At 42.3% G+C, this 121,896-nt stretch overlaps 2 protein-coding genes across 4 annotated transcripts; one reads left to right on the top strand and one right to left on the bottom strand.

Moving 5' to 3' along the window:
- Positions 1-1,611: 1,611 nt before the first annotated feature.
- On the bottom strand, positions 1,612-58,490 carry METTL25 (methyltransferase like 25). Of its 3 annotated transcripts, none has more exons than XM_040063330.2 (12): positions 58,390-58,490; positions 54,778-54,942; positions 49,147-49,247; positions 42,814-43,446; positions 42,457-42,601; positions 32,072-32,166; positions 29,777-29,806; positions 28,610-28,683; positions 26,401-26,494; positions 4,119-4,193; positions 3,426-3,497; positions 1,612-1,851 (listed from the first exon to the last, which is right to left on the bottom strand). In XM_040063330.2, exons 1-12 carry the CDS (start codon positions 58,400-58,402, stop codon positions 1,753-1,755), a joined length of 1,596 nt encoding a protein of 531 aa, XP_039919264.1. In that variant the 5' UTR covers positions 58,403-58,490; the 3' UTR covers positions 1,612-1,752. The 3 variants fall into 3 exon arrangements, 2 of the variants coding, with proteins under 2 accessions (XP_039919264.1, XP_039919265.1); XM_040063331.2 differs by lacking the exon at positions 58,390-58,490 and adding an exon at positions 54,422-54,564 and having other exon boundaries at positions 54,778-54,915; XR_005700690.2 differs by lacking the exon at positions 1,612-1,851 and adding an exon at positions 24,873-24,964 and having other exon boundaries at positions 3,437-3,497.
- Positions 58,491-59,788: 1,298 nt separating this feature from the next.
- Positions 59,789-65,274, top strand: CCDC59 (coiled-coil domain containing 59). The gene is made up of 4 exons (XM_040063089.2): positions 59,789-59,934; positions 61,169-61,391; positions 62,159-62,258; positions 64,903-65,274. The coding sequence occupies exons 1-4, from the start codon at positions 59,805-59,807 to the stop codon at positions 65,062-65,064; spliced, it is 615 nt and encodes a 204-aa protein (XP_039919023.1). The 5' UTR covers positions 59,789-59,804; the 3' UTR covers positions 65,065-65,274.
- The last annotated feature ends 56,622 nt before the right edge of the window (positions 65,275-121,896 follow it).

Genomic DNA, 121,896 nt, shown 5'->3' with positions numbered 1-121,896 from the left:
TAACACTTCAGTAACAATTAGTCATCATGTCTTAGTAGAACATAATATAATAAAACCTATTTTTCTAGGATTTTTGTTCACCTTTTTTCTTTTTAACCACTTTAACATCTTTTTAACATGTACTTTAGATTGCCCTTTTATATCAGATTTTATTGGGTTTTTTCCTTTCAGATGCTTAGAGGCAAGGAAAGGATTTTCCTTCTTTTGATTCCTCTCCAGGAAAAAAAATTCAGCAGCTTGCTAGTTTCCTCAGTACTCTCTGTATAACAAAGACGGTATATATGGAAGGCCTCATTTTTTTCTTTGCCGTATTGCTCCAGACCTGCAAATTCATTAATTTCCTTGGGCACTGAAGATGTTCAGCAGCTCTAAGGATTGAATATACTCAGACCAAACAAGTATCAGAAGCTTATACTGGAACCATGGAATTAATAAGGACTGGAGTTCTAAAACAGACTGCAATGAGTTTAGACAGACATACAACCAAAATATTTCTTCCAAGTGAATACATCAAGAAAGATGTGACTTGTTAGAAAAATACTTCTCTTAAGTGGCCATGTTCACAAGCAAAGTGCTACAGAGTAAGATCCATTCCTACTCACATCTCCGTCTCAGTCTGAGAGACCCAGTCTGTCATTATACAATTAATATAAAAATGTTTTTCGTTATTCTTATCTTCCATGTGTATTCTCCTCTTTTCTTCTTTCTCCTTTTTTCCTTTTTCTTTAATGCTGTATTATTTATTTGTTGTCCTTTTTTTCTATGCACTAGTAGTTAATTATATTTTACATATGCTGGAAAATTCTAATAAAAGCACTAGGACTTAGAAAATAAACTTTTCTCTTTTTTTAATTGATGGAAAATCTGAAAGTTTAATTAGGCAACCCATTGAAATAAATGCATCAACAAATAAATTTCCCACTCATGAATACAGCACAGCTAACAGGAAACTGCCTAGGAAGTTTCAATTCATTTGGGTACCTGAGTATTTATACCCAACAGACTTGAGCCAGATAATAGCTTTCCAATACAACCCAAGGATTACAGAATGAATCCCAGCAGGGCAGCTGATTCTTAAACTTTGGGAAATCTCCCACTGGATTAGAGCACACTTTTTTTTTTTTTCCCAGAGTGACAGGCAAATGAGTGCATGCCAAGGAAATGCCTGAAGGAAGTAGGGGTTGATACAAAACTGTCCTTTGCAGGTAGTCACTATTTAGACTCTTCTATGCTGCTCTCTAAATGAGCTGGTCCTGATGACCTGAAGAAGAGGTAGTACAAAGATCTCCTATTTAGTCTATGAGCCTCTTGTTTACAGTGCAGGTTATTTTTCTGTTTATACTCTGCACCATCTGAATCCAGAAAAGAAAAAAGGAAGCCTAGTCTGAGACTGTTGACATGAGTGACTGGTAAAAATTGAGGTTATCTTGAGATTAGAAGTATCAAGATAAAGGATACACAAGCATAATACCTTAAAAAGAAGAAACATAAATGTTATTGTAGATAATAATCACATAGTATGGGCCATAACATTTATAATAAAGTCAGGTGTTCAACATTAATAACTGACGTAAGGAACCAGTCATATTTACAAAGGAGATATTTATTTCTGAAGACTCAAAGAGGTGTTGCACTTTTTTTTTGCATCTGAAAGCAAACGTACTTGAAGAATCAATTAAAAATAACAGAATAAAAGGGAGGACATGGCACTATCAGTTCAGAATTTCCAACCTCTCTGCAACTTGCTTCCACTTAAGAACATGACTGGTTCTTCAGAGCAATAACTGCATAACATCTGGGGGACTTCACAGGATCAAATAACTTCACAAGTCCAGACCAGGCAATGTTTTCCTGAAAATGACACATGATTGAAGTGCATAAAAATGTGTTTGACTTATAAGCTAAAACATGGTAATAGGTCTGCATTTTGAAATACAAAATTGAAAATAACCAGAATTATCCTAATGCAAACCAGAAAAACTACTTATCTAATAAGAAAATCAGGGGAAAGTTTGCTTAAAAAAAAAGGACACCCATAACAGAATGTATTTTAAAGCCATTTAATTATTTCTGGTGGTATCAAGTGATAGCTTCCCACCTGCTTCATCAATAAAGCTTTGCTTTTTTAGTTGAACTAGAGCTAAGAAATTAAGGATCATGTCATACTTGCTTTATGTTGCATATTCTACTACTGAAGTTCATTAACTGACTTTTCAAATTAATCAGGCAGGCTGGATCTGGTCATCATGCTGCATTTGGCTTTTATAATTCTTATTTTTCTTCCTAAACACATTTTGTGAATCAATCAGTACAAGATTAAATCCATGCATATATATTACATTTAGAAAGGGTGAGTTAGTGCTATATGCAGCAAGTTTGATCTCCCGTCTTGGAAATCATATAAAAATCATCAGATTTCTATGCAATTTTTAACTGGTTTGCATTTAGGAAAATACATAATTATTTAATTATTTCAAATTGCCTCTATGTAAAAATACCAATTAGAACAAAGGCATACATTTACTACAATTCAGTTCTTCCAAGTGCACTGTGACAGAGAATAAAGCAAGTTTTCACTTATGATAAAATGGAGCTGTTAAAATGAAAGGTTTATAGAGGAAAAACACAGCTATTCATATGAATGAGTTTAAATTTTATTTTAGAATTTTATTTTGACCATGGCCCAGAGCAGAAGCTGGAAGATGCTACCATTTCCTCCTAGGAAATTATTATTTGTGTGAAAAATGCTTACTGGTGAAGAAAAAGTATTACCACTGGTTTCAAGTTAACTAGGCCAAACTCAAAAATCAGTGTTAGAAGAAACAGTGTAATAATGGAAGAAGTCACCATGGAGTAAATGTAGTAGAATTTGCTTATCTACTTGTAAAATATATCCAGGTTATATGTTAGTCAAATGTACCTCAGTTGACCCATACAGTTAGAAAAACTGCACTGTGTCTTGTTACTGATCTTAATTAAAAAACAGTAAAAGAAAGTCATAAACATTTTGGATCTAATTCAAACTTTTTTGAATTATATGTTCCAAAGCATATTAATTGGAAGTTTGAGTATTAACAGCACAATATTTGTTTAGCATTAAAAAAACCCCCACAAAATTAAATATCTCATTATGCTGTATAAAATGAGATTTATTGTCTCTTTGACTGATTTATTTTTTACTATCTATTGACTAGTAATTACCATACAATTAGAAGAGCATTTACTGTTGCTTCTTTGTTGAAAAGAAAAACATCTGCTGGGCATATGTTTACACTAAATGGAATGAATGCTTATACTTTTGCAAATATGATGAGAATAATAATTCTGCAACAGAGACTTTTTGTCTGCACAGTAATAAATTGACTGAAATAGCCTCATTTCAGTGATCTAGCCTTTAGGTATCATAAAACAGAATGCAAAAATACCTGCTCCTTGAGGTAGCAAAGACGATCCAGGAGTATCAAAACTTCTACGCAAGGAGCCAGAACAACCTTCAGCTGAAAGAAAGATTAGATGCTATAATCCTTTTGTGAAAGGCAGGCAATACACTTCCAAATGGTTACACTTCCTCAGAACAATTCCAGGAAAGTCAGTATTTTTTAGGGGTTCTGTTGTACAAATGTCACCTTGCTAATTTTCCCTATGGGATGGACATCTTCAAAACAGATTATATTAAAGATCAAAAACGCATGGAATGCCATAAAGTCAGGGAACTATGTTATTTAGTTGGTTTTCAGAGATTGTTCAACAAGAAAATAATATTAAATGTAGCAGAACAATTTTAAAGAGGGAAATAATAAATTTTAATAAAAAGAGTTTTTTATTAAATAACAGCATGGAGACCAGCCAAGATTTAAAAGGAGACTGACATTCCATTTTCCAGTGCAGTAGTCCCACTTGAAAAAGAATCTTCCATGTGTTCACTTTATTACTTTACTTACACCTAATACAGTTCTGGAATAGGATATGCTCCAAAGAATGGAAAGGGGGAACTGCTTTGTTTTTTGAGATTGCATACCACAGTGTAAGACAGTCCATTTCAACATAAAACTTAACAGGGTTTTGTTCTAGACTAGTACATATATGCAAGGTAATAGTATTAATCATATAACTTTTACCATATTAAATGCTTCAAGCTCATTCATTCTGTGCTTGTACTTTTCATAGTAATCCATTATACAACTGTCTGGGAGCTGCAAGGGATTAAAAAAAAAATAAATATCAGAGTTATTATAGTTATTTTTCAGGAGAACTTTAGAATTCAATATTGTCACACTACAAAATGAAATCCATGTTTCATTTTTGAAATTAGTGCTTTGCTAATATTTATAATAATTTTCCAATAGCAGTTTCTCAGATCTTATTTACAGTAACTGTTCTTCACACAGCATTTTCCCCTGACATGAAATACAGAGATATATCCATTATTCAGAAAGCTCCAGTCATTATTAAATAAGAATTACACAGTAAAGTGGAGATAACATTCTCATTTCCTTTCCATATACCTTATCCCCTCCTCTCTTCCATTCCCAAGAGATTTATTTAAATAGCTGAAAATTAAACTCTGGTGTGAGGGTAACATGCTACTACTATGCAACCTACTATCAGATTCTGGAAATAATGTTTTGTTACTCTGTACCTAAAATTACCCATTTTAAAAATAGAACTTTCTCTATTTATATTGAACTACATGTTCTCTCTCTTCTTTTCCCAATCACCTGATGTGAGACTGCCAGCACTGCCACCATGGCTGTAAATGCTGTGATTTGGGGCTGAATTTACAGCCAAATTCACAGGCAGTTTGGGAACTTGACCAAGCCTTTTCAGCATTTGCTGGCCAGTGCTGTACAGCAGGTGCTGCAGCTGCGACCATGACTGCTCTTCACAAAGCATGTTCTCTATAAGGCAGCCAGACCACCACATCTCCTGGCTTTTGAAGGTCATGACATGTCTGCTCTGCTGACCACAGCCCTGGACACGGAACAAGACACTTGAGCTGGCCACATAAGGGACACGCCAAAGAAGTGGGAAGTAGGATTGAAGCATTATTGCTGATGGAAGCTGCGGGGAAGAGCAGCTGAAAGAGCCTGATGCACTTCTGCAGTACTGCAAGTTTTGCAGTATGGCTGTTCTATTATGGCTATGGAATGAGAGAGTCCAAACTTAGCAAAAAAGTAACAGCTCTGACAGACGTGTAGATGTGATGCTGAGGGACGTGGTTTAGTAGTGGACTTGCAGTGCTGAGTTAATGGTTGGAATTGCTGCTCTTCCAAGTCTTTTTCAGCCTAAATGATTCTATGACTCTATGACAAAAGACTAAGAAAGCTGAAATGCTTAATAAATTTTTGCACATTTTATAATCATCTGAGAGCATGTGGCTAATACAGTTGCAAAGAAGTAAAATCTTTGTCTAAAATAGGGAAACAAACCAGGAAACATTTAAAGAATATGTAAGTTTTCAAATCAGGTGAGTATTATAAACTTTATCCTAGGGCAGCCAAGACAGGACTGAAATGACCTCAGAACTATTACTTATTTTCACTGAGAATTTCTCAAAGAGAGTATGTCAGACAGATAGCAGATATATGTCTTTTATTATAGAGCAGATGAAACAAGATTTTAAAGAGTTAAGATTTTAGCTAAGGGTTAGAAACAATTTATATTGATCAAGATGTAAGTTAGATTAGTAAATGGTACGTTAATTATTAGATGCCTAAGCTAGAGCTAACTGTTATGAGCTTGTTTATAGAAAAAGTGGAGTAAGTGAACTGTCATAAGAACAGATTGAAACTAGTAAGAACAATGGCCAGCACCTGGACTTGGTATCAATCAATCACGAAGCAGGGGACCTTGGACACTGCCAGAGGGTCACAGAGACCTGATGAAGACTCTCCTGACTTCATCCTTTGAGACCACTGACCCAATTCCAGACCACCGACCCAATTCAAGAGAAGAACTGCATACGCACAAAGGACTAATAGCCTCATTTTAATACAGAGCGGGGATGGGAGGTGCTTGGGTTTATGCATATGTATGCACTGTATGTAAGATCTTGGAAAATAAATAGAGAGCAAAGAGCCTTGTTTGGGGTGGCCACGCCTTTTGGAGATGACTGCCATGCCATCTGCGGTGAATAAACATACTACTTTCTAACTTTAAAGAGTTAGAGGGTCTTTGTCCATGACTGTATCTGTTTTTAATGACTCACAGACAGTTCAGATTCAATATACTGAAAAAAATGGAACAAATAAGGAACTTAAACCCACTGAAAGATAAGCAAATGAATAATAATCAACACAAATTCATCAAGAATAAATCACAAGTCAGTCTTACTTCCCTTGTAAGGAGGGTATAAAAGGATTCATGACAGAGAAAACAACTGGTTCTCATATATTTTTGATTTCAAAAATATTTTTGGTAACATTTCCCATACTAATTTTATAAGCAAATTTAGGAAACAAGCTTCAGATTAAAATACTGAAAAGTGAGCGAAAACTGTTTGAATGACCAGAACCAGAGAGTGGTTCCTAATGAGTCTCTGAGCAACTGGAACGACCTGCTGATTGGAGGTCATTATGAAATGCAGTATTTTCATTAAGAATTCAGACAATAGAACAGAAACCACATTAGCTAGGTCTGCAAATGTGCAACAGGAAGGCATTGCCAGAACTTAAAATAACTTTCAGAAACTGGAGCATTGATTAGAGAAGAAGTTTGAAATGCTATACAGAAAAGCAGCAGGGACTAGGGTCAAATAGAAATAATCAGCTGTTCAGGATGGAGAGCACCAAGTGACAGTCTGGAAGATAGAGCAGCTGATAAGCTGAGGGAGAATCACAGTTGTGCTACTGCAAAAAGCAATCACCATTCTGTGACAGGTATGGAAGAGGAGCCTGCAAAGTGTAGGAAGTATCCTTCAACTCTGGCAGTGGAAAAGCTCTAGCTGGAATACTGCATCCATTTTGTGCATCAGATTTCAAAGAAAGAAATGAACTGTCTGACAAAAGCCCTTAGAGGGAAAATAGATCAGAGGTCTAGAAAACATGAACCTATGAAGAAAGACTCAGAGAACTGGAACTGTTCAGGCTAAATGAGACAAAATTGAGAGTGGGGATAATAACAGTTTTTACAAGCCTATCACCAAGAAGTAGGGAACAGTTTGATCACTGTGTGATAGGGCAAGAATTATTGTCTTGAATTGCAGCAAACAAAACAAAACAAAACAAAACAAAACAAAACAAAACAAAACAAAAGTCAGCCAAACGCTGAAGAAACATTTTCTCTTAGAGGTTAATTAAGGACTGGCAAGGTTGTCAGTCTCCATCACAGGAAGCTTTTAGAAGATCTGAAAAATATTTTCAGGAATGATGCATAATTCTAACTCTGCTTTAAAACAAGAGATCAGAAAAAAACTATTGTAGTATTTCAGTCTTTTTTTTTTTTTTTTTTTTTTTTTTTTTAATTTAGAAAGCACATTTTCCCAACTGCAAAGGCAAGGCTGAGTAGCTTATCCAACAGTACTAATGTGGACTAATAAGAATTTTTTTGAAGCTGTGCAAATATTTTAGACATCTTTTTGTTTTCCTCTTCCACTCTAAATAGTCAAACCTACTAAAATATATCAGTCACTAAATAAACAAAAGAGTTTATTTACCTCTGCCCTATAAGCTTTTAATTTCAAACTGGGTATTAACAGGGTTTTAGTATAATGGATTTTTGAAATTACAGGCTATTTGGAATTAAAATACAAAGATCTATATTTAGAAAATGTGATCTTGAAACCTTTCTGCTTTTGCTTCCCTTATGTTCTGCATTTTTTCAAGATGAAGCATCCAAATTAAAAGGAAACAAATTGTGAAAATGTTTGGTCAACAAAAAGTGGGTAAACAAATATCTCTTGCACCACTGCCATACTCAAGTATGTGCTTTCCATTCCTTCCCTGCCTATTACACATTCTGACTGAACACATTCTGCTGTCATGGATATACTAGGTACTATTCCAAACTGTGCCTCAGATAAAAGTTTGGTGAGGGAACCAATTCAATGCAACAGATCAGCTAGGAAAGACAAGAAGTGTCCACTGAAAAGCACTGGTAGAGAAGGGCATGAAAAGGGTAACTGGTAGTTAGCCATGTGGTCAATTTATTGAAAGACAACTAAAACCCAGGTAACACTGGCTTTGTCTGAAACTGCAAAAGCTTTCCACCAGCCTTCAGTACCCTACATAACCTTCAGCTCTCCTTCAAAGATGAAGGAGTACTTCCACATGCAAAGCAAGCCACCATTCAGCCACTGAAATTGTCCAAGCAACTGTTCTCTGTATTGTCACTCACTTGTGTATCCAAAACCAAATTCTTCATATATATATGCACTGAACATTTTTCTTACATTTTGATGTTGATACTGTGAATATGAAAAAACCTCAAATACACACATTTGTCTTAATAATGACTCTGCATTCAAAGATCTAACTTACTTTACTGATGCTCAAGTGACCTTAATTTCATTTTGGCCAGTATTTCTTCCCTGATACAGCTACAGTGTCTCCTGGTCTTCATCAGGTTGTGAACAAAAGGACCTTGCCCCTTTGCATTGTAATGGTGGTGCAAGCTTTATTTTGAACTGATTTCTTTGTGGATTGATGTGGTCAGTCAAACAGCTGAAACAATCAAGAGGACCTGGCAGGATCTCCAGTGACCTAGTTATAACAATACTATATAGGTATACCATACTCACCATAAATACCATACAGTGGAGATGGCACTAAACATGAGCCACAGGACTGACTGATCTGCTGTGAACACGGTGAGACTGTCACAGAGTGTTGGAGTCCAGGGCATTCCTTTGGCTGCCCTGGAGGGTCAGAGACCTGGACAGGGGGGTCTGGGACGCCGGCCCAGAGCCCAGAAAGACACTGGCTTTGATCTCAGTCCATGGGAAAGGCTTCCTGCACTGCAGGAAGGATTGCAAGCCACAAAAGTGTGAAAGATTGTAGTCTAGCTCATCACAGGGTGATAAAACAGTAGATTTAAGTTTTTAGCATTGACGTGAATGGGAGCAAGATGGAGGATTTGGGGCGTTGTCTCCTGCTTCTTCTTTCTCCTTCCCTCACTCCATTTTCAGCAGTGACGGTGGCACAAAGTAGTTTAAAGAGATTAGGTCAAAGTAGAGATGACCTGTTTAGTATAAGTGATAGGCATTGGCAAGTAATGATAAATAAAGAATATGTAGCAATTAGTATAAAAGATAACGACTGCCCAGCTCGGGGGGGAGTCACCAGATGCCCGAGCAGCTGCATAGATTTTTGTGGGGCACTGAGAAAATTGTATGATAAGAAAAAATAAACTAAGCATGCAGCCTTGAAAAATCAGGACCCAAAGACTCCGTCTCTTTTTTTTTTGCGTTTGGCTCAGAGCTTTACAGAGGGCAAAAGACTCTAAAACCACCTGAATCTCAGGGAAAAAACCTTACAACTGGCGTCCCTGGGTGGGCTCCTCTAAAGGGGCACCGAAAGGGTCACAATTAATCCTCTGCAGTGAACATCGTAAGCTCTCAGAAGATCAAAAGCCAAACGTCAGCTCCAGAGAAGAAAAACCTTTCTGGCCAGAGCAGCTCTTCTCAAATTCATCCCAGACGACAGATCTCCAAGGGCCCTGGAATCTGTCACCCTGAAACCTGCTGGACTGTGATCAGGACACCTCTGAGACGAATTTGACCATGGCTGCACACAAGCCTTTGTGGTTTGGGAGAATTATGTTAGAAGTTATATCAGAAAACACCAGTGAAAGTTCCAGGATTGAACATCTGCCAAGCAGAGAAAGGGAGGACAGCAGTGCCTTATCTGTCGGCCAGATTGACCCAAGACAGAAAAAACAGCTATCTCCAGGTTTAACACCTCCTCCAGGAGATGGGGGAGCCCTCAGCCCTTTCAGGGCTTGTCAGAAAGTTCGTCAAAAACCCCAAAAATAGTCCCAGGAAAGAAGAAACTTTTAATCCATCCGAGCGATCAGGAGGAACTGGACATGCTTTTTTCCGAAGCAGTTCCCGAGGACACGCTACATTTGTCCAAAGAAAGGGGGGGGGAAAGGCCCACCTCGGAGTCCCTTTACCCCTCCCCAATCTCCGCGCAGCCACAGCCTGCCGTTGCTGCTTTCCCTCCCCGTGGAGAAACTGGGTGCGAGGAGGGAGGACGGGGAGGGGAAAGCGCCGGGGAAACAATATGCGCGGGGGGGGCGATCCTAACCTATCTTGCCGGGACGCGGAGCGTGGCCAGAGGGCGCGTTGGGCGGGGCGGGGGCGGATCGCGGGGGAAACCAGTTTGCGGATGAACGGGGCGAGATCGCAGGCAACGGAACTGAGGCGCGGGGGGGGGCCGGGAACCGGGTCGGTGACTCGGCACACGCCGATGACGCAAGCTATGGGAAGCAACACAGTTCAAACAACGTCCGCGTCGCGAAGCGCGGGGGGGGGGCTGAACCCGGAAACACCAAGCCAAGTACTACAAAACCCAGAAGCCTCAGCGGAGAATCCAGGCGCAGGCGCGGCAGGGGTGAGACGAGGCTCGAAGCACGATCCTGCTCTGGGCGGGACAGATTCTGATGACGAGGGAGAAAGGGCGAACCCTGGGTGTGAGCAGGGAGAGCACACTCCATCAGGCACTGCCGGGCCAGGACAGGCGGAGGCGGAATGGGCAGGGACAGGGCGTGGCCGAGGCAGAGAGTGTCTCGAGGGTGCCACCCCCAGGCGGCAGACACTGCAGAGCCTGACTCCGCCCATCAGCAGCCTGGTTCCTGAATCGCCTGCACGCGGTGATTCAGAAACAGCAGCTGAGTTTTTGCGGATGGGCGCACGTCCGAAATTATCTCAGATTTTATAGGTGTATCCTAAACTTGAAAGCCTTTTGAAAACTCGACATACTCGGTCAAAGGCAGGGAAAGAAACAACAGATCCAATTAGTACAGCTGTCGATGTGTCATCGTCACCCAGGGGCGGGACAGCAGAACCACAATCGCGGAGGCCATCAATCGCATCAAGCGAAGCATGTTTTACCGAGGAGACACCCGCGTTGCACCGCTTTTTTCCAGTTTCATATAAAAAATCAACTTCTTCAGAACAGCAGTTCAAACAAAAGCTGAGAGAACCTTCGCCGATGGTGAGGGATGATGAGGCTATGGAGGAGGATCAGGACATGTCAATTACGGATGAGGACATCATCAGAATCACTGCTTCAGAGGGCATTCCTGTCCGGAAAGCAAAAGCACTTGAGTTTTCACGGCAAGATTCATTCTTCTTGTTATCTAAGGACTTTATGAAGCAGTTTTTCCAACAATTTACTGAAACAGCTTCAGAATTTCAACACGACCCCTTATCTTCTTTCTCTCAGATTTTTCTTCCAAGGAAAGGTGCTGCAGAGAAATTTAATGATGCCCAACAATCGCTGGTTCCTGTTCTGCGGGAAAAGGAAAAGGAAACAAAACCAGATAAGGTACACCCTCAAAAACACGTGGATCCTGGAAAAGATGAAGCAGCAGCAAAGCCACAAACAAAGCAGTCAATTCCAGCGTCAGACAAGACACAGGCTTCTGCCACACCGGAATTTCATCCAACAGACTGGACGGACATAAGGAAATACGCATTGAAAGGGGAGACGCTTTCGATGGGTTCAAGGGGCATGGCTATGCCAATGACGTATGATGCACAGGATGCAAACCCAAGATGGGAGCGATTGGATCGTGAAGTCGTCAGGGATCTGATGAAAGCCGTTTGTGATAATGGACTGGGGTCTCCATACTTCAAACAACTTTTAAAAGGGACATTTAATATATATGATTTAACACCATATGACCTCAAATCCCTTGCTTCAATGATCCTGACTGACTCCCAATTTATCATCTGGGAAGCAAAATGGAGAAAAGCTCTTAATGAGCTCAGAGTCAAATACCAGGGGGGAGCAAATGCAGGCTTCACAGTTGCACAATTGGCCAGCGATCCACCACTTGACAATCCAGCACGTCAAGCCAGACTTTTTCCTCGAGACATGTTGGCAGACATCAAGAATGCAGCCAGAAAGGCAATGGTGCAAATTCCACCAGCAGGAGTTACAGAAAGTAATAAAGCAAGGTCCTTCAGAATCCTTCACCTCATCTGTCGATCATCTCACACAAGCAGTGGACAGGCAAGTCACTGATGAGGGGGTGAAGTCACATTTGATTCGGTGTCTTGCATTTGTAAATGCCAATCCAGAATGCAAACGTGTCATCAGTGCAATGCCAGGTCAACCCACCATGGCAGAAATTCTAGAGGCATGCAGCAAGGTCGGGACACCACAGCACGTAGCCACGATTTTGGGAGATCAGGTGGAAAAGGCTGTCAAAGAAGCATTCACAAATTTTCAGCAAAGGCAATGCTACAAGTGTGGCAAACAAGGTCACTTCAAGAAGGACTGCCCACAAGTTACAAGTGTGGACTCACCAGATCCTTGTCCAACATGCGGGAGAGGGAAACATCAGACAAGCCATCGCCCGGCAAAAAACAATGCAAATGGAAGAACTCAGCTGGGAAACTCCAAAAGGAGCGTGAATCGTCAACGCGCGACAACACAAGTAATGGCGATGACTCAGGAACAGGCTCCGCAAGGGGGACAATCATCAGGGAACAGCAGTCCAGTGCCCTCAGCAGGACAATCAGCAGGATCCCCAGTGATCCAGAGTTATTACCACCAGGGGCGCAATGTGACTTGGCAACTTCCAAAGTGGTATGTTTTTTGGATGACAATTATGCAGTGATACCCACTGGTGTCACTGGATCTTCGTGGAAGAGACAGGACTTTCTAATTATAGGTAAGGATAGAAGTAGTATTTTGGGACTTGTTATTTACCCTTCTGTTATTTCAGCAGATCACAATGATGAGTTGACAGTTTTAGCGAAGCCTTATCAACCACCATTGATCATTCCTCCGAACACCTCGACTGCCAGGGCAATTGCATTGCCACCCCATGCTGCAGAACAAGTCTTGCCAGTGCTCCGGGAACAAGATCCTCCTTCAAGTGAGCACGTGGAGGTTCATGCCTCATGGGTGAAACACATAGGCCGAGACAGACCGATTCTCATCTGTGAATTGACCCATGGTGAGAAAACAATCACAGTCAAAGGGATGCTCTACACAGGGGCAGACATCATGGTAATTTCGTATCTTTTTTGGCCCAGGAGTTGGAACTTAATTGCTCCCTTGAGTCTTCTTTCAGGCATAGAGGGGAACACCTTGTGTCTGCAGAGTGAAGATGCGATTGTTGTCTCGGGGCCAGGAGGTAAGACTGCAATCATTCGCCCATTTGTTGTGCAAAGGCCCATCACAGCGTGGGGAAGGGACATTCTAGTGCAATGGGGCGTGAGGCTGGAAGTGGATTTTTAGTGGGGGCCACTGTGGCACTCACCACTTTGAAATTGACCTGGAAAACAGACAATCCTGTCTGGGTGGATCAGTGGCCCCTTGAGAGAAAAAAATTGAGTGCTCTCAAAAATTTGGTCAGGGAACAACTGGAAAAGGGACACATTGTACCAACAGTCCCTGGAATTCCCCAGTGTTTGTCATTCGCAAGAAAGTCTCTGGCTCATGGAGACTGCTTCATGATCTCAGAAAGACCAATGAGGTCATTGAGGAAATGGGACCACTTCAGCTGAGGCTTCCATCTCTCTCAATGATTCCGAGAGATTGGCCACTTGTGATCATTGATCTCAAAGATTGTTTTTTCAACATCCCACTTCATCCAGATGATGCTCCTCGATTTGCCTTTTCCATCCCAAGCTTCAACAGGGAGGAGCCTCTGCAGAGATACCATTGGGTTGTTTTTCCCCAAGGTCTCAGGAACTTGCCAACCATCTCCCAATGGTTTGTTGCACAGGCACTGTCTCCAGCAAGAGAGAAACATCCAGGAGCAAAGATCATTCATTACATCGATGATCTGCTCACTGCTGCATCGACACAACAAGAGTTGCAGAGAGCTCATGACTGTGTGATCGCAGAAGTGCAACATGCAGGACTGGAAATTTCCACTTCAAAAATTCAGGAAATTGCACCCTGGAAATACCTAGGATGGAAAATCACTGAACAAACAGTGAAACTGCAAAAAATTGAAACTGAAGCAGAAGTCAACAACTTACAGGATTTGCAACAACTTTTAGGAGAAATCAACTGGATGAGACCAATCTTAGGGATCACAAACGATGAACTTGCGCCGTTGTTCAATCTCTTGAAAGGGGACAATAACATCAAATCTCCCAGAAGCCTCACTCCTGAGGCTCGGGAGGCCCTTGAGAAAATTGCTGCAGCCCTCCAGCAGAGACAGGCACATCGTTTTGTAACATCTTTACCTTTCTTTCTTGCACTGTTGGGGGAAAAAATACAGTTGTATGGGTTGATTTTTCAGTGGGACTCATCATAAAAAGACCCATTGTTGATTTTAGAGTGGATTTTTTAATCTTACAGGTCTCCGAGGACGATCCTCTCAAGTCTGGAGATGATAGCTCAGATCATCATCAAAGCTAGGACCAGGCTGCAAACAATGGCAGGCAAAGATTTTACAACAATTTACCTGCCTTTGAAAAAATATTATTTTGATTGGGCATTGCAGAAATCAGAGGACTTGCAGATTGCATTGTTAGATTACTCAGGTGTTTGTACTATTCATTTCCCAAGCCACAGGCTGTTGAAAGCAAAAATAAGTTTTAGGGAAAAGCCAAAAATAAGTGAAGTGCCGTTGGATGCAATAACAGTATTTACCAACGGCTCAGGAAAAACTCACAAATCAGTAACCACATGGCAAGATGCCATCACGGGGGAGTGGAAATCAGATATAAGAATAGTACAAGGGTCACCACAAATAATGGAATTAGCAGCTGTGGTCAGAACTTTTGAGCTGTTTCAGCAACCTTTTAACTTGATCACAGATTCAGCTTATGTAGCTAATGTGGTCAAGAGACTTGAGGGTTCGCTCCTGAAGGAGGTTGACAATGAAAGTTGGACCGAAGTGGCTGGCGGCAAGGCACGTGAAACCATACCGAGTCCAGATGCAAGCAGAGACGGACCTCAAGACTGGAGGAAGAGAAGTGGGCACGCAGATGTGAGCCGGTGTCAACAGCAGACATCCCTTCATTCTACGTGCAAAAGAGACTTTGGGACTTGAGTTTTCTTTGGGGCTTGGGTGGTGTTGCATTTTTAGGGATTCCCATGGGAGAAAGGCCATTGAACATGAAAGAACTATCCTTGTGCCTCATTCTCTCCTTGGTTGCCTTGAGCAATGCGGCAGTTTTGCCTGTGGCTCAACCAAAAGAGAATGTTTGGGAAACTCTAGCCAATGCATCAGGTTTGGATACCATCTGCCTGACACACTCAAAGCCAGGGAAACCCTTGTCAACATGTTTAGTCGGGTTGCCAGTGAGCAAATGGCCGATTCCAGAAAACATCCCTCCAGTGATTTCAAAGTCCATTGTGAATCCAGCGGACCAATGGAATGTTTGGACGACGTTCCTTCCTGTCGCTCCTTTTGAACCTCAGGAACTGGAGATCCTTGGATCGGTCCAAATGCAATTTTGTGTGAAATTCAGCCTTTCTGGAGTGGCACAAAATAAAACTATAGACGTCACTCCAAACCTCAATTTTTACAGAAATTCATCATCTTGGTGTAATCACACTAAGATGTTTGACAAGCCATCCAATCATGTTCCTGCACAGCTGCCAAGAGGAAACTTTTTCATTAGTGGGGACAAAATTTGGCCCGCAATCGCCTCAAATGCCACAGGTGGTCCATGCAGCATTGGAATGCTTTCATTGCTAACACCCAACATGACACTGATGAGAGAACAAAAATACAGAGGGAAAAGATCTGTCAAAATGTATGATCCAAATTGTAATAATGATGTTCACATGGAGCAAGGCTCAGAGAATTGCGGCTGCAATTTTTTCACCACAGGCAGCATCAGGAGTAGCCTTGACACAATTGGATCGGGTGGGTTGTTGGCTGAGCAAACATGCCCGAGCCACCTCTCTTGCACTGAGTGACATGTTATTAGAGGTTAACAGTGTGAGACAAGCAAGTCTCCAAAACAGGGCAGCGATAGACTATCTATTGCTGACCCACGGGCATGGATATGAAGAATTTGAGGGAATGTGCTGCATGAATTTGTCAGATCATTCCAAATCCATTCATGAGAACACCAAGCAATTACACGAGAGTGTGAACAAACTTGGAGAGGTAACTGGGTCATGGATGGATGGTGTGTTCAATTTGTTTGACCTTTCACCATTGTGGAAGGAAATTTTAAAAGCAGTTATATATATTTTAGTAGGGCTTGTAATCCTTCTCATTATCTTGCCGTGTTTGCTTCGATGCATACGGCAGGCCATGGACAGGGTTGCCAAAGAGGTGTTTTTGGTTCAAACAGGAGGGGGAGATGTTGGAGTCCAGGGCATTCCTTTGGCTGCCCTGGAGGGTCAGAGACCTGGACAGGGGGGTCTGGGACACCGGCCCAGAGCCCAGAAAGACACTGGCTTTGATCTCAGTCCATGGGAAAGGCTTCCTGCACTGCAGGAAGGATTGCAAGCCACAAAAGTGTGAAAGATTGTAGTCTAGCTCATCACAGGGTGATAAAACAGTAGATTTAAGTTTTTAGCATTGACGTGAATGGGGGCAAGATGGAGGATTTGGGGCGTTGTCTCCTGCTTCTTCTTTCTCCTTCCCTCACTCCATTTTCAGCAGTGACGGTGGCACAAAGTAGTTTAAAGAGATTAGGTCAAAGTAGAGATGACCTGTTTAGTATAAGTGATAGGTATTGGCAAGTAATGATAAATAAAGAATACGTAGCAATTAGTATAAAAGGTAATGACTGCCCAGCTCGGGGGAGAGTCACCAGATGCCCGAGCGCAGCTGCACAGACCTTTGTGGGGCACTGAGAAAATTGTATGACAAGAAAAAATAAACGAAGCATGCAACCTTGAAAAATCAGGACCCAAAGACTCCGTCTCTTTTTTTTTGCGTTTGGCTCAGAGCTTTGCAGAGGGCAAAAGACTCTAAAACCACCTGAATCTCGGGGAAAGCACCCGACAACAGAGCTCTGAGAGCATGTAAGATACCACACACCTTAGCATACCCACCTTGGACCATGCAGTCCCACAGGCATGCTGATAGAGCACAGGTTGAAAAGAAAGTATTCAGGCACAAGGTGTGAGGCAACTACTGATACCACACTTCATGTTTCTTCAGGGAGCATTTTTTCAGAGCTGTATCCTTTCCTAGACTAAGAGTATTTTCACTGAATGCAAGTCTCTTTTACTGTCCTGCTGTGTCTCTCTCTCTTGGACCCCCAGCTCCGTTTTTGCCTCAACTGGCTTGAGAGACAAACCACAGTTGGAAGGATTTTTTCCTCAGCATCCCAAAGATCTCAGAGCGGCTGAAACATTTTCCTTTAGAGAGAGCAGGCGTCCATCGATGGCAAAAGGAGAATCTGCCATTGGTCTGGGGGGAATAACAGCGTTATTCAGTCTATGGTCCTGCTCCCCACCAGGTCAGGAGCCCAGTCCAGTCCCCATAAGAGAGGGAATCCATGTGGTCTTCCTGGCTTTTATCCAGGGTGGGAAGGGGGCCAGAGGCAGGGACAAGCCAATACCCAATCAGGATAGGTGGGAGTGGAACAGACTTGGATTACATTCTAGTGTGAGAGGATGGGCGGGGTAAAGGAGCAGGGACAAATTTCGGGATGATATATTTTCCCATGGAACAGGGGGTACAGAAGAAACCATTACAAGCCCAATATAATGAAATACAATATAAACCCGAAATAATGCACAACAACACTGTCCAATGCCACACGTGTGCTGGCTTGAAAGCAAAACCAGTGAGAAGCTCCAAGTCAGAAAAAAACCAATTAATAGGAGAGAAAAAAACAAGGTAAATAAAATAAATGCAATAGTACAAAAGATCACTGACAGAGTCAGAATACAACCTGACACCGTGGTGGTAGCAGTCCAGATGAAGTGGTCTTGTTGAAACAGTGTTCCCGTAGAAAGGTCTGGTAGCTCTTGTCCTCTGGGAATCCAGTAGGTAAGGCTGCCTGTGCTGTCCCAAATCCCAGATTATATCCAGGTGGGAATGCTTGGCTCCTCCCCCTGGGCGGAGCATCTCACAATGAGCTGATAACATTCTATGAGTCTTGCAATGGGTCCTCGACTGCCCATTAAACAGAGATAGCTCCCAGAGGGAGTTACCTATGAGTCATGCAGCAAGGCATTGATTGGCCATTAACAGAAGATAGTCTGGAGGCAGGGGGCAAGAGAAACACTGCCCAACCTAGTTTCAACAGCTCATGCAGATGATGATAGAATACATACTTTGGGCACATCTTACATTGTAACCTAGGACAACATGACACTTTGCTACCTCAAAGGGACTACTTCTTCCCGCACTGACGGCACAGTTCCATGTTACCTCTTTCCACTTGTACCAGCACTATCAGGAACACTAACTAGAGTACAAGAAAATTTTAAGGCAATCCTTCTAGCAGAGCAGTGTCTTAGAACAGTTCAAAACATTTGGGAGAACATACCTAATGGTACATTTTACAACTTTTCCAGGACCAAGGTAGTTAAAAATAATGTAATGTTATAGACTGTAAAATAATGTAAAACAGATAATGAAATTACTGAGAGACTTAAGTTTATTTCGAATTTTGTTTAAAATGCATTTCAAATGACTGCAATTTGTATTATTTATAATTATACCTAACTGAGATGCAAGTCACATTGAGACGTTAATTTTGAGGAACTAAGGATTTTTAGGAAAGTTAAGATAATAAGTTGCTGAATTAGCTGAAGTAGATAGGTAATCTTTGTTCGCAGTCAACAGAAGCCGGATCTTAGATAAGCTACCCCGGATCTTGTAACCCATTTCTTGTCAGGTTTATGTTTATGTAGTTGTCCTTGTAATGAAAAACAAAATGTGGTAAATAGGACATAAGACAGCTGCAGATTTCCTGCTTAAAGGACCCATTGAACACAGGAAACTGCAAGTTCTACCAAGGAATCATTTGTCACAAATGCATTGAAAAGGTAGAAAGGTCAGGACGAGGAAGACTCATCTTACTTCCTCATTTTGGGTGACCCCTCACCAAAATAGACCCCCGACTCATTTTAAGAAACAAAGTACGCATGCTTAATAGCCTTTTTGCCAATTAGCATATGAAGCGAGGAATGGGAGGTGACAGGGGTATGAATATGCATTTGTATTTTGGATATTCAACACTTTTGTAAATAAAAGATTTTGTAATTACCTGTGAATTTCGCAGTGCGAATTAGGGAACTATCCCGCGTGCTGCCCGGCCGTAATAAACATACACTTTCTAACTTTAAACTGTTAGAGAGTCTTTGTCCGTCACAGTTGGGTATCGATACTAGATCAATACCCATATTTCTTTAATAAGTCAACATCTCTTAGGACTCCTTGTCAGATTAAAACGCTATAGTACTGTAACTGGGATAGCATTTTGTCTATGTGAAAAAGAGTTATGCTTAAAAACAGCATTATGTGCTTACACTTTATAGAGTGCTATGCAAGTGTTACCTGAGCTGTCATGTAGTACTTCCCTAATTAACAAAGGAAACAAGAAGTCTGTGAGATGAAATTCCTTCTGCCCAAGAAAACAGTGAAGAAAGTCAAATCTGCAACAATTGTAAAATGCAGTAAGTGTGTAAATCCATGTAGGACCTTCATTTTTTGACTGCTTAGTCTCAGTTAATTGGTGTTTCAGGGGAAAATGGAGAGCATTGTTTTAGCTTTGGGTCCATGTTTGCCCAATGGCTGAACACAATAAAACATATCAAATTAAAAATATTCTTAGCAAAGACCAACCAGTTTCAGATATTCACTGTCATTTCAAGATATGCACACTGGAGTTGGCTGTGGGGTAGATATTAAGATCATAAGAAATCTCAGGCTAAAAGCCCTTCTCTTCCCCAATTTCTGCAAAAATTCTTTTTAGTTTCCAATACAGCTGCATATATTTAGGTTAGTTAATGTATTACACAATTCCTCTACTGACAGTTTCCCAGTCTTAAGTGAGTGGCTTTTCAACACTTTTTAAAACAAGAGAAAATTAAGACACACAGTAAGCTTCATTATCTCCCTTCATTTGCAAACTGCATTTTATGATATTCCACTAGTCACTGCTGAGGAGAATTTACAAGCCCAGTCTATAGTAAGCAAAGAGCAACCCATCTCTACCTTTCAAATGTAAAAGAAACCCAAATTTGTCTCATAGAAAAATAAGCAATTAGTGAAAAAAAAAAAAAGTGGTTTTGCACAAATTCTGATTTCAGTATTGTCTACCAGCTTTAACACTCGAAATAGTCTGGAGTTTGCAAAAGCATCAAGTCAATAGATCCCAAAGGTTGTCAGACACACATTCACGCCTTAGCTTTGTAAACACTTTCTCCATTTAATCACCTTAACCTAGGCCCTATAAAAGATCTTTTGCTAATCTACCTCAGTAAGATCGGGACACCAAGAAAACCAAAGAGTTTTGAGTTTTCTTTCTTAAAAACTCTAGAAACACACAAATTGACATGAGGACTTTTTGCCGTAGCAATGCTATTTGTAGCACTTATAGCCTAAGGCAGCAATCAGAGGTTTTAATAAAGAGGCTTCATTTCAAATGCATTTGCAAAGCAGCTACAAACAGCTGAAACATGCTCTGCACTGAACAGGAATTGCTCTCGCTGCTTGAAAGCAAAAAGGCCAACAAGTATTAGAGGGGCTAGCTGCTCTAGAAGAGAGGACAGGGATGCTCCATTCTCCCAAAAGAGGGCTCCCTGTTCATGTTAATTAGGTGAAACAGTGAATAAAAGGGAAAAGAAATCTTGTGATAGAAAGAATTTCTTCAAAATCTATGTGACCCTTAATGGCCTGTACAACATAGAGTCTATAGGAACAGAGTGAACCATGACAAAGAAAACTATCAGGAACAAAATACTGATTTGGTAAGTATCCAGGCCCTCTATAAGCACAAAGGAGCAACCTCACTTTCACAAGCCTCCGTCCTCATGGGACACTTCAGCCATACCAGTATCTGTTGGAGGGACAACTTAGCAGGGTATAAGCAATCCAGGAGGTTCCTGGAATGCATTGATGAGAACTTTCTTCCCATGAGATAGGGAAGCCAATGCTCTCAATTCTCACCAATAAGGAATGCCTGGTGGGGAACGTGAAGCTCAAGGGAAAGACCAGGCTGCAGTGACCCTAAAATGGTGGAATTCAAGGTTCTTGGAGCAGCAAGGAGAGCACACAGCAAAGTCAGTACCCTGGACTTCAGGAGATCAGACTTCTGGGATTAGCTTGACAGAGTACCATGGCATAAAGCCCTGGAGGGAAAAGGGGGCCTTTGAAGGCTGCTAATACTCAAGAGTTACTTCCTCCAAGCTTAAAGAAGAAGTCAGGCAAAAATACCATGAGGTCATCATGGATGAACAATGATCTTCTGGCCAAACTAAACAACACAAAGGAAGGCTACCAAGAGTGGAAGCAAGGATCGGTAGCCTGGGAGGAATACAGAGATATTGTCCAAGCATCCAGGGATCAGGTTAGGAAAGATAAAGTGCTCACAGAATGAAATTTGACTGACATCAAGAGCAACAAGAAAAGCTTCTGTAGGTACTCATGTGCATTCGCCGGAATGGGAGACCAGTTACACAGCTTACAGAGAATGCCAAGATACTCAACAACTTTTTTGACTGAGTCTTCACCAGCAAGTGTTTCAGCCACACCACCTGAGCTGCAGAAGACAAAGGCAAGGACTGACTAAATGAAGAACTGTTCACTGCAGGACAAGATCAGGCTCAAGAACATCTTAGGAATCTGAAGATGCACAAGTCCATAGCACCTGATGAGATGCATCTGTCAGTCCTGAAGGAACTGGCAGATGAAGTTGCTAAGCCACTATCCAGCATATTTGAGAAGTCATGCCAGCCTAGTGAGGTTCCCATGGAAAAACAGGAACATAATCCACAACTTATTTTCAAAAAGGGAAAAAACTGAAGGCCTGGGGAACTAGAGGTCAGTCAGTCTCACCTTGATGCCTAAGATCATGCATCACATCCTTCTGAAAACTATGCTGAGGCACACAGAAAATAAAGAAGTGACTGGTGACAGTCAACATGGCTTCATTTAATGACAAATTTGTGTCTTCAAATCTGGTGGCCTATGAAGGGATTACAGCATTTGTAGATAAGGAAAGTGCAACTGACATCATTACCTGGAATTGTGCAAATCATTTCACATTATCCCACATGACATCCTTGTCTTTAAACTCGAGACCACTCGGTGGATAAGGAATTCTCTGAATGGCTACACTAAAAGAGTTGTGGCTGCAGGCTAAGAGCACTGGGGCTGCACAGCCTGGAGAAATGAAGACTCTGAGGAGACCTTAAAGCACCTTCCAGTACCTAAAGGGGATCTACAAGAGAGAGGGACTTTCCACAAGGGCATGTAGTAACAGGAAAAGGGGGAATGTCTTTAAAATGAATGAGGATAGGTTTAGATTACATAAGGAAGAAATTCTTCACTATGGGTGTGGTGAGACACTGGCAAAGGTTGTTAAAAGAAACTGTGGATGCCCTATCCCTGGCAACACTCAAAGCCAGGCTGGATGGGGCTTTGAGCAACCTGGTCTAGTGAAAGGTGTCCCTGAACACAGCACGAGGGTTGGAACAACATGATCATTAACTTTCCTTCTACGATTTTATGATCCACGGCCCACAGAGCAATTCCATTAATTCTGAAGCTATAAGCAATATAACCATACCTGTGAAGCAGCATGCTCACACTGAAAGACCTTTCTCTGCCCTCAAAGAATGAGAATGTTTTGTCAGAAATTCAGTAGTCATGGTTTATACCTCATTTTTACTACTGAGGTGAAGAGATGTGTGAAGGGAATGATCCTGTACCAAAAGGCAGAAAAAAGTATTTCATTTGCATCTAAATGTTCAATTGACAGGCTCTTCCACACTAAAAAGAAACACCATGAATGAAGGAAATTATTTTGGTTCACTTAATAGGAAACTTCAGTCCTTGAACAGTTATTCATAACAATGAGAAGTGCTGGGTTATTGATAAATGCCTTTTCCATATTTTTGGTAGAAAAACTATTCTACTATGTTGTCTCACTCTAACTGATTTCTGATTGAGACTCTTTTAATAAACAGTCTGATTCATGCTTCACATAAGCAAAAACTTCACATCTATTTCACAAAGGAAAGAAGCAGAAAAGTTTCTTCACATGAATTACTGGCAAGATTCAAGAACTTTTCTTTACTTAAAACCAACAGCAAAAAACCCTTAGTATTTGAATAATTATACCTGATGAGTCTTCATCAGTGTAATATTTAGCAAAAGGCACACACTTACAAAAATGAGTATCAAGGCAGGTTAGGTGTTTTATATACTTGCACTCTTTATCCTGCCTCCACAATTGTCCAGACTGGAAAATGACTGGATTGCACCAGGGCTACCTTTTGATCAGAAACAGAGGTATTGGCGTGTATAAAGGAAGCAGCTGTGATGCTTACTATGAACCATTAAGTTTGGAAGAGTGTTTACGTCCCACAGTACAGATTCAGCTCCAATGATAAAAACCATGAAAGATTTTACCATACGTGACAAGCTACCAAACCCTGGCAGGGACTTCTGGAAATAGTGCCTCTAACCCTCTATTTTCCTTTCCAGTACTTTTATTATTATACAGAGATGAAATTTTTTAATATTCTGATAAGCCTAGTAAAAGACTGGAGACTCGCAGTTTCTTGACTTCTGTATTTTAGAAAATATCTTTGCACCTATAAAACAGAGAAACAATGTGTCTTGGTTTGAAAGACAGGTATCTGCTAGGGAGAGGAGAGGCCTCTCTACGAATGGGGAATTCCAATCCCTTCCCTCCAAGTTACTATAATTTAGAAGATTAAAGAGGCTTTTCAGTCAGAGTTCTGGGGAAAGGAATAACAGTCCTTTACTAGTAAATATAACAGGACAAACAAACAACAACAACTACAGCAATAATAATAATAATAATAATAATAATAATAAAACAGAAACAAGAACCTCAAGGGGGCTTTGTCTCACAAGCCGCGGGCAGTCTGATCTCTTGGGGCCCTGAAAGCACCAAGCCAAAACGGTGGAAACTCTGGGGCTGATGACTGGAAATGGTGGGTTGTACCAGCAGGTAGGGGGGTGTCCCAGCAGGCAAAGTGAGCAGTGCTGAAGAAACTGTGATGGCTGGATGAGGCTGACCCAGCTCCAGCACGGCAGGCGAGGAGCTCCGAATTCCTCCAGCAGGAGCTCCAGCAGATGATAGAATTCCCAGGACCAGACCCTCCATTAACAGTGGACTCCTCACGCAGCTAGCAGTCGCCTGACCCTCTTTTCCGATGCCGAGAGCAGGAAGAAGCCACCCTCAGCTCCCGGAGCCCCTGGAGCCTTTCCCTCCCCCCAAACTAAGTGATCTACTGCCCTTGCTACTTCTTTTGTGTGGGTCAAGTACCCTTTAAGCATCAGTATTTAGTCTCTTAGCAAATTATGGGGGGGAAAAAATTCTACAGGGAAAGAAAAAAACCCCAAAATTAAACTTAACCCCCAACACAATGGAAACATATGGAAACAATTTTTTCTCATAGTTCTTTGGCTGTATTACACAGTGTCACTAAAAAAGCTGCTTTTTAAATATAACCTAAATATATTTATGCATTAAGGCAATGATTGCGTCCCATTTTTTTCCGTGAACGACAAGGACATTTTGGATTATTCTGGAAGTACACTTCATATATGCTTACTCCCACCTTATATTCTTCCCAAGGCATCAGTTTTTGTCCACTGCCAGAGACAAAGCAGACATTTGGTCAACGCAGTACAGCTGCTCTTTCATTCATTTCTAAATAGAGACAAAAACCCAAATTGTACATACATTTCTCTCTGATTTTTGTTGTCATTCAGAGCAAATGTTTAGGCTTCCTCACATTTCTAGCTACGTAAGTATTTTTTTTCCTGAAGAGAGGCATTTAACACATTATCCAATATTGTGTAGATATAGTGCTGATTCCACCATGAAAATGCAGGGTCAGAACCACTGTTAAGGGAGCAGTAAGAACTTTCCTCTGAGTAGTATCAAAATAGCACTGGTTTGTGCTGCTGCAGATTTCAATATAGCTGGGAAATAAAAAATAGTATTGTTTACATCAGCATAAAATCCAGTCTTCAGTATGCAGCCAGCTGCACATAAAATGAAACATGAGCAAAAGTGAGCATTTACTTGAATCAGGTCTTTAGCAACCACATAAATGTTCAGCTTGAAGCAGTGTTGACAGACATCTTTGTCTCAGGGCAATGTGCATTTGTCCAGACCCTTCTTAGCAAAGGGCAACATATCTAAAATCAGACCTCCTGATACAAACTTTCTATGATTACTGGTTTTAAAGAAAACAGTGAACAAATCTACACCAGCAGAGTTTAATCCAACACAAAATCCACAAAAAATCCACTCTTGCTTTTGGGTGACTGTACACACATGAAGAAAGACATAATTTTATTTCTAGCTGGGGTCAGTGCATCCTGTTAGTGCCTATTCATACAGAAAAGCAAACAGGTAACTACATTCGCTAGATGTGATTTGTTAACTGCAGAATTAAATATAATTCTTTTAAAATACAGCACACTTCAGGCATAAGCCCTTTTCTTAATGATATCAGGACAATTCCAGTGCCATTTGAACTTACTTGCTTGTTTGGTTATGCCTGTTTCTCCTAGCTCATACTTTGATGTGCCTGGCAAATTTTAAGTGATTTGACATTTTGACTACAAGTTTTAAACACTACCAAAGACTGCAACAACATTTACACTAAACATTTTACATGTTTGCCACTACCACTTTTCCTTTGTTTATACTTAATTTGTTGATAATCCGTCTAGTACTCTCTAGTGTCTCCTTTGCACAACCTGTTCTCACAACATGATTGTGATGTTCACACGGTCATATTCCATGCCTAATGCTATGTTGCCATCTGTTGACCAACTGAGCAGTTGGAGGACTAAAACTAAGACAAGATACCCAAGAACATAAATAAAATCTCCGAAAGATTTAAAATTTCTACTTAATATTTACTTCTTTTTCTCTATCTAACAAAGTGATTTAAAATCTTCACATATTTCCTTAACATTTACTAATTTAAAGGTATTAAGTTTTCAAATATAATATTTATACAGCAACATATGACATAAATCAACTCAACGGCTCAAACACTGCATTGTGGTGCTGACTTAAGAACTTACAAGGATATAACAATTTCCTGTAGTCACTAATTAGTGACTCACCTTTGAATCATCCAGTTCTAGCTTTTTCAGAGACCGTCTGACATAATCTATGAAGGAGGATGATTTGGAGAAGGTTTTTCCAACATGTCGATCACTGCAAATACAATACTCAGATATAGGCTTTTATAAATCCAACAGCAGAAATTCAGGTATTTTTAACAGGAGAAATAAGTCAGTTGGATGGCTACTACTGCCAAGTCAGTAACAACTTTCCTTTTTCCCCCTTCCACTTAAAACAACCTAGCTAATACCTGAAGTAACTTCTAGACACAGCAACAGCATAATCGTTATGGTTATAATATGGTTATTATTTTACCTAAAATTTTGAGATAGTTGAAGCTTCTTTTTAATTTCTTCATTAACATTTTTTATTTCCTTATATGAATGACAAAATTATTATTTCCACTGACAGACATTTCCTTCTATACTTCTATATTATTTCCATACTCTTACCATAATGTTACAGTAATTTACTTAACACCACACCGACCACTGGACTGAGCAAATGCCACTCTTCCTTGTCATCTGGTGTTCTTACCCTTTCAATTTTTATTTCACTAAATGATGCCAGAATTCTGTCTTGTACAACTCAAAACGCTTGCATTTCAAGCCAGATGAAAATGTGTGTTTCAAAAAATATGTTAAAATAATGCATAAAAACTAAAATAAATATAGGAAGAATGAATCCTAGTAGACAGCTCATATTTGTTCTCTTCTCTGTGCTTAAAATATCTTGGAGAAACAACACACAAAGTTTTTTTATAGTCTGAATTTACTTGACTGAATCTAACATTATTTCTCTTCTAGATGTGCAGTGTAGGAGTTAAATACTCAGGTACAGAATTTTCAGCTACTGAATTACTTAATAAGAAATACACTCTCCCTGCATCCTCCCAGTGAAAAACTGAATAGAAGTATCTTAGTTTAAAACTTTTCTCCCTCTTTATTCTTAGTAAAACTATCTCCGTATCTAAAACTCAGAACTAACATCTGAGGTCAACAGAAAGATTTTGAAAGCTTTCACTCAGTGGCAGTTCTAATGCTGTTTAGTTGTCAAGGACCCTCACTCACTGAGAATCATTTCTGTTGCCATATTTATTATTCAGATGCACCTAAACATATAGGCTGATGCAGTCTGAAAATCAGTTAATGATTACGTTGTTATGTCATTCCTAGGAAGACAGGCATTTATCATCATGCTCAGAAAAAAAAAAGGGGGTAAGAGAGGTCTTTCTGAGGTAGCCATTGTGGTCTTTGAGACATACAATCTTAATTATTTCCTCCAAATTATACTTCCTTCAAAAAATGAAAAATCTACCTCACAGTTTTTCTTTTCTTTACAATTTAGCAGCCATGACTTTTTGTGTGATGCTTTATGCAAGTTTAAAATAAAGAAGCATTTCTTCTCTCAGGAATTCGACCTTCTGCAGGGTAAACTGTGTGATTCTATACCTAGCAAAAGTTTTAAGGGTATTTGCATTAGTACTTATTTTAGATCAGGAGTATACTTCTGAAGTGTTTTCTGGTTTTCCTCACCTCTCATGCCTTGGCTCACACCATGAAATAGTATCAGAGCTCAAGAAATGGGTTATTTTCAAACTAAATCAACCTGGAAGGTGTGCTTCTGGATGAGCTCCAAGTGCTAACATTCTACCGCATAAGATAAAATCTAATCCAAATGCAACCACGAAAGAATATAATGTAGATGTCAGGCCCTCAGCAGCAGCTCTCCAAATCCCATTCCCACAAGAAAGCAGCACTTGCCAGTGTAGGCAGAGGCAGTGAGTAGCTCTTTAGAGCCATGATGGCCATCAAGCTGTCAGCAGTTTTTCACAGGACAAACAGAAATGCCTTTTTCCTTCTGCAATATCAAAGCTGCCAGGACCTCTGCATGACAGGGTAGCCCAGGATGGCGTTGACTTTTCAGTGCATTTGCTGAGTATTCTCAGGTGAAGATGTGCTTTACCCATGTACCCAGCACCAAAGAGGGCGTACTTCAGCTACAGGTAGAGGAAGGACAATACATTTGTGATATGGATTTACGATGAGTAAATCTGTCTTGCATCTTAATACCAATGTGTACATACAACCTGACAAGACCAATTCCTACATCCTTCTGCTTTCCAAAACTTACTTTCTCTACAACACAGAAGTGGAAGAGAATCAGATCATTCTTTGGTTGATATTCTGTGAATTCAGAACTTCCTACCTTTTGGTGACACCATAAATTTCTTCTATAATAACTTGAAGAACAGCTCGATAAAACAATGATTCTGTAGGCAGCTGCAAAAAAATTACAACAGCAAGGATTTAAAATTGGTGCCGAAATTAAGATCAGAGTAACAAAACCAGTATTGGCTTCCTTAGCTATTTATTGAGTTGCATACTTTATGATCAGTCATACCAGATTTAAGAGGTCAATTTACTAATGGTCTAGCATCCTGTTAAAATTATGTTTTTAAGTCAGACTCTAACCATAAATGCAAGGGAAAAAAAAAACCCAAGCCCAGACTCTCTTGATGGAAAGACACGAAGGAAAATGCACTGTTTTCCATCTGAATTCCAATATGCAAAATAAATAAGAATTATCTAAGTTGTTCTGAAGACAAAAGGAGTAATTACCTAGCTGAATCATCTGCAGTCAGACTGTAGTCTGAACCATACAGAAAGTACAATGCAAAAAAAAAAAACCCTAAATATTTCTTATATTTGTCTATGGAAAATCTGTTTGCATAAAGCCAGTTGACGATTGCCAATTAAAAATTCACAGAAAAAGACTGCTGGGGTCAGGGGGCTTACTGAATATGGAAAGAAGTCTCTCAGCATGGTCTTTTCAATACTTGCACAGTTGGTGCCCACTATCCCTTAAGGATAACTTGCACAACAATAATTCAAAATAGTCACAGGGAAAAAATATGCAGGGATTAAAAACGAGAATGATGATGTTTCTAGCAGGTTCAAGCTTTTGTCATAACAATGTCTATTTTTACATTAGCTGATAAAACATTGGGATAGAGTGATCCAAACCAGGGATATGAGAAGGACATTTGCACTTGCATTTGCAAGTTATGTATTAGATGAAAGATAGCAAAGTAAGTTATGAAGGGTATTTTAATGCCTTAAATTTTAGGCTCTGCTTTTCTTTTTTTCTCGGACTCTTAACTGTCAAAAGAAAACGGATTCACTAAGTACAGCCACAGCAATAAAAATGTGATTTCATGATGACACATGCTATCTATCAGGATTTGACACAGTGTAAGCCAATCATTCAGGTTCCAGATATGCAGAAGTTCAATAACAGGCCATGGATTAAGAACATTCAAGGGGGAAAAACACATTTTATCTTAGAATAGCTAAAATAAACAATATTACTTACCATTTGGCCAACTGCAACTCGCTCCAAAGCCTGTAAGAGTCAAGGAATTAAATTGCTGATATGTTATTCTTTATCATAACATTTTATAAACACATTGTAAAAAAGTCAGAGGAGATGACATTTTAAAAGATTAATGGTGTGACATAACATGAGCTTACACACTTTAAACTGTTAATACCTTTAGGCACTCATAAGCAGCCACTCCAGTTATTTTGGTTTATTTATAGGAGAAGCAATGATATCCAACTGTGGAAATAGATATATGGAAATTATGCTTGTTTTTCTTTCTATTGTACAAGAATTTCAGAGGATTACTTTCTGTGAATACTGTGCATTATTTATCACTAGAGCTTTCATACTATAAACGCCAATGCAGATGTGAGATTACTTGATTTTTATGATACATAGTGACAAAGAACAAGAAATTATTCGAAGCATGTAATATTCTTTCACAGTTGAAAAAATAGTGTTCCTAAAAAATTTCAACAGAGTTTTAAAGATCATAGTAGAAATGAAGACAAAACCTCAGTATCTGATTATCTGATACTACATCAAATTAGCTAGCAAACTAAAAACACCTTGCTATTTACAGATTAGTATCACCTTTAGTCCCAAACTTCACTACAATAAATAAGACTGTGTGTTACAAAATCACTCACTCCTCCTTCTCCTTGTTATAGAACTAATCTTGTATTTTACACTGTTCTTCAAACATAGTCCACATAGTTGCAGTTCCTCCATTCATGGCTTTGGCCAACTATCAGGTTTGCCTTTTGTTGCATAAGCTCTTATAGCAGCATCTATCTGCTGCTGCTGAGGACATGGATATGGGTTCCAAGACACGTTTTAAGTCTCTGGAACTGGAACTCTTGCCCAACACCTCTGGCCCTTGGCAGTTCAACCAATTTGAACTCTGAGTGTCTGTCATTGCTCAGCAGACTTTCTGCTATCCAACCATTAGCCCAAGAAATATCGGTGCTTAGTGGCTCTGTGCTGGCTCCCTTGTACATCCTACATGGCAAAGAAAATCCTAGTCATGAAAAATGCATATAGACAATTACAAACATAACAGGAGAAGTATCTAGTTACACTGGGGATCTGTCTTTTGTGACTATTCAAACAAAACGTTTTTAATTGCCAAACTTCTGTGATTTATGAGAAATCTGTAATAGATATATAAAGCATGATCAGTACTCTCATGGGGGTCATTTGCCTATAAAATTTATCTTCCTACCACTGCTGAAAAACTGCTCAACTTTTTCTTTCCATCCAAACGAAATGGAATAGGAAACAGCTAATGTGTCAGCTGAGGAAGGACTGGTATTGCATGACACTGCCAAGAAAAAGAGAAAAGGCAAATCCCTTTAGAAAGCATTTTTTTTCTGCTAAGTTTTACAGCTACATCTCTAAAATGAACAATTCTTTTCTTTTACTTTGCCAAGGGTAACACATTTAAGCTTTATGGATCCTAAACAACTGTCCTCCTATATTTTCTCCAGATAGCATTTAATTATCATGGTAGTTCAAGTTTACATAACCTCAATACATTAGTCCACACTGAATCTTTAGTCTATAGTCTCCTCTGTAATGGAGGTACAGAGCTAGCAGCAGAGCCTAGCCAGAACCGGATGTGATTTATCTGGATGCCAGAAATTAAAAATTAACGAGGGAAGGAATAGTGGTCTTCTAACTGACACAGTGGTCAAAATTTTCATTACCTGTTTTTTCAAGCTAGACAACAACTCATCATCCTATCTTGATGAAGCTAAGTCTTTAAAAGTACTTCATCTCTTGGTGCAACGTTAAAAAGACATTTCCAGACTCTTAAGCCACGTGGATTTCAGAGCTCCTCTAGTTTTTGGACTAGGCAGGATTGTTCAGGTTTTAAACAGCTAGAACATTCAATATTATGAATCATAAAGGCATTGGGGGAGTTACTGATTGCAATCCATCTACAATTACCTTGTTTCTCCCTAAGTCCTTGGCCAAGAACTATTATCCTGAGGGGTGATGTTGTTTAGGTTTCAGCAAAGTTTTGGTCTTTTTGTCCACTATTAAAATACATTTCTGTCAATACTAATTTTTTCATGCCTTCAGCAAGTATAAAATATATAAAGCTGGAAGGTCAATACCATTTTTTTTACATATAATTTGTCAAGCTTACAAGATTAATGATGTTATTCTGTAGATTCTTGGATTAAAGTCATGGCTTCAGGATCAGAAGCCTAAAACAATGAATCCTGTAACATTTGGACAAAGCTCTCCGTAGGAAAAAGAAAGAAAAGGGAATCATACCAAGCATGCTGACATCCTAGCACTGCGACCACAGCACCAGCCTTTGTCCTTCAAGTACTGACACATCGGAAATCCCCACACTTTGTCATGGCATTCTGCAATATGGAGGGAAAAAAAAGGCACAGCTTTTCCTCTTACAGAATACACAGTGAATTGAGCAAGATGAACAGTAGGTAATGTAGCAGAAACACTTCATGGTTCTCATCCAGTACCAAAATTTGTGATGGTGCTACAAAAAACATGCTTTCCCTGTAACAGATGTTTTTGGTTTATGCTGAATTTCTGATAATTTCATATTTTCCAAAACAATTTTAAGTGAGCATCCTTTACATAAATCCACTGAAAAAACAGTCAAAGGGACAAGAGAAAAGTTTGCACATATGGCAGCCTACACCATACCACGACTCACATGATGTAGGCCAAGCAGTCATTCCAATACAGCATGGCTTCAGTACTGCTTCTCACTGTCTTCTTATTCTATCCCAAACATCTTTCAAACATCACACAGAACAATGTGGATTTGTTTATTCCCATTCTCAAAGACCATTCTGCTGTGAAGCAGAATGTTTGTTTTCCAGAAAAGAGCAGCTGCAAAGGCTCTTGCTGTTTCTTCAAAACACCATGAATCATTTGCTTCACAATCTGTGCTCAGTTTCAGTATCATTCGTATTTTGAATAACAAGACAATTATTCATGTTTAACACTAATGCAAATGTGGGAGAACTGAAGTACAGAGATTACTTTGTAGACATTCTTAATATTCAGTTCTAAATGTAAACAAACTCTAAATGTTTAGAGTTTTCATTAACACATTATCAGCTGATTTTTTAGAGCAGAGAATAAGAATTACTGCTTTCTTAAAAGCCCCCCACAAATTGGCTGAGATCCTGGCTTTTTAGCACAGGAAGGTGACTGGAGCAAATTTCAGAATCAATCATGTATGTAATGGCGTTAAAAAGAGGGGACAGCAATTCACCAACGATTGGAGATACATACACATAAATAGAATACATTCCATAAAAGTTAAGCAAAGAAAAAGAAAAAAACTATAAAGAACCCTCCCCACAACTCATGACAGCCTTGGGCACTCTGGCAGAAGTGCCTAGTCTCAGCTGATCACTATAGAATAACAGCAAGCAGGCAAGAATCCTCTGCAGGCAACCTCACACTTTGTTCTCCTTTTAGCCCTGAGGAACGCCTGAGGCTCTTAGGGGCTGAATACTGGTCTGAGAACCATGATTTAAGAATCGCATTTTAATTACGGGTTATTTGCAGAAGGAGGAAGAAAATTCTTTAGAAATAAACATGAAATTTGACCAAACAAATTACAATTGGTTTCAGCCCTAGGAATGTACTAAGAATTTTTAAGTGCCTCATGACAAGCTCTAAAATATTAATTAACTTCAAGACTAACTATGGAGTACATGGAAAACATGGATATTTCTATTGCAGGGATGGCAGTAAGAACTTATTAATTATATTTATTTTGCAAAGAAAACAATGACTGACATGGTTCCTCTTGTATGATTCTCACTAATATGTCTTTCTAGTATGTCTTTCTAATATGGATGTTAATATATTTCAAAATAAAAATTTGCAAACTGAGTTAGAAAGATGAAATCCTTAATCTTTTCAAGCAAGTCCTTTCCAATTTATACCCTGTCCTCCAGGCAAATGAATCATTCTTTCAAGTTCAAGTAACTATCCTGTCAGCTACAATCTCAATATCAGCGCACTGTACTCATGAATAATTCTGATAATCTTTGAAAAAGATTATCAGTCAAAGCACCATTGTCATTTAAATTATTGAAACTATAAAGTAGGAGAAAAAGAGAGGGAAACTAATGCTTTAAGTTAGAAAGATTTTTTTTTGCATATATCAAAAGCTGACCACACATCTACAATATTACTTTACATGCTATTCTTTTTTTTGTATCCAGTCTGCTCTCAAGCACACTTTAAAAAATTTTAGGATTAATATACTGCTATAAAGTTCATATATTTACAAGCTACTTTTTAAAAAGCTAGAAATTCTTTGAATGCCTGCAACTATTTCAAGTATACTTAATATTATATAGCTCACTAAATACCTTATTGTGTTTCCATCTAACAACACAACAGCTGTTCTAAACTGTACAAATCTCAAAAAATATTCAAGAAACATCTTAATTACATTTTAAGTACTCCATGGAGCATTTCACAGGAAACAGCTCAAGTGTTCAACAGCGCACAAAGCAATTACGTTATAATTCAGTACAGAGTAGCCAATCAGAAAAAATTCCTTCTATGAACAGTTAACAAAATGGCAAATTTTAGGTAAACATTTGATGAGCTGAACTGAAGCTTTACTGGTGTTTAATATCAGAAGACATTAGTTAAATAGCAAGGACTTTAACTCTAACCTAACTTGTATAAAAGACTGAATCACAAATTTAATAAAATGCTGCAAATATCACAACAAAGCATCAGCGTTTTTTAAATTGATATGGTATTTATTAAAAAAAAAACTCAGTAGAAATAAGATAAGGGTAAAATCCTTTTCACAGTTGCTAAGTCTGTATGCGCACAAATGATGACAAGGAAGTACTAGAGAAAGGGACAAGCTTCTCCAACACCTTTAATTTCAGGCTGTCCACGGATTTTCAATCTCTAAGAATGATAGTACAATTTTTAGTGTGCTAATATTCAAATTTTACTTCACAAAGCTTTACAATAAAATATGGTCTTTATACAGCAACAGGACCAACAAGCTTTAACGTTACTGGGAAAAAAATAAGCCTGACTTAAGTTTCATGGGATGAGCCAGATCACAAGGGTGTGGATGCAACAATGGTGGTGCAGCATCATGTTCCCCTTGGCATGCCTTTTCCAGCCCTGGTGTCCCTGGAGCTGTAGGCTTTGTGGGAATCTCTGAATCCCAGCCCTAAACCTAATGGCTGCTTTTGACCGATTATGTAATTCAATGGATTGAAATGGCATTTTTTCATCAGAGATTTTTCAGTGGAAATTAATCTTTATTACCTTCCTCATTTTTTTTTTCACATACACCTACTTTGTCTCTGTACATATTGTGAACTTCATCAAAGTAATACTAAAACACAAATAACCTTTTCCAGGTCCTCCATAGCCTCTATCTTCCACAACATTGTAGATTTTCAGTCTACTTCTGTTATTCCAAACAAAATATAAAACTATTAAACGGCCTTTTTCCTTCATGAGAAAGACAAAATCTTCCTTGGCCATGTAATTCACTGTTGCTTGAATTTTTTTTTTTCAAAAAAAGTCCCCTGACTAATCAGGATTTTGCTGGGGGAAGCAGGGGGTAGTGGGAAAGAAAAATGTTGCCTAATTCCAGGAAACAGAATCAGCTGCCACCAAAATAATTCCCAAAACCGAAACATAGAGTATGTTTTAATTAAGTTTATTAAAACTTTGTCATTTTTAATTTTAACCTCATACTTTGTACACCCTGAGAAAAATACAAATGTAAGATCATTTCAGGTTTTAATACATTCTTGCTACATTTATTAATTAAAAATACCATTATAACTTCAATTGGTAATACTTTCATTTAACATCTGTAAAGCTTACCTTGTTAGTATTTTTTCAAGTTTCATATTTTCTTCAGAATCAATTTTTATAGAAAACATCTGGGGTTTAGTGACTAGCTAGCTGTCTCCCAAACACATGGAAAGGTTCCCTATACAGCAATTTCTAAAGATGCCTTGGGAAGGAAATTAAGCTTTTTGATCTGTTGCTTAGAAGTGTTTTCCTGTGTTGCCATAGTATCAGTAGTAGCTGATCATCAGTAAGACATTGGCTGTGGAATATCTTTGCAAATATACCTAGGCTACACATAAATCATCTGTACTCTAATACACTGAAAGAGTAATCTTTCATATTTGAGTGGAACGGAGTGATACAAAGCCATTATGTTTGTGTAAGCAATCCATTAGAGAATTCAGTTTCAGAGTATTTGTCCTCTGAATCCACGTTACTCAAGGCTTTTGCAGGTTTCACAAGTCTGATTTCTGTATGTGAATTCTGACAATCCTTTGCAACGCTTTTGGTTCCCTCAATTATGTTCAGTAGCTTTTAAGAGTCAAAGTTATTCTGCAGAAGTTTTGCTGACTTCTTCCAGAGTGCCTTATTAAGAAGCTACTACCCTCAGCTTCCTGGAGGGTTTTAGAATTTCTCTACCCAGCAGTGACCTGACTTTGGAAATCCTTACACAATTTGGAGTTTATGTTTTGTAGTACTTAAGCCAACCTCAAAAAGAGCTTCTATCAAATAGCTATTGTTGCACTGCGTTATTAGTTTTCATGCTGTATTTTATGTTATTCATTTTTGTTGTAATAGTTTGTTCTGTACTCCCCTGTTCCCCTGGAAAGTGTTTTATTCCAAGGTTTGTCCCTACCCCTCTTCCCTGTCACTCCTCCCTGTCCCCTCCTACGGGCCTTGTCTGTCATTTGGCTGTTCCTTCCAGCTTCTGGAGAGTTTGGGTTAGGACATCAAATGATAGAGCCAAGAGCCGAGGAGGTTCCTCCCTTTATGTTCCCACTGGTTTCTTTAAATGTCCCTCCAACGCTGTTCTACTCCCACCTTATCCCTCACTGGGTGTTGGTTTGTCCCCTCCTTTAGCCCCTGCCCTGTAAGTAAGCCTGGAACATGAGGCCCGGGCAAGGACTTGGCTAGAGCAGCACAACTGAGGCAGGTGTCCAACCAGGATGGAATAAAGACCTTGGACTTTGCCCTCTGACCAAGTCTGACTCTTATCCTCCGTCATCAATGCAGTCCCTCCTGTGTTAAGAGGAGTTCACCACTCCCAGGGTTTTTAGGACCCAGGGGAGTTTTCCTGTCTGGCTGCAGTCTTGAGCTAGGCTAGGCAAAACGGAGCCAGCGGCTGCGACAGAGACAAGCGACAAGCTATCACTGAAAGTATTTATACAACTACACCTATCTCTTATTTCAAAGTACAGAATCAAAGAATATGCTGAGTTGGAAGGGATCCAATGGATCAACAAGATCACCTCTTAGCCCTGCACAGCACCACCCCCAAGGATCACACCATGTGCTTGAGAGCATTGCTCGAACACTTCTTCAACTCTATCAGGCTTAGCGCTTGTGACCACATGTGCTGAGGACTGCACATGATCTGAAGTGTTAAAATTTTCCCTCACAGTGGAGATACCTGGGCATTCCCACCAGAACGTGAGTATATATTAACCCTTGAAATGTTTGTTTCATGGCTGTCCCCACCCCTGACAGATCAAAACTGTGACCATCACTTAAACCAACAGACATCTGAAGTGCAAAGTGCTCCCAAAGTGCTAAAATAATGGGTAGTGATATCTTTCCTGCTGCTAGTTACTCTTTTGACTTCTTTGTCTTCCTTATATATTTTCTTCAGTATATTTTAATGCTTTTATAATGTTATATTACTATAGATAATAATCAAAATGGCTATATTTCCATTGCAAACAAGTTATTCTAAAATATATATACCTACACACACACACACGTGTGTATATATATATATATACACACACGTACACAGACCTGTCATTCATTTCACTCTAATCCACCCCAAGGGATACATTAAAAAGAGCCTTGGTTAACCCATCTCCTCTGTGGTGAGTCTTAACAGTAGCTCCAGAGCAAGAGCAAAATTCATGTGTTTTTTCCTCAAAACAGAGGATATAATAATGAAGAATTTGACTGGTTTCTAGATTGCTACTGATGTATTTGGTGGTATGGAGGATAGAAAGAAGAGAAGCAGAACACAGAAACCCGAATCCCTTTTCAAGGGAAGTAAAATCTTTTTAAAAATGCGTTAAATTTTTAGTTCTTCTCCGTTCATCATAGATTAGCTGATACATTACCCCAAAAATGTGTTAGCTGAATACAAGAGAAAAGAGGTCTCAAAAATCCTAAGAATATCTCCTGAACAGAGGAACAGAGTTTGTTTTAACCTAAAAATCATTAGCAAACTGATTTTTTTCCCAGAAAAACTGACATAATGGCTATGTAAATAGGTTTATGTAAAATGCCTCTAATAAATAGTAAAATCTTTTCTACTCTGATGTAATTTACTACCCAATGCAGTAACAGAGAGGAAAACCCCCAAAGGAATCAATTATACTAATGGCTATGTATATTTTATCTCTACATAAACAGACAAGAATCTCTATATAAACAGACAATTCTCCTTAGAGAGAGCCAAAGTACAACTACTTAGAATTTTCCAAGAGCTGTCATATTATTCCTTATTAACTGAAACACAGAATTTCATACTGCTTATAAGAGAAGTGAAATTTAAAAACAGGTGTTAAAAGACATTGGCTTCAACTTTTTAAAACTGAGTTGAAATCTGGTATTACACAGCACCTCTTAGTTGTTCTAGCAACTAATAAATCAAAGCAAAGGCTTTCATCATCTTAACAGTTCAAAATTATTCCCAGCATAATTGGAAATGTGGTCCCATTACAAAAATTTCCAGATGAATTCAGCTTCTTTATAGACACATAGAAGGACACTGTATACTGATGGCATTATTATTCAAGATTGTGACTGCTGGCATCTACTTTCATCAGAAATGTCCCCAAAGCATTCACAGCAGGTCCAACAGCAAACTGAATCAGCCAGTCTTGCAATATCTGCACTAATTTTAGAGTATGTGAGAAATGCAATGTGTTATTCCCTGAAGTCACGTCAGAAACAAAACACCCAAACCCAAACTCATGATAACTAAGGTAATTCAGCAGCCCAACAAAAACACCATAGTGACATTTTGTTGATATTTTGCCAACTCAGCACCTCAGACTTATAAACACTACATTAGGCATCATAACAGGTAAACTTAATTCTTACAAATATCAGTTAATTACAGTTAATATGAAGTGAAAAAGTAATTTTTCACTGGCCTCAAATAAGATTGATCTTGGAATTAAATCTTAAATGCCTAAGAATATATTGTCCAGCCATACCAAGTTATGGCAACCAGAAGTCCATTGCATCTTCTTTGTGAGCTGGCTCCCCTGCTTCAACTGTGCTTATGAGAGTAACCCTCTGAGTTTACATTAAAGAAACAGCAAGGATGGAAAATGTGCTGCTTTGGGGGCAACAGCTTTGAGGTGGACTTGCAACAACTTTGACTTTAAAGGGCGCACACCTCAAGAAAATAAAAAAGCTTTTAAAGAGGACAAATGACATTTTTAAAACTGATTTTGAAAATCTTTGAGGCTACTCAGTCAAGATAAAATAATTGTAGAATGCTTTATAACAGAACTTCCCACTGTGTCATCACAGGCAAGCCCTTGCTTACTGGACTGATTTCAAATGAGAAAGTAATTTCCTGTGTTGCAGCAAATTCTGCCCAATTCTCTTTGCTTCTTGGGAAGATCTATCCATCACTGAAGAGATGTAGCTTTAAACCTGCTTCCTAAGATTACAACTAGTCTCTCCACATAAAGCATCTACGTGTCTCTGCAATCTCTGATTACTGCCTAGAGTAGCTTTCATGAGTTCAGCGTCAGAGCCTGGACAAGCAAAGGACTATCTACAGTAGAAATTACATTGGCTGAAGTGCCACACGAGCCAACCAGAACATACACAGTTGCATGTGGCCCAATGGGATGCATTTCAGGATCACATAACTCACTGGCGCTCCATGAAGACCACACTCTATCATCTTTGACAGGTCATGTCCATCCTGATTACAGGCAAAAAACACACTCATCTTCACCTGAATAAGCTTAGCTAGTCTCAACAAGTTTATGGAGCACATTTTCCTGGGAACGATGCCCAGGCCCATGAAGAACAATAAGAAGGTTGACACTAGCTGGCAGGAATTCATCAGGCACTGACAAACTACTGCCTCCTGTGATACAGTGACTGGCTCCACGAACTAGGGGACATCAGAGTTATAGTTTATCTTGATTTTTTGAAGTCTTTCAGCGAGGTTTCCTTAGTATCTTTACAGACAAAATGGAAAGATATGAGTCAGATGGGTGGACTCTAAAACAGGTAGAAAATTGATAGTAATCTGAAGCTTGACAGTGAAGCCTGCAGATTAAGGGATGTGATTATTCTCCCTTTTTAGCACTTGTGAGAGTATCTGGAGTGCTTCCTTGGGCTCTTCAGCATACCATAATGACTGAAATGAATTTATTGGTGGCAAGAGCACTAAAGGGCTGCAGAAAAGGTCAAGAAGGGATCTAACTGCTGTTTTCAACTACCTAAAGGAAAGACAACAAAAAAGATTAAGCTGGACTGTTTTTGGCAGTGCAAAATGAAAAAGACAATAGATAATGCACAATAGCTGCAAACTCTGAATAGATATGAGGGAAAGAACTTCACGGTGAGGGCAAACATTGAAATGGGCTACTGAATCACTGCCCTTGCAGACAGTCAAAACATCAAGGGACAAGGCCCTGAATGAAATTATCTAAATTGGCCTTGCCTTGGTGCCATGATCTGGTCCAGATGACCTCCAGAAGTTACTTGCTACTTAAATGCTATGATTTGGTCCATCCTGGAAGTAGTATTAAAATCCACCTGCTTCTGACAGCTGCAAGAGGAGTTTGTTTACAGCTTGTACAACACCAGCTTGTACAGCTTGGATCAACACCAACTGATTAGATACAGAATCCCCTAGCATCCTCTAGAATGCTTTGACAGCTTGAAGTTCATGCATAAGAAATGCAGGAACAAGATAGTCTGAATTCTTCCCTATTTTCCCTCTGAAGGAATCTTAACTCCTAGATACTCTCAGCCCTTGTTCTCTTAGCTCTCTGCTGCACATTTAAGAACAAGCCATATGGTAAATGACTTAGTAAGGGAATACAACAGCATTATACATTTTAGAATATGCATTCTAATAGTAATAGTAATATATATATTTTTTTTTTGAGCAATACTAGGACAATATATGTATTCTTTCCCAAAAAAAGAATAGTAATTTCCTTTTGCTCTGTCCAAATGTTCTCCTTTGAGAACAATTTTGTCCTTCATGCAGAGTAAAATCAAACAGCTAGAAATTCCAACATGCAATTTGACTTCATTTCCATACCACTATGAAACTGCAGTATCTCTTCTAACTATGCACATATATCTGTTTGTTTGAACTTTGAAAAGGTTATCATGCCTGATCCTTTGGTGGTGTCTGAGTTTATGCACTGGTCTGCAAAAAGTAATCCTATACAGCTAGCAGAAGAAATGTGCCCTCTTTGCAATAATAAGAAACAACCAAATGTTTCAGACACTCAGACTTAATGACAAGTACCTGAAAAGTTTTTAATTTCTTAAAAATCTGATGTAAAAGTAATTGTATGGTTTTTTTCTCTAAGTGCATTTCTGTAGCACAGAAATTTCAATTGCATTTTCTTTTCCTTTGCTTTTGGAGTGAGTTGAAGTATTTTGAAATTACTAATTCACAGAAAAAAAACTCTTAAAATAGTTGCAGAGCAAATTAAAAACAACATGAAAAATTATTAAAACAAGCAAGAGCTAGCATGTCATGGTCAGTGTGGAGCTGTGCCATAACTGCCTAAGCAGCTAACTTCTAAACAGCAATACCTGGGTCCCACGTGCCTTTGTGTCTGTCAAATTCCCCGAAAGAGCTAAACTAAACCTTCCCAAGCCACTCCTTTCTCAGATTTGATTGATATGATAAGCAGGTCCTAGGATTTTGGCAGCTGATCATTTAGACAGCTCAGCTCTGTACCACTTGTCTCAGGAAAACCCGCTCCTTAAATGTTTTTCATTATACAGAATTTCAAGTAAAAATACCTACTTTCTCTCAAAAATTAATCCCACCCCCATCTGTAGGAAATATTGCCTATATTCTGAATCCACAAATACTCTTCTGGTTCCCTCCCGAAGAAAAACTCTTATATACGTACTGTTTAATGATGGGCTAAACAGGCAAAGACAAGCACAGAACCCAGATGAGTGGGTTTTTTGAGTATTACCTTACATTACAAAAACTTAATTCTGCTCTTTGTTTTATATGTACAACTTAACATAACAGGACGTTGCACACAGACAGCTGAGAAGGAAATCTGGTATAAAATATTTCAAAAGGATGGAAACATACTGGACTAAAAGAGCCTATACATTTATAAGTGATTTAATGGAATGAAACCAGCAGTAGTCATAATCGCATAAAACATTATGCACTAATGTCCCTAATCTCAGTAAAAATATTAGGATTATTGGCATAACAGAAAAGCAACAATGCATGTGGGAGTTTACTCATAAAGTAATTAAAACCAATATTAAGTAAGCCACTGAAAAGGAGCAAACACGAGGATGTTATTAAATAAAAGGTATTAATACTCTCAACATACAAACTGGCAGCCACAAGCTAAGCTCAGAAGAATTACCTTCTTGGTTTTCAAACTGTTCTGACAACAGGTGGTAGCAGCAGCCCACACTGCAAACAGCTTTGACTTCAGGCTTGGCGGTAAAAATTCGTAGTGTATTCGCAGCAAGATCTCCACATGTATGTAGACCCACTATCATACAGTCCTAAGAAGGAAAAACAACAACAACAACAATAAATCATCTTCTTTAACTGAAACAGCATACTTCTGCTACCTGGTTAAAAACCATTATCGGGCCAGAATATTCATTTACACGGGAGATAGCACTCTGTGTATACTCAGCAAATGTACACGTGAAAATGGCAATATAAAGACAACAGACAATCTAAACCCAGGAAATATTTAGAGTAAAATAACCTCCAGATCTGTTATGATGTCACTGAGTTCTGTTTCTGCAGTGATGCAAGAGGTCAATGGAAAATACAGGTTCGATTCACTTGACTTTCTTGCTTTAGTTTTGATAAATGTCATTTTTCTTTGTACTTTTTCCTCTTCACAAAGCTCCCAAGAGTTATAATGAAATGAAGAAAAATCTTCTACAGCATCAGCAGGAAGAACATTTAGAACAGCAAGAACCTCTTCAGAAAGATTGGTCTCCTGAGATTGTGTCCCAGTCACTAAATCAGCTTCAACTTCTGTGTTGGTTCCAGGTGTAGCCATTCCTGTGGAACCACAAGAAGGAACTAAATCCTGGATAATCACTTGGTCCTGATTTTGAAGACTGCTGTCATTATTTAAGAGCTCTTCACTGATTGTTTTACAATTAATTTCACTTTCCACTGGACTGTCATTTGCCTTTTCCAAACTCTGGCTTTTGAGGTTTTCTCTTCCTCGACTCTGATATGCTCTCCAGTGTTTCTTCAATTTTTTATTTCTTTCATGAGCACCATTCGTGTTGGAGCTGGAGGAGTCAATTCCATATACTTTTAAGTTATACTGCATGGACAAAAACGAACTCAGGTAGCCTTTTCCAGAACCTATATCAATCACCTAGACAGTGGAGAAAAAATAAAAGGAAAACAAAACTTGCTATATTAATGAGCAACAAGGCAAACTTCAAATGAAAAATTATTCACTAAAAATTTAAGCATGGATTGAACAGCTACCTTATCAGTATCATACTTCTCAATGCACTTAATTCTTTTGCTTTGTTGGTCCACCTTCTGACTTTAAAACACAGAATTAAGTCTTAACTGATTTACTCCAGAAAACAGAGACTGCAATGTTTATGCAATGCACACGTCCTGCTTCTTGTAAAGACTTACAGTGTATTTTTTTGACATAGACCTTTCTTCTGCTAAAAAAAATAACCATCAACACCCAGCAATTCCACCTGCCCTTGCTAAACTAGGTCAGAATTAGCAAAGAAACCACTCACAGTGTTCAGCTTTAGGCACGTAATTCCCACACTGAGGAGCCTACTACCAATGGGTATAGAGCAAAAAGCATCTTTAGTTTCAGTGCCTGATTTAATCCCTTCAGAACTGACCTAAATATGGGTGATATTGATACTCTTTTTATGTGAAAATGCTTGTTTATTCTGTTTTCTCATTCTGTGAAAACAATACATACAGCTTTGTTTAACATGAGGATGCTTTTCTAATAAAATAAGAGGGCTCATAAGCCACATGGAGTCTGCACTACCCATTCTGGATGAAGAATAATAGGTGACAGTTTAGTTTGTCTCATAGCTGATACCATGTGCTAGTTCAGTGACTGATGTAACTCAGCAAAGAAAACCCCATACAAAGTATTAGCAAAACAAGAGTAACCTGAGATCTTTCAGTAGTTTTATATAAAATCCTATATACATATATATATATATATAAAATGTTCTAATATGTGATAAACACATATATAATAAATACATCACACAGTATTTTATGAGAATTGGCAGAGTTGACACTTCTCTAAGGAGAAAAAAATTATAATGTTCACTTCTGTCCAGGTACCGAAAAAAATAATATTAGATATAATGACATTGTAGAAGCTCCTGGAAGTGTTTGATTCAAGAACATCTATGTTTTGTTCTTGGTCTGTCACAAGTTTGTAAGAAAGCTTACACTGATACTGCTAAACTCATATTGCAGCATACACTAACTACATTGATGCATCTTAAACTCAACTGCATAGTTTTTTACCAGGTAAAAATATTCAATACAGCAATATTCTTACTCAATGAGAAAAAGATTTATTCACTATCTATAGATTTGAACAGCCATGGAATTAGAAAGAAAAATTTGAGCCAATGTCACTAAAGACTAGGCAAAACAGTGGAGAATACATAATATTAGGTAAAAATTGTTTACTCAGATAGCACATGGCTTTCTCATCGGTAGTCATCATGTGATATTGATGAATATTTGCCATCTAGACGAACTACAACCACAAAATCTTCTGAAATAAATCTGTAGAGGAATGAATTTAATGAAATGGAATTTACATAACCTAAGCACACTTTTAAAAATGTCATTTATTTGTTACATTTATCACCAATATTCTGCTCTACTCAGCCCTAGTGAGGCCACGCCTGGAGTGCTAAGTCCGGTTCTGGGCACCTCAGCACGAGAGAGACATGGAGCTCCTGGAACAGCTCAAGCAGAAGGCAACAAAGATCATGAAGGGACTGGAGCACCTCTTTTATGAGAGAAGGCTGAGGGAGCTGAGCCTGTTCAGCCTTGAAAGGAGACAACTGAGAGTGTAAGTATCTGAAGGGAGAGTGTTAAGAAGATGCTTTCAGGCTCTTCGCGGTGCTGCCAAGCAAACGGACAAGAGGCAACGGGCAGAAACTGACACACAGGAAGTTCCACCCGAGTATGAGGAAGAACTTCTTTGCTCTGCAGGTGACTGTGGACTGCCCAGAGAGGGTATGGAGTCTCGCTTACTGGAGATATTAAGGATTAATCTCGATGCAACCCTGTGCCATGTGCTTTGGGATGACCCTGCTTGAACAGGTGGTTGGATCAGGTGACTCCCTGTGATCCCTTCCAAACTGACCCATTCTGTGATTCTGTCATTGGAAAGGAAAGGAAAGAGAAGTGTTGAAGGAATCATTTTACCCACTCTTTTATTTAACAGACATTACACTTATGCAGACTGTGCGCTCCTCCACTTCTTCAAGTTGTGAATTTTTTCAGTAAAAAGCAGCATTTGGACACAAGAGAGGGGTAGTGAGTTATTCCTGTATGACCTCTGGTGGCAATGGAGACCGCCTGTAGCTTGGGGAAATTTTCTCAAGTAAACAGAAAATAGTAATACATTGTTAAATTAGCAGTGGGAGAACAGTTTAAAAGCAAAAGGGAAAATTGACTAAAACCAGCAAACAATGATCTTGCACTGAACAAATAAACTGCATTAAATTATTCCCTGCTTTACTTTCCATTGATTACACAGGGAACAGTAATAAGCAATCCATAGCATATCTGTCAAGCATGAACACGGAAAATGAAATTTCCATGATATCTTAAACTCCATAGGTCTTGCCCACAGCGAGTTGGGTCCTTCCTATGTTTAAACACAGTTTCTGGCACAATCAAGCATTCCAATATTTCCCAGCATCAAATCACAAATGTAATGGATACTGAATTATATAATGCACAATTATATAATCCTTATATTACACACTCCAAGTTTTGCTGCACATGCTGCAATTTCCAAGGAAAACTTTGACCAATACATTAAATAAAACAAATGTGCACTTAAGCAAAGAGGAATCAACACTGGCTTCTTTTCAGAGTTTAATCAAGAATTTCTTTAAACAAACAAGTTCCACTTGTATGATAGGAACAGTGCTTAAAAGGGTCAGCAAATTACTGAAGAAAAAAGCCCTCTAGTTATTTTGCTTTAATGTTTAAATTCAAATCATTAACCTAAAGTGATCATAATTGTTATAAAGTTTTTGCTTTTATTCCTATGTTAGTGTTTACTATTGTACATTATAAAATACCAACAAAAACCAGTACCACCCATTACATACAACATGGATATGGAGGTGAAATGGGGGGCATTTTTCAAACTGTCAGTGATCTGTAATATCTGAAAGAAACAAAACACCCTGAGGATATGTGCTGCTGTAAAACATGTGTTGTGTTTTCACGGCTCTAGATTTTTAAATTAAATACTACATATATTTTGTTTTGCAACGAGGACAGAAAAAAATCAGTAAGGAAAAACTCCTAAAAATCATAGTTGCTACTTTTTTTTAAGTTGAAAGAAAACAAAACCAAAAGGAGCTGCTTTTTAAAGACAGAGAAAAAGGCTTTTTTTTTTTTATTTTCCAAAGTAACAGGAAAGCTCTTTTCATATATTAGGGATTTGTAACTTTGCACAAATAAATATTGTTATAGTGTATGACTAAAATGGAAAAAAGTTAATATAGAGCAGTCAGCATTTCATGTTCAGTGATATACTGCATTAATATTTTTCATTAACTGTTATAATGTTTTCAAAATGTAAACAGAAAATAATCCCATGTATAAAGATACTCCAAGTTATCTGATAAAAGTGTGTAATCACTGGATGATATTGCAGCATATTGACAGATACTTAATAATGATTGGTTTAAGATTTTATTAGTAACCAGCTACATTGAAACTTCAGTTAAGTTATCAAGATGGCTTTAATTTTTTACTTTCTGAACAGGGTATTTGCTTTCCTTTCATTCCTGAATCTCACAGGAACTATTTAAACCTAAAAGAAAACACTATATGAAACACCACTTTCCAGCAAATGCATTACTACTGCAATGTAAGCAAACTATCCTCTCCTACAGCTTTTTTAGTACATGATAATCCTCAATACTTAAACAACTAATACTTGTCTGAAACAAAATTTAAACAAGGCAAAAAACATGCTCATGAACGAATACAAGACTTTCACAAATGTGCTGCTAGTGTATTTGTGTTCTCTACAGGGCACACCCACTTCAGGGCTGTGAAGGGTACCCAGGCTTCTCACTGCAGCTGGGCGACCACCACCTTCCATTGCTGTAAGCGATCACAGGTGCTTGCAAACTGACTGTTTCTCACCCAGTAATGTTTGGCCTTAATTAAAGCTATTTACTTGACATCCCAGTTTTAAGAACACTGCCTAAAACTTTGTCTTTGTCAGCTGCTCCTCACAAAACAGATGGTCAGGATTGAGAATTTTGATCTCTCTTTCCAAGGATGCCACAGGCTGAACACAAATCTAGCAAGAGTACAGCATTACTTACCTAAATTAAACTCGTCTGAGCCAAATAACCTCCTAACCAAAATTCAGCTTCAGCAATTCAGAGCCAAATCCAAGTTTTGGGGCTTTCTCTGTAGTGGGAGCAACAGCAACTTGGGATGCTGCAGGTACATTAATTTTAAACTATACTCACACATATTTACTTACAAAAAAGAATACTCAGAGGAAATACCCTCACCATAAAATCTGGGCAGGTACCTTATTAACCTTTGGTTTTAAAACAATATAGTTTGTTCTCCACAAATCTTTGTGGGAATGAATTATTAGCCTGGAGGAAATAAGTCTCCATTTACAGTTACAGACCCTTGCATGGAAAGCAAGAGCAGCTCAGATGTAGAAAGGAATCAAACGTGTTGAGAGCCTCATGTCTCCTCTAGTTTAAAGCAAGGATGGAGCTACATTGACCAGTTACCAGCATTAGAGAGATTAAAATGAATAAATGAACTCAGCTCACCCAGATACTGAAAAATTTAGCCTTACCACAACACAGGCCTAAGGTATGGAATCTGACATAAGGCTCAATTCTGAAAATCTTACAAGAAAACCCACATATGTACATAAACTGAGAAAATGGTGTTGGTGCATTTTGTCTAATAGAATGTGAAACACACTGTTCCAAAAAGTCAAGTATTGCTGAGGTGCTTGTGTTTTGTCAACAGATCCATAAATAAACCTCTACAAGGTTTTACTGAAACAGTGATCTAGTGCACTGTGCAATCATAATTACATGCATATTAAAAAAAGGTTTAAGTTAAATCAATTTTGAGAAAGGAATCCTGCAATTTTTCACCAAAGACAAACCTACCATCTGATGTATGAAATAGCCAACACATGCAGTAAATGCTCGATGATAATGGTGTTGGGTGTCCAGGCCTCTTACATGTTCTACTAAATGTATTTCATATACACTCTTATATAAATCTCTGCTTAATTTGGTCTCTCTTCATACTAAAAACATCATAACTAAATTTCTGATTTATAGATCTCAATCCATGTTAAGTAAAGGTGAACAGCATTAAACAATAGAAAATAATTTAAATCTTGTTTCAGAATAAGAGGAGCTTTCAAAATTTCTCAAGATATTCTGCCTTGGTCTCTGTGCTCCCCTACTGACACAAGCGCAAAACTGCCAGCAATATAATACTGACAAACAAGGCAGTACTGGTCCAAAAAGCAGCAATTTTACCAGCTCAATACACAGAGGATGATCATAACTTTTCAAAATTACTCATGAGTGATTATGAGTCACTGAAAGGCAGCTCCTTTGGAACAATACATTTGTAAACAAAATTGTCCTTCAGTTTGGCCCCAACAGTTCCTCTTTAGCTCCTATTATCCTACTTTTCCTTAGGAAAAGTAAGAACAACAGTGACAGAATACCAAAGTAATGTATTGTTGCACACAACAAGGAAAATAACTCAGAACGTACCTGGTAATACACAGTAAGAAACACTTTCTTACCTGCTTTATCCCACAATAATTCGCTATGCTGTCTACCAGCTCTGACATCACCTGCACTTCATGTGATTTCTTATTATTCATAAACCCATCTGGTTTGATACCTGTATCACATTAGGAAAATAAATACACATTAACACAACCTGCAATAATAAGGATTTGTGATCAATCAGGGAAAAAAAAAAAGCTAATATATACTTCACTGTTTATATATTTTCAGGATAGTAATTTTTAATTAAAAACTCACTGAATTATTACAAGAGTAAACTTCTGAATCATGGATGAATTAGAAAAATTCAACACACTGTAAAACTCAGGTTTTTAAAGATGTAGCACATTCAATACCTGACCTGATATTAGACAACAGCTACAACCATAAAATGGTACTATTTCTTCCTTTTCATTGAATATTTATTTTTGTCTCATGTAAGACATTTACCTTTCCATAAATGAAATATAAGGGCAGGGACAATAATAATCACATTATACAGCTTGTTAGTGCTGCAGATTAGCTGATAATATCAAGAGAGAGGTATCTCTACTAAAACTTATGAGCAATACTGGGAAAATTCAGAGGAAGAGGAACTTTCCTTTTCTTTATTTATCCTATGTACTGGTTACAGAACTGTTACACCTTTATGGCAGGAAAATCACTCATCTCAGTGTTGCTGGAGAATGTGTTAATGAGACGGAGTCAACCTCCATCATGGGTTAACTGCCTTTGGAGAACACCAAGAACACACTTGCTAATCTCTGTGCCACCAAGCCAAAGCAGAAGCTCTGAAGTCACTCCCTTGGAAGAAAACCACATATTTCTCTTAGAGGTCCAATGCTGCAGTGCACTTGTATCTAGTTAAATTGATGGTAACTGAGTGATGGAAGAAGCAACTGGATCATTACTCATGAGCATGCTCCTAGAAAATAGGCCTTTTCTATGTGACTAGGCAGATTAATATACTTTCCCATTTTCTGCTTTATGCATAGTATGTGTTCATCTGTCCAGAAACTAATCATTAGGCAAAAACCATATTAATTTCTTGATCAGATCATGCCAGGAGCAGAGCCAAGTGTGTTACTTCTTTAAAAGAGAGTGGGGAATTGAACTGAGCTCGTAAGAAACCCAGCATTTTCTCTATTTTTCCCAAACCCCAAGGGATCTGTCTATTCCTTAAACATCTGGGGTTTTTATAATAAACTGTTATGACAATACTTATTAACATCTAATATAGATTCTATGAACTGACAAAAGCAAAAATAGACTAGAAGACCTGAACAATACAAATAGCAGAAACAAGCCTTCCTCATCTCATTGAAGAATCTCCTTAACTTTAAAATTGTAAAGATCTATATAGCGTCCCAAAAGGCTCTTAATTTGTAAGCTATCATGTTAAAGAAAAACGGACAGAAAAAAAAAAAAAAGGTCTCTCTTTTTGTTTATGTTGGAACATTTTTGTGTCTGGATAGCCTCATCAGAAAAAGCAGAACTTGGAACGAGAAGAAACAGACATTTAACTTCTTGACAGAAATAAAGTTTTCTCCAAAGCAGCACTGTCACTTTGGATGATGATCACATACTGCACCTTTACTCTCTTCTCTATCATGAACTCAAAAGACTGAATGGGGTAATGCTAGGTGAAGCACTATATCAAAGACAACTTAATCCAAATTAAGTATTTCAAACATGGTAGAAATCCAGAACAATGACCTAGCATACAAAAGCTACGTTCCAGATAGAAAAAGCATAATTTGTTTATATCTACATTTATTGTTTACTTATCACCTTAGTTACAAAAGTTTCTTAAGCATTTTGTGATTTCTTTCTCTGCTTTCTGCAGGATAACATACTGCTTATATTTCAGCTCAGGGAAAATGATACTTTTTGGAGAAAATTATGGTTTAAAAAAAAAATTTTTATTTTTCCTGCTTTCTATGCAAAATTCTGATAAGTTTTTACATTATTCTGAAAAACAAACAGATATTACAAACTAATGCAAACAAATGTATCTGGGCAATGTTTTATGTTGCCTGGACAATGGAAAATTTGAATTAAAAAAATACTACCTTCACTCAAACTGTGTGAATTCTATCTGCTATCACAAAATTACTTTCTTGAAACAAATAATTATGCATGTACGTTTCCTTATCATGTGTACAACTGATGAAGGCAGAACAAATACTAATTTCAAAAAACAACAGAAATTTAGAGAATCATCTCCCTTTGTGATGACAAAAAGATAAGTGTGGTTTCAAACACATTACGGAAGTGGCTTGGATATGACAGAGTAACAGAAAGCTTAATGTTACCAGTTTTAGTTGGTAATGAAATGCTGCTCATTTCCTTTGGGAATCCCTATTATGAGCACCCCATTTGAAGAACTGCTTTAACTCTGTAGTGCCATTTACAGCTATATCTTTAGCTGTGAAGCTGAGCAAATTGAGGAGAGACTATTTTCATACAGGACTAACACAGACTTATTTTAAGATCCCCTATGGCAGGGTGCAGGGGCTTTATACACGAGCTCCCTGTGGAAATTCAGATACACCAGATAAAAAAGTATAAATCCATAGTCCACAACATACAACACCATTTATATAGAAGTTTACTGTGGTGATTTAACTACTTGATCTAGAGTGAGGAACTGGACTAACTATATACTCAAAAAACCCCTTCTGAGACAGAGTAATATTCCAGCACATGGGATTTAAAGATGGATTCATTAGCAGCCACTGCATGGCATGATTATTACCCTGGCCATAAACATACTGCAAAGGTGGAGTACTCTCAATCCAACCCTCACTTCTGGCTGGCTACAAAGCAAAGCGGAACACCATTCAGACTCAGATCTCCATTCTGAGTAGTTGCGTTCACAATACGCTTAAAATGTTTGTGCTTCCCAATTATTCCCAGGAAGGATAGCAATATATCTACATTAAGATTGCAAAGAAGCTACAGAACCATGCAAGTAGGCAAACTGCAGGAAGAGGCTTAAAAGTCTTTTTGTCTTAGAAGAAGAAAACATACTAAAAGTATTTGAAACATAAATGGAATTATCCTGATGCACATTTTTCAGAATATAAGCAACGCTGTTGTAATGCATTAATTTGGTTTATATTGTGTTTCATAAGATTTGTAATGTTTTTTCCCTGTTCCCCTTTAACTGTATCACGTGGTTTGCCCCTGCTCAGCCGCACCCATCCCCCACATTGGAATGTAACCCAACTCTGTTCCACTCCCACCTTGTCCCTGATTGGGCAGTGGCTTGTCCCTGCCTCTGGGCCCATCCCCCCTGGGAAAAAGCCCCGGGATGGGCAGAGCCTAGCTCCCTCTCGGGCACCAGGGCGGACGGAAAAGAACTCCAGCCGGCAGGAGCAGGACTCCAGAATAAAGCTGTGATACTCCCCCGGTGAGAGAGCAGGTTCTTTCCTTTTGCCATCGGCGGTTGTCTGGTCTCATAAAGAACAGACACACAACACCATCATAAAGTTGCCAGTTTTCTCGGACTTACATTTCTCTCGACTTGCAAGCTTTAGCATGTCAGGGAACAAACATATCTTCTGAAATACAGAAATAAGTCCAAAATATCTAAAATAGCTCAAAGTTAAAAGATCACAGCTTTCATTTGGCAACTTGCACATTATGAATCCTTAAGCTGGCATTTTGCCTCCGCCAAATGATTACCAGGAACTTCAATTAAGTTAATTTAACTGATATTTACTGCCAATTCACCACAAAGGTTCTGAATAATAATTCTGTTGTACATATTTGGAACACATTTTATTCTTCCCAAGAAGTACACTCAGAGGTACTGCAAAAATACAAACCCAGACCCCAGTTACCCAACCAAGCATCACTGCTGCCACACAGAGAACAAAATATTCACCAATTTCCTAATTCCTGATGTTCCATTCTGCATGACAAACTTATGAAAGAATCCTCAAAGTTTTGGTTAAGAAAGTTAATCCAGGTATGAACTCTAGTACAAGTGTAAGAAGGTAGAACTAGAGAATTACAGAAAATTAAGAGGAACATGGGGAATTAGATATAGTAAAAATGAAAATAGATAAAAAGCTAGTCGGAAAGAAAAGCATCATACAGTTTTCAAGGAAGAAAAAAGGGTATCTGATGAACTAAGAGCATAACGAAAGAAGCCAGAAAGTAAGAGGAATGCACTACAAATCATAAGGAGTATCTCAGCAATGGCATTCTAGTACTTCAAAAAAAACCTAGGAAGCCAACCATGAAAAATGGCAACACTGGAAACAGATCACTGTAGAAAATGGGAGAGATGAACAACACTTGTATAATGGTGCTATCACTTAGGATAAGAAATGTCAGGAGTTTTAATGCATCCCAGAGATAAAAGGTACTAGAAGGCAAAGGCAGAGAGTGGCTCAGTCTGTCTCTTAAAAACTACTGAGAAATCTCAAAGATAGTGACAAATCTAGACAAATCCATGAATAGCACATTTGCACTGAAAATGACAGCAGTCTAAGTAAGGATAAATGTCAGTTTATCATCTGATTTAAAAATTATAATCAGGATAAGATTCCCAATGTCCAACTTGATGCCAGTTTAAGAGCATCTTAATTCAATTCCTTTAATTACAGAAAATGAAATTACTCTTGTTTTATGACATATAATTGGCATTATTCCCAAAAATACAGAATTAATAAAATCTTTCTTTTCTAAGACATCGAATGTTTGCCATATTTTAGGGTGATACTTCTAAGAAAAGCATGAGTAGTGACTATGATGCTTGCTGCTCAGAAACAAAACAAACAAAGAGAATTAACAAGGCATGTCAAATAGTGATGTGCCTGCTTCTCTGTCCCATCCCGTTTTAAACTGAACCCCATGATCGATCTATAGCTACCAAATACTCAAATTTTACCAAGAAAATCCATTTTGTAAACTGTTGCTGTGTATAATTTGGGTTTATATTGTATTTCATTTTTATATTGGGTTCTGTAATGGTCTCTCCTGTATGCACCTGTTCCCCTGGAAAATGTATCATCCCGAGGTTTGTCCCTGCCCCTTTTCCGCACCCATTCTCGCACACTGGAATGCAACCCAACTTTGTTCCATTCCCACCTTATCCCTGATTGGGTAGTGGCTTGTCCCCGCGTTTAGCCTCTTCCCCTGGACATAAGCCAGAAAAGCATGTGGAAATCCCTTTCTTGGCTGGGGGACAGGGACTGGGCTCCTGACCCAGGTGGGGGCAGGACCACAGGAGAAAGACTGAATAAAGCCCTGATTCCCCCCAGAACAAGTGCAGACCTTCCTTTGCCATCGATGGACACCTGCTCTGTCTAAAGACAGTTTGTTCACAGCTACATCTAGGATCTTTTGGGGCCCTGAGGAAAAATCCTTCCAGTTGTGGTTTGTCTCAAGCTCGGCGAGGCAAAAACGGAGCTGGGGCTCTGAGTGAGAGAGAGAGAGAGAGAGAGAGAGAGAGAGAGAGAGAGACTGTCACAGTCAACAAAGATACTAAAGAAACTATCCAAGAACAAATGAAAATGGAATTGAGGATCATGTAGGAAAAAACCCTCAAAAACAAACCACACTCCGAAACCAAAACTCTCTTATAGTCCTACAATGAATAAGTAAACATTAAAATACAAATGTAAATATACCCGTTGCTCCTTCATTGTCTCCTTTCAGTGCTTCAAGCACATCTTCTAACGGGGTACAGATTCCAAGGTTGGACAAAGAATAATACTCAGCAGCCAGGGCAAACAAATGTACATTGATAAGCTTCTCAGAGTTTTCACAAAATGCACTAGAAAAGACGTCATCATCTGCACATAAAAGAAAAGGAAAAGATTTTTGTAAACAGTGCTTAACAGCTCTCTAACACTGCTGACAGAGAACTACAGCAAATAAATACTTAGTATCAGACACAACTGGCCATTTATCTTCCTTCCCTAAGTGGGAAAACTCATTCTTTTTCTTCAGCTGTATTGCCCTGAGGTCAAATTTTGCTCTTAGCTGAATCAGTGTAAATGTGAAAAAATCTGTTGCTTCAGCAAACCTACTTTAGTATAACTGACATACTAATTCAGTCAACATTTATCACTTCTGTTTACAAACTTGCTCATTATACATGTCCTAGTCAGTCCTATCTGCCAATATATGAAGCTAGGGGTTTTTTTAAGGAATGCAGCTGTTCAGTATATGAAACGTTTGGATTCAGAATCACTCAATTCACATACTTCCCAAGCTGCTTTGTAACTGATAAATACTGGGAGAATTAAATTTTATTTCCAATCAGGTGTGGGCCAAAGTTAGAGTCCAATGTGTATTTTGTTAGATTCATTATTAAATACTTCATTTTGGTATTACTTAGTACTGAGTTTCAAAAATGTACATTTATTTTTAAGTTAAGCATATAAGTATGAATAATTTATTAATTCTGAGTTTGTTTTGTATGGTCTAATTCCTATTTTATCTAAAACTATTTGTGAATTCTACATAGTTTTGCTAATAATTTTTATATATTCATAATTATTTTCAATATATAAAAGGCAACCAGTCCAGAAATCCAACCGTTCCAAAGATTTGGAAAAAAGTCTCCTGGTCTCTCTTTTGTATCATAGGTAGATTTTGAGTAAGCACATACCTAGTGCAATAGCTTTCCTGAATCTGGCATGACAATGGATACAGCTGTTTTGATTGACCTCAACTCTAATGCTCTTAATTTCCTTGCATGACCACAATTAAAGGTCATGCATATATTGCAATCCACTGAAAACAGTCCCAAACCATGTAAATTTCCATGACGTGACACTACAAAGGTACAAGCATGTCGGAGTCCAGGGCATTCCTTTGGTTGCCCTGGAGGGTCAGGGACCTGGGCAGAGGGGTCTGGGACCCCAGCCGAGAACTCAGAGAGACACTGGCTTTGATCTCAGTCCATGGGAAAAACTTCCTACACTGAGAGAAGGTTTACAGGCCACAAGAGTGTGAAAAATTGTAGTTTAGCTTATCACAGGGTGAAAAAATAGTAATTTTAGATTCCTAGCATTGAAGTGAATGGGGACAAGATGGAGAATCTGGGGCGTTGTCTCCTTCTTCTTCCTCCTCCTTCCCCCACTTCATTTCTGCAGTGACGTGGCACAAAGCAGTTAGTGAGGATTGGGTCAAAGTAAAGATGACCTTTTTAGTAATAGTGATAGACATTGGTAAGAAATAGTAAATAAGAAATACACAGCAATTAGTATAAAAGATAAGGACAACCCAGCTCGGAGGGAGACGTGAGGAGTCCATGCAGCTGCGAACACCTTGTCGGACTCTGAGAAAATTGTAAGATAAGGAACAATAAATGAGGTATGCAACCTTGAAAAATCTAAACCTGAAGACTCCGACTCTTCCTTCGGCTTGGCTCAGAGCTGTGCAGGGGAGCAAAGGACCCTGAAACCACCTGAAAAACGGGGAAAGCCCCCGACACAAGCACAGCAAACAGATTTTGTATCTAAGAAAGTATAAATATTGTCTAAGCTATGACCAGAATTAACATAGGTTCTGCCTGCACAGCACTTCTTTACTTCTCTGTTACAAAATCTAAACAGAAAGCCACATTTCTCCACAAACAACTTTCTCGTCTGAACAAATTTTAGTTAATGTAGTCTTCATGAAGGGTAAGACTGGATATTAGAGGATATTAGAGACCAGAAATGAAGACCACAGCTTTTAGGAAGAAGCAGCAACTTCACTTTCCAATGTCTCTTCTGTAAGATTTATTACAGAAAGATAAGAAAATAAATGTGCTTTCACTTTTTCAGCAGTTGACATAAAATATAATTACTGTTCTTAGAAATCCCACTTATCTGAAATCCAATGCAGAAATACCCATGTTCTATAGCACTCCTTAACTTGATTATCTGATGGAAGAACATGATAGAACTAGCAGGGTCTCGTAGAAGATTGTTAGTGTACCACCCATACTAACACTCCCACCAAACTTAAATTGTTGTACCAGTTTGAAAACTGAAAAAAAAGGAACCAACTGTGTTAAGGTATCTGAAGCACAACTTCAAGCTACAGAATGGCAGTTAGTGAGCTTTGCATTATTTATGAATATTAAAATTGTTAGGTTTTTGGACACGTTTCTACTCTGGATGCTCACAAGAGAAAATCTAGCATGTCTTTTAACCAGTCAGTCTATACATTTGCAAACAAATCTTCAGAGGAAAGAAACATACACCCCAAAGTTGGAATCACAGTACAAACAGTAATTTACAATAAAATATGAAAATACTTAAACACATATTTGTCTGTGCCTGTGTCCAATTTACAGCAACGACATGATAAACAAAATGCAATATGGCAAATTTCAGCTTTTTGATGTATTCCAATCAGTTTCTGAAACTAAAAAAAGATCTTACATCTTCCTGAAGGGTACAAGCGAAAACACGAGTTCCATCCTTTACATGGTCATTACAATGAAATTACTTTGAACAAGGAAGAGTAATTTCTGACTATGTTGGTTTTCAAGATCTCTAATGGCTGGTTTCTGATCCCTAACATTATTGAGTTGCACTAATGCACTCAAATAATATATGATACTACATTTCCCTCTCTCTCTCCTAATTCTAATACAGGCTAGCAGTGCATTAATTTGCAAATGTAAGTAGATGTTGGCAGGTATCTTCACTGAAAAACTCATATTCTACTATGAAGTATTTTCATCATATGACTGGATGGACAGATACCATGCAGTCAAATGAGTAAGGTATGAATCAACAAATCAGCAAGCATATGCCCACTCCACTATGGCGATTCTGTTAAATAGCATTATAATTTTAAAGTCAGAAAAAAAAGGGCAATTCTTCCTTTTTTCTTTTAATTAGCAGAAACAATCCCTGCAGAAACCAAAGAAGAAATGTCATATTTTAGCCACAGCATGAAAGCTTCATACTCTTTAAAAAAGACATGCTTAACTTTAGACATAAATTGTCTTTTTGTTCCAGTAATTTCTGCATTAGATTCTGTAATATGCATTTTGAATGTACATTATCAAAACAGTACTCTGCCTTCCTGATTCCCATTCTACTCCACAGGTCACCACTTCAGTGTTTGAATCATTCCATGGACTTTCCCATAGAAACAAGTTAGAGCAAAGTAATTTTCCTTTACTGTTTTCTTTATAATGATTTAATCTAATAATTAGTTAGTTTTGTTTCAGCCTCTATTTACATTTAATTTTATATCCTGTTGCTCTGAATCAGTTTTGACTCTGACATTACCTGTCAAGAACATTAAGCCTGCTTCCCAACACTTTTGCTTGGTGACCAGACCACTGTCTTGTCTCCATCTGGCTCTTGAAGGCAATTCATAATCCAGTGTCTTTTCCATGCACAAATAAACTCTGGGATTTTCCCAAATACCCCTCTAAAATTGAGTCTTACAGTTAATATTTTGAGAGGTCTTTAGATTCAATAGTGAAATGCTGCTAGCGATGTAGCAATTCACAGTTCTTCAATCTCCTTCAGAGTCCAAATCATTATCTTAGCTTGTCTTCTATGCCAAAAAGCACATGCTGCTTTTTGTGGACCCTTCTCTCACACTCCACACACTTTCCTGCCTCGCGCACCATTTCACATAGAGCTAACACTCTCTGCACTACATACGCTCCATACGCTTTGGCAGGACGCTGACTTTTCTCAGCTTACGTGCTTTGTCAGAGATTTCAGCTTGTATTTGAAAATTATCTCTGCGCTTGGGCTCAGTCCTCCCAAATACCGCAGCTTTCAGATGCTTTATCTTCATTTCTGTGCCCTGCCTGAAGCATTACTGGTACGTTTCCCTCCTACTTGGACTGCAGTACGTTCAACAACCCAGCAGCCTACCTGGCTTCCTCTTCGGTTACGTGAAAATTACTGAAAATATTAAGTGCTTCTTAAATAGATCTCGTCAGAAGTAAAACAGCAGCTTCCCTGTGCCAGAGACACCATTAGAGATCCACAGGAAGGCGGCGTTTAAGCCTTTTCCAGCTGTCCTCCGCACCTCCAGTTTCAACATTTGGAGGACTTTTAACTGTTACCTCTTTCCACTCGTGGAGGGTTTTTGCATGTTTTGTCTGACTTGGTTTTTTATTACATTTTAATTGTGTTCTTCAGGAGTCGGTCAGAGTGAAAAAATCTAGCAGTTTGGATTTTCGTTTCCAAATGAACAGGATGAAATTGAGACCATCGTCACAAGGGCCACTACCGCGAGACCTGAGAGAGGAATTCCCAGGCGGGCTGCGCTCCGTCTGAAGCGGGACGGGCTCAAACGCGTCCCGTTCCCTCGGCCCGACCGAGCGCCACCGCCCCCGCGCCCCCGCCCCACTCACCGCACAGAGCCGCGGCGGCGCCCGAGTCTGCCGCCAGGGGGTGCGCCAGCGGCCCGGCCGCGCGCAGCACCTCGAGCACGGCGTCGGGGCACGGCGCCACGAGGCGCTCCCAGAGCCCGCGCGTGAAAAACTCCACGGTGTGCGCGCGGCACAGCGGCAGCGCGTGTCGCACGAACCGCGCCGCGCGCCGTAGCGCCCGCGCCGCCGCCGCCGGGGGCGGCTGGGCCGGAAGAGCAGGTGGCGGCCGCGACATGGCCACGCGCGCGGTTCGGCGGCGGAGCGGCGCAGCTCTGTGACGTCTTCCCGGCGCTCAGCGCCGGAAGCGCGATGTCGGCGGCGTGGCGCGGGGGGCCCGGGCCAGCGGCGGCCAAGGCGGGCGCGGCGGCCCGCGGGCCCGGCCGAAATCGGAGATGCAGACCCATTCTGCTGCGCAGCATCGTCGGCAGCATCCAGGAGGGTGAGTCGGGGCCGCCGGTGGGCCTGAGGGGGCGCCGAAGGAGGCCCGACTGCTTTGCCCAGCTGCGAGCTGGCTCGACTCGAGCGTGCCGGCTGGGGCCAGCCCTGCCAGGCCTAGCAGCCCCCTCTCGCCTCTGAGTGTTCGTGGCCGTGGGCTCGGTGTTGCCGTTTCAGGGCTGCCTAGGGGCGGCCTGTGTGCGCTGGAGCTCCTGGGGCTCGGGAATGCAGCCCCTGGTTCAGGTGGCGATGGTTTTCGGATTTAGAACTCGCTTTGAGTTTGCTCCCTAGAAAGATGTACATTTAAGAGGAATGTTTCAGAATAGCTTCAGATTATTCATTCGGTAGTTTTGCAGATGTAAAAATGAATAGGAAAAAGAGCACGGGCTTCAGCCCCACTTTGCTGAAGCGGTAGTTTTGGAGAAAGAATAAAAAGAAAAGTTGAAACTAATTTGACTTCCCTTTAGAAACTGTATTTTTTTAGTGATTATTATGAAATTCAGTAGATTTTAAGACTAATGCAATAAAAAAGATATTGGGGGAAAAAAAAAAATGCTTAACTTCAACTTTCGTAAGTTTTCTTTAATGGTCGAGATGGAAACAACCAAAGTCTGAACATTCCTTTAAGCAGTAATCATTCTATGGAATGGAGCTGTAGAAAAGCTGTTCTTGGGCATGTGTAGAAAGAAACTAGTAGCAATAAAATACTGTTTAAGTGAAAAGATGTGGATTATTAATGTAGAGTGGTAGGATGATTTAGTAACTTTTTTCCCTTTGTCACAGTTGCTGCACGCTGCTGCTGCCAGCATTATTACCAGTGGTTTCTTGAGACTGCTTTTCAGAGCTTATTTTGGAATTTATTTTGATACTGCTTTAGAAGCTGTCAAAAGTAGTAGTGAAATGAAATGTTAGTACACTTTTTCACTGGATTCAAAAAACATTGGCAAAGGTGTGTAGTGGTGAGTGAGCATTAAGTAGCAATGTTTGCAATGCTCTCCCGGGGCTTTAGGCAGTAATTTTCGGTAAATTTATGTAAGCTGCAATGCTGAAGTAGGGAACAACCTAATAATAGCAGTTTTTTCCTTGAACTTATGACAGGTCCTTATTAAAGTTGCCACACATAGTGTCTTTTTTTTAGTTTGGAAGGAAAACAGATTGAAAGGGTCCTGACAAAAATTGAATGGTTTGGCACTATTTTAGTGGAGGGGTGTTTAACTCCCTTTTTCTGATGCTTTCAGGACGAGGATTTGCATTTCAGAGGAAACAAAAGATTGAACGACAGTACAGGAAGTTATTGAAAAAGAGAAGACAAGTGCATTCACAACAGGGTGATCAGTTTACTGATACCTATCCAGAACACTTGAAACATCTTTACCTTGCGGAGGAAGAAAAGCTGAAGAAGAGGCGGAGGACTCCAGATGATTCAGTGTCATCAGAAGAAAAGCTTAATACAGCAGCAGAGTAAGTTTTCAAAGTATGTCTTTTAAAAAAGTAATTCTTTCCATCACTAAAGAAATATTTTGGATTTTAACAGTTTACATGGGCTTTAGTGTGGTGACTTGCTTTACTAAAAATGCCACTATGTCTTAAATATTTTTCCTGGTTTTTAGAAAAATAAATGGCAGTGTAACTGGTTTTGTACTCGAGACAATGAGGTGTCATTGCACAGTATTGCCACCTGATGGAGATGAGAATAAAGCAAAAATTCTCGGGTTTTTTTTCCATAAGAGAGTGGTATTTCTAAATGTTCTCGTCTCTCTGCAGTTGATTCCATGTGTAGGAACTAGAGAGAATGCAGCTCTAAGCTTGTATGTTCAGGTTTTTCTAGCTCTGAGGAGCTTGAACGATGGGGACTTCTGCCTACTTTTAGTCAGTCTTTAAACTTCAGGAAACATCCATGTGAAGATACAGCAGATAAGGTGTATGCATTACTAAAAGCTGTGTGTGCTCTGATCTTAGGTGCATTTGGCATTGAAGAAGTTTAGTATGTTGTGTTTTCCTGCTCATGCATGGCCTGGAGTGGTGTTGGGTATTATGTAAGAGTGGTGCAAACAATCCATTCAGTGTAGAAGGATGAGTCTTCCAGAACCTGTATTTGTAGCTGACTTCCCTGAATATGTAAGAAGCAGTGGAAGACTGTACTGTGATTCTGCAGTGACTGTGGTGTCTGTGGTTATGTCTGCTTGATGATAATCAAGTGTCTCAAGATTGTGTACTTTTTCTTCTAGGTCAGGTGTGACTCAGGTGAAGTTTAAAAATAAAACATCCAATCAGAAGGCAAAAGAAGAGTATGAGAAAATAAAGGCTGAGCAGGCTAGAAAGAAAGAGGTAAATCTTAAACAGGGTTCTTTCTTGATTCTAAACAAAATCTAGATTAATACCATTTCTACCTCTCAGTCTTCGTCTGACCATAGGAGATATTGAAACTCTTTCAGTCTTTTTCAGCTTGACAGTGGTATCCAGGCACACAGGCGTTCAAAGGGTCATCTTCTTTGTTCTTACTATTTTTATCTTGTAGTTGCCGATAGCAGGGTTTTATTGTGTCAGCTGATACATCAAGAAAAGCATAGAGCTTCATCTGCATACCCCAGTGGATTACATTAGACCTCTTAAATTTTGTAGAAGGGGAAGTAATAGCAATAACATTTTCATCTTGTGATAAAAATGAAATACCCTTCCTGTTTCTTATGGCATTATTGTAATGCAGTCTTCATTTTACCTTTTAATGTACTTTGACTGACAGTGAAACAATTAAATGTAATAGTATTCACAGTCAAAATTTTCAGTAATTCCCTTCATTCAAATTTAATTGGAGTTATTTTACAGGATGTATTGTAATATCATTGTCAAATAGCTTACTTGAATTATTAAGTTGAGAGGTCCTTACTTAATTAGTTTTTTTCTCTCCCAGGACATTGTTTGTTTTTGTTGCACTGTAAAAATGGCACATGGTGTAACATTGTTTAAGTTGTGTAACTTCCTGGTGACATACTAAATTTCAGTAACTACTGTATAAATATAAAATATATAGCTGTATAAAACATACTGTTTCTTCAGTTCAGCTATATTTAGTTTTATGCAACCTGATCTGTGATTCTGGATGAGTTACATGGTTATTCAGCTGATGGCTGCTTTTTTGCATGTTAGCACGTATTAGATTGTGTCAAAAGAAATTAATGTTATGAACCAGCTTATTTAGGGAAGATGGGAACAAGCAAAACACCAGCAAGACTGCAGGGAGTTCTCTTTGAGCAGCACATAGAAGTTGCCTGAATGCAGGTGTTGGCATTTTTGGTTTCCTTAAAGATAATTAGGCAAAACAGGAACTAAGTGCCCCAATAACAGTAAACATTTTGGTGGAGTACTTAAGTTGAGCATGATGAAAAAGTAAAGTATGTAATTCACCTCAGGTGTATTAGCAAACACTTGATTTGCTGTTACTTATCTTGGGACGAGAAATAAGCTTGATGACACAATTTTGGCCTCCTCAAAGGCCTTTTTTGGCCCAAATAAAGCTAGGATTTAGTAAAGTTCACAAAAAATGAGTGTAACTAGCAACTGTAACTTAGTAAGTAAGGTGTATGTTCTTGCTTTGAAGTAAGCATTTGCTTGGTAGCTTAACTGGATGTTGTTTACAAGAATATGCTGAACAGCAGATAAATTATTAGATAGGAAGTGAATTACAGGTAAGTTAGAGCTGATGCTGCTCTGTGTTTTTTAAAAAAGGGGGAATGAATTGTATTAGTCATTATGGTAAAATAATTCAAGGATTCTGAATGGAGAGGGGTTATTTGTGCATATTTTTGCATATGCGTATTTAATTGATTTTTGGGGGTTTTTTTTCCTGCAGCCTCTTACATTTCTGTTCAGAAATTTTTCCTTATGTCCTGTAAATTTTATATCAGAGAGCAATGCTTACTAGTTTTTGTACATCACTGAAGCCATCTACACTGTGGAAAGCAAAAATATGATGCATAATTTATTATCTGTTCAGGCATTCTGCAGAAAAGCTTGCCTATGTGATCAGCATGGCATTGCATTTCAAATAAAACTTTATGAGAAGAAATTATCCAAATGAACTGAAGCAGTCTTTCAGTCTGATTTGTGATGTCTGGCATATTTTCGGAGGACGCGATAAAAGTGAAGTAAGCTGTTTATCTGGCTTGTGGATGTTTGCCCAAATTACTGAGTAAAATTACAGCACTAGAGAAGGGGGTATGAGATGTTGGATAAAATCGGAGCATAACATTGTGGTGATTATCTATATAGTGTTGATAGTCCATCCATATATAACTAATACTCCATTATTAGTAGTTTGGTTGCATGTGTGCTTCATGGAAGGTTTTACAGGTGAAAATTGGATTAGTGTTTGTAGTTTTGTTCCATCTCTCTTAAAAATAAAGACAGCAGCATGTGTTGCTTGAGGACAGGTCACTAGTAGTTTGGTCTGGATTAATTTTCCCTAGATAATGCTGTCCTAGTATTGCAAACCTGCCTAATTCATGGTCCAGATATGTCCCATATCCTATCAGCCTATCCCATGCAGAGGTGTCCAAGATCCTAGCACATCTGGATTGGCAAGATATTCACATGGGAGCCGCTGCATCACCTTTTTCTTTCTTGCACTCAAGAGGACAAAGTGGGGAATTTTTGCCTGTTTGTCATTTAAGGAGAGTAGTCAAGGAGCACATTTCACAGAAAGGAAGTACTATGTATTGCAGCAGCAAACCTTATTGTAGGATGTTTTGCTGAAGAAAATTTGGCTTTTATCTTGAAGCTTGAGGCTGTATAATTTGTTTTGATTGCAGCACGTGCTGAAAAAACGGATTCAACTTTAAAGAAATGGCAATTCTATTGGCAGTACAGTACCTAATTGCCAGTACCTATACAAAAATGAACTTTATTGCTTATCGATATTTTCGCAGTCACAGAATGTCTCTAATTATTTAATAATCAACGTATTTAATTTCAGGAAGCAGAAAAAAGAAAAAAACAAAGAGAAGAAGCTCAACGTTTGTACAAGAGAAAGAAAATGGAAGCTTTTAAAATACTCAGTAAGAAGACAAAGAAAGGACAGCCAAATCTAAATTTACAAGTTGAATTTCTTCTTCAGAAAATAGAGCAAAATACATAACCCCTGCATGTATTTAAATTAGCTGAGGACATTTTATTAAATTACTTTTAATAAATAATGTCTTTTTGCTTCCGTATTACTTTTGTTATTTTCTTGTTTTATCTCATCAGTCCAGTAATGATATAGTCATCCTGAAAATATGTATTCTATGCTCAGAGTGAAAGGGATCTGGTGCCTTGAAAATAAATGCTCTGCATTTCTAAACTTAAATTCTATTAGCTGTGTGACATCTTGAATTCAAAATAATACGCTGTAGCACCATCTGACCATGACTCTAAAACTTCCTGCAATTGCGACTACTAAAATTGCACTCACTTGGGAGGACTAAATGATGCATCTGATGTATTTGATATCTCAAGAACTGCCAGTTCTAGGAGCATGTTTTGTGTGCTCTTGGATAGGTTTGGCACATGAAAACAAAGTACATAAACTTGGATGGCTATTATTTGTTGTTCTCCAAAAAGAATAAAACTTGCCAAAGGTCCAAAAGTGGTTTGGTAAAGATCTTGATAAAATAATTGTTGGCCCATTCATAAAGCTGCTTTGTAACTTGTAACATGTGAATTGCTCTACCTTTTGTGTACAGCTTTGTAATGAAATTTATTTTCTTCTATGTAGCTTTTAATTACTAGCAATTTGGATCAATATTTTCAAGTCTGGATTTATGTATTTTCTCCAAAAGAGAGGTTATCTGCACATTTGTGTCTATTTTTTTAATATCTTGCCATCAACCCAGTTGAGAAAACACATTTGTCAGCTGAGAAACTATAGTTGAGCATCCCACTTTGGGGATTAAAGGAAAAAAAAAAGTATAAGCTAACAATGTTTTAGAAATTTGTTCAATCCACACTTGCTCGCTAGAAAATGTGTGTGCTGGTTTTCACTGTGGTTAATTGTCTTCATAGTGGCTGGTACAGGGCTGTGTTTTGGATTTGTGCTGAACACAGTGTTGATAGTGGAAGCTTTTGTTATTGCTGAGTAGGGCTTACACAGAGCCACGGCCTTTCTTCCATGCTGTCACACTGCCATCGAGCTTGGGGGTGCCTGGGAGGATGGGAGGAGACATAGCCAGGAAAGCTGACCCCAACTGACCAAAGGGGTATTGCCACGTAGGGAAAGGTATTCTGAGACCCAAAATCAGTGAGTAAATATGACAGTGATTTCTGTCTTTCACCCTATTTTTTTTTTTTTTTTTTCATTGAACAGTAATGATTTACTGCAAGGTAAGTTATGGTTTTTTAAATTTTTTTCCTTTTGTTTTCTTTTTTCTCTTTCCTTCTGTGATAGAATGAAGTACAAGGACTTGAACTGCCAATGGCAGATGAAAAGTACTTGATCTGCAGTTGCTGGCATGTCACTCGAATCTAAAAGTCAAATGCTGGCATAAAACTAGAAATAATTCTTATTTTCAGCACTTTAAAAAATTGAAACTACTGTAATAGATAGTATATTTTCAGTCAGTGCTCAACACAAATCAGTTACATTGTTTTAAGAAGACTCAGGACAAAATTTATGTGACAATGATAATGCTAGATTATGGAAAAAATTATTCAGTTAATATTTACTTTCAATTTTATTTTATTGTTACGTTATATAAAATACAATGTAGAATAAATAAATAAATTTGTTTTTTAAATAGAATCCTAAATTACATACCAATTTTTAAAATTTGTTCTCAGTTTCAAGGACCACTTGCAGATTTGTTTATAGAAGTATCCACCAGGACAGTCAGGCTGCTGCAGTTAAGTGCTCATTTCCCCAGAAGTTTCATGTGCTGATTGAGTGTTTATATTAAACAGTCTTCAGGCTTATAGATTTTCATGCTTCCTACTTATAACAGTTTTAGGTTGCTCAGTGGTGACAGGAGTGCTGTATTTTAGTTGAGAATTTTCCAGGGAGGAATGGAAGAAGCTGCCCTTTATAGATGGCCATCCTGGTGGCAGGAAATTCATCTGGTCTCAGCATGTAGGATTAGCTGTGCTCATATGAGCTGTGCTTTCAGTGTGCACACCGAGTATATCTGCTCTGGCCGAGACACACCAGATTTATTGCAGGAACCTGGTCTGCACAGATGCTAAACATATGAAGCTTCTAGAAATTTCACAACATTGTTTACATACTTGGCACAAAATTAGCTTTCTTAGCCTCCCTGAGTGTTGGCAACACAACATCCAAGTCTGCATCCACACTACTGCATATTTGACAGTTAGGTGAAAATGTTTGGTCATCAAACTTCATCAGACAATGTTCTTGGATACAAAAAGTCTACTAAAGCCAAATGTTATAAAGCCTATTTGTTAATAAATTATAGCCAACCTTATTTTGTATAAATGTGGTTCCTTTTGCTTTGGTGTCCCTTTTCAGTTTGCATTTTATTTCCTGATAATTAAAAATCTCCCAGCACTCTGCACTTAGAATCAAGGAGCATATATCTGCTGGAGGCAGTGTCGTCTCACCCTATAAAGATGTGAAAAATGCTATTCACTTGTTTTTGAAATTTTAAAAGTTTAATAGTAAATAAGATGGTTATAAAAATAGAATTAGAGTAAAAAATTGAACAAATAGAGTTAGGACAATATGAGACAATAAAAAACAAAGTTACAGACATCTGGGTGCCTCCCCCAGCAAAAAGCTCTGAAGAAGGACCCCTGCTAACAAAGGACCATCTCTTAAAAGCAATAGCCTGTTGAATATTCATGTATTTCATACATGATGCATAAACTCTATTTAAACAAAGAACTGTCTCTGGTTAGTATCACTTTTTTCCTTTAATCTCTGTGGCATTCTCAAGGCTGAGAGAGGCAGGAGGAGTTGGTTTCTTCTGATAAGGAAGTAGGAAATTCTTATTTTCTCTGAAAGATTTACGTTTTCCTGTGGTTGGCATATGAAAGCTACACTTTAATTACAAAACTATATTTACTATACTATCAAACATTAATACAACATTAACAATTAATACAACATAATACATATAGTAAATGTCTTGCGTAGAGCCATATAATATGCATTTTTCACAAAGATGTAATATGTTATATTTTGTATTCCACTGTAATCATTAACATGACATTTTGTCATCTGAGAGAAATATGTTAAAATATTTGCTTGTGAATAGAGCACATATATTTCTCTCAAAGACAATGCAGTTAAAGCTTTTTGTAATGCTCCTTGATTTCTCAAAATGGTCCATTCTGTAGAAATTATAGATCTAAAAAGCATGAATGCATTCAGTGTCAACATTTTTACTGATATTTGTGGTGGTGTGAGAGTTGTTTTGTCAAGTTTTTATGTATTTTAAGTAAGCAGTTTTGTATTTTTATTAGAAGTTCTTTGTAAAGGTTTGTTCCATGTACCCCATTTTCCTAGTGTTTTTTTCCCCCCATGCCTGTTATATAACCATTCTGTTGTCTGTCAATCACCCTACCCTGTACCTGTCCCTGTCCCTGTCAATCCTCTCTCTCTACCCTCGGACACCCTGTTTATCATTTCGGAGCCCTTCCCTGGGTTCTGGAAAGTTCCAGGGAGGGCATTGAGTGATAGGCTGGTGCCTGGGAAATCCCCTGCTCCCTGCCTGTGACTGGTTCCCCTGTTCTGTGGTTACACCCCCCAGTTCCACCCCAAGTTATGTTGATTGTTGTTGCCCTGTTACCACTCCCTGGTCCTCCCCCATTTATAAGTTCAGGTTCAAGCTTTGTTTGGGGCTCTACTGAGCAGCAGCAATCAGGTGTGGGGCTCCTGTCAGGTCTCCCCTATAATAAAAGACTTATACCCTCCTCAGAGAGTCCTCCTTCTTACCATGGTCGCCAAGAACAGCTTGTCCTACACTGGGTGTGGGGAACCAAGTACTCACGGGGAGGAGGTGGCTAGTGAGACTAGCCGCCCCGACCCAGAGCGCATGAGCCGCGGTGCGTACTCTGAGCTAGCCCATGGGCCAGCGCTTCCAGGCGCACATAGGACACCACGACAGATATTCATGATTTTTTTCTCTTATTTTGGTGGGGTTTTATATTTTGTTCATCATAGATAATATAAATAAAGCTGTTCTCTTCAGTGGAAAATGGTGTTTGAATTTAATGAGGTAGACAGAGTTCCTTTTCAAGTATTCTGGTATGCATTAAAGTACATTTAGTGGTTGATAAACCAACAGGCAGTAAAATATCAATGTATTTGAGGTGTATTTTGTGCAGCAATTATTGTATAGGTGTCAATACGTTGAATTGCACTGCAGGTCTGAAAACACAGAACTAGTTAATATGCACTGTGCTCAAGAATAAAACAAAAGGGATATAATTTACACACCCATATCTTCACATACTCACCTGTAAACACTGGTCTGATTTTCAGGCAATATCTTAAGATAATCACTTTTTATTTTTTAAAAACTGTGTCTTGTTGTCCAGGTGTCGCAGTGTCCCAGTATGCACTGACTAGCGCAGCCACAGGCTAGCTCAGTGGTTCCCACTGCGGCAACGTGGTGAGGTTGGGGTGGCAGGCAGGGCGAGCCACCTCCTCCCTGTGGGGTCTTGGATCCCCACCTCCAGCGATGGGCACGATGATGGAAAAGCAACCGCGGCAACCGAATGAAGGACCGACTCCTCTGAGCAGTGAACAAGGTGGTTTATTGTAGGGAGAGGGAGCACGGAGCTCTGCACTCTACGCCTGCTGCCCAGAGAGAGCCCCGAGACAGGCTGTCCAGCAACTTATAAACAGGGGAGGGATTAGGGGTGGCGACAACCGGTCAGCCAATAGAAGCAAACAGGGGTGTAACCGGGGGAGTTAACATTGGAACCAGGGACCAACCACAAAAGGGCAGTAGGGGATTTCCCAGGGCCCAGCGTACCACTCATCACCCTCCCTGGAGCTTTCTAGAAGCCAGGGAAGGGTCCTGGAGTGATAGACAGGGCGCCCATGAGGGGAGAGAGAGGATTGACATTCAGGTATGAGGGGGAAGGGATGATTGACATTTAACGAACAGGGGACCACTTTGCAGTAAACAAGTCAAAACCATTGCAGAAACAGGGGGGTACATAGAACAAACCATTACATAAAATCCATATAAAATTACATAAAACGAGTAAAGCAAAATACACACCACCACATCCAGGTAGCAGTGATTACTGTTGTCAATGTTATTTTAAAATCTTTTGTTGCTGTTGTTGTTGTTGTTATTTCAGTTGCTGAACATTCAAGTATATGAGCTGCTGCTCCTCGATCCATACAGTACTCTGCTCTGAAGGCAGTGGAGGTATGGTGATAAATTGCCTTTGCACTCAGAACAATGAATCATGCCAAAACTTAGAAATATTTTGTATTTTAAAAATATTTTCTTTGGGAGTGCAGAAAGAGTACAAAACACAGTTACAACATACACAGGAACAACTTCCACTTCTGCATGGTATTTTGTATTACAGGAAGTTATCCAATTTTCAGCTGCATGAGTGAGGGCAGGGCAGGTACTCCAGCCCGCATCTTCACTTCCTGTATCTGTTCAGGAAGGGCTGCAACTTCAGTCAGTGGGGCTTAAGCACATTATTGATTTTAATCATATAACATAAGAGAAACTAAATGGAAAAATGAAAAGCTACCTCGTTGTTCCTCTAAGCTCTTGTTCATTTGGGGGATTTTCCTTAAGTTGCAACCTAAGTCGTCTTATAAATTTCTGGCAGAGTAGTCTTCATTTATTTATTTATTTGGTTAGTTGTTTATTTGTTTGGTTGTTTCTTTATTTGCTTGTTTGTTTGTTTTACAAGAAGAACCAGAAGAGGATCTGAGGAACTACAGGTATCACAGTTTGACTTCAATGCCAGGGAAGGTTATGGAGCAGATGTTCCTGACTGCCATCACACATCAGGTACAGGACAAGCTGGAGATGAGGTCCAGCCAGAATGGGAGTATGAGAAGCAGGTGTTGCTTGACCAACCTAATCTCACTCTGTGTTAAGGTGATGTGCTTAGTGGATAAGGAAAAAAGTGTTCATGTTAACTACCACAACTTTCAAAAGCAAAGCCTGTTGTGCCTTTGACACTCTTTCAGAAGAGACCTTATTACTTTCTAACACTGTGAAAGGGGGCTGTAATCAGATGGGTGTCAGCCTCTTCTCCCAGGTAATAAGTGACAGGACAAGAGGAAATCATGTCTCAAGTTTTACCAGGTAAGGTTTAGACTGAATATTAGGGAATATTTCTACACCAAAAGAAATTTTTCACAAAAGTTTTAAATTTCAAGTAAATTCTGAATATTGTTCATAACTTCAGCATTCACAACAGGAGAAAGCCTAAGGATTTTGATTAGAAGACAGACCTTCATTTAATACTCCGTAAATAAAGCAAATTAATATTGTTCACCAAATTCCTTGATTCTGAAAAGTACAGGTATTCTAGAAAAGTAATATATAGTCATAACTTTGACACTAAGACAATTTTTAAATATTTTCAGCTTTATGAAGATTTGTGGGTTGTATTGTAAACTCTTTTAAAATAAGTAATTACCTTCCTTGGATTTGGATTCACAAACCAAAAACATTGGCATGGAGAAGTTTGGATATTTACTATTTAAGGAAAATTTCTAACTGAAAACAAAAAAAAACAACCAACCAAACAAACAAACAAGGGAAAACAAACAAACAAACAAACAAAACCCCTGAAAACCAACCAACCAAAACCAACCAACCAACCAAACACCACCCCCCCCCAACCAAAACAAAACAAAACCAGATCAGAAGTGATCTTAACTTGAAACCATAATGTGTGGGTAAAACTCTTTCCATTTCCCTAGAATGTAATTTGGCAAATGTAAAATTAAGAAATTAAGCTATCTCAGACCTTTAGCAGCAGTAAAAAATCCACATCATGAAACAAAAAAAACCCACCCCCCACCTCCCCCACCCTGCAAAAAGCAGGAATAGCTAGAAGCATCTCTGTCAGTTTGTATTAGGTGTCTCTCAAAACAGTGTGGTCTCCTGGAAAATTATGAACTGGATACAGAAATGATTTTTTGACTTGTGGTATAAAAAAAGAGTAAGAATAGAAGATTAGTGTATAACTTCTTTGCAGTTTGAATTATTATCTAATATGTTTGGGCTATTATTCCTACTCCATGAAAATCTAATTTGTACTGAAGAGTGCAGATTTTCTCATCTGTTAATAGTTGCAGATTAATTATCAGCTGAAAAGCTTTTCATTATCCTTTAATTTCATTGTCTTTTGTTTCAGTTCTCTGGTAGTATTAATAAATTGTAAGCAGATCTTTGCAGAGAGTAGCAGAGCTATTGTATAGGAAAGAGGTTTATTCTGGAGTGGTTTTGGTATTAGATGTAAGGAAGATTTTATTAAAATGGTGAGGGACCAGGAAACTGTATTTTTTATTTCTAAGTCTGGAATGGAGGAAGGGATCTTGTTCTTCTTTGTGGTTTGGCATAAAAATGTTTCCCTAAACTGTGCTTTCTTCTTTGATATATTAAATGTGCACTTCCTCGTAAGTTTATATTTTTTTAATGCATAGTGGCACACCACAGTTTAGTTGGAGGCCTGACAAAAAAGAAAGGAATGGAAAGCAAAGAGAGTTGGAGAATCAGTAACAACCATGTGTTTCTTAATGTAAGCGAGATTCAGCATATATGAAGCAATGTTTTACAGAACCAGTGCATGTATCTGAAATGCCCTGTGTAATTTAACAGAGAAGTTGACATCTACAGAACTCATTTTGTTATAAAGTCTTTAGGATATATATCCAAGATAGCTCTTCCAGTTTAAGGCAGGAGTGCCATTGCAAGTCAATAAATAATCTCAACTGGAAAGAAAAAAAAGGTAGAAAATGCTTTTCCTTAGTTTAAGTAAAGAAAAAAAGTAATAGGAAGTAAAGGGTTATTTTTAACCAGTGCTGTAATCTGTTTTGCCTTGATTTTAAAAATTAAAACTAATTTCAGATTTTTAGATTAAAAAAAAAAAAACACTCTGAAATTTAAGTTTTTGTCTGGTGCCAACTGGATATGGATGCTTCCCAATTACTCTTTCTACGGCAATGGCAAAAATATTATGGAAATGTCCTAGGGTAACTTTATGATGCTTGTATCCCCAATCGTCTGTTCTGTTTGTGCTGTATATTGAGTCCTGTGCCTTTAAGGCTGGTTCTAAGAGCAAGGACAAGCGCAGAGTTTGTTTTGAGAAAACTGCCTGACTCCTCCACATTCTTCTGCGGACTGGGTGTTCAGCGGAGGCTTGGAGAGACTGCAGGACAGAGATTTCTTTTGCTTTAATTAGTTTCAGCTAGCTAGGGCAGAGAAGTTCCCTGGACTGTTTTTTTTTCCTTTTTCTTGGAACCGATTAAACCTGCTCTGGACTGAAAACCCAGGGGAGCACTGGGGGCTGCACCTGCGGCCCACCGGGGCCTGGACCTCGGCATTTTCCAGCAGCGCCAGAGGGACTGGGACTGATGAGAGACTGAGAGAGAGCCGAGCTACATACACAGCAAGAACTTTCTCAATTTGCCATCTCACTTCAGAAGAAGAGGTTTTATTATTTCATATTATTCATTCTTTATACTTGTATGCACTTCATTTGTTTAGTAAAATAGTTTTTTCCACTTTTCTCCAAGGAAGTTTTTTTTTTTACCGGACCGGTTGGAGGGAGGGGCCACTTGGGTTTGCTTCCCAGAGGGATCCTATACAAATTTGCCCCCAAACCAGGACAGGAAACAATATTAAAACATTTTTAAAGATCTCACATTTGTGGTTATCCAGCTGCAGAAGATAATATCAAATACCTGTCTGCATTTCAGCCGACCACTCTACAGAAAAGATGGAAAGAAATCATTCTCACCACCAATGCTTCTGCTGGTACCGTGTCTGTGCAAGCACTTTTTAGGGTCTCTTTTTGTTCTTGGTTAAGAAAAGTCCACTGGGTGGAGGCATGGAGCTAGATTTCATCAGGAGACAGCAATTTGTATATTAATAAATGTAGAAAAAGGCAGAGACATTAAGAACAAAACCCATCAGCCCTGTTTAATGAAGTCTTTAAGGCTTGCTAGCCATTTGAAGTTATGCACATCTTCCTTAAACCCCCCTGATTATAATTTAGAATTATGTCTGCATTAGAAAATCAATGGAAAACTTTTTTGAATTGCTCAGATGTATCACTTACTTTTAATTTTATGCAGTTCTCTTAAAATTTTGGCCATATCCTGCCAGTTACACAAACAATATTTTAACAGTTGCATATGTATTTATCCTTCCTGTACTACTTAGAAGGAACCCTGAAGTCTTGCGGTATAGAATCTGCTTCAGTAATTTTTTGACTCTTCTGAGAGCTAATTGCCAGTTATCAATGTTTTTCTCTTAATAGGGGGACAAAAACTGAGCAAAGCTAACTGTTCTACAAGCCATTGTGCATTGCACACCACCTTGTTTTCTACTACATTATACTCTTATCCAATGCTGAGTAAGAATCTTGGGCACAATCCCTCACTTGCTGCCCTGGTGATTGTGTCAGCAAACAACCTTTCTTGCAACAGAAACCAATCACAATTCCACAGCTTTGCTGGGCTCAGCTTTCTCCTGCAGGTGCTGACAGCTGTGGCTGAGCATTGTGGTGGCCCCAGTGTTCAAATGCAGTTCAAATACTTTCAGCCATGTGAGCCCCTGCTTTAGAGGGCCAACCCAAAATGCCTCAGGGGATGTGCCTGCATCCCCCTTCAGTGATTCTGCTGGAAGAGTTGCTTCAGCAGGGTCAGTTCAGCAGACGGAACTGGGAGCAAAGGGCCAAAAGCAGATTATTGACATCTATTCCATATATACATAGGGATTGTTAAGATTGTTAATGGAGCACTGTGAGGTGCTGGGATTTGATAATCTTTGCCTGATCTGCTTTTCCAGGCCTTGGACACAGTTTCAGCCCAGGACCTCTATCTGTCAGCTGTAATAGTGGTGACATCTGTCATCCACTGTTCTTCTGTTAATGCCTCTCAAAACAACTTTGTATAAAGTCTTTTCTGCAGAACTGTGTGGGAAGAATAAACAGAGTGAAATGAGACCTAGTTAGAGTTTTGACAAATATCCATATAGTCAGTTCTAGTTAATGCACAAGTACCATGAGGCCAGGCTTTGTAATTTTGTCTATAGATGCCTATTCTGTGCTCCTTGTTCCTGGGAAATGCTTGTAGAGAGTCTCTGGAGGAATTGCAATTACTAAGAGGAGTCTTAGCAAATATTGACCCATCTGTGAGACAGGTCAGTACCCCCAGTGTAAACCTATGTGACTGCTGTGCTGCTGCAATGCTGTTATACTCCCTTTTGGGCTGGTCCACTTGCGCATCTTCAGCCAGGCAGCTGAAGTCAGGATAGATGCACCTGCGCTTTTTTAAAGTAAAAAACGAAAGATTTATTATTTAATGTAAAAGAGATAGCTAGGAATGAGCTGTTAGTCTAAACAAGAGTGTGCCCACAACCTCTGGTGTGAAAAACTTTGGCAGATAGTCTGGAATCAGTCAGATGGAGGAAGGGTTGGACAACACCACATATCCTCACTGCTTCAGTGTGCTGTCTGCCACCAGCAGCATCAACACTGACAACACTGCCAGTTTGATCCAATGCTTCACAGCTCGTTCTGAACTAAACAGACCATCCTGACTAACCTCCCTGCTGTATTCCCTTATTTTCATGTTGGTATTTCCTCTCTTGTAGTTTTGAGCTATTGATACTGTATCAATAATACCACCCCTCAGTGAGACTTTTGTTTCTTCTGTCATTTTACAGATCTTCTCACAGCACTTTAATGGCAGTCTGAGCCCAGGTTACTCTAGTGTCACATGAGACCCGAGTCTTGGATGACCAGTCCACTGGAGAGAGTAAGGGCAGCTGTCAGGTGGAGTTACAGAAAGAAGGTTTCAGCCTATGCACTGACCCAAGGATAGGTTGGCAGGAGTTCCTTTCTCTAGAAATTTGAATTCCAGGATTACTGGTTCTGTTGTTTTTTACAACACAGTGTAAATTACAAAAAAATATCACAGAAGCAGTGTTTTCATCCAGTTCAGGGGCGGATCAGAAGATGTGGTGCCAAGTTCTTCTACCCCAGGTCCAGGACTCCCATTTGTCCTTGCCCCTATTTGCCTGTTCCTCTACCCTGCCTAGGTCTGAATCTAAGTCCTGCCTCTGCCTTTGAACATGGAAATTGGTATTCCCAGTTTTGTGCCCAGGTCACTAATAAATATGTCAGACAAGACAGGACAGACTCTTCTGTTACTCTACTCATCACTGGCTCCAAGTAGCAACCCATGACTCTCTGAATGAAGGCATTCAGTAAGTTCTTACCTATCTTGTAACCTGTTAATCATACTTTTTTATAAAAATGGTAATACAGAATTGTACCCCATTTTCCTTTTTCCCCAAGTAGCAAGTAAAAATATTTATTAAAAATTTAGGCCCTTTATGAATTTTTAAATCAGTTTTTTTACCAAAATAGAATTGATAGGATCCCTTCTGTCCTAAATAGAGCTTAAATTAGTTTTACTTTCCTTACTGTCCACTATGGAGTTCCCTTGTTATCCTTTAATTTTCTCTATTGATTTTCTACAATTTTGAATTGATGTTCACTTAGCTATGCTTTGTTTCTTCTCTCTTGAACATAAAAAAAATAAAATTAATCTGTGCAACTCTGTGATGTATATATGAAATAAAAATTAAAATGTAGAAGCATTAATTTATGTGCATAAATGTTGTTGGTTGAAGACCCTTTTGTTTTCCCTGTGGGTCCTCCCCACCACAGCTTGGCCTGTTGGGGAATGGGGGATGCCTGTTTTATGTCCCACTCCCCATTGTTGCAGGAAGCTGCTGAACTCCCTGGAGCAGTACGCTGGGCCATTATCAGTTTTTAACTCTTTTGGGATGCCCATGAAGGAGAAAGCCTGGATGAGGTGTTTTATTACATCCGAGGTCTTCTCCCCAGCGTGGGCGGAAGCAAAAACTGCACCAGAGGAGGTGTCCACTGAGATGTGCACATATTTAGATCGGCTGAACTGGGGGATATGTGTCACGTCAGTCTGCCACAACTCACAGGTGTTCAGACCTCTGGGGTTCACTCCCGCACTCAAGGTGGGAAGTGCATGCTGGTTGCAGGAGGGACACATAGCCACAATTGCCTTAGCCTGTTCCCGAGTGATGTGAAACCCGCGAACAAGGCCAGGCGCATTTTGATGGCGAAGCTGATGGTTGAGCTTTGCCTGCTCAAAAATGCTCGGCAATGGGGCCATCACTGCAGGTGCAGCGAGAGCATCAGCCCTCCTGTTTCCCTCAGCAATGAACCCTGGCAAATCAGTGTGTGATCTCATATGCATCACGAAGAATGGCTGCTCTCTGTGGGAGACAAGCTTGACAAGTTTAGAAAGCAGCTCAAACAGTGTGGTGTTAGACACTTCTTGCAGTATGGCCTGATCAGCTCTGGACACCACTCCTGCCACATAAGCAGAATCTGTCACTAAATTGAGGGGTTCGGGGAACCTTTCAAAAGCCCTGACAACAGCGGCCAACTCAGCAACCTGAGGTAATCCCTCCACCTCGGCAACATCTGCCTCCCACTGCTGAGTCTGAGGGTCCTTCCAAGTCATAACTGACTTGTGGGACTTTCCGGACACGTCCGTGAAAACTGTCAGGGCCTCTAAAGGCTTCCTGCTCCAAACATCTTTCAAATTCAGTGTGAATTTGGCATCCTGATTAAAAATTTTGTGGGCTGGCCGATGAATTGAGATTTGCCCAGTGAAGGAATCTAGAGCAAACTGCAGTGCTTCATTCTCCTGAAACGGGTGTTCTAACATTGCCTTTGTAATCTGGCCCGATCTTAATCCAATTGGAATGTGAATGCATTCGAAATCACATCCGGCCAGTTCCCCGATCCAGACTCTAGCCTTTCGGATCAGTTCAGCCACCAGTTCCTGTGGTCGTGTCATTCTCTGGGACTTTTGATGGCTGACAAAAACCCATTCTATAATTAAAAGCAGGTCTTCTCTGCCCTGGTCCTTTTTGATGTCGTTCCTCCATTGGAAAATGACCCCATGGAGGTGTGGCAATTTCCCCATTACCATAAATTTGAAAGGCAGGTCAGGATCACACCGGTGAGCCTGCCGAGTGGACGTGAGATGCTGTACCTTTTCCAGCGCATCCTTTGCTTCCGGGGTGAGTTCCCTAGGAGAACTCAGCTCCTCTCCCCCTTTCAATAAATTGAAAAGAGGGGCTAGGTCCTCGGTGGTCAGACCTAGCCAGGGTGTCACCTAATTCAATGCCCCACACACAGTTGGTGGACATCTGCGAGGGTCTTGATTTTGGCCCTAATTTCAAATTTCTGCGGCACAATGGTCCGCTTGCCAATTTCCAGCCCAAGGTACCTCCAAGGTGGCATCCTTTGAACCTTGTCTTCCTGCAGCTCGAACCCTGCAACAACCAACGCCTTAATTTTCAGGTCAAGCTCATGGGATAAGACATCATCGGTGGGGGCACACACAAGCACATCATCCATGTAATGATGGATGATTGCTTTCTTCACAGCTGCACGGACTGGGGACAGCAAGGAAGCCACATACCACTGGCAGATGACCGGCGACACTCTCAACCCTTGGGGTAAAACTCGCCAATGGTAGCGTTTCCTCGGGGCCTCTCGGTTAATGGTGGGAACAGAGAATGCAAAACACGGGGCATCGTCAGGGTGTAAGGGAATTTGGAAGAAACAATCTTTTATGTCAATAACTGCCAATTTCCAATTTTGTGGGAGCATGGTCAGGGTAGGCATCCCAGGTTGGAGAGAGCCCATGTCTTCTATCATGTTGTTAACTTGTCTGAGATCCTGGAGGAGTCTCCACTTGTCCTTCCCCAGCTTCTGGATAATGAAAACCAGCAACTTCCAAGGGCTGGTTGTCTCTACAATGTGGCCCTTGGCCAACTGCTCCTCCATGAGCGCTTCAAGCGCCTTCAATTTTTGTTTTGAAAGCAGCCACTGTTCCACCCACACTGGTGAATCTGTTTTCCAATTCAGTTTGCAGGTAGGGCGCTCCTCAGTGGCCGCCACCAAAAAATCCTGTGAGGGGTCTGGGATGCCAATTGTGACCCCTCACTGGGCCATCAGGTCTCTCCCCAACAAGGGTTCCTTATAATCCAAAACAAAAGGGCGTAAACTGGCCAATTGCCCTTCTGGCCCCTTAATTTGCACCACACTCTTTGATTGTTTGGCCAATTGCATTCCCCCTATACCTTGCACGTGTCCGGCCACATTTTCCAAGGCCCAATGTGACGGCCAATGCTTAGCTGGAAGAATTGTCATGTCCACGCCCGTGTCGAGGAGGCTTGTGATGTTAATGGCCTCACCACCCACACTTAACTCACACCCCACCTGGGGCTTCGCTTCTGTGATGTTGTGTACTGGACAAGCTGTTGGTATGTTGTCTTCTTCTGGGCGTTCACAGGTGGGTATGATCTGGGCAACTATCTGTCCTTTAGGTATAAAGGTTGGTGGATGGGTGCAGCGTAGCCAGAGAACAAACCTTCCAGGATTGTTGTCAAGTGTTCCTGGAAAGATTTCGATCTCTTTTGGAGTGTGTTTGCAGTCCCCCACGACGATGAGCTTACCTTCGACCCTAGGCCAGGTGCCCTGCTCACTGTTGTCGACTGACACAAGATTCCAGTCGTCGTCTTTCAGGTGCAAACCCTCTGTGAGCTGCAACCTGTAGGGGGTATAGTTAGAATTAGTTGTCAAAATCGGTTGTGCCATGTCATGGTCCATGTAAGCGACCTCCAGTAAGTTCTTTGTGCTGCCACCCTGAATGGGGTAAGGCAGCTTTTCCTTCTTTTTCTTTTGGCTCAGTTCCCCCTCCCCTTCTACCCGGTCCACCCCATTTTTTTTCATTATGCAGGGTGGACCTGCACTCCCCCATTAGTTTTTTTGTGAGGGTTTAAACCCTCTCCCTTTTTCCCCCTCCCCTCCCCCTCTTTTGTTTTTGAAGTCCTCAAATTCTTTCTTAAGGGGGCATTTGGAAGACCAATGCCCCAATTTCCCGCATAGAAAACACTTTTGGGAGCCTTGAACAGAAGGCTTCGTCCTCGTGTTCGGCGCTTTTGGGAATCTTCAGCTTCGATGGCCGCAATGTGATGAGATTTGGGCTGCTGACCTGTGGAGGAGCTCATAAACAGCACCTTTACTTGACATACTCGAAGCATGTCCTGTAAGGTGGGTGCAGGATCTATGGGTAAACTCAAAATTGCAGCACGACATACGTCATTTGAATTCAAAAAAGAAATCTCTGCTAGGATGTCTTCTCGTGCCCCTTCATTCTTGACTTGAACCTCAATGGCTCTGGTGAACCTCTCTACAAAATCCATGAATTATTCACTTAGGCCCTGTCTCATTTTTGAGTATGGAATCACTGGACCATGAATCTGCATTCTGAAGAATGCAGTCAAGGCTGCCTCTTTCACTACATGGAGGCAATGGGCAGGAATGGCCACTTGGTCAGTGGCTGCTGCCCACTGCCCCTCCCCAGCCAGGTGTTTGAGAATGAGAGGGTTCCCCTGATCATCTACACCAGTGACTGCGTTGTTAAGAAGCCCCGGTAGGGCATTTTTGAGCAGCTGTTTCCATGCTGCTTCCCAGAGTTTATATTCTGTGGAGTTAAGCAAGCGCAGGATCCACCGCTTCCCCAGAGAGATCAGCTCAGAGAAGTCCCCTGAAATAGGGCCCATCCCGTCCATATGTTCTATGGGCTTTGCAGATCTCTCTTATGGTTGCTTGTGGGAATGGATGATACACTGCTCTGATGTTCTGACCCCCGCGGGCATTGCAGTAGGTGACCGGGGCTAGGGTAGGAATGGGAGGGAAGGGTTGTTGTTCCAACATCGCCCCTTGCACTGGATCGGCTTCCGGGTTTGGACCGTGGGAACTGGAAGAAGGTGCGGGGAAGCTAGGGTCCTGGAGTGCCTGCGTTCCAGTGGGGGGTGCAGTTTGCTGGAGGGGTGACGTCATCGAGGGATAGGGATGGGGGGGGGGAACCCGGGGAAGCAGGCGGAACGGAGCGGGGCCGTGGCGCCGCAGGACCGAGCCACAGCAGAGCGGTTGGGGCGACTCCGCCAGCCACCGGCGCCACGGGACCGAGCCGCTGCAGGGCGGTCGGGGCGGTGCTGCTGGCCGCTGGCGCTGCGGAGGGAGCAGTGGGCGGTGGCCACGCTGGGAGGGGGGAGGCGGGGCCCCACGGCCACTCGTGTGGCGGAGTGGGGAAAGCGATGTCACCAAAATCAGGTGTGGGGGGTGGCGCGGACATGGCGGGCGGGGTGGGCGGGGCGGCGCCACGCCTCGTGGCGTCACCGGGGTAGGGTGGGGTGAGGGACTGGGAGGGGGGGGTCGGGGAGGCGCGGTGAGGCGGGCATTCAACGTTGCGGGGGGCGGGTGGGGTGGCGCCGCGCGGCAGGCATTCAAAGGGGCCGGGGCGCGGTGGGCACCCGACGTCATTGGGGTAGGGCAAGGGTGGGGGGGTTGCGGGGGGGGGGCGGGGGGATGGGGACTCCTTTGCCACATGGTTGCCACGGTCTTGGGGATTTGGGACGCGAAATGTGGCTTCGGACCCCACTTCCCCCCAACAGAAAAATGAACAGGGGCATTTTCAACTGGAAAATGCGGGGAAAGGGAAAGCTCTTGGGCGACCTGGCCAGGGCCGCCCCAAGCGATCCTGCCCAGCCCAGCGCTGGCCATGCGGGCTGTGGGATCAGAGGGTCCTGAGTAAGCCTGAGCCAGCAGGTGGGGTGCCTGCTGCTCCCTTCAGAATGCCTCTTTGGAGACACGGGGACTGGGACAAAGGGGGGGGGGATGGGGGGGTGCCGTTTGCAACTGGACTGTCTCTGCATTCCCTTCTGAGATCGAATCGCGGAACTCAACTGCGTGGCTACAATAAAATACTTTGTAGCTTCTTTGTCTCCTGCCCGAATTACCTGAACTAATTTCCTGTCTACGGCGCCACAGAATTCGGCACTGCAGATTTCCTCGGGGGATGCTTGGGGAAAATGCAGATGAAGCCAGCAAACAAAACATTTTAACTCACCCTTTGAAATATTCAATTGGGCATCCTGAATAACTGAAATATAATTATAGTACAACCTTTTCTGAGCAACTGAAAGCTTTCCGCCCTATTTCTTGATACAAAGTTGCTCTCAACCCAGACCCAGGCAAACTGAGCACCCCCCGTGAACCCGGTCCATGCCGAACCCCCAGGAGAATTTCCCTTAGCTGCGCAGCTGTTTCTGGAGGACTTATCCTCCCAAATGAGTCCCCCCTCCTCCCGGGGGAACCCTACCACCGGTAGATATCCCCCGCGGGTCTACTTACCTTCTCCTGGAACGTGGGGGTGTGTGGGTCAGGTTGGTCTACTGCCGAAGAGGACTCCGTGCGGGGTCGAAGTTGCCCTCTTTTCCCCCGGAGCTTGGTTTCCATGGAAGCCGATTCTACCAGGGGTGCGCAATGCCCAGAGACTGATCTTCGGCTCTGTCAGCCCCAGTCCATTCGCAGGGTCTACCCCGTTGCCAGGGGGAGGCCCTGCGTGGGCCCTAGACGCTCTGTCACCGCGGAGGGGGGCCCGCATGGCTCCAGCTGCTCTGCTGGCGTGGGTTTGCTCCGCGTTCGGGTGCCACTCCTTTGTGGTTGTGCCTTTCCGCGCAGGGTGGACGCAGGCCCCTGGCTGGCTCAGATCTGCACGGCGGCCAAAGTGTTTTCAGTCCGGGTATGCAAACAGGTTATCTTTACCTGCTGGACTCGGCTTCTCAGCAGCAGCTGGTCCAAATAGTGTTGTGACTGAGGCGGTAGATGAAAGGATTGCTCTTGGCTAGGCAGGTTTAAAGATGGTTTATTCAAGCTGAGCTGCAGGAGGTCCGCAGCTCGTCCAAACTGCCGGCCAGAGAGAGTTTGAATTTCCCTCTCTCATCTTATAAGCGGGGGAGGGTTCAGGGGAGGTCACAACAGGATAGCAAATCAGGGAATTTGGGGGGTAACAGGGGGTGTCCACTTCTAAGCCTCTGACCACTGACAAAAAGGGAAAAGGAATTCCCCCGGGGCTGACCTATCAGTTGACGCCTCCCTGGGAATTTCCCAAGCTGGGGAGGGGTTCTGAAGTGATAGACAGGATGCCCCAGAGTGGCAGGGGGGAGAGGGGATTGACAAGGACAGGTGGAGGGTGAGATGATTGACATGAAACAACTCAAAGGAGATGGACTGTTACAAAACTGGGGGCACAATGAACTGAACCATAACATAAAACTTCTTATAAAAACTTAATAAAACAATTCTTGCATCGCCACACATAAATTCAACTCATTTAGTATTATTTAAAAAATGAGCATCATAAAAGAGGCAATAATACTCCACATAAAAATAGCAATAGCCATTGTATTTGTAATGCCTAACAATCCTGAAGTACAAGAATATTTTCACAAGTATTTTATTCTGTTTTCTAAAATAATCTATACAATTTTGTATGTATGGCTTCTAAGGAGAAAAAAAGAAACCTTTCCACTGAAGACTTTAAACCCAATGTTATCAGATGTACCAAGATTATTCTAAAATACTTATATAATTATTTTGAAAATAACTTCATTCAGCTCAGTGATATTTGGTCTTATCCTTCATCCAGACAGATGATGAGTTATCTCAGAGCATTATAAATTTTGTAGCTCATTTCCAGTGACCATGTTTTGATTATATTTCAATTATACTTGTTATGTGCAAGTTACTTACTGGGGAATAGCACTTGAAAAAACTACTGACCCTGGCATACATTTCAATGCAGGTATCTCTTCATTCTGGCAAATAAAACAATGTTACTACAATATAAGGTGGTAAAATAGCTTCTTTATGACTCTGCACACTTTTATCTTGTAGACTGATGAAGATTCTCAAAAATTTACAAGAGAAAGTACCCTTATGCATTTATGCAGATTTTATCCTGACTGTTATTCTCCCAACACTAAATGTGTAGTATATGTAAGTTGTGGCAACTTACAAATTTGATTTTTGTTATGAGTTTCATGGGTAAATGGATGTTTTCCAAGTGAAATAATCACCGAGGGCTTGTTTACATAATAGGATTAACAAACACTTCAGTACAATTACCCACATACTGTGAAAAATTCCTGGGGAAAAGCATAACTGAAGGGATTACTTCGTTTGAGTCGCGGTGTCCACTGCATGCCTGGAAGGCACTGGCCACGGGCTAGCTCAGTTCCCTCACCACGCATCACACGCTCGAGGTCGGGGTCGCAAGTCAGACAGGCATCCTCCTCCCTGTGGGGTCTTGATTCCCCGACACGGGCGATGGACCTGATGATAAGCTCAATAACAGCGACGGACAGAAGAGCGACACTCCGAGCAGGGATAATGAGTCTTTATTGAGGGGAAGACCAAACGGGAGCTCTGCACCTGACCGCTGCTGCTCAAGAGAGCTGTGAACAGTGGCTGTGCAACAGTTTATAAACAGGGGAGGACCAAGGGGTGTTAACAAAGGATTGCCCAGTCAGACTAGCTCTGTGCGTAACTGGGGGTGTTAACATCTAACAGAGGAACCAATCACCGATGGGGAATAGGGGATTTCCAGGATGCACGCCTATCACACAATGCCCTCCCTGGAACTTTCCAGACTCCAGGGAAGGGCCCCAAAATTACAGACATGGCACCCAAGAGGGAGAGAGAGGGGATTGACAACCACAGGTGAGGGTAGGGATTATTGACATATATAACAGTAGGTTATATAACAAACAGGAGGGGAAAAACATTTTGGCGAATAGGGGGGTACACAGCAAAAACCTTTTTACAAAAACTTCTTATAAAACCCAATAGATCAATTATACAAAAACGTTCCAAACCTAATAAAACAACTTCTGCACCACTGCATCTCCCTCTTTTTTGTTTTTTTCAAGAGGAGGAGAACTGGAACGGGGGAGGAAGATGCTCGGAGTCCTGCTATAGGTCTGCGAACCACTGCTGATGGGTGGCCCACTCCTCCTGGTGATAATCCTCTCCTTCTCTGGGACCCCCATCTTCCTCCAAGTCTTCCTCCAGTTCTATGCCCTCCCCCATCTTGGGCGCCGTTGTCATGGTGAGGTGGTTGACCCTGGGGGAATGAGTGGTACTTAAAATCAACTTGAAAACCATGCGTTTAATCAATCCAAAAGTTATTAAAACTAGTACAAGAATAAATAAAATTAACAGAATAGTTTTCAAAATTGAGCCGACCCAGTCTGATATCCCCCAGTTGTTAGAGAGCCCACCCAATCAGTCATTTGTTTCTTTCTTTATGCTCCTGACCATCTTGTGTATTTTCTGGATGGCATCATATATGTTCTCAGCCTTGGATGACAAATTAAAAAAACAGAGTCCCTCAAACTCCTCAGACCAGTGGCCGTGGAGGAGTAGCAGATAATTGATCGCTGCACGGTTCTGCAGCATGGCCTGCCTTGTCATTTCCTCGTTGGATAGGAGGTTGGCCAAGGCACTGGATGTCAAGTTTGCCTGCTTTGCCACTCAGCACTCTAGGTGGGCCAATTCACCTAGAGCCTTCACAATTGATACTTAAGGTAAAAAGACTGGGATGGCTACACCCCTTGCTTTAGACCAATGAATAATTTCCGAATCACAGTTGGTATCAAGAGCCGCTAGAGCTCTCTTTCTGACAGCCAATTGGGTTAAACTTTTCCTCTGCCAATCCATCAAAGTTGTTTTGTTGGGTGAGAAGAGGCCCAACCAGCCAAAAGTACAAGGACCTCCTATCAGGCAAGGGGGAATGCCTGCCCATGCCCTGTCCATGCAAATCAAAACCACTCCCTTTGGTAGGGCCAGGGGGTCTGTTTCCACAGTGGTCACCACCTTCACGGGGGCGATCCTGTCGCACCACGTGCCGGCAGTGTACACACTCTTGGCCTGATATACTGCCTGGAAGAACCTCTCCTGACCCTTAGAGGGGGTAAACATAAACTGAACACAATGGGACGCATTAGAGGAACCAAGGAGTTCTTATTCTTGAGGCTCTGAACTTAAAATCAGAAGGGTGGAAACATACAAGTGTAAGGGGGTTCTTAACAGGTAGGTTTAACTGTAGGTTAACTTAACTTCAACAAAATATTCAGGAGGAGAGTTCCAGGACACAGTCTGGCCTTTAGAGATGCCATCCCTGTTGACTTGGGTTTGCATCTCTAGGAGCTTAGGTGGAAACTCCTCAGGCCGAAATGGTATCCCCACAAGGCAGGTTTTGAGGGGTTTGTCTGCTGACGTGGCTGAGAGACATATATGATCCTGTCCCATGGTCCTCATGAGGGTCACCCCCACATTGGCTTTGGGCTGTGGGATGAGCCATCCACTGGTTGGGATGCAGAGACCGATGAGCAGGCAGGCTCTGAGGATCAGATGGTGGTTCCTCGGAGGCAGGGTTTCGGATGTGGACGAGTTCCATGACAAGTGAAAGAAACTAAAAATGGACAAATTAAATCAGGCTTAGGGAGTTCGGGGAAAAGGGAGCTCTTCCCAAATGATTGTTTCCTTCCTTTTCTGCCTCCACACTGCTTGGGTGACTTGGGGTGGTGTTTTTCCTTTTGACTCCAAGATCTTTGGGACGTAGGGCCTCACCCATTCAGATGGTAACCATTTTGGTCCCATGGGGATGGACACGCTAGTGTACCCACGACCCCACGTGACCAGCTCGTGAGGCTGTTCCGTCTTTCCGGTCTCGGAGTTTCTGACCATGACCGGTGGCTTCTCCTTGATGGTCAGTTGCCAGTTTGCACCAAAGTGGCAGTCGACTGGCCGGTTCAACACCTCGAATGAGCAATTTAAAAAAATTGAGGGTGAAGAGTGCTCTGGCCAACCGAATTGAAGGCGGTTGTGTTTTTAACACTCCTTGTTGTTGTTGGAGGGCCCTCTTGATGTCTTGGTGGGTCGTCTCAACCATGGCTTGACCCATCAGGGAGTGGGGGATGCTGGTCTTATGCTCCACTCCCCATTGCTGCAGGAAGTTGCAGAATTCCCTTGAACAGTACGCCAGGCCGTTATCGGTCTTGAGCTCTCTCGGGATACCCATGAAGGAGAAGGCCTGAAAGAGGTGTTTGTGTCCGAGGACTTCTCCCCTGTGTGGGCAGAGGCAAAGACAGCTCCAGAAAAGGTGTGCACAGACACATGAACATATTTTGACCAGCTGAATTTAGGGAAATGGGTGACATCTGTTTGCCACACCTCACAACTTTTAAGTCCTCTGGGGTTTATGCCAGCACTTAGAATGGGAAGTGCGTGCTGGCTACAGGATGGACACGTGGCCACAATTGCCTTGGCCTGCTCCCAGGTAAGATGGAACCAGCAAACAAGGCCAGGTGCATTTTGGTGGAAGAGTTTGTGGCTGAACTTTGCCTGTTCAAAGATGTTAGGCAGTGGGGCCATCGTGGCAGGGGCAGTGAGCGCATCAGCTCTCCTGTTTCCCTCTGCAATGAACCCTGGCAAATCAGTATGTGACCTTGTATGCATAACATAGAATGGTTGCTCTCAGTGGGAGACAAGTTATACCAGTTTCGAGAGCAAATTAAACAATGCAATGTTGGACACCTCCTGTAAGATGTCCTGTTCCACCCTGGACACCACCCCCGCCACATAGGCAGAGTCAGTAACCAAATTAAATGGTTCAGAGAACCTCTCAAATGCCCTGACGACAGCGGCCAACTCAGCAACCTGAGGTGATCCTTCCACCTCAACAACATCTGCCTACACTGCTGAGTCAGAGGCTCCTTCCAAGTCAGAACTGACTTATGGGACCTTCCAGACATGTGTGGTGGTTTCAGGTAGATTTTGGGAGAAACACTCCCATGGGGGCCCCCTCCCCTCCCCCAACCCGTTTGGGAAAAGACCTCCTCAGAGAGAAGTTGAAAAAACCTGTTTATTAAACAGGCAAAGCACTCCCAGCACAATACCCGATGACAAGAGCTTTGTGCCACTTATAGAAGGATAACAAACTTAAAGAAAGTCTCCTCTTGAAGATAGTCACTGTGCTCCACCGCTCTGTCTCCGCTGGCATTGGGAGAAAAGGAGATGTGCAGGGCTGGTCTTGGTGGGTTGGGTCCCCTGTGGAGGTCCCCGGTGCTTCCCCCAGGTCCTTAGTCCGGAGAGGTTGGAACAGTTCCGAGGAGAGGGCAAAAAAGAAAAAAAGGAAGGAAAAAAAAAGGGGAAAAAAAAGAAAAAAAAAGGCAAAAAGCTTCAGCTATGCCACAGCATCTAACTATGCTAGCACTAAACTAACTGCTGGGGAAAAAACAACAGAGCTTCTTTCGTCTTGCCGAGTTCCAACTCCCCCGCTTCAAGGTCACTCCAAGGAGCAGAGTTTTCCTGGGGAAAAACAAACGGTGCTTCCCTCCCCTTTGCACCCAATAGACGATTGGGGGATACACAGTCACCCTAGGACAACATGTCAGTGAAAATTGTCAAGGCTTATAAAGGCTTCCTGCTCTGAACGCTTTTCAAGGATAGTACAAATTTGGCGTCCTGATTGAAAATTTTGTGGGCAGGCCAATGAATCGAAATTTGCCCTGTAAAGGAGTCCAAGGCGAATTGTAGTGCTTCATTTTCCAGAAGCAGGTGTTCCAACATTGTTTTCATAATTTAGCCCAAACATAAGCCAATTGGGATATGTATGCAAGCAAAGTCACATCCAGCCAATCAATTCTCTGATCCAAGATCTTGCTTTTTGGACCAGCTCAGCAACCAACACTTGTGGCCGGGTCATCCTCTTGGACCTTTGGTGGCTGAGAAAGACTCACTCTATGATTAAAAGTGGATCTCCCCCACCTCAGTTCTTCTTGATGTCCTCTCTCCACTGAAAGATTACCCCGTGGAGGTGTGGCAGTTTCCCCATAATAATGAATTTGAAAGGCAGGCTCAGGTCCCATCGATGAGCCTGCCTGGTGGACATGTGGTCCTGGACCCTTTCTAAAGCTTTCCTCGCCTCCGGGGTGAGGACCCTAGGTGAACTTAGCTCCTCTCTTCCTTTCAATAAATCGAAAAGGGGTGCCAGGTCTTTGGTGGTAAGATCCAGCCAGGGCCTCACCCAGTTCAAAGCCCCACACAGCTGATGGACATCTGCGAGAGTGCTAACCTTTACTCTGATGTCCAATTTTTGCAGTACAGTTGTGCACTTGCCGATCTCCAGCCCGAGGCACCTCCAAGGTGGCACCCTTTGAACTTTATCTTCTTGCAGCTCGAACCCTGCAGCAATCAATGCATCGATGGTTAGGTCGAGCACGTGGGACAGGACATCATCATTCATGGCGCACACAAGGACATCATCCATGTAATGATGGATGATGGCCTTGTCCACAGCTGCGCAGACAGGGGACAGCAAGGAAGCCACATACCATTGGCAGATGACTGGGCTGTTCTTCATGCCTTGCGGCAACACCCGCCGATGGTACCGCCTCCTTGGGGCCTCTTGGTTGATGGTGGGCACCGAGAAAGCAATACGTGGGGCATTGTCAGGATGCAGGGGAATTTGAAAAAAGCAATCTTTGATATCTATAACTGCCAATTTCCAATTTTTGGGGAGCACAGTTGGGGAAGGCATCCCTGGCTGAAGAGATCCCATATCTTCAATTACATTGTTAATTTGGCGGAAGTCCTTGAGGAGCCTCCACTTGTCCTTCCCTGGCTTCTGGATGACAAAAACTGGAGAATTCCAAGGTCTATCAGTCTCTATTATATGGCCTTTGGCCAATTGCTCCTCCACAAGCTCCTCGAACGCCTTCAATTTTTGCTTTGAGAGCAGCCACTGCTCTACCCTAACTGGAGAATCTGTCAGCCAATTCAGTTTCTGGGTAGGGTGCCTTTCAGCGGTCGCCACCCAAAAATCTTGTGAGGGGTTGGGTACATCAATTTTGACCCCCCACTGGGCCATGAGATCTCTTCCCAACAAGGGCTCCTTGTAATCCAAAATGAAAGGGCAGACACTGGCCAACTGCCCTTTCAGCCCCTTAATTTGGACCACGCTCTTTGATTGTCTCTTCAGTTGCATGCCCCCTACACCCTGGACATGTCCTGCCACGTCCTGCAAGGCCCAGGCTAGTACCTGGTAGGTACTATTGTCACATCCACCCCCATGTCTAAGAGGCCCGTGATATTGAGGGCCTCCTCCCCCACTCTAAACTCACAGGCCACCTGGGGCCTTTCTTCTGTGACAGCCTGACCCACGCAGGCTGTCGGGATGTTCCTGTTGTTTTTGGGTCCCCAGGTGGGTATCATCTGCGCAATGATTTGTCCTTTTGGTAAGTAAGTTGGTGGGTGGGTGCAGTGCAGCCAGAGCACGAGGCTCCCAGGGTTGTTAACTAGCGTCCCTGGGAGGACCTCAATCTCCTGCGGCTTGTGCTTGCAATCCCCGATGATGATGAACTCACCTTCAATTGATGGCCAGGCACCCTGTTCTTTGGGATTGACTGAGATAAATATCCAATCGGCACCACTGAGGTGCAGACCCTCAGAGAGCTGCAACCTGTAAAACCAGAGTCTGTTGTTAAAATTGGTTTTGAAAGGTCACGGTCAGGAGGAATTGTCAAGTCCGGTGAAAGGTCTCTTTCATCCCCTTGCATGGGATGCAGCAGCGTATCATCGATGGTCATTTGGCTCCCTTTTCCTTCCCCCTTTGCTCGGTACACCCTATTTTCGTCAGTACACAGGGTGGATCCGCGCTCCTCCTCTAGTTTTTTTTGTTAAATTTGGGCCCCGTTGGCCCCTCTTCCCCCGCCTCCTCCTTTTTTGTTTTTGAGAGCATTGAGTTCTACCGCAAATGCCATTGGGAAGCCCAATGCCCCAATTCCCTGCACAGGTAGCATCGTTGTTTTTCGATGTTAAGAGGCTTTCTTCCCATGGAGGGTGTTCTGGACGGTTGGTCTGTGTCGACGGCAGCAACCCTAATGAGGCTCTGTTCTGATGATGTTATGGTTTGCAAAAAAGGGACTTTCAACTGACACACCCAGAGCAAGTCCTGCAGCATTGGCAGAGGGTCTAAAGGGAGACTCAAAATCGCGTTACGGCACACGTGATATGAATTGGAAAATGCGATTTCCCTCAAGATTCCCTCACACGCAACATCATTAACAACTTGTATCTTTATTGCCCGGGTGAGTCACTCAACAAAACAAGTAAATGATTCGTGTGGTCCCTGGGTGATTTTAGAATAAGGTGCTACAGGACCATCTGGTTGCATACTGGAAAGGCTGTTAACGCAGTGTCCTTAATAGTTTGGAGGGCTTTGGATGGAATGGAAGAAGCCTGATCAGTAGAGGACACCAATTGCCCCTCACCGGTGAGGTGGTCAAAGGTGAGGGGGTTCCCGTTCTCATCGACCACGGTGTCCAGGTCGATGAGGGGACTTGGCAGGGCGTCCCTCAGCAGTTGTTTCCATGCCGCTTCCCAGAGCTTAAACTCCATGGAGTTCATCAGGCATGAAAACAACTGTCTAAGATCTGAGGGGAAGACCACGGCAGCAGAAAGATCGGTGCGGAGAAGGCCCCTAAAGTATGGACTTTCCCGCCCATAATCATTGTGCGCCTTGCACAGGTCTCTGATGGTCACTTGGGAAAATGGGTGATACACATCTCGGACATTGTGCCCTCCGCGGGAGGTTTTATAAACAACTGGTGCTAGGGAGGGGATAGGGGAGGGTTGTAGTGGCCCTGTCTGTTCTGGTCTCAGCTGCCCATCTTCTGAATTCCCATCGGGGGAACTGGAAGTGGGGTGTGGGAACTGGAACTGCAGGAGGCACACCTTCTGGGAGGGGGTGTGGTTTGGGCTGAGGATGTTGACATCATGGGGGCGGTTTGATGGGCAGGGTGGGTGGGAGGGGTTTTTGGAGAAGGCGGAGCGAAGGGTGGTGCATTGTAAGGAAGGGGTGGGGTCAAGGGAAGGAAAGGGTTGAGGGATGGGTGGGCGGGAAGAAACGGATTGAGGCAAGGAGAAGGGATGGAGGACAGCGAAGACCCTGTCATGCAGTCACCGCCATCTTGTGTTTGGGGGAAAGGGAAGCCATCTTGTGCCTGGAATTCCCTTTGTAAATTAAAATGAACTTTGGGGTTTTTAACTGGGGATCTTGGGGATGGGGAAGACTCTTAAGCCGTCTGGCCAGGGCTGCCTGAGAGATCCCGAGCAGTCCAGCCAGGACTACCCAGGCAGGGGGATCTGGGCATTTTGGGGGAGCCTGAGCTGGCAGGTTGAATTCCTGCTGCTTCCTTCAAAATGCCCTTCTGGGGACAAAAGGGTTTGGGAGAGGGCTTGGGGGAACTGGGGGACAGCTGTCCACAACTCAGCCCTTTTTGCATTTCCTTTAGTGATTTTATTGCAGAACAAAGCTGCACCGCTTTGTGACATTTTTGCCTCCCGACCCAGCCAACTGAACCATTTTCTTTTCTACAGTGCTCCAAAACTTGGTGTTGTAGATTTTGTCGGGGGATGCTTGTGGGAAATGCAGAAAGAGCCAGTGGATGAACCGCTTTAACTCACCCTTCATGATTTTTAACTAGGCGCTTTGTACAACAGAAACAAAACTATAATACAAACTCTTCCGGGCAACAGAGAGTTTTGCACCCATCTTTCATAATGATCTTAAAAGTCGCCCTTGGCTGACACCCAGACAAAAGGAAAACAGAACTTAAACCAAATACACCGATGCTCTCTAAAACTGAGTGGGGGACCCCCTCCTGCACACCCAGGGAGCCACGAAAAACAAAGCTGGTAGACAGCAAACACCCAAGTGTTTTAGGGGCTGCCACCGTGCAAACCCACTCCGGGCCCAACAAAAAGGTTAAAAACGAAAGGAAATAAAAGAGGGTCCTCAGCAGAGTACCTGACAGGGGTGTGAGGTTAACCCCTACTCGCCTGGGCTGTGCAGCCAGGATCCTCTAAGTGGAGAATCCTGTCCCCAAATTGGGTTTCCCTCCCCGGGGAAAAACCCTTCCAAAATAAGCACCGCCAGAGGCGATACTTACCCCTGCTGGGACCAAGGGAAGCCTGGGGTCGCCAATCCACTGCCCGAAGAGGACTCCGCAGATGCTCTGGAGCTGCCATCTTCTCCCCCGGGAGTGCACTCCAACGTCGGAGCTCCTTCCACCAGCGGTAGTGTGATGACCAAAGACTGCTTTGGGTTCTTCTTGCCCCAGTCCGTGCCATGAGGTCCTCCTTGTTGCCGGGGGTGGGCCCCACATTGGGAGCCATACGCACTGTCGCGGTGTCCACTGCATGCCTGGAAGGTGCTGGCCATGGGCTAGCTCAGTTCCCTCACAGTGGCTAATGCGCTCGAGGTCAGGGTCGCATGTCAGACAGGTGTCCTCCTCCCTATGGGGTCTTGGTTCCCCTACACCGGTGATGGACCTGATGATTAGCTTGACAACAGCAATGGACAGAAGAGCGACACTCCGAGCAGGGATAATGAGTCTTTATTGAGGGGAAGACCAAACGGGAGCTCTGCACCTGACCGCTGCTGCTCAAGAGAGCTGTGAACAGTGGCTGTGCAACAGTTTATAAACAGGGGAGGACCAAGGGGTGTTAACAAAGGATTACCCAATCAGACTAGCTCTGTGCGTAACTGGGGGTGTTAACATCTAACAGGGGAACCAATCACTGATGGGGAATAGGGGATTTCCAGGATGCACGCCTATCACACAATGCCCTCCCTGGAACTTTCCAGACTCCAGGGAAGGGCCCCAAAATTACAGACAGGGCACCCAAGAGGGAGAGAGAGGGGATTGAAAACCACAGGTGAGGGCAGGGATTATTGACATATATAACAGTAGGTTATATAACAAACAGGAGGGGAAAAACCATTTTTTGGGAATAGGGGGGTACACAGAAAAAAACGGTTTACAAAAACTTCTTATAAAACCCAATAGATCAATTATACAAAAACATTCCAAAACCTAATAAAACAACTTCTGCACCACCACAGTTTGCTGGAGCTCCAGCAGTATTCTAACAACAGTGTATGTACATCAGGGAATGTTTATGTAACAATAAGTGTTCGTTAAATGCTAGGTTTTGTTCCAGATGGCTTTTGGAAGCACAGTCCTGATAGACCATTGAATTTGAATTCTACAGATTAAGTTTTCCTTGATACCCGCTCAGGGTAATTGTGCTGGGTAATAATTGTGGTTGGAATCTGTAGGTTAGAGCCATACCAGAAGAAGTAAAGCAGCAATTCATGGAGAGCTGGAGTGAAGCAGGGTGAGAAGGGTACCCAGCCAGTCAGTGTAGTGATTGTCATGTGAAGCTTCAAGGGTCATGTCAGTTAGAACACAGGTAGTTGACAGCTCCTTTCTGTAAATTGCTCCCTGCTAAACATCTGCTTATATTAAGGTGTGAAAATAACAGGAATTGTGCTGGCTCTGCACCACTCTCTCCTGCGTGGTGCAGAGAACCCTTTTCTCTACAGTATTCAGCAGGACCAGTGCACAAGTGGGCATCAGGAGCAAGTGGGGTAGATAAGTGACTCTGCTGTTTTACATCATTTATTCATCACTGTTTATCCAGTGCTTTATGGAAACACAATTCAGCCCACATATTATGCACATCTTCTTCTGCTTATGGTGCAATAGAATCTGATACAATTTATTTATATTCTGATTGCTCTATCAAAACTTTTAAATAGTAGAATGATTGGTAAGTGGTAGTAATGATTTTTTTTTTATTCTTCATTCTGTACCTTCATAAAAAGAATATGAATATCACAGTATTATCTGTAATATTATCTGTTCCGCAGTCTTCAACACCCCTGCAGTTTTGACGTGCAGAATGAGACTAATAAAAACACTGGTTTGGTGTGTCCATGCCCACACTCATATATGTGCAGGTACATACACGTGTATGTATATATGCTTAAAATGGCAAGATTTTACATACTCACCATTGCTGCATACTTTCCACTGTCTGGTTTTTACCCAGTTTAAGTGTGATCAGTTCCAGGGAAGTAATAGTGTTCTTTACACAAAAGCATAAAACACAGTCTTAAAACAGATATTAAGAAACCATGGTACAGTTGGAGCCATATTTCTGAAGTAAATTATATCCTTTGCCCATCTATTTTGAAGGCTGTTGTTATTTTTCTTGGAGTACTTGATGCTAGTAATATCTAGATACTTCTCCTCTACACTAGTTATATTATTTCAGTATCTGAAAACAGGAGTAAGATTTCTTCATTTGGATTTGTCAGAGCCTATAACTGTTCTGCTGGAAGTCAGGAAAACTGATGTTCAGGTCTGAAGATGCTACTTTTTTACAATCACCACCATATGAGGAACTTTTCTTAGCCTGTCCCAAAGCAAAAGTAACTGTCAAGTGAATTTTAGCCCCTAGAGAACAGAAAATAAATAATTTTATGGGACATTGCTGGTAGGGAATTCCTGTTTCTGGAGGGAATAGAGTATACATTCCAAGTCAATACCTTGATTATGCTTCTTGTTTTGGGGTTTTACTGTCTTCCAAAGTAAAAAAGAATGAACATGAACATTTTTCCAGCACTTTTCTTATTAATAGCCCTTTGTCGCAGAGCTTCACAATAGTATTTTCCTCAGAGAGCCTTAAAACAAAGCATCTTTTCCACATTGAAAAGCTTTCTTTTTGGTTCCTCTTCAAGTCAGCAAATCTTGCTTTCTTGGCCTCTTTTTTCTGTGTTGAAAAAATTAATGAAGCAGGCAGATTTGAAGCTGATCTCTATCACAATTTTATCATTGCAATTTACTGGTATGCAGCTGGAGCCCTAAAAAACCCTGAAACCAACTAACCAAAAACAAATCAAAAAACAAAACACAGAAAAACCCCAGCTCCCTGGGTCCAATCTCCACTGCTGGATCTTCTGTTGGAGTCCTCCTTGCTGTTACATGAATCAAGAAATCAGAAGGCAAATCTCAATGTAGGATGACGCCATTACTCATAATGAGTAGATCTCAAACAAAATAAAAGTCTCTCGGTTTTGAAAGACAGTTGTCTGCCAAAGAAAGCCAGAGCTTCCCTTGGAATGGAGAATGTAAACCCCCTTCACTCCAAATTATTATAATTTTGCAATTAGGGTTTGCCTTTGTCTCACGTGGGGTTAATCCAAACAGTCTTTTCTAGAATACCTTTCCTGCGTACCACAGGGACTTTATCACCATCCACTGCATGCAGGTGTTCAGGCTGGGCAGGACCAGCTCGATTGATGGAGCTTCGTGTGTTGATTATCCAGGTGGCCTTCACTAAGTTCACTTCCCAATTTTTGAAGGTCCACCCACCAAGTGCCTTCAGGGTAGTCTTAAGTAGTCCATTGCACCATGTGATATATCCATTCAATGCCATGTTCTCTAGCCCAGGTGTTTATAAGGCCGTTCTTGAAATGGGTCCCATTGTCTGACTCGATTCTCTCAGGGGTGCCAAGTCTCCACAGGACCTGCTTTTCTAGGCCCAAGATGGTATTCCAAGAAGTAGCGTGAGGCACAGGGTAGGTCTCCAACCATCCAGTGGTGGCTTCCACCATGGTCAGCACAGAGCGTTTGCCTTGGTAGGTCTGGAGAAGGGTGATGTAGTCAATCTGTCAGGCTTCCCTAGACTTATATTTGGACCACCACCCGCCATACCATAGGGGCTTCACCTGCTTGGCCTGCTTGATTACAGCACATGTCTGAGAAATACTGTCCATGGTTAGATCCACCCCTTGCTCTCGTGCCCTCTTAAAGGTGGCATCTCTGCCCTGATGACCTGAGGCATCATGGGCCCATTGAGCTAGGAACAGCTCTCCCTTGTGTTGCCAATCTAAGTCTGTTTTTGACACCTCCATCTTCACAGCTTGATCTACCTGCACATCGTTTCGGTGCTCCTCATTAGCCTGACTCTTGAGGACATGGGCATCTACATGACGGACTTTTACAGGTAGCTTCTCTACCCAACTGGCAATGTCTTTCCATTCATCGGCAGCCCAGACTGGTTTTCCACTATGCTGCCAGCTGGCCTTTTTCCACCTTTCCAGCCAACCCCACAGAGCATTGGCTACCATCCACAAATCAGTGTAGAGGTAGAGCTTTGACCACTTCTCTCTTTCAGCAATGTCCAGGGCCAATTGACCAGCTTTGAATTCAGCAAGTTGACTTGATTCACCTTCTCCTTCAGTGGCTTGTGCAACCTGTCATGTGCAGCTCTATACAGCTGCTTTCCACTTCCAGTTCATCCCTACGATGTGGCAGGAACCATCAGTGAAAAGAGCATAGTGTGTTTCTTCTGCTTGCAGTTGTTTGTACAATGGAGCTTCTTTAGCACATGTCACTTGTTCCTGCTCCTCTTCATCCCTGAGACCAAAGTTTTCACCTTCCAGCCAGTTTGTAATTACTTCTAAAATCCCAAGGAGATTTGGGTTTCCAATACAGGCGTGCTGAGTGATGAGGGCAATCCATTTGCTCCATGTGGTGTCGGTGGCGTGATGGGTGGAGGGAACCTTTCCTTTAAACATCCACCCCAGCACCGGTAGTTGGGGTTCCAGCTGGAGTTGTGCTTCTGTGCCAATCACCTCTGAGGCAGCTTGAACTCCTTCACAGGCGGCCAAGATTTCCTTCTCTGTTGAAGTGTAGTTGGCTTCAGACCCTCTGTAGCTTCGGCTCCAGAATCCCACTGGTCGGCCCCAAGTCTCCCCAGGCACCTACTGCCAAAAGCTCCAGGACAACCCACTGTTCCTGGCTGCTGAGTAGAGCATATTCTTCACCTCTGGCGCCATCCTGACTGGGCCAAGGGCTACCGCATGAGTGATCTCTTGCTTGATCTGGGCAAAGGCTTGTTGTTGTTCAGGGCCCCAGTGGAAATCGTTCTTCTTGCGGGTGACCAGGTAGAGAGGGCTCACAATCTGGCTGTACTCTGGAATGTGCATCCTCCAAAAGCCTATGGCGCCTAGGAAATCTTGTGTTTCCTTTTTGTTGGTTGGTGGAGACATTGCAGTGATCTTATTGATAACCTCAGTGGGAATCTGTTGCCATCTATCTTGCCACTTTACTCCCAGGAACTGGATCTCTCAGGCAGGTCTCTTGACTTTGCTCTGCTTGATGGCAAAACCGGCTTCCAGGAGAATCTGGATGATATTCTCTCCTTTCTCAAACACTTCCATTGTCGTGTTCTGCCACACAATGATGTCATCGATGTACTGTAGATGTTCTGGAGCCTCACCCTTTTCCAGTGCAGCCTGGATCAGTCCATGGCAGATGGTGGGGCTGTGTTTCCACCCCTGGGGCAGTCGGTTCCAGGTGTACTGCACGCCCCTCTAGGTGAAAGCAAACTGAGGCCTGCATTCTGCTGACAGAGGAACGGAGAAAAATGCATTAGCAATGTCAATTGTGGTGTACCATTTTGCTGCCTTGGACTCCAGCTCATACTGGAGTTCCAGCATGTCTGGCACAGCAGCACTCAATAGTGGAGTCACTTTGTTCAAGCCACGATAGTCCACAGTCAATCTCCATTCTCTGTCAGACTTGCACACAGGCCGGATGGGGCTGTTGAAGGGTGAGTGGGCTTTGCTGACCACCCCTTGGGTCTCCAGCTCATGAATCATCTTGTGGATGGGGATCACGGCATCTCGATTTGTCTGATACTGTCGGTGGTGCACCGTTGAGGTGGCAACTGGAACTTGTTGCACTTCTACCTTTAAGAGTCCTATGGGAGATGGGTTCTCTGACAGTCCAAGCAAGGTATTTAATTTCTTAATGCCCTCCGCCTCCATAGCAGCTATTCCAAATGCCCACCTGAGTCCCCTAGGGTCTTTGTAATAGCCGTTCCAGAGGAATCCTAGGCCTAAAATACACGGGGGCCTCTGGGCTGGTCACAATCTGGTGTTTCTGCCACTCCTTCCCAGTCAGGCTCACCTTGGTTGCCAGCAAAGTCAATTGCTGTGATCCTCCTGTCACCCTGGCAATGAAAATAGGTTCTGTCCCTACGTGTTCCGATGGCATCAGGGTACTATGTGAACCAGTATCAACCAAAGCTTCATATTCCTGTGGCTCTGATATGCCAGGCCATCGGATCCACACAGTCCAAAAGACTTGGTTTTCCCATGCCTCTTCCTGGCTAGAGGCAGGGCCCCTCTAGCACTGATTATTACTACCTTCCTGGGCATACACAGTAGAGGATCCTTCAAGGGGGTCTGTCAGACCCTCCTCACTTCTATAATATCTGGCAGCTTGGTTATGGGAGGCTGAGGCTACCTTCAAAGTCTTAGTGGAACCCCCTTGGTTAGTGTTTCTTTCCTTGAGTTCCCATACCCGTGTTGCCAGGGCAGAAGTGGGTTTCCCATCCCACCTTCCCATGTCTTCCCCATGGTCACGCAGAAAGAACTACAGGTCAGCTCATGGGGTGTACCCTCTTTCTCTAGCTGGGGGACATTGGATTCTGACTCTGAGGCCTGTAACTCACACTGGTGCCACATGGCAATTATTGCTCCTCATTTCCTCCCTCATCTCCCTCATTTCTTCTTTGAGTCCTTTAACTACGGCAGAGACCTGAGCCTGCATTGGGCCACTGATCATACTCTCCTAATTTCTGAGTTTGTTGGCTACAGAACACACTGTCTCTGTTGTCCTCGACATTAATTGTTGCAATGAATGTGGTATATTGACATGGTCCTAAAGTTGCCAGATTCCACAGCATTTGCCCTGCCTATCTAACCATGTTGGGGTCATTATCATGCTGTCCGCTCCTCCCAAAAAGTACCTCTAATTCTGCCACTTCCCTCAGCTGTTGGATCCCTTCCTCAAGGGTCTTCCAGAGCATTCTATGGTGGTGCTCTTGCATTCGTTCTTTGTGGACAAACCTCTCCCTTACACTCATTACAAGCAACTCCAAAAGGGAAAGGGGCCCTGGCTCCCTTACAAATACCTGATTGAAACCTGAGTTCTGGGTCAAGGATCCAAAATTCCTTGCCTCACCACTATCTAGCTGCACACTCATACCCATAGGGTCCCAGACCCGAAGTAACCAGGTTGTATAAGCCTCATGTCCCCGTCATGCAAGATCTTTTTGCAGATTACGGTGACTTTTGTACATCAGGGAATCAGTGATGATCTCAATCTATGTCTCCCCTGTGGGTTGTGAGTGCCTTCCTTTCTTATCCTTATTACCTGGGTGTGCTGATTTCACCTTAGTCTTCTTTGTTTCCACAGGGGAAACTGCTGCTGGCTGGGACTGCCCCTGTGGTTCAGCTGGAACATGGACAGTTTTAACGTCTGTGGGTTCCATTGCTGCACCATCAGACTCTCCCTTGTCAAGGTAGGGGTAGGGTTTCCCACCAGTTGGGGCTAATGAGGCTGCTACAGGGGAAACATACTCCCTCAGCATCTCACATATCTCCTTCACCCATGTATCGTATACACCCATGGGTGTATCGTGGGTTGGCACAATTTTGTTTTCAAGTTATAGAAAAATGTGAGATATTTTTCCCTGCCCTAACTGTGGAGTGGTCTGGGGAGGGGGGAGAACAGGGACCTATGAAAAAGTTGGCCAGGATATTGGTAGCTAAGTTAACCAATGGGAAATGTCAGTGCGACTTTGGAGGGGACATTTAAAACTAATTGCTGCTGATCGGCCTCTCTTTCGCTTCGGGGATCTGCCATGAGGTAACATCAGAGGCAGTCGGGCCTCGATGGGGCCTTGCTGCCCTTCTGGGTGGCTAGGCTGGGCCCAGCTGGGCCCCTGAAAGCCGCTGCCCTCACAGAAAAGGTCTAGGCTGGCTAAGGCCTTTCCCCTGCTTGCCGTCAGGGAAGAAAACGGCTGCAGTTCGACAATGCTGACCATGTGCTCAGACTGCAGCAGAAAGGACCAAAACATGGCCCAGCTTAATCACCGCTAGAGGCAAAGAAAGAAAGCCTGCAGCTTCATAACAACTCTGAGCTGAGCCGCCCTGGATGAGACCAAGGCATGGAAAAAAGGACATCTACCAGCTTCCTCCATCAACACAGCTTTGCATTTTCTTCAGCTTCTGCGGCCTCGGCACTTGCACATGGCCTTTTGCAAGCCCGAGCAGATTTAACCCTTTACTAGCAACGTGAAACTTTTAAAGCACAATTCTTCCTTAAAAGAAAGAAGAAAGAAAACAAAGAATACTAGAACAGACACTTAATGAAGTCAGATTAGAAGTGAAAGAACTAATAATATTGGAATTGGATTGAAGAAGTGGATATTTTTAACTGGACTTCTCTAAGGTAAATTATGGAGAAATGGACTGTTCTTTGCAGCATCTTAGTATTGCTGGGTAGAATGCTAATTCTAATTAAAATTGAGGACTGAGGTAATTGAGATTTAATTTAGAACTTCAAAGCCCCCGCTCCTGGGTTAAAAGGAGGTCTCAGCCTTTGAGATGAAGATGATTTTAGGCTAGAAGAAGTATTTGTAAAAAGTACCCCAGATACACTGTGAAGCTTTGCTAATAGAGCATCACACTCCGCGAAAACTCCGGGCAGCAGCAGATATGTGACATTAGGAGCACTTCATAAAAAGTGGACATTAGGAGGATCTTCATAAAAAATCTTAGACTCTTCTCCTAAAAAGGAATGAGTAATTGTGGTGGTGCAGAACTGTTTTATTAGATTTTTGTAAGAAGTTTATGTTATGGTTCGTCTCACTGTATCCCCAATTCTGTATCCCTTTTGTGTTGTCTGTATATTAAGGTGTTTTGTGTCAATCATCCTATACCTCACATGATATGTAACATCCCTTCTGCCCCTACCCCCCTCTCTGGGGCAGCTTGTCAATCACTCCCGGGGTCCCTCCCAGATTGTGAAATCTCCGGCAGAGGGCTTCAGGTGATAGGTAGCCTGGGGGAAATTCCTTTGGCTCTGGATTTTAGTGGTCTGAAGCTTGGGGGTGGGCACACCTTGTTACCCCCTGAAACCCCTGATTTGTGGTCTTTTTTTGTATCCTCCCTGGGACCCTCCCCCGCTTATAGGGGGTCGGAGGGAGGAGCCAACTCTCTCAGCCGCCAGGTTCTCAGCCTGGAATCTCTCAGCCGCTGGGTTCTCCACCGAGAAGCTCTCAGCCGCGGGGTTCTCAGCCTGGAAGCTCCGAGCCGCTCGCCTCGGAGCTTGGAGATCTCTGCTAATAAACATCCTTTAACCTGCTAAGCTGAGAGCCAGCCTTTTCTCTTCTGCTGCTGTTGACTGTCACCTTTGGGTCCAGCTGCCAAGCCGAGAAGCCAAAACGAACTGGAAACTTTGTGTCTGTGTTGACCCGAGCTAGCTGGGGGTTAGCTCCCACCCGGAGCGGGGACGCAACCGGACATAAGTAATTATGTCTAAATAGTGAAACTGACTGAAAATCTCAAGTTGCTTCTTTCCATGTTGTTCAATAAGAAAGTTAATAGTATGTAAGAGGAAAGAAGTGTGTTTTAAAGTATCATTCTGTTTCAGTTTAAGTTTTTCTTTTTCTCAGCTTTTTTTTCCTCATTCTTTTAATATATGTTAATAAAACTATTTTTGTTCATTTTTAAGCTTAAGCCTGCTTTGGTTTTTTCTCCTTTTTTTGTGGGAGAGCTCTCCCACAAAAACAAAACTAATACTAGAACCTCTACATTAATTAGTGTTTCTGCCCGGTTTTATTAAATTAAAACCATTACAGGGTGGTTTATTTCTGAGGCAGGCTGTGGGGCAGGGTCAGGCTGTGGGGCAGTATCCTTATTCTCTAGGGTAGGTATCAGGGTGGTTATCCAGGTCAATCTCCCTTATCTCTGAATGCTAAACAGAACAGGCATACCAGCAACACCAGTCACTGTATGATATCATTAGCATTCAGAGATTTGAACCCTTCAAAAACTGGTGGGGTAGACCTAAAGAGCTGGGTGAAGGGTTGGGAAAAAATTCCTCCAGTGTCATTTCCTCACAGTAGGTACCATTGTTAAAGTAACCCCAGAAACACACAGTTAGTGTATGATAGCCCTGAATCCATGTGCCTGCCTTCCAGAGGAAACTAAAAACCCACAAATTCCTCACCTTGTTAACCTATATGGCAAATTGGATAACAGCCACAGTAGCCTTAGTTATAAGGCCCATGTTTAGATAAGGGCCTACAAATGGGAGAAATACGGTCACCACCACATGCCACCTGAACCAGGGTAAGCCAGATCACATGATATCTCAAGAACACAAGAACATAGGCACTTAAAAACTGTTACTCCTTTTTCTCTCAATGCCCTCGTGCCACATGCTGGATGCCAAATTCTGTCTTGGTTTTGAAAGACAGTTGTCTGCCAAGGACAGCTCAAGCCTCCCTTGGAATGGAGAATGTAAACCCCCTTCCCTACAAATTATTATAATTTTGCAATTAGGGGCTTTCAGGCACAGATATGGGAATAGGAGTAGCAGTTCTTTACTAGGAATATTAAGAAAAGGAAAATACAAATGTAGTAGTACAAAAAAACAAGCAAGCAAACAAAAATCCCGGAAACACCCTGACAGAGTCAGGGATATGACCTGGTACCCTGTTGGTCAGGGTGTTTGAAGCAGTCCAAATAAATCCTCCTGGAATAATAGATGTGGTTCTGTGGAGTAGAGATGGTCCTGTAGAAAGTCCAGTGGCAATGAGATGGATCCAGTCTTCCTCCAGTAATCCAGCGGAAAAACCGGATACCTTGTGTCCTTCAGTCCCAGTTTTTATCTAGCTAGGAACAGTTGGCTCCTCCTGTACTGTGTGGAGCATGTCACAATGGAATGTGTTATGTCATTGGTGGGCCCTAATGACCCATTATCAGAACATGTCTCCCTACAAATTATTATAATTTTGCAATTAGGGGCTTTCAGGCACAGATATGGGAATAGGAGTAGCAGTTCTTTACTAGGAATATTAAGAAAAGGAAAATACAAATGTAGTAGTACAAAAAAACAAGCAAGCAAACAAAAATCCCGGAAACACCCTGACAGAGTCAGGGATATGACCTGGTACCCTGTTGGTCAGGGTGTTTGAAGCAGTCCAAATAAATCCTCCTGGAATAATAGATGTGGTTCTGTGGAGTAGAGATGGTCCTGTAGAAAGTCCAGTGGCAATGAGATGGATCCAGTTGTCGGGGTCGGGTTACCGGAGCCGCGGGAGAAATGCCTCATGCTGTCATGGTCAGCAGATCTCACTTTATTAAGGTTGCATTACATTTTTATACTTTTCATAATTAGCTCATACATATTGCAAAAGCCAAGCTCATCATTGGACATAACTAATTAACGCAAGCATTACTTAGCAATGACCTTAATTTTTTGCGAAACAGCTAAAGTCAGTACATCATATCTTTAGTTTTCCTCATACTTGACCAATTTCACATCCGGCTTACATCCTGTTCTTCACATAAGCCTTCCTTCAAGGATAGCATATCCTTGAGGCCTAAATTCTTACTAGTTTAATCATGTCATGTCCCTTTTCTGCGAGCCACTGCTCTGATAAGCTCTCAACACTTGCCCCGTTTTCTTTTATGGCAAACATCGACATTTTTACATTCTCTACCATTGACATCATCATGCGTTGTATACATTGGAAAATGCATGGTCCTAAAAGTAAACAAGCATTTAAAGCTGGAAGAAGTCCAAACTGCACGTCCTCTCCAGAGTTAATCACGAACTGAGTCCCAGTCAGTCCCGGCAGGCTGTCAGCCTGTATCAGCAGTGGTTGGAGCGTCTTTCTTAAGCGATGAAGCCTCCTCCCTTCGGGGCTGTTCATTTATTGCGGCTCGCGTCCGTCTAGCAGGAATCCAGGCGGGACCTGTTGGGGACGAAACACAAACATATCCTCGGCCCCAGTAAAGCACTTGTGTGGGGCCCTGCCATATTCCTGTTTTTGGGTCCCTATACTGGACAAAAATAGGCGGTGTGGGAGGGGACGCTGTCTGGAAGTGGGTAATAACAGGAGGGACTGTCCTATCTCCAAAAAGACACAAATGGTTTAACACAAATAAGCATCTCAATAACTTCTCTTTTGGATCTGTAATGTCTGAGAATTTGAGCAAATAGCGTTTCAAGGTCCCGTTAGCCCTCTCCACTACGGCTTGTCCCGTGGATACATGCGGGATTCCCCGTGTGTGCTTAATATTCCAAAACTGCATGTATTGTTGTATGCGCTGGCTACAGTATGCCGACCCATTATCTGTTTTAATGTTCTGAGGTACACCCATTACTGCAATACAGCTGTTAAGGTGCTTTTCAACATGTTTGGCTTGTTCCCCTGCTTGTGCTGTAGCCCACAAATAGTGACTAAATGTATCGATGGTGACATGCACATACTTAAGCCTCCCAAAAGCAGGAACATGCGTGACATCCATTTGCCATAGTTCATTTGGAGACAATCCTTTTGGATTTACCCCTAATCCTAATCCCACCCCTCCGTTATGATGGCTGCACACAGAACATGTTCTAATAATCGCCCTTGCTTCATTAACTGAAATATTGAATTCTCGTGCTAGCCCTTTTGCATTCTGATGAAAAATATTATGGCTCTCTTTGGCTTGTAAGGTGTGGGGCAAAACAGTTTGCTGACTAATAGCTACTAATCGGTCAGCTCGAGCGTTTCCTTCTCCTAAACCTTCTGTCCATTTGTGGCTTCTGACATGCATAATAGCATACAGACATTCTCTCATTTGTAAAGTTCGTTGGAGCTGTACGAACAGTTCACCCAATCGAGGATTATTTACTTCCTTTAGGCTAGCGTCTTCAATCCTGGAAGCAACTCCAACCACATAAAGAGAATCAGAAACAACATTAACGGGTCCCCAAAAGGTTTGGAACACCCATAGGACAGCTAGGAGTTCCAATGTTTGAAGGTTATCTTGTGGTGTTGCCAGGATAATGTGATCGTGCCATTGTCCATTTTCATTCCATGTCGCCGCTGCTCGGCGGGAACGCTTCCCGGCATCAGTAAACACTGTAGTTGCTCCAGGAATGGGGTGATCTTCTCTTAACGGCTTAGTTATCAGCTGCCATTCTCCGAACCAATGCAACAATTTTGGTTTGAGGGGGCTTGTAGTAATCAAACTGGGTGATTGCAATAGTGCTTCAGCAAGGTTATTAGAGTTAAGCAAGAACCAGTCCAAAGATGCTTTTTCCATTGGTAGTTGTATTGCGTCGGGCTCTTTGCCACTAAGTTCGATTGCTCGAAGACGGCCTTTGACAATTAAGCCAGCTAATTTTTCAATTTTTTGTGTTATTGTTTTTCTTTGCTGCAAAGGAGGGCTTAACCATTCTATTATTCCTAAGTCTTTCCCCTTTTCTGCGCTCTCCCCCGTTTTCTTTTCCTGCGTGATTGCCCCTAGCAAATGATTTCTGCTAGTCCAGATTGTTAAAGAAATGGGGCTGGAGGGGTTATAGCGTGTAACGAAACCGTTGGCAACACACCATAAAATGTTTTGAAGCGCAGTTTTCTGTTGAGGTGTCAGTGTAATAGGAGTAGACGGGTTAGTACCTTTTAGCAGGGGACGCAGTTCCTCTAAAAGTGTATTTGGGATGCCTACTACGGGCTTGAGCCACTGTAAATCCCCTAACAATTGCTGGGCTTCATGTAGGGTAGTCGGTTCAGTCTGAATGGTAAGTTTTTGTGGGCGCACTTGTTTTTGCGTGATGGTCCATCCCAAATATTTCCATGGGGCTTGCAGTTGAATTTTTTCTCTGGCCACAGTTAAACCATAGTCAGTCAATGTAGCGACTATAAATTGTACTTGGGATACATCAAATGGGTTCTTGTAGATAAGTCTATAACGGGAAGAGTAATGGCTCCTGAGGAGCCAAGGCATCCGGTACCGGGTGGCTCCTTGGATCGTGGCAAAATGTTCGCAGTCAATTGTGGCAGAGGTACAAATTGAGCAATCCTCTGACCCTTTAGAATTTTCATTGGTGGATAAGGAGTACTGGCAATAACAAAAATTTCTCCTTCGGAGTCAGCGTCTACAACTCCTGGTTCAATAAACAGGCCTAGCACCAATCCCGATGAGCGACCTAAAATAAGTCCTCCTGTAGGCTGTCCATTAACAATAATGGGGCCAAAATCTCCGGTAGAAACGACATGCGGGCTGTTGTTAAACAAGGTAACGGTTACTGCTGCTGCTAGGTCCAATCCGAGGCTGCCGGAGGTTGCTGGCACAAGCTGGTTGTCGGCAGAGCAGCTGGAGCTACTTGTGTCTTGGCGCGGCCCAACTTCGCGCTGGTTTTGCAGTTTCCCGATCCGGACTGGGCACAGGCGACGCTGTTATGGGTGTTAGAGCGGCATTTCTCGCACCAGATACCGGTAGCGTTGCACTCACGACGGATATGTCCCAATTTTCCGCAGCGAAAACATTTCATTCTTCCTCCTGTATTAGAGCGCTGACGTGCCGTTGCCTCTTGGAGGGGTGCGAGGGCAGCTAAAACCTGAGTATGTGCTGAGGCGGTTTGCTCCCTAAAAGCCTGCGCTTGTTGCTGCAGTCCCTCCCCTATTTTCTGTAGAGCTTCTACCATAAAAACTTGAGTGCCTGAAGGCATGGATTCAGCTTTGTCTAACAAATCCTGCACATTCCAATGACCTGGGGCTGCAGCTATAAGGGAGCAGGTATTAGCATTCCCATTTTGTAAAATACATTGCTTAACTAAAGCATCCTGCATATGATCAGCAATACCTGCCTTGCTTAATGCTTCAATTATTTTATCCACAAAAGATCCTAGGGGCTCATCTCTACCTTGTTTGATTCCCATATATATGGGGGTACCGCCTGGAGCTCTGATTTTGCCCATCACTCTTCTTGCTACTGCCATAGCCTCTCTTAATTTCTCCTGTCCTAAAGCTACCTGTGCCTCGATTCGATGAAATGGTCCTTGCCCCATAAGTTCATCCATTGTAAGTCCTATTAAGGGATCGCCCTGAGGTCGCGGCAAGGCAGCACTCATGGCTGCCTCTTCTCGCCAGCGAGCCTCAAATAGTAGCCGCTGATGTGGCGTATAAATAAGTTTAGAGATCCCTCTAATGTCTGATGGCAAAAGGAGGTTGGCATTAAACAAAAACTCTAACATTTGTTTAGCAGGCTCACTCGTGACTCCGTAGCTGGCTACAGTAGCTCTAAGCTGAGAAAGCAGCTTCCAGTCAAGATTTACAAGCTCAGCTCTTTGGCCCCCTTGCGCATTAGGTTGAAAAATAACAGGAAAAGCACAAGTATCAATCTGTTCCTGGGCAGCCGCCGCAAGCTCAGGGTCTTCCCTTTGCCACCCCTGTTGCGCCAGAGCCGCCCATGTCTCTCTCCTGCCCTGTGCCATAGCCTCCGCGAGGTCCGAAAGGGCTCCGGGGAACGGCTCCGTGGCGGGGGGTGTCAGGAGGCGTGGGAGACAGGGGGTCGGCATTAGAGGGCAATGGCGGGGCCGTCGGCGGTGGCGGCGGTGGGGGCAAGTCAACAAAAGCCACCCCCGGGGGATTAGGATCAGAAGGGTGACCATAATAAATCTTATTTTTCCCCTGTGCTTCTTTAGCAGCTACAACCGCCTGCTTCTCAGCCTCACATTTAAGCAGTTCATTCTGTACAATCTTCCAAAACTTGCTCATTTTCTTGGCAGGTTTATCATCATCTAAAACTAATTCCCACAACTTGTCCCCATATTTACGCCATTCCGCTAATTCATGTACAGCATGAGGGTTAGCAAAGAACCTATAAGAGGTAGCATGCCTCAGGAGAGAAGGAAGATCCTTATCTAAATCAAGACCCTTCACACCCCGCCTTTTTAAAAGGGAAGCGAAGAGATCATACGCTGCTTGCCTGTCCATGCTTACCGGTACCGTCGCAACCCTCCAGGCGTCGGCAGCGCGTGTCGGCAGGGCACACCTATGTGCTCACCCCGGGCGAAAATCTCACCGTCGCAGAGGACCTGAGCCCAACGCAGCTCTGAGGAGGGAGGGGGAGAAGCCTGTTCGGGCGCCAGATGTCGGGGTCGGGTTACCGGAGCCGCGGGAGAAATGCCTCATGCTGTCATGGTCAGCAGATCTCACTTTATTAAGGTTGCATTACATTTTTATACTTTTCATAATTAGCTCATACATATTGCAAAAGCCAAGCTCATCATTGGACATAACTAATTAACGCAAGCATTACTTAGCAATGACCTTAATTTTTTGCGAAACAGCTAAAGTCAGTACATCATATCTTTAGTTTTCCTCATACTTGACTAATTTCACATCCGGCTTACATCCTGTTCTTCACATAAGCCTTCCTTCAAGGATAGCATATCCTTGAGGCCTAAATTCTTACTAGTTTAATCATGTCATGTCCCTTTTCTGCGAGCCACTGCTCTGATAAGCTCTCAACATCCAGTCTTCCTCCAGTAATCCAGTGGAAAAACCGGATACCTTGTGTCCTTCAGTCCCAGTTTTTATCTAGCTAGGAACAGTTGGCTCCTCCCGTACTGTGTGGAGCATGTCACAATGGAATGTGTCATGTCATTGGTGGGCCCTAATGACCCATATCAGAACATCTCCCAGAAAATAAAGTGTGGTGGTGCAGAACTGTTTTATTAGGTTTTTATAAGAAGTTTATGTTATGGTTCATTTCACTGTATCCCCAATGTTGTAACCCTTTTTGTGTTTTCTGTATAACAAGGTGTTTTGTGTCAGTCCTCCCACCCCCCACCTGACTTGTAACATCCCCTCTGCCCCCCCTCGCTCTGGGCCAGCCTGTCTATCACTCCAGGGGTCCCTCCCGGATTGTGAAATCTCAGGGAGAGGGCTTCAGGTGATAGGTCCCCTGGGGGGAATTCCTTTAGCTCTGAATTTTAGTGGTCCAAGGCTTGCGGGTGGGCACACCTTGTTACCCCCTGAATCCTGTCATTTGTTGTCTTGTTGTAGCCTCCCTGGAACCCCTCCCCCGCTTATAAGGGGTAGGAGGGAGATTCAAACTCTCTTCAGCTCTGCTCTCTCTCGCTTGCTGGCCCCCGTGGCCTGAGGTTTGGACCAGCTGTGGACTTCCCGCAGCTGGGCCTGAATAAACATCTTTTAACCTGCTGAGAGCCATCCTTTTCTTGCTGCCGTTGCTCTCAAGAAACTATCTCGTCCAGCTGCCGAGAAGCCGAGCCAGCAGGTAATAGCCTGCGTGCCCATCCGAACTGGGAACTTATGTGGCTGTGTTGACCTGAGCTAGCCGGAGGTCAGCTCCCGCCCGGTGCAGGAACAGAAACAGACACAATAAAGTAACAACAAATAATTCTATCATTTTTGAACTCACTGGAGCTATTCTAATGACAAAACATCAGATATTTTTCAAGTTTGTTTCACTAAAAGAAAATGAAAATTCTGTCATAAAACCATAGTAGTAGTAGCAATAACAGTACTAGTAAAATTATCCAGATACTTTAATATTTAAAATGGAGGCATGTATTTTAGTGTGATGACTAATCATAAAAGAACCAGCTTGTATTAACTTCTTTTTATTTAATTGATTTTTGAAGTACAATTTTGATCTTTTGAAGGCAATTAGATTTTCACCTTGTGTTTTCAACCTCTGTTTCTTTTGTTAACCGTTTTTGCTTCCATTCTAGTCTTTCATTTCTTGATATGATGGAGTTCAAATATCTGATTGCAACACTTGATAAATCTAGTGGACCACAGCCCTTTATTTGATGTGTCAGTAACTCTTTAGCTGTAAAAGCAAGCTTCCTAGACCTCCATATGAACATACTTTATTTCTTCTTGCTAGCGTATGAAGATAGTAACAACAAACACAGTGCCTCAAGACCTGGCTGTCTCTGTAAAAGGGAACACACAGATTTTTATGAACTCAAAGAAAAATGCATTTAATTCATGTTTAACTGCTGATTTCTCATTACACCCCTGCTTTTAAAACACCTACAGCTAGAGACTTCTTCTGCTTGAAAATACCATGTAACAATGCACAGTCAGTATTTCATCCTGTAACAAGCATAAGTCACCTTCCCTCTGGTGTCAAGAAACAAATGCATCACCTCAGATGTGCACCCAGAGTCATGTCTTTGAAAGGCAAAATTGTTTGGTGATGTGACAATGGCTCAGGAAAACATTCTGTAGAATCTGCAGCTTTCATGAAGCCCAGAGAGGGCATTTCAGGGCATTTCAGAAAGAATGTATATTCCAATAACTCCTAGTTTTGATGCCCTCAGTTCACTTTAAAGGCAGATGAATGAAACTTTCTTGTATCCTTTACAAAAGAAAATTAACAATCTGAACAGAAACCATATCATTCCAGATTTCCTTTGTGTATCCCAAACAACATTTTCTTGAGAGAGAGCCAAATTGTCATTTCAAAGCACTGTTAACGAATGTGTAGTCTGAATAAACATGTGTTTCTCCGTTCAACCACTGGGTCAATAAAACATTTACAAAACTCAGTTCTAAAAACAAACTGCACGCTTCTACAAAGGAAGCTCAGTCCTAATGTAGTTAGTAATTTTACTACTTCATGGATTTAAATTCACCAGTGGATTTTATGCTAGTGTAAAATGAAGTGTAAGTTCATATAATATGTAAGTTCATAATAATATGTCTAGGTTATTTATACCCTGTAATGTAATCTGTTTTTACTGCCCACAAACCTGCATACTGTTGCATTATACTAGAGTGCGAGGGGTGTGTCACTGTGTCCAGTTGTGGACTGCAAGAAATTTTCCAGTGATGGCATTGAACACTTTAGGAAAAAAAAAAAAAAAAAACAGAACAGGCAAACAGATTGCTACATGATATTATATAGCCTTCAGCTTTCTTGAGAAATATTTTATTAGCTCACTAAATGTAGTTCATGGAATCTTATGAAGGTGTGGATCACAAGCTATAAAGCCTTCTTAACTGTTGGAAAATCCTATTTATGACTGGGGTATGGATGCTCCAGTCAAGCGAGAAACAGCTGAGCACTGAAAAAACAGCAGCTATAAATCACATTTAGAAACAAGGGAAAAAAAATTAGAGCAGTAAATCAAATCTTTAGCTACATCTTTTGACCAGAAGTCTTTCTTCCAGATGGATTGCTTTTAAATCAGTGTAGGGGTTTTAGTATTTATTCTTTTTGTGGGAGGGAGAGATTAGGAGGAAAAAAACCAAAGCAGGCTTAAGCTTAAAAATGAACAAAAATAGTTTTATTAGCACACACTAAAAGAATGAAAAAAAAAAAAAAAAAGTTGAGAAAAAGAAAACCTAAACTAAAACAGAATGATACTTTAAAACACACTTCTCTCCTTTTACAAACTATTAACTTTCTTATTAAACAACATAGACACAACTTGAGATTTTCAGTCAGTTTCTCAATTATTAGGCATAATCACTAACTACTTTTTAGGAGAAGAGTCTCTCTGAGGTTTTTTTTATGAAGATGTTTGCCACAAGACAAAATAGTCCAGTGCTCCCAATGTCACACATCTGCTGCTGTCACCCTGGTTTTTCTGAGTTTTTAAAAGCCTTTTCATTGTTCATAAAAATGGAGTCAGACCTTTTAGCTACTGCACAATATTAGGAGCACTTTCTACCTTTTTCCCACATATGTAACATAAACAAATCCTTTGTTTTTCATTCTCTGTCCTTTGTTTGCATGTTTCTAACTTGAAAACAATTGTAACTGATGGCTGGTCTGGCCAGTTGGCTGAGAGGTGAAAACTCCAAAAGCCAATCTTCAGCCAGACCCACAAATGTATAAAAAGTAAGAAATAAACAGGCAGAGGGCTCTCCGCTTTGTTCTCCGCCTTGGCTCAGCTTGAGCTGGGTCGGAAGAAGTCTCTGCCCTGCGAAAATCTCTCATCTCATGTGATTGCTTTGCGTATCACAATCACAAGTGGTGACCCCTGCGTGTGGAAGGAATGGTCTGGTGAGGTTTTCCTTCTACTTTTCCCTGTTTTGTGCCTGCTATGCAGGATGCTTTGGTATTAGAACTTTGGGAAGACCTCTTGAAGCGGAAACACGCTGAGGTCTCCCGGGAGGGGCTTCAGAGTCTGTTCGCGTGGGGCAGACAGCGTGTGTTCTTTCCCACGCCAAATGCTGTGCTCAGTCAGCAGGTATGGTTTCTCCTGGGGGAACGTCTGATGGACGCCCTTGAAATAGAATATGATGAGGAGATTGCAAGTTTGTTGCTGCAGTGGAAGTTATTTGAGAGGGCTGTGTGGAGGCTGATTCCCCCCCCCAGCTCGCAGGCTGCCAACCCCATTTTGAAGCAGGATGGGGAGCTAGAGGGGGGTGGGGTCATTATATCAGACCCAGAGGTATTGTCTGAGTCTGAGCTTCAGCTCCTTTGTGAGACGGACTCTCCCCCTCCCTCCCCGGACCCTGCGCTGGGTGGTTTTTCCCCCTCAGGCTCTGGCGCTGATCTCAGGCAGTGGGGGGGCGGGACCCCACCGAGCCCGGGGCCGGTCCCGCTTGTCCCCGCGCCCTGGAGCTGCCGGAGTGGGGTGGGTCCACCTCCCCTCCATGACTTTCCGGCATTGGGGGGGGGGGGGGGGAGGCCCGGGGGGGCGGCCCCCCAGTGTCGTTTGACTAAGATTCGGTCACTGTGCATTGTCCGTTCTGCCGCATGACCATCACTTATCCAATGGAGTTGGGTGGAGACGCGCTCCCCGCCCTGCCACCCGGGCTGGGCACGGAGGCGGCTGCATTGGCCGCTTCTGCCCCCTAATGCCTGTTGCGGCAGTGCGGGGCAGGGACGCTGCCGGAGGCAGGGTCCCGGTCAGTCCTTCGATGGACGCCGCCCCCATCGGCGGGCTGACAGCTCTGCCCTGCTCGGGGGTGGCAGTGCCTGCAGGCCTCCGCCCCCCCGCAGGGGCCCTTCTCGGGGGTGTCCTGGACACTCCACTTCCTGCACCAGCCCCATGGGCTGCGGCTGGGGGTGGTGCTCGCGGCGGGGGGGAGGGACTCTGGCACTGCCAGCTCTAATGGGCTGCCGGTAGGGACCAGCGTGACCCCAGCAGTGGCGGAGGTGCGGTCGCCGTCTCCACCTGAACGCAGCCCAAGCTCCCCAGCTGCACTGGGATGTGTGCCCGCCGCGGAGCCATCTCACTGGTCTCCGGCCGCTGGTGCCGCAGTGCTGCTGGCGGGCTCCAGCCCCGCTGAGAATGCAACGGGCCCGGCACCAGCGGCTGGTCCGGCCCCACCCCCGCTTCCCCCGCTGCAATCGCTACAGCAGCGGCGGGTGTCGAGGTGTTTAAGTTCAGCACAAACGGGGACACGGCCGGAATGCGGCCGGTCTTTGACTAGAGTAAGGGGCCCCGCGCCGTTGGCTCTTCGTCTGCAGCCTGTACGCTCCCCCCGTGTCAGGTGACCGTACGCCCGAAAGACGGCTGGCAGTTCTGGGGGGAAGTGAAAGCTAAGGTTGAAGGACTGAGTGATGGTGCTGATGCTGGTGCTGGACATGAAGTGTCTGGTGTTCAGCCAGTCCCCAACCGAGTGCCTGACTCTGACCCTGTGGGGCCCACAGGGCAGGATAAGGCAGGTGCTGCTGCTTCATCTTCAGGCCTTCCCTGTCCTTCAGGGTGCTACTCATAACACCTATCAACCCTTGGCTTGGCAGGCCTTGACAGAACTGTGTGATGCAGTCGGGAAGTATGGTCTGGGCTCAGCTGAGGTGATGCAGGTTCTCCGTTACTTTAATGCCAGTCTTTTGACGCCCTTTGACATTCGGAGCTTGGCTCGGAGATGGTTGGGGCCTGTGCGAGGGTAACCCCTTCCAGCCAACAGGTGGTTGCTGTAGCTACGGCTGTACAGCCGGCCATGACTACGGTTGTCCAAGCAACGGTGGCTACGGCTGTCCAACAAGCCGTGCCTACAGCTGTACAGCCAGCTGTGGCTATGTTGTCCAACCGACGGTGTCTACAGCGGTCCAGCCAGCCGTGCCTGCAGCCGTGCAACCGGCTGTGGCTGCTGCTGTGCAGCCTGCTTGGGTTGTTCCCCAGGGGGTGTACCAGCAGCAGTGGGGTGCTCAGACCAGGAAGAAACAGGGCAGAAAGGCACAGAAGCCTACGGCTGTCTTGTTTCATTGTGCATGATGTGGAGGGCCGAATCATGCTGCGGATGCGTGTAAGGCAACGGTGCACGTGAATGGTCATTCGTTGGTCAGTTCGGGAAACACAACGCGGAGCACGAAGGCGAGACGCGTGCCGACACAAATGTCTCTGCCTCAGCCCCAACTGTTGGAGATCTGCTCAGCAGGCTTGCAGCCAGCACCCGCGCTTCAGCAGGTGTTGATGTCTGCACAGCTGAGTCTGTCGTGATTGATTCAGACAAAATACACAAGGTTTCCCTTGATGCCTTTGGTCCCTTGGGTGATGGTATGAGCGCCTTCCTGATGGGGAGGTCCAGTGCCACCATTCAGGGTATCATGGTGAACCTGGGACTTACTGATGCAGATTTTTCGGGACAGATACATGCAATGGTCTCCACACCCACCCCCCCCAACTATCCCAAAAGGCACACGAATTGCTCAATTTGTTCCTTTTAAGTCTTCTGTTTCCAGAACCGAGGACCGGTCGTGAGGTGACGGCGGCTTCGGCTCTACTGGTCTGCCTCAAGTGCGCTGGACTGCTGTCCTGACCAAAGACCGTCCTGAGACGCTGTGTACCGTGTCCATGGTTGGTGCCACACCGTCAGAGATTCACCTTTGTGGCCTCCTAGATACCAGGGCCGATGTGAACATTCTCTCCCTGGCTGCTTGGCCCCCGCAGTGGCCTTTGAGCCTGGCTAAGACATCGATCTCGGGCTTAGGAGGAATGAAGCAATGCTACATGAGCCAGAATCCCGTGGCCGTCACGAACCCGGAGGGACAGACAGCCATAATTTGGCCTCATGTTACTGAGATTGCTCAGAACCTCTGGGGGAGGGATGTTTTGGCTGCGTGGGGGGTGCGATTGGGAACGGATTTTTGATTGGGGCCACTGTGATGAAGGGCACAGAGTGTCCCACGCCTCCTTTACGGTGGCTGGTGGACAGACCCATCTGGGTGAATCAGTGGCCCCTCCCTCATGACAAGTTAGTCACCCTTCGTGAACTTGTACAGGAGCAGCTGGATCAGGGGCATTTAGAACCATCTACCAGTCCCTGGAACACTCCTGTCTTTTGTATCAAAAAGAAGTCTGGGAAATGGAGGTTGCTACAAGACCTCCGAAAGGTCAATGCCATGATGGAAGGCATGGGGACATTGCAGGCGGGCATGCCATCGCCTACCATGCTTCCCGCGGACTGGCCAGTCCTCATTGTGAATCTGAAGGATTTTTTTTTTTTACGATCCCTCTGCATCCTGATGACAGACCAAAATTTGCCTTCACATTACCAACAATAAATAATGCTGAGCCCACACAGTGGTATCAATGGAAAGTTTTGCCTCAGGGCATGCAAAACTTCCCAGTGTTATGCCAATGGTATGTAGCCTGTGCCTTGTCTGGAGTTCGCAAGCAGTTTCCTGGTGCTCACGTCTATCATTATATGGACAACATTTTGGTGGCTGCGCCCACCCAGGATGAGCTGCTGAGGATACAGCCTCAGTTGTTGAATGCTCTGCATTCACATGGACTGCAGATGGCTCCAGAAAAGGTACAACTATAACCTCCCTGGAAACATTTGGGGGTCAAAATTCTGGAACGGACAATCCGTCACCAGGAGGTGCAATTTGTGCAATCGGTGAAGACACTGAATGATGCTCAGAAGCTGGTAGGTGTTATCACTTGGTTATGTCCTTACTTGGGACTGACCACCGCACAACTGTCTCCCTTGTTTGAATTGTTGAAAGGGGACACTGATTTAAAGTCACCTCATGAATTGACCCCTGAGGCACGCAAAGTGATGGAGGAGGTTCAGCAAGCTGTTTCGGCTCGCCAGGCGTACTGCATTGAACCTTCCATTGATGTCACTGTGTTCATTACCACTCCTGATTTACATCCTACAGGTAGCATCGGACAATGGAATGATGATTGGACTGATCCTCTGCACATCTTGGAATGGGTCTTCCTGCCTCATCAGCCGCATAAGACAGCGACGGTGCTGTTTGAATTGATTGCGTGCTTGATAATCAAGTGCCGGCAACGCTGTTTGCAATTGATGAGTGCAGATCCCTCAAAGATCATACTCCCAGTTCAGAGGGAGGAATTTGATTGGAGCTATGTGAACAATATTTTGCTGCAAAGTGCTCTCGAGGGTTTTTCAGGGCAGATCACTTATCATTTGCCTAGCCACAAGCTATTGCAAGTGGCGAAAAATACTGAATTTTCTCTACGACCCAAAAATAGCCAAGAGCCAGTGCAAGGACTCACCGTCTTCACTGACAGTTCGGGCAAAACAGGAAAAGCCATTGTTACCTGACAGGATGGATCTGAGTGGCAGGTTTTGGAAAGCCATGAGGATGGGTCAGCCCAGCTGGTTGAACTAAGGGCTGCTGTCATGTCGTTTGAGAAATTTTCCCAGGAACCTTTCAATTTGATCATGGATTCAGCCTATGTTGCCGACATTGCACAGGGATTGGGTTATTCAGTTTTGAAGGAGGTCAGTAACCCTGCCTTGTTTAATTTACTGAAGGCCCTGTGGTGTGCAATTCAGGCCAGAGTTCATCCATACTACGTTCTGCATGTACAGAGTCACACTAACTTGCCAGGATTTGTAGCGGAAGGTAACGCAAGGGCTGACAAGTTGGCTAACCCAGCGTGGGTAACCCCTCAGCCTGACGTGCTTGCGCAGGCCAGGGCATTGCATGGGTTTTTCCACCAAAATGCACATACGCTGCTGAAGCAGTTCCAACTGACGGCCACTGAGGCTCGTGAGATTGTCGAGTCGTGTGACGACTGTCACGCCCTTGGTGCACCACTGCTGGCAGGGGTTAACCCCAGAGGCCGTAAAGCCTTGGAGCTTTGGCAGACCGATGTCACCCAGGTCGCCGAGTTTGGCCGGCTCAAGTAGGTGCATGTCACAGTGGACACGTTCTCCTCTGCGATGTGGGCTTCTGCTCACACTGGAGAGAAAGTCCTTGATGTCATTGCCCACTGGAGGCAGGCCTTTGCTGTTCTTGGCATGCCTTCTGCTGTGAAGACTGACAATGGTCCTGCTTATGCCTCGCAGCAGGTACGGCAGTTCCTACAGTCATGGGGTGTGTCACAAAACTTTGGCATCCCTCATCCTCTGATGGGACAGGCGATTGTAGAACACGCTCATGGTACGCTCAAGTGTGTTCTTCAAAAACAAAAACGGGGAATGCAGGGTGAAACCCCGCACAGTTGGTTGGCAAAGGCTTTGTACACCATCAATCACCTTACGGTGCCGCAGAACTCAAATAATCCTGTCATTCTGAACCATCTTCTCTCGTTGCAGACTTCGGACAGTGTGCAACAGCCTCGAGTGAAGGTACGGGTCCGAAATTTAGTCACCAAGCAATGGGAAGGACTCTATGACCTAATCGCTATGGGGCGTGGGTGTGCGTGTGTGTCCACGGACACTGGGACACGCTGGCTACCTTCAAAGTGTGTCCGTCCTGACCTGCGACCACAGAGACAGAATTCGGCCAACAGGCAAGGTGGAAGCTGTGATCAACTTGAAAGCCACCAAGTGGATGAATCCTCAAGTGATCACTCTGATGATTCCTCCACAGACAGTGATTGAATTTGTATATATTCCCTTTGTAAATTGGTTCATTTTTCTTTTTCTGTTTTTCTTTTTTTGTAAAGTTAAAAGGGTGAGATGTCACCCTGGTTTTTCTGAGTTTTTTAAAGCCTTTTGATTGTTCATAAAAATGGAGTCAGATCTTTTAGCTACTGCACAATATTAGGAGCACTTTCTACCTTTTTCCCACATATGTAACATAAACAAATCCTTTGTTTTTCATTCTCTGTCCTTTGTTTGCATATTTCTAACTTGAAAACAATTGTAACTGATGGCTGGTCTGGCCAGTTGGCTGAGAGGTGAAAACTCCAAAAGCCAATCTTCAGCCAGACCCACAAATGTATAAAAAGTAAGAAATAAACAGGCAGAGGGCTCTCCGCTTTGTTCTCCGCCTTGGCTCAGCTTGAGCTGGGTCGGAGGAAGTCTCTGCCCTGCGAAAATCTCTCATCTCGTGTGATTGCTTTGCATATCACGATCACATGCTGTCACCCGGAGTTTTTGCAGACTGTGATGTTCTATCAGCAAAGCTTCACAGTGTATCTGGGGTACTTTTTACAAATACTTCTTCTAGCCTAAAATCATCTTCATCTCAAAGGCTGAGACCTCCTTTTAACCCAGGAGCGGGGGCTTTGAAGTTCTAAATTAAATCTCAATTACATCAGTCCTCAATTTTAATTAGAATAGCATTCTACCCAGCAACACTAAGGTGCTACAAAGAACAGTCCATTTCTCCATAGTTTACCTTAGAGAAGTCCAGTTAAAAATGTCCACTTCTTCAATCCAATTCCAATATTATTAGTTCTTTCACTTCTAATCTAACTGACTTCATTAAGTGTCTGTTCTAGTATTCTTTGTTTTCTTTCTTCTTTCTTTTAAGGAAGAATTGTGCTTTAAAAGTTTCACGTTGCTAGTAAAGGGTTAAATCTGCTCGGGCTTGCAAAAGGCCACATGCAAGCGCCAGGCTGCATGAGGCTGAAGAAAATGCAAAGCTGTGCTGATGGGGAAAGCTGGTAGACGTCCTTTTTTCCACCTCGGTCTCATCCAGGGCAGCTCAGCTCAGAGCTACCACAAAGCTACAAAAGGGCTTCACCCGCGCTGTTCCCATGCGGGCAGCAGCTCTCGGAGGCTTGGCCAGGCCTGACCCAGCCCCCCAGCTGGCAACAGGGGGCCCGACCTGGGCTCCCCCTGCTCTCCATGCGGGCAGCAGCCAGCTTCTGTAGACTCAGCTGGGACTGGCCCGGCCACCCAGAGAGGCTGCAGGGCCCAACTCAGGCCTGCCCACTGCCTATGATGTTACCTCATGGCTGATTCCAAAGTGAGAGAGAGACCGATCAGCAGCAGATTAGGTTTAAATGTCCCCTCCAAAGTCGCATCGACATTTCCCATGGGTCAACCTAGCTGCCAATATCCCAGCCAGATTTTTGATAAGTCACTGTCCTCCCCCTCAAACCACTCTATGGTCAGGGCTGGAAAAAACATCTCACATTTCTCTATAACCAGAAAACAAAATTGTGCCAACCCATGATAATCAGCCTTTTCCTAATGTAGTGATACCATAAAAGCAGAACTGGAGTCCTTTACCACACCAGAAAATAAAATGGGAAGTTAGGGATTGCTTGGAAGTTATCATTATAATTTTGGTGTTGTTGGTTTGTTTTTTTTTTTTTTTTTTTGTTGAAGGGTAAGCGTCAGTTCCCTCATGCATTCCTTTGCTGTTGCTTTACTTATGACCATTCTGCCACTTGCATGGACCATTTCTCTTTACTAAACTTTTGGAGGTTTTTTGGTTGGTTGGTTGGTTGGTTTTGTTTTTTTTGTTTGGGTTTTTTTTTTTTTTTTTGGTTGGTTTGGTTTGGTTTGGTTTGGTTTGGTTTGGTTTTGTTCTGGTGGTTAGTTGTTGTTGAAAGACTTCACTGTGTCACTTTATGATACTTGAGACAATTTCTCTGTGGTAAAGTTTTTGATTTCTTTTTTCTATTGTCTAGTCAAAACTTCTGGATTCCAAGAACCTCGTATAGTATCAGGAAACACAAGTTGTTGATGAATACAGATTTAACAGACCTGAACTTCTATGCAGCTAATATGGTTTTATGCTAAACTAGAAAATGCAGGCAACATTGCAAGAAACACATTTACTGCTTAACAACAGTGTCTGACTTTCAACATTTCTAAAGTTGTCATAATAAACCTAACTTCATGCCATAAAACACTGCTTAGTAATGATATGCTAAGACTGTGAGGAAAATAACAATATCCTACAAAATCTGATTCCATCAGTACCACTGCTAGTCTGACTTTTTAAAACCCATGGAAGAATTTGAAACCAAATCCTGAAACTGGATATTCACATCTTATGGTATTGTATTCTAAATGGGGATAATAGCAAGAAATGTTTTTTCTTAAACGATTTTCTGCTTACATTTCATAATTCAAATATTCATGTTGGTTTATATTTCCTCTTGCCTTGCCTGCGTGTGGAACACTTAGAGAACTAGTGAAAAATATACACACCATATTCTTTCCTACACCAATACCCTCTCTAAAAGAATATTTTTCTAGTGATAGAGCCAGATCATTGGTAAATAAATCTTTTTATACTGTCTGTACATTTGTAAGAAGCCTGATTTTTGCCTTCTTCAGCAAATTGCTTTTCTATATGTGGATTTCTCAAATGTAACATATAAAAATAATTTTTAAAAAATTATTAGCAGAACTTGGGATCTTGTTTAGTTGCATTTTCAAGAGGTATTTCCTAACATAATGAGAGTTCATACATGGCTGTGAGCAACAGTACTTTCATTTACTTACTGGGGAACTGCAGAGTTCTGGATGCTGTGCTTTAAGGTGAAAATAAAAGGAAAACAATCTCTCCCTCACCTTACAAGTATTTTTTTCTTAGTGAGAGTTCAAATTATATCAGTTTGTCACAGAAAGCCAAGAGAAGAAATATGAGTAACATAAGTCAGTGAGTTGGGAGTGGAGGAAGAACCAATATAAGGCTCAGTAAGTGTTCTTCATAAGATATACTACTGTCATGGGTTAGTACAGTTTGGTTTTTTAGTAACAGAGGAACGTAGAATGATCTTCTGGGTCAGGACCTGGGAATTGCTTTATAAAGGACAGGGACGTATCAGAGGGTTAGTTGGAATATTGGCATTGGTTTTGACCACTGAAAATTGTTGGCTATGACTTTGGGAAGTACCATATAAAACTCCTTGATTTCCTGTAGGCCTGGGCCTTTTTCCTTCTTGCCTTTGGCCAG

Source organism: Hirundo rustica, chromosome 4 (genome assembly GCF_015227805.2).
Source record: "Hirundo rustica isolate bHirRus1 chromosome 4, bHirRus1.pri.v3, whole genome shotgun sequence".
Taxonomy (NCBI): Eukaryota; Metazoa; Chordata; class Aves; order Passeriformes; family Hirundinidae; genus Hirundo; species Hirundo rustica.
The sequence above is the reverse complement of the archived record's forward strand: the minus strand, read 5'-3'. Positions and strand labels throughout refer to the sequence as shown.

Bases quoted from the DNA above. Each gene is read 5' to 3' on its own strand.
- METTL25 (XM_040063330.2), bottom strand. The intron at 49,248-54,777 runs GTATATTTACAT...AATGTGATACAG, and splicing joins AGACAATGAAGGAGCAACGG to GTATCAAACCAGATGGGTTT. The intron at 32,167-42,456 runs GTAATTCTTCTG...TCCATATTGCAG, and splicing joins ACAGTTTGAAAACCAAGAAG to AATGCCATGACAAAGTGTGG.
- CCDC59 (XM_040063089.2), top strand. From the start codon at position 59,805: ATGTCGGCGGCGTGGCGCGGGGGGCCCGGGCCAGCGGCGGCCAAGGCG. The intron at 59,935-61,168 runs GTGAGTCGGGGC...TGATGCTTTCAG, and splicing joins CGTCGGCAGCATCCAGGAGG to GACGAGGATTTGCATTTCAG. The intron at 61,392-62,158 runs GTAAGTTTTCAA...TTTTTCTTCTAG, and splicing joins AAGCTTAATACAGCAGCAGA to GTCAGGTGTGACTCAGGTGA.